The sequence below is a fragment of the Schistocerca piceifrons genome, chromosome 2, assembly GCF_021461385.2.
Source record: "Schistocerca piceifrons isolate TAMUIC-IGC-003096 chromosome 2, iqSchPice1.1, whole genome shotgun sequence".
Classification (NCBI taxonomy): domain Eukaryota; kingdom Metazoa; phylum Arthropoda; class Insecta; order Orthoptera; family Acrididae; genus Schistocerca; species Schistocerca piceifrons.
In genome coordinates, this window is record NC_060139.1 from 454,507,990 (window position 1) to 454,652,168 (window position 144,179).

Consider the following 144,179-nt stretch of genomic DNA (forward strand, 5'->3'; position numbering starts at 1 on the left):
CTGACCTTACGACTTATCTTAGAAGAAAGATTAAGGAAAGGCAAACCTACGTTTCTAGCATTTGTAGACTTAGAGAAAGCTTTTGACAATGTTGACTGGAATACTCTCTTTCAAATTCTAAAGGTGGCAGGGGTAAAATACAGGGAGCGAAAGGCTATTTACAATTTGTACAGAAACCAGATGGCAGTTATAAGAGTCGAGGGACATGAAAGGGAAGCAGTGGTTGGGAAAGGAGTGAGACAGGGCTGTAGCCTCTCCCCGATGTTCTTCAATCTGTATATTGAGCAAGCAGTAAAGGAAACAAAAGAAAAATTCGGAGTAGGTATTAAAATCCATGGAGAAGAAGTAAAAACTTTGAGGTTCGCCGATGACAGTGTAATTCTGTCAGAGACAGCAAAGGACTTGGAAGAGCAGTTGAACGGAATTGATGGTGTCTTGAAGGGAGGATATAAGATGAACATCAACAAAAGCAAAACGAGGATAATGGAATGTAGTCTAATTAAGTCGGGTGATGTTGAGGGTATTAGATTAGGAAATGAGACACTTAAAGTAGTAAAGGAGTTTTGCTATTTGGGGAGCAAAATAACTGATGATGGTCGAAGTAGAGAGGATATAAAATGTAGACTGGCAATGGCAAGGAAAGCGTTTCTGAAGAAGAGAAATTTGTTAACATCGAGTATAGATTTAAGTGCCAGGAAGTCATTTCTGAAAGTATTTGTATGGTGTGTAGCCATGTATGGAAGTGAAACATGGACGGTAAATAGTTTGGACAAGAAGAGAATAGAAGCTTTCGAAATGTGGTGCTACAGAAGAATGCTGAAGATTAGATGGGTAGATCACATAACTGATGAGGAGGTACTGAATAGGATTGGGAATAGGATTGGGGAGAAGAGGAGTTTGTGGCACAACTTGACCAGAAGAAGGGATCGGTTGGTAGGACATGTTCTGAGGCATCAAGGGATCACCAATTTAGTATTGGAGGGCAGCGTGGAGGGTAAAAATCGTAGGGGGAGACCAAGAGATGAATACACTAAGCAGATTCAGAAGGATGTAGGTTGCAGTAGGTACTGGGAGATGAAAAAGCTTGCACAGGGTAGAGTAGCATGGAGAGCTGCATCAAACCAGTCTCAGGACTGAAGACCACAACAACAACAACATCCAGAACTCAGTTGTGCGCCGATATTTTGCACGTCGGCATAACTTTTCAGTTCAAAAAGGTGTGATTCTAGTTCAAACTGACAGTGGACAAGGACGTGTGCTTATTCCCAAGGTATTGCAGAAGGATGTGTTGCGATTGCTCCACCAAGGACATTGGGTAACTGTTCGCACTAAACAGTTAAGTGCGATGGTAGTGTACTTGACAGAGCATGGACGCCCACATTCAACAGATGACGTCACAGTGTCGTGTATGCGCGGAGAATCAATCAGCTCGGCCAGAGACATTCTCAGCTTGGCCTAAGATTCAATCGCTATGGCAACGAGTGCACATAGACTTTGCAGGATCATTTTTGAACACCCGTTGGCTCATAGTGGTAGATTATTTTAGCAAATTTCCATTTGCGGTGCCTATGGTTTCTATCACATCACGTAGCATAATTCCTCCATATTTTGCATCGAAGGGTGCCAGAAATACTTGTGTCAGACAACGGACCACAGTTCACTTCACGAGAGTTTGAATAGTTTTGTGAACGCAATGGCGTTTGTCATCTAACAAGTGCTCCATCTCACCTGCAGTCCAATAGAGAAGCAGAACGCTTCATATGTACTTTCAGACAACTCTTTCTCGCCTCCTACCGCTCCCGCCCACGAGACGGACCATCACCGGCGGAAATTCTGCATGGCCACCGCCATCGGACGCTGCTGCACTTGCTACACCCACCGCAGCATCCGGCGCCGCCAATGATCCGCAAGTATCGCTTTGCGCCACGCAAGCTTGTTGTTTTCAGTGTTTATGGCAACCATGGGCGTTGGGAAAGAGGCGTGATCCAGGAACTCATTGTCTCTTCTAGGTATCTGATTGCAGGTCCCGATGGTTTGCAGCACCGCTACCAGAACCAAATTCGCCCCTGTCATTTGCTCCATGATTCTCCTGCCTTTATGCTCCCAGATTCACAGCTTCACGGGACCGCGCGGCCTTCATAGCCGCCTGCTGGTGCCACCAGGGCACCCCAGGAGAAATAGATGGACGATGCGCCCCCACCGTCCCCGCTCGCTGACTCAATGGACCTGGACCTGCCATCGACGTCGCTGTCACCGTCATCGCCCCACGGCGCGCCCTCAGGCCTGGACGTGTGCCCTCACAGCAGTTTTCTGGAAGATGTTCCTGTTCCCTCACGAATCAGATAGGGGTGTACGGTAGGGAGTATGCCGACCTCCACAGCCATGGCTCCCAGCTCATCTCTACGTCCAGCGTCCTGCCTCCCTCCCCGTTGTCGTTTGTGGCCTCACTGCACGACAACAGTGCGGCCTTTTGGGGCAGAGGAATGTCCAGGCGTAAGCCGGCGCCAGCACTCCGGGTGGCAAAGACATTGCGAGAAGATAGATAGAGGCCAAAGACAGACTCGCAAGAAATGCGCTGCCAATGCCCTCTCGGGTGCCAGTACTTAGATCGGCGCTGTGGACCAGGGGGCCCAGTCAGGCAGTCATCCAGTGAGTCATCAGTCGCAGCCCTGTGGGAGCCGCTGTCATGGTTAGCTCAGCCTCTACCTCAGAGTCAGGCAGCACATAGCGACCAGAGTAGTGTGCAACTTCTTCAGCAGTCAGGCTAATATGGACTATTACAGAAGAGCTTGTACCACAACGCCTGGACTATCTTAAGTAACTTCTTGTTCATTTTGAATAAAGAATCGTATTAATAAATGTGTGCAGTTGTTTTACAGGAGGAGGATCCCGGCCACCAAACAACATCCCCTCCTTGCTTCCCATGGTACAAGCCTACAGTGACAACAAGACGACACGAAACTTTTACCAGCTGTCATTTTGAGGCTGGGGAGCCAGGTTGACAACAGGGTGCACCTCTTCCCTCCACTCCCTTGCTCCAGTGGCAGGGGCCGTCCAAGGTCAGCCACTCAACAACAAGACACTGCACTGCCACCTTGCAGCTGCCAGTTCACACTACCAGCGCTGGAAACCCAACCGCCATTGGCCGCTAGGAAAGGCGAGGAGAACGACACTGTGGCCACACCATGTGCTCGCACCCATCATACCAGATATGTTTGTTTCACATGATGTTTGGAGACAAAACAATAAACTGTTGACTGACATGTGCAAGCCCAAATGCTGTGCTCAAGTCGACTTAGTCGACTTAGTTGCCATAGCTCACAGTGATTCCTCATGACGCTTTCATCATCAACAGTCAACTAATAAATCCAGCATACCCAGTGGTGGACTTTTATGTTCAGGACCTCGCATGGAGCAGGTACTTCTTCATCGATACTGGTGCAGATGCAAGTGTTGTTCCAGCTGATCTCACACCTTCAGAACCTCTACCTGCTAGACTGTCATTATACCCAATACAGCCCTCATCCACATGCACAGTGTTACTGACCTTTGCGTTCACTTTGCACCTGACAAAATGTTTCAGTGGATATTCCAAGTGGCCAATGTCGAAGAACCGGACATGGGTATCGACTTCCTTAAAAATTTTGGTCTATCTGTGGATCTACGAACTGTTACCCTACTACACCAACACACTGGTTCCTTTACATCTGGCCCCTTTGAATACTGTTCCTTCACATTATGACACATTCCTGTCAATGCTTTCTGAATGCTCCTCGTTGATCATCACTTGGCTTCCCTACTTGTGAAGCTACCCTGTGAGCTATCGGAGGTCGATGCCTTGTGATCTCACACAGATAATTCTATTTGTGTGAGGGCTATCACTGATTGAACGCCTGCACTATTATTGATATTTACCATATGCCCCATACTCAGGATTTTGCACAAATCCTTAACAGGCCACAAGTGTTCAGTGTACTCGACTGTCAGAAGGCATTCTTACAAATCCTTGTGTATAGCAATGAAATTCCCAAAACAACCCTCATTACTCCGTTTGCGATCTTCGTATTATGTTTTATGCCATATGGTCAGAAGAACATGGCCCAAACCTGGCGACACTTCATTGATTCCATCTTGTTGAAATTCTCGATGGCATCCTCAATTGAGAAGGTTAAACAACATGTCGATTAGGTGCAAGTTGTCCTATTTGCCAAAAGAGTCGTATAAACACTGTCAAGTCTCAGCCTGGTCGCACAAGAATTACTTTCCTTGGACACACAATAACGCCCGATGGGAGCAATTCAATCTCTGACCATGTTGATCTCATTAAGGATCTACCATTGCCCATTACATATTGCGAGTTGCGATCAGCAATTTTTACCATAAACAACTATTACAAGCCTCGTCCATTCAGATGTTCCTCACTGAGCAGGCAAGAACATTTCAGCGAAGCGCAAGCAACCATGGTTCAGGCGTTCGACACTCTCAGTGCAGCACTAGCAATTGCCATCACGCACGTGCACACGTTACTGGATACGTGCAGTTCCATCAGAGCGAATTCGAGCGACTCTTTGATGCATGCTGTGGTTCAACAACACGTGGTCGACTCTATTCAGTCCCTGAACTTCTTTTCAAAGAAACTTCCTTCTTCTCAGCATAATTGGTTAGCGTAAAGCATTATGAAAATGAATGCTCCAAACCAGCTGCAATAAGTTAATATGTTTTTTAGATTTTTTCACGACAGGCCTGTTTCGTGACGTCTAATTGGAAGTGACGTTTGTATTGCATCCACGGTAAAGTCGTTCTGTCATGTTTCGGTAGGTACAGCAGTTCTTCTAATTACGAAACGTAAAAATACGTTTCTGTCAGATATTTTTGACATTTTAGTTTGACAGTTCTTTGCTATGATGCTATATCATGATACAGAATCGACCTCCGTTAGCTCACGGGATAGCTTGGCAAGCAGAGAAGCCAAGTGATGGTTCAAAGAGGAGCACTCTGAAAGTATTGACAGAAATGTGTCACAATGTGAAGGAACAGTACTCAAAAGAGCTGGATGTACAGGAATCAGCGTCATGGTGTAGTAGGATAGCAGTTCACAGATCCATATCATGGTAAGAACTGTCAAAACTGAACTGTCAAAATATCTGACAAAAACGTGTTTTTACGTTTCGTAAATGCAAAAACTATTATACTTACCGATGCATGACAGAAACACGTAACTATCGGTGCAATATGGTCGTCACTTCCGACTAGACATCACATGATAATGACTATAAACCGAAACAGGTCTGTCGAACAAAATATTAAAAAAAATATATTACCTTATTGCAGCTGGTTTGGAGCATTCGTTTCCATAATGTCTTATACCGACGTGTTCTATGCTGCAGGCCCAGCATAACGCAAAACAAGTGGACAGCATTCGGCAGAGAGTTGCTTGCAGTACATAAGGCAGCGAGGTACTTCCGTGACGACATTGAGGAACGTACTGTCATAATTTATATGGATAATAAGCCACTCGCCGATACAATCCAAAACCCTCCACAGCGCCTTCTTCCCAATAGATTTTTCATCTGTCAATATTCTACAGACATTAGACATATACATGAGGCAGACAACGTGGTAATGACTTATCTCTCCAGCGTCAAGGCAATCAGAATGAGATTTTCACTCTGCAGCGGAGTGTGCGCTGATATCAAACTTCCTGGCAGATTAAAACTGTGTGCCGGACTTTCAGGAGTGCTAGTTCTGCAAGGTTCGCAGGAGAGCTTTTGTAATGTTTGGAAGGCAGGAGACGAGCTACTGGCAGAACTAAAGCTGTGAGGACAGAGCGTGAGGCGTGCTTGGGTAGCTCAGATGGTAGGCACTTGCCCGCGAAAGGCAAATGTCCCGAGCTCGAGTCTCGGTCCGACACACAATTTTAATCTCCGAGGAGGTTTCATTAGAACACTCGACCTGGACGGGTTGTGTAAATTACAAGCTAACGAAGCCGAACTTCAAACTTTACGCCAAGATGTTAATTTAGCATTACGCTTCATTTCTCGTCGGCTTCCTGGCTCTGTCTCCCTGTTTGGTGCCAGTAACCTCCTCCTTTTCCTCCCAGGACCCCTACATCAGACTGTTTCTACAGCTCTATGAGACCTTGAGCACACTGGTATCAAGGCCACTATATCGCCGAACGTTTCATTTGATTTGGGGATTTTTTGTCGTCTTTGGCTAGGGCTTGCATTCCGTGCCAATGTAGTAAAATCAGACGTCACACACAACCACCGTTGGGCACTTTTTGCATTCTGAAGGGCTGCCTACGACATGTACACTGAAATTTAATTGGGTCACTTCCTCTTTTAGATGGCTATAAGTACATTCTGTCAGCGATCAATCGTACTGTCAGGTGGATTGAAGCTGCTCCTCTGGCAGAAGTCACTGTGGACTCAATCGGCCAAACCTTCATTTCTAGGCGGATTGTGCACTTTGGCCGTCGCTATTCCCTTATGACGGTCCAAGGATATCAATTTGAACCTCTACTCTTCTCTAAGTTGTGCACTTTATACGGCATGGACAGATTCCATACCATGGCTTATCACCCACAAAGCAACGGGCTAGTCGAACAAGGGCATCATACACTTAAAGTAACCCTAATGTGCCATGAAGGGTCATGGCCACAGGCTTTGTCCTGCGCTTACCAGGAATTCGCTTAGTCCATGAAGAACATTTAAATTCTTCCCTCGCCGAAATACATTAGGCGAGCTGCTCGTTTTAAGCACCGAATTCGTTAAAGAAACCAGTAATTGAGAGGCGTGTCTGCTCTCACATTTCAAACATCTGCATGTTTGTCCTGTATGAACATAATATACTCCAATGACTGTTTCTTCATAGTGACTTAGTGCATTGCGAATATATCATGCTGTGTGGTGACACACAGCCATTCAACCTTCCTCTTCAGCTCCATACAAGGTTCTCAGCTGCTTGGGCAACACTTTGGCTTCAAATGTTGCATTTGTGAGGATCCACTTCCTCCAGATGCTTATTAAACGTAAACATGGTCCGTAGAAGGGTGTAATGCGATGTTTAACTAATCGTGTCATTAGCTACTTTCTACTAAATGTCATTGTCAAGCACATTCGTAAATGTGGTCGTAAAATGACGGACTATGGCTACTTTTTACTTGTAATTAAGAGTGATTTGGAGATGACATGAAATACAAATGTTACAATTGTGCTTGACATTGACACTTAGTCAAAATTAGCTAATTGCATGATTAAATAAACATCGCATTACAGCCTACTATGGACCATATTTACATTTATTAAACTTGAAACATTCTTCTAGAAGGAATGAGTAAAACTGTTTCACTCAGTAGAGCTAAACTTGTGTAGACATTGGGTGATGAATCACCTCTGCCCATAGACACTGCTCTGGAGGGGCTGGCCAAAGACTATGCGAACTCCTGTGCAGTCCCATACTCTCCCAGTGATACCCCATCCAGTGCATGAGTCGAGATCGCCCATGCATGTCGTACTGACCTCCCAAAGGAAGATGTACATCTGTGCGAGCGCCTGTCAACCACTTCCCCCTATAGTGCTACAACCTACATGGTTGACTTACCGGATTTCTGCCTCAAGGACATCTCGCTACGACTATGTCGTGGTATGCTACTGGTGTTTATCGATTCTCCTTCTGCACTGAGGGCTGTACCATCCCTCTGTGACCACCCACTGCACTCTCACCAGCTTCCTACCAACGCTGATGAAGGCAGTGTCGCAGTTCATATCACTAAGGATGGCCACCTTCACATCATCGTCTCATCACAGGCGACTGCACACACATGAGGTACCTCGATGGACTTCCCATGCTCTCACTTGGGCCGATGTTTACGTGTGCCTCTTTGGCTGCAGAATTTAGTTCTGATGGGTATACACACCCCAGGCAACCCCCAGTCTCTGAGAAATGGTACAGTTGTGTCTGCAAGTGTCAACCCCAGAACAACTGGCCATACATACCTGCGCACCGACTCATCAAGAAATGGTCGAGACGCGCATTCCTTCAGGACTTGCCATGGCATGGCTGGTCAGGCAAACTTGCCTCACCACCTAATCAATACCGTTCCACCACCAGTTCCTTCTACACGGCCTCACTCCAGTCCAGGTGGTACATCCTTTTGCACATTCTCTGCACTACTAGGAAATGGGGTAAGTGGGGGGGGGGGGAGGTAGGTGGTGAGGAGGGAGAGCTCTGTGACGACAATCAGCAGTGGACTGACTATCAGATCACCAGCTCTGGCCATCTTTCCAAGGCTGATGGTCTATGAACAGTGTTTCCTTGACTTTCTGTGTATGTACACACTGTTTATTCTGTTCTGTCATCTATTGTTAACAAAAATGTTTATGTGAAGTATGGTATTCTTGTTGTAGATCAGTCGCGTATAGTTCCAGAATACCCACATCAGTAACCACCTATAGGGTGGGCTATAGCCTCTCTTTACACAAACTATTAAAATCGTACCTATGTATGAAAATGACAAAAGACAGGTTGAATTGTTTTGCTACCATGTATATTCACCCATATATATCTGATAGCCTACAGCCTATCAAAGGCATCGAAGAATTGGGAAAAAATTATACAAGTAGACTAGTTATGCATTTAGTGAGCAAAATAAAATCTTGTGTATCAGTATTTACCTTGATAATGCCTACCTTCAGCTGAATCAAGCCCTTTCCAAACCAAAATCCTGGTTTCTCCACTGCTGAGCACGAAATTGACACTTCTTGGCATGTGAGTGCGTGGTCCCTCAGAAATCACAGAGACAAATTAAATATTTCACTCACAGCAATGTGATGTAAGAAAGAACGAATTTATTTCATTATATATGCTTGCACCAGGCAGAAATGGAATAAATAAGCACAAGATTTTATTAAAAAATAAATGTACAATAACTTTCATTGAAAGTTGAAAGTCATATATATATATATATATATATATATATATATATATATATATATATGTGTGTGTGTGTGTGTGTGTGTGTGTGTGTGTGCATATGTACATATAATACTGATTAAAATTAAAAATATACAAAAGACCTGATAATTAGAGTTACATATGTTCATGCTATTTGTAATTTTATGGCTTATGTATCACTGTTACAGTAGTGATTTTTGATGAGAAATAAAAATCGTTTACCCAGGATCATGCAATCTGTCCTCTGATAAACTATATAGCAGATTTTATCAAGTAACCCATGTGACAGGTCATATGAGTATTTCATATTTCATTAATTATATTTTATTGATGCAAGTCATGCAGACATGCACTCATACTATCTCATACATATAGCAGTTACTGAAATACAACACAGTCACTAATGTAATGTCTCCAGGTGCTAATAATAAGAGTCTTAATGCTAGTTTTGTTTGGGTTATATTGGTCGTCAGTAACTGATATTCTGCTTTTAAATTTCCTCCTCAGTTGTAATGAGAAGCTAGCAAAAACTGGCATCTCAAATACATTATGTTCATTGTTAAACTGGAACTGCAGTTTGGTGCTAAGTGCATTACCTCCACATATTTCACATTTATGTACATTTCTTGACACAGAACAAACCATGATAAAAAATGACAAGTTTTGGAGAGATCTGTAATGCAGTGTATCACTAAAACTGTGTATTTTCGTAATATGCACATGTCAATTCGGAGACCACCAAATATGGCATGTTAGCTTACCACAGGCACAAATACAAATGTGATTTTTGGTCCCAGAATCTGTCAAAAAGGCGAAGATAAATAAAAAAATAGCTTACAGTTAGATATGAATCTACTTCCTTCGAGGTTATAACTCAACATCTCTCATCACTCAGCCATGGTGAATATGTGTGATGATAAACATTACTAGAGATCTTATGGTCTCCTGAAGACATTTATTGCCGGTGTGTCATTAATTGACAATTATAAGAAATTGTGCCAGTGGTGATGTGTTTGTGATGCACCATTCACTCCAAATGGCATACTGCAAATTATAATATAAAAAAGCAAAACTGTAAAGAAATAAAGAATATAAAATGATATTGATCACAAATACATTATGAAGCTATTACCATACATGACATGTGGTCTATTCAATATTATGGTATTTGGGTCTGTATGTGATATTAGGAATAGATGTACTGCAACTCACGAATTATTATTATGGAATCGCTGAATGGAATGAATAATTCTCTTCAAAATTATATACTGATTGAACTATTTATTTACTTTTGTTTACCTATAGTAATTGAAGGTATTGTGGCCACAACTGTGTTATTATTTAGTAGGATCTATTGTTAGGTCACAGCAAATGTCTCAGTGAAATATGTTTTGTTATTGTTATAGAAGAGCTTCCATGTCTAAAATTAACAGAATTTCATGTTCTTTCGTCAGCACCATTCATACTAAATGGTTTTGTTACATGTGGAGACCTGAGTCATCTACCCAAGGAATATGAGCAGAGCAGGACTGCATTAAATAATTTCGGCCTAATACTTGTATGTCACAAATCTATGCTCTTCACACATTGTTAGTTCCTTTTACACATGTCAGTCATAAGGTACATGATGACATATGTAAGTAGCAACGAATATTGCCGAACATAATTGAATTGCATTCATAGGAAAGTCCCAGAATGTATTAAAAACATTAAGATTCAAATGAAAAGCCCACACATGGGAGGATATGAACTCACTTCCTTCCATTCAGTATTTCATGTCCTTACCCACAGTAGTGCACTGAAGTCATTATAGTTTCAACTTCAGTATTGCTGATGATAATATCTCTTGAAGACTTTTACTGCTTATGAGATTCATTTATAACAAATTTTACCAAACATGACATGTTTGTGATAAATCTTCATTGCACCATTGCCTTGAAACGAAATAGGCAAATAATCAAGCGTTTTGAGTGACCCGTGATTTCAACATTACTTCCGAGTAAGATGAGCACATTGCTAGCCTCTATCACTGGAGTGGGGAGGAGTGGGATTCGATGGGTGAGACGAGCTGCAGAGATGTTAGCAGGGTGAAGAGTGGGGGGGGGGGGGAGAGGGGGGAACTGGATAAGGTGGGCTGCAAAGGGTTTAACGTTTGCTCTAGCTGTATAGTATAAACGTGTACTCTATGGCTCTGGTGCATGGTAAGCCAAAGAGTACAAGTGTCAAAAAACTGCATCTACAGAAAACTTCTAGAACAATTAATTCATATAAAGCTAATGTAGGAGGAAGGCTGAAAAATTATTTGCTTTACCTCGTTCCATTTGGTACTGAAACATGGATTAAGTTCCTTATGAAAGCTTGGTATTTTTTATGTAACTGCACAAACATTTCGTTTTCTATTCTTGGAACTACCTTTAATTTTAGATAGAATGTGAGATGACTGAGTCACAAAAAAGTTTTGCATCTGTAGAGCTACAGGACATCATGAAATTTATGTTTCTCAAGGGGAAGTTTGCACAGGCAAGGACACTCAGAATCATAAACACTAGTGATGAAATTTCATTACTATAGCACTATCAAAACCTGATTGTCTCAATTCACATTTGAAAACGATCCTGCAGTGTGTGCGCCATGACAGAACAGCTCTGATAATAAGTGATGCTTCCCATAAACTCTTCTTGAGCGCTAGCGAATAGCTACAAAAAGACGATAGCTAAGGCTCTGCACTTCTCCTGGACATGTGTTGGTTTCATTGTTAACAATATACTATATGAGACAAATTCAGAGGAATACGTGCCGAAATGTTTGACCAGTGAGCAAAAGGATGTATGATCTTTGACACCCAAAGTTATTTGGTCCCAATTTAATGTTACAATGCACTTTTTGCCAACATTAGCGATTGAGGATGGAACCTGAAAACTACATTTACAATCCTGAAAACTTAAAACAGTAAGTAAGTAGTGTCACAGTGGGTCCTTCTGCCCAAAGAAGTTCAACATCCAGAAATCAGCCATGGCGTCCAGTCTTTTGGGAGAAAGATGGTATTGTGTTGGTTGAAGACCTATCTTAGGGCTGTAGTATAAATGGAAATCTGACCAAAGGGATCCTTTTTTCCAAAGACTATGTATCTTCATACACTTCCCAATTTGTTGCTGCCAAATTGAAGGCCTTGTGTTTCTAATTCATTGATTGATTGTCCCCTCCATTCATCTGATTTGCCACCTCAAACTTTCATCTGTTTCCTAACTCTCATAACACTTCAAGAGGCGCCATTTTGACGATATTGAAGATTCCAAACATGCTGTTTATCCCATGACTGCTTTTTCAATGGTCTAAAAGAGATGTTATAGCAATGTTGAAACTGCAATAGTCTGGTGAGGGATGGAGACTTTATTCAATAAACCTGAATTGTCAAAACCAAAGTCAGGAACTTCTCAGACACCCTCTCTCCCACCCTCCCGTTATCTCATACTTGGTTTTTTCAAAAAGAATAATTGTAATTATTTATTAGTGCCAAACACATGGCAAAATTATGAAATGAGTAATGAAAGATAATGGTAATGTAATTGCTGTTTTCAGGCAGGATGAGGGTAATTTAAAGCATATTGATACATTATATTAATCTTTACTTTACATTTAATGATTCTTCAAAGTGTGTAAACAAGTATGGTTTGTGACTGCATTCTTTTATTTTCGTTATAATTAAAGAGGATGAACCATGTAACATCATTATTAATTAATTTTGATAAGTAGATTTATATTCACTTCACCACATCATAGCTGAGAGAGGCACAGAAAATGGAAATGCAAATGACCAGAATAATCATAAGCCATCATGCATTTCATATGAGCCATTTAATTATCATGTGAAATAAATACAGCCATTATTTTTGTAATCATAATTGAAAAAGCAGCAGTCTACAAACGACATATAATAAAAATTAAAAAGCAGTTTTGAATACACAAATACTAAAAATTGTGACTAGTTTCCATCCGTTTTAGACCATCATCAGACAAAACTCTGCAATAAGAGGAAATTTAGGTTTTAACTACAAAATGTATAATTCTTAGTGTATTGACAATAGAATTTACTGATGTACCAACTAGTTCACCAAAAAAGTTGTTGTTAACAGAAGAAATTTCTTAAAGGTCTGAAAAAAAATTTTGTTTTTAGTTCAGCCTTTCCACAACAAGTTGCTTCTTGATATCGTCATCAGTAGCAGGTTTAAAACGAACTTCGAATGCTAGGAAGCCATTGCAGGTGCCCTGTTTTGTGGTGCCAAGCCTCTGATTGAATTTGGTGACGAAAAACTCAAGAAAATAAAAAAAGGTAATTAGAAACTGCCTTTTAGTATGCAGTGGTTTTAACATAAATTTTGCACATAATATGAATCTAATTTTATACTGGCAGTTCATCAAACCATATCTACTAGATAATTACACTATTGCTCACTGTATAATAAACTGCATAAGTAGCTTTGTTGAAGCTCTACTGTCAGCTGCACTCTCCTCATAAAATAAATTCCATGTGTTATGTATAATGTGCATTTAGCACTTATGATGCAAATTAAAGAGCTACTTGATTGAGAAGTAGAAGCTCTGGTCACGAAAACTGTCAACGGCTGGGAGAACGGTATGTTGAGCATATGTCCTTCCATATCTGCATCTAGTGACGCCTATATGCTGAGAATGACACAACAGTCAGTCAGTAACGTTGCGCCATCCAAGGCCTGTTCGGACAGAATTTACATATAGGTAATTCTGAGACAAGTATTTTCTTAATGGCATCTTTTTTCTCCCCCACTACTGTTCTCTGCTTTTAAACTTCCGTATGTGAGTGATAATTTCAGCCTGTAGTTTCTTCATATCATCACCAAGCCTTGCACCACCTCTTCTTTCAGAAATTGCTGCTCCACTATCCATTTTCTCATCAACTGCATGCCCAACCTTCCTTCTCTGAACATTAAAAATATTTAGGAACGTAGATCTACAAATGGGGACCTTCTTCTGAAGAGCAGTTTGTATGCTGTAACTTATAGTTTTCTTTTTGCTTAAACATTCTTTCTTACTTTGATGAAACTGTCTTCTTTCAGGATTGTTCACAGCAATATACCTCTTTAAAAATTTTCTTTCACTCACAGCATCTGTATTGTTCCAATATCTGTTACTTTCACTTATAATGTTGTCTCCTGATATGCTTAATGCTTTGCAAAAGCTTTCATTATGTTTGCACATGATTTGAAGTTTTGCACTTGCAGAGGCATTCGGTTTTTGTGTTCTAAACACTCCACTTCCATGTATTTACACATATTATACGTTTTCTTGGATTTTCATGTAAATTATGGCACATTAGCATATTAATTGGACATATCAGAAGTCAATTAAATTGCTTAACATAAACAACCACAACAGAAAACACAAGAATATTGCATTAAATAACACACTAACAAACTGAATGTAGCCCTTAATTAAACATAATCATGTGATCGCATAGGCACTCTATATTGCCTCACTACATTTGTGATGTCACAGCAGTCAACCTGATCAGTGCAAGAGGATTTGATAATTCTTGCTATGAAAGTTCAAAGGGATTTGGTACGTTTTGGTGTAAAATGCTGGATCTGACGACCTTTATGTAAGAGCTTTGGTAGTTTTTGTAAGAAAACATTTACTTTTTAGATCTAGAAAGCTACAAGGTAGGGACTGCCCTCTCTAACTCATTTTTTGAATATTTTGGGTTTGGTAGTTTTTTGAAATAAGCGCTACAAGTACTTTTGGGTTAATGAAATGAAACGTGGTCGGATAAACACCAAAGACAAAGCATACTCTGCCCATCCAGCTGATACCACCACAAAGGAAGCCATTGACAAAATCCATGATATGATAATGAAAGACCGCTGAATAAAAATTCATGGTATTTCTGAGACTGTACACATCTTAACAGAGAGAGTGAATAATACCCTGCACAGAGAATTGACTATAAAATGACTATTTGTGATTTGGGCACAACACTTACTCACAGCTGACCGCAAGTGCTTCTGGCACAACATTTCAGCACAATCTCTGGTCATGTTTAATCGCAGTCTGCACGACTTTTTGCACCGATTTGTGACTGTTGATGAAACCCAAATCCATCATTACACACCAAAGTCAAACGGAAGTCAAATCAAGGAATAAACGCTGGTGGAATTGCACCAGTAAAGGAAAAAAACATTTTATCAGATAGTAAGCTGGTAGTCACTGCTTTTAGGAATTCCCAAGAAATAATTCTCACAGATTACTTTAAAAAAGACAGGACCATAACTGGACCCTATTATACTTCGTTGTTGGATCGTTTGAAACTTGTGTTGGCTGAAAAAAAGCAAGATTGGCATGCAAAAAGTCCTCATCAGCGATAACAATGGCTAAAGTGCATGAACTGGCTTTGAATTGGTTCCTCAACCACCCTGTTCACCAGACTTACCCCAAATCACTTTTTCCTGTTCCCTAAATTCAAATTTTGGCTTGCTGGGAAGAAATTTTCACCAAACGAGGAAGTGATAGTTGAAGTCAATGACTGTTTTGTGGAGTTCGACAAAACCAAGTTTTTCGCTAGTGTGAAAATTCTGGAAGATCCCTGGAAAAAGTGTATATCTCGCAAAGGAGGTAATATTGAGAAATAAGGCACATTGTTTACGAAACATTTTTATTGCTTTTTCATCAGACTTATCAAACAACCCTCATGTCTGCTGTATTCTTAGACCTCACAAAAGCTTTTGGTGTTAGGAAACAAATAAATACAATCATACCCGGTAACAAAGCAACCCTACCGCAAATAAGTATAAAATTGGCAGATGGCACCAACATTCTGATGAGGATAGACTGTAAAAGGACTGGACAATTAAATCAAATTATTTGTGTCACATAGCACTGATTGGTTCTCCATACTGCTTTATCATGTATGCAAAAAAGACAGTTACCATACACTTGCATACTGCACAAAGTCCTGCTGTAATACTATCCTGTGAAGAATTAGGAGCTGTAAACAACACTAAATTTCTTGGACTGTATATCCAAGAAAATGTAAAGTAAGTTAAACATGAAAGTTTCATCAGTAAAGAAGTAAGGACTATCTGCTACTGTATGAAATTTTGTAGTGGATGCATGGCATAGTATATGATAAAAAAAGTATACTATGCACATGTGGAATCCCTATCAAGGTACAAATTCATTTTTGGAGCAACTCATCTGCCAGCAGAAACTTCTTTATTGTCCAAGAATGAATTATACAGCCTATAGGAAGTGTAACTTCTAGAAGCTCATGCAAGCCACTATTTAAGAACTTGCAGGTTCTACCATTATATTGTTTATATATTCTGCAAGTTACAAGATGCATTAAGAAAACAATGGACACTTATGACCATGTAGTGTATAAAAATGAAACACTTCATAAATATTACAAATGACAGAAAATGTTTCTTAAAACAGAACACATAAAAACAAAACTGAGACTAGATGGGCCACTGCTAGTAGGGAAAGGGTTTACAACAATTTAAAATATTACATTAAAATATAAAAAGTTTGAAGTTTTAAATTGTCTCTAAAATCGTATCTCTTAAATAACATGTACCACAGTGTCTATGAAAATATACTACCCTAAACTGTATGATGATGAAATAGATAAGCTTTTCATCTATAGATATTCCAATCTGCAAATTTTTTGTTGCATGCTGTAACAGCTTGAACCATCAAATACTAGACTATTGCAAAATATGTAGCTGTCACAGTACTGTCTTAATGACATATTGTCTTATTATTTCATCATCTTATTCCTCTGTTGTATGTACACTGTTCAATGCTGTAATTTTGTAATGTATTTAATAGTCATATTGTCTTATTATTTTATCATCTTATTCCTCTGTTGCTGTACACTGTTTAATGCTATAATTTTGTATAGTATTTAATGGTTTTATTATTATATTATCAGGCACTGACAATATCATCTAAAACATGTTCTTAGAGTGAAACGTCCCCTTAGCAAAATTAATGAATTACTGTGCTGATAAACCTCTTACATTATTTGATTTTCAAACAGCTGAACAGAACTGAACGTACTCAGACATTTCTCTCTTTACTTATTCTGATCATCATTAAACTGACACACAATATTTTTAGCGCAACGCAATCTGACTACAAAAAGAATGACCTTTACTAACAATAACCGATACCTTTCATGAATCACTTACCTCACAAAAATCTTCGTTACTCAAACTACAGCAATACAGCGAGCGCCAATACTGTCAGCTAAATAAAAGATTCTAACAACTGAAGGCACTAACTACTGATAGGCATAGTTCGCAAATGAAAGATTTTGATAGAGAACAAACAGAGTGTTACGTGGCGTTACCAACATAAGAACCTAAACAGCCTACTTCCAGTAGTATCATTCAAATTGCAAGTTAACTTCATGTATATCTAACATTACTCCTGTACAGAAAAGATGCTCTCCCATGAGGCACTGCCTTATCGTAGCACTGTCCGTGTGGGCGGGAGAGTTTGTGTGCTCCAAGGAAGCTGAGAGCTATATCGGTGGTAGCGTAGCTACTGGCAGGTTCAAGCTAGCCGGGCAGGTCTCAGCAGAGGAGCCAGACAAAGTGTGCCTCACAACGACCCGTCTTATATCCTATATCCTATATATCCTATTCCCTACCCTCTCCACAGTTACCATTCCTTTTCTTTCTCTAATTACCTTAACACACCACTGCCTTGTGGTTGGTCTCGGGAGGGATGAAGGCTAAGGGAGAAAACCCTGAAAGAAAATCTGGAGTGCAACCGAAGTGATTCCAGACGTATTGGCTTGCCTTTCCTCTGGATATTATCATTTGGGTCTAGAGGGAGACCATGATGATTGGGCAACTCACGTGTCTTCATATTTATCGCTCAGGCTTGTAGCATCCTGGAGAGGACACTTCAGCGACGTCCAAGGACTTCGGCACAACACGAGAAGAGGCAGTTACCGGTTGTAAGCTTGTCCGATTGGCGTAAGACTCGAGTGCCAGGGGCCACTTCCGACGGTGGGAGAGATCATTGCAGCTCATTGGACAGCTACCGCCCGCCTCAAGCTGGGCAGCCCCCAGCCAATAAGGTGCTGTCCCGCCACTATCCGCCTGCTTCATGGGGTGTGTGAAGCTTAGAAGTAATCTTCGACAAGTGGGTTGATATAGTACACCTACCAACAACAAAAATGAAATATTAAAGAAATCACCTGTAATGTTAGGACCATGTGTCCAAGGTACATTGACGATGCCCAAGAGGTTGATTTCATCTGTAAGACTGCCGTAATTGACAGAGAACTCCATCGTTTGAATGTAGACATCGCGGGACTGCAGGAGACGCGGCTTCCAGATGCAGGCTCTATCAGGGAGGATAATTACACATTCTTCTGGCAGGGGAAGTCTCAAGACGAGGCAAGACTTCATGGCGTAGGATTTTCTGTTAAAAACGTCCTCCTGGACTGTACTGTGTCACCATCCGGTGGAACAGAGCGAATTATTGATTTGAAAATATACTCCTCAAGTGGCACTGTCAACATCCTAAATGTGTATGCTCCTACCTTATCATCCAGCATGGAAGAGAAGGATCTGTTTTATGACTTACTCAGTGACAGAATAGCCAAGGTACCTAGCACCGAGACACTGTATATTCTAGGGGACTTTAATGCTAGAGTTGGATCAGATAACGACATATGGCCGAATTGCCTGGGACATTATGGGGTGGGAAAAATGAATGAAAATAGCCAGAGACTGCTTGAAGTTTGCTGCTTTTATGGACTCTGTATCACAAACACATATTTCCAGCTTAAGGATCAGCACAAGGTGTCTTGGAGACACCTGCGCTCTCATCACTGGCATCAACTTGACTTAGTCATAGCTAGGCGTACTGGTCTCAAAAATGTGCTACTGACACGAAGTTATCATAGTGCTGATTGCAACACAGACCACGCCCTAGTGGCGTGCACATTGAGGCTCACTCCTAAGAAATGTCACCACGCTAAACCGAGAGGTCATCCCCGTATTAACACAGATCATGTTCATGACACACAAAGAAAGCAGGATTTTGCCAGTAATTTTGAAAGTGCTTTCCCAGGAAACGTGCAAGCAGAAAGGAATGTTGATAAGAAATGGGCAAAACTCTCGGGTGCAATCTACAACTCAGCAGTATTGGCCTATGGAATAAAAGGAAAAATAAATAAGGACTGGTACGAGCAAAATTTGGAAGAAATGGAACCAGTCACTGAGGCTAAACGGAAAGCCCTGCTTGCTTACAAATGAAACCCAAATGAAAGAACTCGAGATGACCTACGAAAAGCAAAGAACAGGGCACAGCAAACATCCAGGAGATACGCAAATAACTACTGGCTGAATTTATGTGCAGGTATACAGAAAGCGGCCGACTCTGGGAATGCTAAGGCAATGTACGATGGTATTAAGAAAGCAATTGGACCAACTGTCAGAAAAACAGCTCCTCTGAAGTCCAAGACGGGTGAAGTCATTACTGATGAAGGCAAACAAATGGAACGCTGGGTTGAACACTACCTCGAGTTGTATGCAGCCGAGAATGAAGTTAGCAAGGATGCATGTGACGCCATCAAAGAAATGCATTATAGAAGAACTAGATGCAATGCCCACTATGGAAGAACTTAGCAGAGAAATAGATTCTCTTGCTAATGGAAGGGCCCCAGGTGGGGGTTATTAAGTATGACAAGTCTGTTCTTCTCAAACATTTATATTCACTTATCACAACCAGCTGGGAAGAAGGTTATGTCCCGATGAGTATGCGGAATTCGAAGATAGTTACTCTATATAAACAGAAAGGGAACAGAAGTGACTCTAACAATTACCAAGGCATTTCATTACTAAGTGTAGCCGGGAAAGCTTATGCAAGAGTCATCCTAATGCGATTACAGATCTTAGCTTCCAGAATCTACCCAGAATCTCAGTGTGGCTTCAGGCCCGGCCGATCAACCGTAGATATGATCTTCTCCTTAAGACAGCTACAAGAGAAATGTCGTGAGCAGCAGAGGCCACTTTATATTGCTTTCATTGACCTTGTTAAAGTGTTTGATTTAGTGAGCAGAAATGGGCTTTTCAAACTGTTGCAGAAGATTGGATGCCCATCTAAACTACTACAGGTAATTGTCTCTTTCCATGAGAAAACACAAGCAACAATTTGCTTCAGCGGCAAAACATCAGAAGCATTCCCTGTTAATAGCGGTGTGAAACAGGGGTGTATGTTAGCTCCTACATTATTTGGGATTTTCTTTTCCCTTCTGCTCAGATTTGCCTTTGAAGAGGGATTGTATCTACATACGAGGTCTGATGGAAATCTTTTCAACATTGCTCGCCTCAAGGCCAAGACCAAAGTAAATACAGTTGTTATCCATGAGTCGTTATATGCGGACGATGCAGCTCTAGTAGCGAACACAGAAGATGAGCTGTAGTATATAATCAACAAATTATCAAATGCCTGTGAAAAGTTTGGTCTATTCATCAGCCTTCAAAAGACTAAGATCATGGCGCAGAGCACTATCAACCTTCCATCCATTAGCATTGATGGCAATTCTCTCCAGATAGTTGATGACTTTACCTACTTGGGATCTACAATATGTAGCAACTTGTCCATGGACACTGAACTTACTAACAGAATCGCAAAGGCATTATCTGTCATGGCTAGATTGAAAAACAGAGTATGGAACAACGGACTGCTTACCACAAAAACTAAATTAAAAGTCTACAACGCTTGTGTTATAAGCACCCTTCTCTATAGCTGTGAGACATGGACAATTCTTTCTAGGCATGAATCTCGACCCAACAACTTCCATCTCCGCTGTCTCCGGAAGATCCTTCGGATCTCTTGGAGAGATAGAGTACCCAACACCGAAGTCTTTCGTTGTGCAAGCACAACCAGCATCTTTGCACTCCTGAGTCATCGACGTCTAAGATGGTTGGGACATGTCAGGCGCATGGATCCTGAACAGATACCGAAACAGCTGCTGTACAGCGAACTTCAGGAAGGTGTGAGGCCAGTGGGACGACCGCATCTTCGTTTCAAGGATGTCTGCAAGAGAGACCTGACCAAGACCAGAATCAATCCAAGTCGCTGGGAAAGCATTGCAGATGACCGTGTCAAGTGGCGAGTAACTGTGTGCAATGGCGTCAAGCTCTCAGAGGATGAATGCACACAGGAACAAATCAGGAAGAGGACAAAGTGAAGAGACAGAGCGGCTTCTGTTCGAAGTCCCTCCAATTTCACATGTCCAAACTGCAGTAGGGACTGCCACTCTCGAGTGGGACTTTTTAGCCACAGCAGACGCTGCAGACTCTAAACCAAGCATGCTACACCATCATCCCTCAAGGATGGACGGATGCCATTATACAGAAAAGATGACAAGGACCAATAAACAAAAAAAACCTTGGTATAGGTTAGATTTAAATTTACAGTTACAATACTAAAAATTGCTGTATGTAGACTACACAGAATTATAGAGATGAAAGCTATTATTTTACTTAATTTATGAGATCGTTTATGTTGATATTCAAAACGTCATCAACAGGATTTTTCTGTTAAGCCATTATTTTAACACCTTTTTTAATTTTATAATTTGCGACACCCTCATATTATACAATAGTTTTTAAGGAATATGCTTGCAAGAGGCAAAAGGTATTTTGTGTTAAATTTAATTTACTCCATGGATTATTTAACTGATTTTTTTCGTATTGATTCCATTTAATCTTAGCATGCTTAAAGGTCTGAAGATACAGAGTCTTCAGACAGTCTTATCACTAATGGTGATTTGTGACCTATAGACAATCTCATTTCTTGTTTGCATAAGTTGTGGCCATTTCTTTTCTGTTGGTTAAGTAAAGTATTAATAATACCAGCCTTATCTTCATTAGCAGGCTCAGTTTTGACTTTGTATAGAGAGCTGCATGACGGAAATACTACATTCTGTGTTACTAAATGACTAATCCAGCTCATGGCACCCCCTTGCAGTTGCAGTTTGCCTAGCTAATGGCTTTCAGGAGCAATAAAATTTTGATTTTTCATAATTTCATATAATTTTTGATGGAATTAGAAAAATTAAATGCTGTTATTATCTTCTCAGTAACCATAATTTAAAAGTTTAACACAGTAAGATGTAGATTTTAGTTAGACAGTGTATATATGTCTTGACGTGCAGAAGCACTCCAACTGTATTCACCGAGTATTTGAGAACGAGCGCAATTAGTGATCAGCAACAAATTTTACAAATAACTTCTACCTTTTATGAAACTTTTTCTTTCTGACACAGTCCCGAAAATGCTGAAAGAACAAGTTGATTGCTTGCTACATTTTCACTGTTAATGGAGTAAAACTGGCATATCTAGCACGACATTTTGATTTATTACTACTATATTCGCAAAACGTTTTGCAGACAGTGTCCACATACATCACTAAATGTACCTGCAAAACAATATCACTCTATCGTACAGCACATAGTTCAGGAGTTATGGCGTCATAAGCATTGAGATTTGTGAATAACTAGCTTTTGCTTAAAAAAAGGAGCATAAATTACACAGACTATACACATGTTTGATAATGAGAGCACTTGGTGACTTTCAACCAACTTTAAACATCAAATATTTTGTCAAACTTAACTATACTTGCCAAATATTATACCATGTACGGTGCAGTTTGACGTGTTTGTCAAGCATAGATCGTGTTTGACGTGTTTTAGAGACATTATTGACGGGAAGTTTGACAAGATAGCAGACTTTGTTTGTGTTGACCTTTCCCTGCACATTTGTAGTGGAAAGTCTGTGTTGAAGTTACCCTGCACATGTGTAGTGTAAAACTATTTTATTGCGGTTGATCTCATTGTATCATGAGTTTCCACTACCATGGAACTACTGTCACGTATAAAACAAAATTGCACTAACAGTTACCAAAAGGCATAGTTACCATATCTTTCGCAACCATATACTACGTATGACGAGATTATGAACAAAATCGATATTACACGCGTACAGTGACATACAAGCGGATTGGAATGAAGTAAAAGAAATCAAAGTTCTGCAGTTCTTCAACCGACGATGTGGGCTATATGTTGCGGTATTTAAATGACCTGTCATTAGACGAGTAGAAGAGAATAACTCTTCTCGTACTTGTGTCGTCTTTTTCAACGTGAGTTTGGAGTAACGCTAAACAAGTCGTTAAAATTTTCACTGTCCATCCGCAGAAAGTTGATACAATCATCAGCTTCTGAGTAAAACATTTCCTTTAACGGGTTTCCAGTTGCATATTTCTCATTTTAAACCATTCCTGTGGCCAGCGTCTTGTTATCTTCTTCTTTAAACACAGTTCCAGAGTCAATGTTAGAAATACTTTATCTGCGTTTGTAGCCATTCCGACTAGTGTCAAAACACAGTATACATGAAAAGTGTCTGCTTCAGGAAAGGTTAAATTGACAAGCTTTCTTAGTACGTGTACGGGCTTGTTTGACACATCAGTGGCTAGATAAGGGCGAATTTGATAGCCACGTTTGCTCTTTTAGGAGGGATTTAATAAGTTCTAAAAAGGGTCATTGTCCGTTCGGAGAAAGTTGAAGTAATCATCGGGTTGTTACAGTAATATTTCCTTTAGCATATTTTCATGGGTAAATCTCTCATTTTAAGCCATTTCCTATACCAGAGTATTGTTTTCTTCTTCTTCTTTAAACACAATGCCAAAGTCAGTGCCAGGACTGCTTTGTCTGCATTTGCGGCGGTACTCACTACGCCCAAAATACACACGAACACGAATAGCGCCTGCTTCATCGTGAGATTAAACTGACAAACATTGTTTGGACTTGTACGGCCTTGCGTGATAAATCCGTGGCTAGATAAGACGATTTTGTCAAATACGTTTGATCGTTTACGGCGGCGGGGGGGAGGGCTTAATTTCAAACCTTTCTAAAACTTCTCTCCCGTACATGCTTCACGACAGATATTAAGTCATTTGTAAAGAATCAGAAGTTTGAAGCTGTTTTATAGACGAGAGTGGGAATCTTTAAAGATTCTGGGATTTACTGGCAGAATAGAAAAGGTTAGTTGAGGTCGCCTTTGTATCGTTGTGTTAGACGATGGCGCCAACCATGGAGGTAAGAATTCTTACCTCCATGGCGCCAACTAATCTTTAAGCGGTTTGTATCTTTGCAATGTAATTTCAAACTTGAACGTCTTTGGGTCTGTACCTATCATATTTGAAAGTGTGAAGCGGGAATTTATGTAATCATAGGGAAATATGGAATTCAACGAAGATTTTGTCAATATCCAAAGAGCGCTTAATAGCGCTCAAAATAAATTTGGTTCTCTGTGCGATGCATCCATCACTGGTAATTATGTTTTGCTAAACGTTCGTGCTTGTCATAGACAGTATTTCATAACTTTGCCAGGCTGTAAACAATCACCTGTATGCACGTTGACACTTCTTAAACAATTTAAAACTTTAAGAAAAATTATTTACATTTTGATTTGACATGTGGAAATGTAATAAAAAGTATCGCAGGAATGTAGAGTGTATAAAATACTTTTTGACAACTGCCATTTCGGTTAATTTTTGAGACATGAAAGAGTAATATTTACAGAGACTCTGCCCATTGTACAAATCCGCGAGAAAGAGCCTTGCTGTGACATTGTTTTCTGACCGATTGTGGTTCCATACATACCTGCTTGTTTTTGTAAAGCATCAATTCGCCAACCCACTCTATATGCATTTGACTCACTCCTGTGCCTTGTACTGATAAATCACACTGTACGAAGGTAATTTAAGAAATATTTAGTGGCTACAGTTTTCTGAAAGCGTATATCTTAATCTTTACATTGTAACAGAGAGAGTCTAGAACGTTGTGTGTTATAGTCATGCCCTTGTACAAAAACTAGTATTTCGTATGCTGTCATGTGTTTGTCACAGCATACAATTTCGGAGTATGCAGCCATCATAATGGGCTTATTATTACTTCCCAACACTGTTTGAAGTAAAACATTAAATTTATTCCTCAACTTGTGTACTTTTTGCTCGCTTCTTGAACACATTTTGTCCAGCGTTTAAGAACCTGATGTATTATGTCTGTCTTCCAGTGTTTCCATTTTTTCCTTTCTTCTTGCATTAACATTCTGGAACATACGAATTTTTTCTGTTTTTCATACTTCATATATATGCCATCACTTGTCAATGATTTGGGCACTGTTAAAAGTGAGTTCACGCACTTATTTTGGAAATACTCTTGAAAGTGGCCCTTCTCCCTGAAACTAGCTGTTTTCTTGAGTGTTCTGAGTAGTTTTGTGCAATGTGCCTTTAGTTCCTCATTTATGTCAGCCTCTTCACCTCAGAGTAGCTTTAACATTCTACATCCTCATTTATTTGTTGCATGTATTCTAGTCTCTGTCTTCCCCTGCACTTTTTTACCCATTGCATCTACTTCCAGTACTTCCTGATGTCTTAACACATGTCCTATCTTTCTGTCAATGTTTTCCACATGTTCCTTTCTTCATTAATTCTGTCGACAACCTTATCAGACCTATCTGGTGTCCCACAGATCAGTGATTCAATACCGTACCACTCTTTGCTCCAAACGTACATTCTCAGTAACTTCTTTCTGAGAGTAAGGCCTGTGTGCTTTTAAATATTTTTTTTTAAATTTTATTTTACATGTCTAGTTCCATAGGACTGAATTGAGGAGCAAATCTCCAATGTCTTGGAACATACCAGTACATTAAATCACAACATAAAAGTAATTACAGATAAAATAAAATATTTATAAAAAAAAAGCCATAAGTTTATATAAACACAATCAACAGTATAACACTGGAATCAGTTTAATTTTTCAAAGAACTCCTCTACAAAATACTAGGAGGGACCCATGGGGAAACTCTTCAGTTTCGATTTGAAAATGTGTGGATTACTGCTAAGATCTTTGAATTCTTGTGGTATTCTATTGAAAATGGATGCAGCAGTATACTGCTCACCTTTCTGTACAAGAGTCAAGGAAGTGTGATCCAAATGCAGATTGGATTTCCTCCTAGCATTAACTGAGTGGAAGCTGCTAATTCTTGGGAATAAGCAATGTCAGAACACCCAGACTAATGAACAGGGATCGGCAAGAGGTTTTCAAATTTAAGCCTGGAACCACCTGTTTGTGAGCAAAAAATATCCTTTGAGAATGGGAAGAGTTATTCCAAAATATGATACCATATGTCATCAGCGAATGAAACTAAGCAAAGCAGACTGCTTTTCGTGTCAAACTATCACGTATCTCATAATTTGCAAACTGTGTGTGACACAATGGTCTACTCAATACAGCACTGAACGACAGCTAAAGGTATACAAGAATGAAACTTCCGGCAGTTAAAAGTTAAACACAGGAATTTGCAGGGATGCCAACCACATTTTGTTCCAATGCACCATTGGTGCAAAATTATGAATGGTGTGGAATTTTCTGAACAATCCTTGTGTGCTTTACATGCCTCACTGGTCAGGAACAACATTTGCTGCCGGGAATGTGTGTAGTTTTTATGGTGGAATTGATAGCCATTATCGGAGTCCTACATTTTATTAAACAGAGCTCCCTTGATCCCCTTTTAATTTGTAGTGACTCAATGAGTGTCTCCAGGCCATTGATTGGTATTACTGTTATCATTCTATAAAATATGCTATTGATGATCTGGGTCATTCCATGCTAACTCACGTTACAAAGTGATATTTATATTATAATTTTTGGACAATCAACAGAAGGAAATGTTTCTATTAAATATTTTTATGCCTCAAAACATAGTTTATACAGAATGCTCTGTAAACCTTTATCACAATAATTGTTACATTACTATATTCATAAAACCAAATCTTACAATTATTTTTGGTAACTCAAATTACATTTCCAAGAAATGCCTTTTGCATATGATAAAGAAAATACAAAAATCTGCTCTGTTTTATGTGAATGTTTCTTATAAGTTTTACATACAATACCAGAATATCTGATAAGTATTTTAACAAAGTTCCAAACATTTAATCTCCAATAAAATAAAGATTAAAACAATGAACAGGTAACTCGCGTTACAACATACAGTAACTCAAGTTACATTGTCACAGATCGCAGTCAAACTTGAAATAAGCACAGGAATTTACAACACTTGGAGGGTTCACTTTTCTGACAACCTTGTCTTTAGTGTAGTATATCTCATCTTTAATTTCAGGCCACTTCCAAAATTTCCCATCTTTCATCATAACATCAACTTTAAGCTCACCATTTTCAATTTTAGTAACATTACCAGAAAAATATGAGTTGTCATATTTTACCACCACCCAGTCATCTACTTGTATGTCTAGTGATTTTTCTGTTCTGTTAGTGTTTTCCTCTGCAACTGATGAAGTGGTGTGTCCCACAACTTCATTATTATAGAGTTCCAAGTGATGAATTTTAGAAATGTTCAAGAGAGTCTTGCAGTTCTTGATTAAGGCTGAGAGATGTAGTTTTTTGCTTCTTTGGCTAAAGTCTTCTTCACCCATAAGAACTGCTGTCACATTAGAAGAAGAATTTAACAATGCTTTTACCAAATCTGCTGCACTGTTTACAACAAATTTCCAGCTTTTCACAAGAGACCAAACTTGGCGTTTGACAGCCCCACCAATTCCATCCACTGGCCCCTTCCCATGAGAAGTTGCAAAGTACTTCCATGTAATTCTTTTGGCATGACTCTTACTTAGAACTTTTATAGTCTCTGCAATATACCTGTTTTTAAACTGGGAAGCAGGACCATCTGACCAGATTGTAACTTCTCTAATATTTTTTGGTAGTTCTTCAAGAAGCCTATCAACATAGGAAACGACAGTGTTTTTTGTGTGGTCCAGATTATCAGATACCAACACGTAGGGTTGAGAAGTACCTGACTGCCAAATCATGACAGTAAAAATACTAATTTGATTGTGCTGCCGATGTGCACTTTGAATTTCATCTTGATTTACACATGTAAAATTTTCAGAAAAATCGATTTGCATCATAGCAGTTAGCATCACAGAAGATAGTGGTGATTCCTTATCACTCTGTCAGTTCTTTGATTGTTCTCTCTTAAAGTAGCAGTGCTCCAAAAATTTAGGTCCTATGGTAAGAATATGATCAATAACATTCTGTAGTGTACCTTCTTCCTCTGCTTTCAAAATTCTGTCATCACTCTCTTGCCACACATACCATTTCACGCCGTACTCTTGTACACCAGTACATAAATCGAGAAGTTTAACTGCCCATAAATCTTTACATTTCATGCACTTTCCCAACCAACAATCGGCTGTAGGCACTGCACATAGAAAAAATTCTGGCCAGTTACTGGTGTACTTAGGTATTTGAGGTACTATGCTATGAAGAGAGTTAATAGCACAGATGAAATTCTCGTGATATCTGCAGAGACACACATTGTGTGGAAGTTTATTGGCAAGCATTACATGGTTGGGTCATAATTTTGCGAATTTACTTTTACCAATCACTTTGCCATTTTATTCACAAAACATTGCATGGGCTTCTTTCAAAGAAAACATAAAGTGTCGCATTTGCAACTCACTCTTAGCTTTCTCATCTTTTACAGTCACAATGTCTTTGCGTCCAGGGGCCTATCTGCTAATGTCATCCCTTTCATAGAATTTGCTCACTGCACTCATTATTTCATCACTTATTTTTTGTTTAGAGACTCTTTCTACTTCTAAAGGTCCAACGTATGTATGATACAATCTCCTAATAACACATTTTTGTTTTCTGGGTGATGCTGGAAGTACGCGTTTCACTTTTGATATGGCTTTTCCCAATGAAGACCTATTTTTATATGGTGGAGGGGCAGAACTACTTGGTGTAGCCGAGGATGCTTCCTTTAGCCGCTTCCTGTACTTGGCAACTCTTTCTCTAACATTCCGTTTCGTGTTTGCAGCAATCCTTTCTTGTTCTCTTTTACTCAAACATTTTTCCTGTTCCTGCTTCTTTTTCCTGAATTTTTTCATAGTTTCCTTGTGTTTGATTTTATACTCTTCATATCTGCCTTCATCTTTAATTTCTGCCTTCTTCGTCTCATCTTTTCAGCTGCACTTAAAGACGTTCTGCAAAAATTGCAAATTGTTATAAAATAGAAATAGATATTCCCTATGGGATTGTATGTGACATATGGAGATAAATATACATTAAACTTTTTGAAATATATTGTTAGTTGTGTTGTATGTAATTCAGAACCAATGTGACTGCTCAAAATTATAACTAATCCTACAAAAAATTATGGTATTTCACATTACATAAATAAAGGTAACTCACGTTACATGAATTAAATATCCTGTACCAGGAGAAGGCTTCCAGGAGGAAATTTATTTGAGACACCAAATTATCAAGTACACTTATGTGAAGGACAGCATGGAATATAAGTTTCTGTACTTTAATGTATTTTGTGAAAATCTTTAAAAATTGACATTTGGTAACTCATGTTAGACATTTTGGGTTAGCTTATATAAATGTTTTTGTATTTATCATGCTTAAATTGTTTGCTTCTATAAATATACCAAAAAGAAGAAGAAGTTATGCACTTTAAAGTGATTTATAAACCATAAAGAATTATTATAAATTTCATGATTTTTTTTTCTTACCTTGAAATTGATCAAATCTACCGCATGAACAAACTCAACAATATAATCTTCAAAACAATGGCTCTCACAAGTAAACAATAGGTTTTGGAGGGAAAAATCTATCTTGCCAACAAAATTCAATGCCCAACCTACATAAGTAACAGGGGAAAATATTCCCACAGAAAAAATTATTTTTTTATAATGATTCCTCATTTACATGGAATGACCCATCTCATTGACCTTAGTCATGCTTCCTGCTCGGTTGTCTTTCTCTGTGTCTCAAGTTGTGTAAGCATCCCAGGGAGTGAACTTACTAATCATTCAGCTAGAGGAGAGATTATTCATCCAACATTCACTTTATCAATCACAGGTGCTGATTTATGTTTGCAAATAACACCTCTTTTTACTCAGAGATGGAATGTCATCTCGTGGGTTAATGTAACCTCTAACAAATTTTGCACTTTCTAGAAGACCACTGCTCTATAGCGCTCCTCCATACGTCCCCCCCTCCCGCTCGCGTGGGTCCGGGGGTTAGAATGAGGTATTCCTGCCTGTTGTAAGAGGCGACTAAAAGGAATCTCACACGTTTTGGCCTTTATGTAATGGTCCCCTGTCGAGTTTGACCTCCATTCTTCTAAATTTTTGTGAAGAGCGAGCCAATTGGGGAAGGGTGCCTTACATGATGCATCATGTCCATCATGTGCTGAGACTTCTCACATCCTTCATCGACATGGATCTGCACTTCCGCTCATTCTCCAGCTGTTGGGCGAGGTCACCCTCCTGGATGCATTTCCCTCCATCCACTGTGCAGTATCGTTTTCTGTGCTGACGATAATGGACTTGTTTGCTTGTTTGCACCTGATATCCATCACAGTAGCCAGTCTGTTGTGGTGGGGCTGTCATGTACCCTGTTGGTTGTAGCCCCCTGTCTACACAGGGATCGCTCTGCTGATGCCTGTGCCATTAAGTCCCCATGTATGCCAAGGAGCAGATGCCCATCACCCTGGGGCATTGGGACGATGGCAATGGCCATCCTGCCAGGTGGCTTTGCTGCAGATGGGTGGCGCCCATGGGGAGGGCCCCTGGTCGGAGTGGGTGGCATCAGGGCGGATGACACACAGTGAAGCATAGTACGTCATCTCTTGCTGATGGTCCAATCCAGGAGTCTCTAAGTGGTTGACGTCTAACTACAATGTGAAGAAGTATGACCCCATATTGTTCCCTTCTCTGGCCACATCATGGGAGTAATGCCAGGCTGCAGGTGGTAGTGAAACTTACTCCCCCGTACCTCGTATGTACGAGATCTGATGTGACACACTTCATGTTGACGAAGTCTCAGTTTTTTGTGAAGCATTTAGAGGACAAGTTTGGGGAGGTGGAGGGATTGTCCAGAATGCGATCGGGGTCAGTCTTCATAAAAACAGCATCTGCTGCCCAATCATGGACAATACTCAACTGGGACAATCTGGGGGATGTTTGCGTTTCCATCACGTCCCATAAGAGCTTAAATATGGTCCAAGGTATTACATTTCACAGGGATCTTCTTTTGCAGCCTGATGCTGAGCTGTGCGCCAACTTAGAGCGACGAGGAGTTAATTTCATCCAGCGTGTCCATAGGAGTCCAGAGGATAATCGGGTAGCCACTGGTGCCTTCATCTTGGCCTTTGAGGGTGATACATTACCCAAGAAGGTCATTGTGATGGTATACCGGTGTAATGTCAAGCAATATATCCCTCTCCCGATGCGGTACTAAGTGCTGGAAGTTCAGGCGTGTCTTCCCACTGCACTTTCAGTGTCATATGTTGTGACAGTGGACGTCCATCACATCCCAATACTTCATGTGCCATGCCTCCCATGTGTGTCAGCTGCGGAGAGCACCATTCCCTTGCTTACCAGACTGCAGGATTCTCCAGAAGGAATGTAAAATCGCAGAATACAAGACCCTGGACTGACTGACCTACACTGAGGTTAAGAGGAAATTTGACCGCCTACATCCTGTATCTCTGACATCTTCTTATGCCGCCGCTACGAGAACAGTTCTAGCCCCATCCATTCAGTCAATTCCAGTTGGCTCTCAGAGCAGTAAGACTACACCTGCCCCCTTAATGGTGGGGGCCACTTCCCTCCCTGTTGTTCCTGCACTACCTACCTTGGGAGCACTGCCCCCCCCCCCCCCCCCCCCCCCCCGCCCCCAACCATCGGGGACATCAGTCCTCATCCAGAAGAAGTCTTCTTCGGATCCTCTCGTTGGGAAGAGGTCCCTTGGGTCCCTCCCTTCCCAGGTTTCTACTAGCGGGAAAGATGACACCTGCCAGTGGTTGAAGTGCCCAAAAGCAGCTGGTCTTAGGGCTTCATGATCCTCCTCAGTCCTGGAGACTGAGTCAAAGAAGCCCTCCCAGCCAGAGAAACCCAAGGAACAGTAAGAGAAATCCAAAAAGAAGCCCCTCAAAAACAAAGAAATTACGGTGGCACCCACACCACTGCTACCTACAAGCTCTGCATATGAGGGTGAGGTGGAGATTCTGGTGTCCGCCGAACCCTCAGACACAATCGATATAGACTGCTCAGGAACTAATTTGGTGGCAGCTGTGGCCCTGAGGCGTAAACTGCCTCATTGAGCGTTTCATGCCTTCCCTGCCTCACGGTAACGTCATCCTCCAGTGGAATTGCTGCAGTTTTTTTCCACCACCTGTCTGAACCACGGCAGCTGTTACGCTTTATACCTACTTTCTGCATTGCCCTCCAGGAAACCTGGTTCCCGGCAGTGCTGACCCCTGCCCTCCGCAGCTGTAGGGCATATTACAAGAACCATAGTGAATATAATAGAGCGTCAGGTGGAGTTTGCATCTATGTCCTGAACTCGGTGTGTAGTGAACCTGTGCACCTTCACATACCTCTTGAAACTGTGGCTGTCAGGATAAGGACGACACAAGAAATAAATGTCTGCAATGTATATCTCCGTCCAGATGGTGTGGTACCCCTGAACGTCTTGGCTACACTGATTCATCAACTCCCTAACTCTTTCCTACTTTTGGGAGATTTTAAAAGCCCATAACCCCTTGTGGGGTGGCATCATGCTTACTGGCCGAGGTAGAGGTTGAAAATTTACTGTCTCAGCTCAACCTCTGCCTCCTAAATACTGGGGCTCCCACACATTTCAGTGTGGTTTATGGCACCTATTTGGCCATTGATTTATCATTTTGCAGCCCAGGACTTTCCCCATCTGTCAACTGAAGAGTCCACGATGACTTGTGTAGTAGTGACCACTTCTCCATCACCCTCACTCCCCCGGTGTCATACCCATAGACGCCTACCCACATGGGCTCTAAACAAGGCAGACTGGGAAGCTTTCACCTGTGCTGTCACTGATGAATCTCCCCCACATGGTACCATCAATGTGGTGGTTGAGCGGGTCACTAGAATGATCGTTGCTGCAGCGGAAAACATGATCCCTGGTTCCTTAGTGTGCCCCCAGCGAAAGACAGTACCTTGGTGGTCACTGGAAATTGCTGAGGCCATTGAAGAGTGTAGGCGGTCTCTACAGCGGCATAAGCGGCACCCATCTCTGGAGCACCTAATAGCATTTAAACGGCTCCGTGCCTGCATTCACCACCTTATAAACAGACTGAAACAGGAGTGTTGGGAGAAGTACGTCTCGACCATTGGGTGCCATGTGTCACCTTCCCAAGTCTGGACGAAGGTCAGACGTATTTTTGGGTACCAGACCCCAACAGGTGTCCCTGGCATTACCATCAATGGCGTGTTCTCTACTGATGCAAATGTGATTGCCAAGCACTTTGTTGAGCACTATGCTCAAGCCTCTGCATCAGAGAATTATTTCCCAGCCTTTCACAGCGGATGGAAGGGTAAGTCCTCTCATTCACTACACGCCACAGTGAACCCTATAATGCCCCATTTACAGAGTGGGAGCTCCTCAGCGTCCTTGCACATTGCCCCGACAAAGCTCCTGGGCCAGATCGGATCCACAGTCAGATGATTAAACAGCTCTCGTCTACAAGCGACATCTCCTCATCATCTTCAATGGGATCTGGCATGATTATGCTTTTCCATCGCAATGGTGGGAGAGCACAATCATTCCAGTGCTCAAAACTGGTAAAAACCCGCTTGATGTGGATAGCTATCGGCCCATCAGCCTCACCAATGTTCTTTGTAAGCTGCTGGAATGTATGGTGTGTCAGCGGTTGGGTCGGGTCCTGGAGTCACATGGCCTACTGGCTCCATGTCAGGGCGGTTTCCGCCAGGGTTGCTCTACCACTGATAAACTTGTGTCCTTTGAGTCTGCCATTCAAACAGCCTTTTCCAGATGCCAACACCTTGTTGGTGTCTTTTTTTTATTTACGAAAAGCTTACGACACGACCTGGCGACATCATATTTTTGCCACATTTTATGAGTGGGGTCCAGGTTGGTGCCTCCCATAGTTCCTCCCATATCCAGGCGAATGGGGTCTCGCGGGGCTCTGTATTGAGTGTCTGTCTACAGGGTGATTCAAAAAGAATACCACAACTTTATGAATTTAAAACTCTGCAACGACAAAAGGCAGAGCTAAGCACTATCTGTCGGCTAATTAAGGGAGCTATAAAGTTTCATTTAGTTGTACATTTGTTCGCTTGAGGCGCTGTTGACTAGGCGTCTGCGTCAGTTGATGCTAAGATGGCGACCGCTCAACAGAAAGCTTTTTGTGTTATTGAGTACGGCAGAAGTGAATCGACGACAGTTGTTCAGCGTGCATTCGAACGAAGTATGGTGTTAAACCTCCTGATAGGTGGTGTATTAAACGTTGGTATAAACAGTTTACAGAGAATGGGTGTTTGTGCAAAGGGAAAAGTTCTGGACGGCCGAGAACGAGTGATGAAAATGTAGCACGCATCCCGCAAGCATTTGTTCGCAGCCCAGGAAAATCGACTCGCAGAGCTAGCAGAGAGCTGCAAATTCCCCAATCAACTGTATGGAGAGTCCTACGAAAAAGGTTAGTTATGAAACCTTATCGTCGGCCGCCAGGCAGCCCATGACAGAGCACTTCATCACTGGCCTCCAAGAAGCCCTGATCTAAGATTTTTTTCTTATGGGGGTATGTTAAGGATATGGTGTTTCGGCCATTGATGATTTGAAACGAGAAATAACAGCAGCTATCCAAACTGTTACGCCTGATATGCTACAGAGAGTGTGGAACGAGTTGGAGTATCGGGTTGAAATTGCTCGTGTGTCTGGAGGGGGCCATATTGAACATCTCTGAACTTGTTTTTGAGTGAAAAAAAAACCTTTTTAAATACTCTTTGTAATGATGTATAACAGAAGGTTATATTATGTTTCTTTCATTAAGTACACATTTTTAAAGTTGTGGTATTCTTTTTGAATCACCCTGTATTTTTAGTGGCCATTAATGGCCTAGCAGCAGCTGTAGGGCCGTTCGTCTCATCTTCTCTGTATGCAGACGATTTCTGCATTTCGTACTGCTGCTCCAGTACTGGTGTTGCTGAGAGGCGCCTATAGGGAGCCATTCACAAGGAGCAGTCATGAGCTCTAGACCACGGCTTCCAGTTTTCAGCCTCAGTGTTGTGTGTCATGCACTTCTGTCAGAGTCGTACTCTTCATCTGGAACCAGAACTGTACCTTAATGATGACCCACTCCCTGTAGTGGAGACATATTGATTCTTAGGACTAGTTTTTGATGCTCGATTGACATGGCTTCCTCATCTTCATCAGCTGAAATGGAAATGCTGGCAGCACCTCAATGCCCTCTGCTGCCTGAGCAACACCAACTGGGGTGCAGATCACACTACACTGCTGCAGCTGTATAGAGCCCGTGTTCAATCCTGCCTTGACTATGGGAGTCTGGTTTATGGCTTGGCGGTGCCCTCAGTGTTGTGTTTACTCGACCCAGTGCACCACTGTGGCGTTCGATTAGTGACGGGCGTTTAGGACGAGTCCGGTGACCAGCGTCGTGGTGGAGGCCGGAGTCCCTCCATTGGAGGTTAGGCATGCACAACTTCTCTCCATTTACGTTGCACACATTGATTGTTCTCCTGAGCATCCGAATTACTGTCTCATTTTCCCAACCTCAGGACTCACAATTGAGGTTTGCACCTGATCGCTTCTGTCTGAACTGGATTCCTTCCCTTTACCACCTCTACTCGAGGTCCATTCATGTACACCTCCATGGTGTAAACCTCAGCCGTAGCTTTGCCTGGACCTTTCACATGGCCCTAAGGACTCAGTTACTCCCACGGCTCTCTGCTGTCACTACCTCTCGTTCTTGACTTCTTCCAGGGCTCTGAAGTGGTTTACTCCGACAGCTCGATGGCTGATGGTCACGTTGGCTTAATCTACTTTCACAGAGGCCATACTGAACAGCATTCCTTGCCCGATAGCTGCAGTGTTTTCACTGCAGAGCTGGTGGCTATATCTTGTGTTCTTGAGCACATCCATTCATGCCCTGGGGAGTCATTTCTTATGTTTACTGACTCCTTGAACAGCCTACAAGCTATCGACCAGTGCTACCGTCATCATCCTTTGGTAGTGACCATCCAGGAGTCCTCCTTTGCCCTGGAACGGTCCAGTTGTTCAGTGGTGTGTGTCTGGACCCCAGGTCACATTGAAATCCCAATCAACGAACATGATGACAGGCTGGCGAAACAGGCTACACAGAAACTGCTTATGGAGATTGCCATTCCAATAGCTGACCTGCATTCATTATTATACTGCAAGGTTTTTTGGCTTTGGGAGACGGAATGGCATAGTCTCAGTACGCACAATGAACTGCATGCCATTAAGGAGACTACGAATGTGTGGAAGTCCTCCATGTGGGCTTCTCGAGGGACTCTGTGATTCTCAGCCGGTTCCGCATTGGTCGTGTTTGGGTGACCCAAGGCTACCTCCTGTGCCGTGAAGACCCACCCCAGTGTCGGTGTGGTGTCCAGTTGACAGTGGCCCATTTTCTTTTGCACTGTCCTAGTTTGGCTGCCCTGAGTCATCATCTTCAGTTACCGGACTCATTATCGTTAATTTTAGCAGACAACACCTCATCAGCTGATTTGGTTTTACGTTTGGTATGTGAGGGTGGGTTTTCTTATTTGATCTAAGTTTTAGCGCATGTCCTTTGTCCCTCAGTGTCCTCCACCCTAGTGCTTTTAAGGTGGAAGTTTTAATGTGTTGCATAGTGGCTGGCTTATCCTTTTATTTTCTTGTGTCTGTGTTTTTCTTGTCCTATTTTGTTCCTAGTAGTGTTCGTTGCTTTTCTGTCATTTTTGTGGTTTTTTCCTTCCTCTCAGTATTGTGCTGTATGTCTAGTTTGTTTTATTCTTTCCTTTGTGGAATTGTTACAGTAGGAACAAGGGAATGATGACCAAGCAGTTTGGTCCCTTTCCCCCTTGTAAACCAACCAACCAACCATACATTCCTCCTGGGAGAAATCCAGCATCCTGTCGCCTCCATATTCCACATACCAGATTAACACACAATTTTATTTTACATGAAACACAGTCCCCACATTGTGGTTGCTGAGCAATACAAACAGTAGCTCTCATCCTGGTCGAATGACGTCTCCTTCTGACTCTCTATGAACGTGGTATTCCCAGATTCCTTGTCTCTAGTATTGGTGGATGACTGACAGATAGTTGAACTGATTCTCCATTTTTTTGATGCTAGTGTTAAGTTTTTAACTAATTTCAAGGCAGAAGCAGGGACTTAGCACTAGGGCATCTCCACCATTTGCTGGGTTTGAGGGACCATTGACACTACCTCCTATGCCAGCTCCCTTTGTCATCTCTGTTTTAAATGCTACTAGATGTGATTGGCCCCATTTTTCTGCTGCTCCTTATTTTCCATTTTAGGGGTAGCACTCCGATATATAGTGTTTGCTGTTCTCTTATTTGACTGTATTTTTTTTACTTTAATGGATCAGGACAGAATGCAGAGCTCTACAGGATGCTTGCCTAGCACCACTTCCCTACTGATCCTTTTATTTCTCTCACTTCATTACTGCCAGTCCAACTGATGTCCATCACATTTTTAGCCTTGTGACATTTACTGTTACACACCTCCTAGCTAGAAGTCCTTATTTACTCTGTAACTGTCTTCGTCCTTAATTGAATTGGCAGGAGGTTTAGATGAGGTGAGGTTTCTTTCACCACAGATGACCACTAGGAGTCCCCTCATCTGCTCTCGCCTATGCACCAATCCGGCTTATATACTTTCATTTGTCTTTAAATTATTTCTCAGCTCTTGCATCAGTACTGTGTTCAGTGCTTCACTTTTACTACTTGTACATGGCTTCATAATAGGATCAAATTTCTGGCTGTCATCACCAACTCCAGATGAACACTCTCTTCACTGACAGACTGATTTCCTCATTGTTTAGTCCCTTAATTCCCAACTAATGAAACATTATCTCAGTGGGGTCTTCACAGACAGGCATGATCCCCGAAACATAGTCCACATACAGATTTCCCACATCACATCCTCACATGTTTCTAGACTCCCTATCACACCCAAGAACCAGCTGCCCAGGAGAACCCCTCTTCCTCAACCAGTATCATCTCAGGCTGGAACAACTAGGAAATGAGGAATGCCCTTACCTATAACTTTTACCACACATCCCAAAGTGGTATCTGCAATATCTTGGTCTATATTTATGCCACAATCAGTCTCAATCCAATATTGCATGGGTCACATCCCTGTGGAAGACCCAGGTGCAAGATTTGCCCAATACTCCCACTTGGCACATCCTACTCCAGCTCCATCATAGTCTTATTCTATCCCATCGGAGGCAGAGCCACCAGTAAAGCAGTCACTTTATGTATTAGCTCTGCTGCAATTTCTGCACAGCATTATATGTGGGCATGATGTCCAACCACCTGACCACCAAAGTGAATGATTACTGCTAAATTGTGACTGAAAGCAGAGTTGACTAACCATCAGTGGAACAGACTGCTGGGCATAACATGCTGGACTTCAATGGCTGCTTCACAATATTTGCCATATGGATCTTTCATTCCATTGCCAACTTCTGTGAACTATGTAGATGGGATATGTCCTTGCAACACATCCTCCAGTCCTGTAATCCTTTTGGCCCCATTCTCCATGTGCCTCCAGCCATGTGCTCACCTCCACCCTGAACACAACTCATCCATCGTCCACACTGTCTTCTGCACACTCTCTCCTCCCTCTGCTCTGTAACTTTTGTGGCGGTGTTCGTAGCGACAAGCAATTCACTGTAGAACGGCTTACGAAGTCACCGCCACACTTTTAATAGCGGGCCGACCGGTCCGCTGGAACAGTGAACAGAAAGATGAAAACCCAAACACTCTGATTAAATAAAAGTCGGTACTTATCTTTATTAACGAAGATACAGTAACACAGTAGTGAACTCCGTGTCTACAGAAATCTGTCTAGTTCGAGTCGGAGTGGCTAGGTCAGCGTCGGCTGACAACAAACAACTACTCTGCTGCGATGAACACACAACTGACTAGGAAGTACACAATTCGGTGGCGAGTATACAACTGAGCGGCGAATACAGAACTGTCCTAGCGCTCGCAACTCCAGCGCTTAAGAACCCAGAAGCCAGCGATGGCGCGCGCAGACTTGCGGCGATTTCCTGTCTCGCTGGCACTGCTTATGCGGACGGCGTCCGGACTTTGATGCTGCCAACCTTTTGGCAGCGGGCTCGGGTGGCATTACTGGCTAGGATATACCACTCCTCCCCCCCAAATCGCCGCACCATCGTTGAATAATGACGTGGCGAGCGTCGACGGCGGGGGAGGGGTCTGGCCGCAGGCGTAGCAGAAGAGACCGGGGCGGAGACTGTTGTCGGTGGCAGTCCCCGGTCCGCACCCCAGCATTGGCTGTGCGGGGCCTCGGGAAACACCGACTGAAAACCGAGGTCAGGGTGCACGCCTGTGACCACGGGCGCAGCTTCTGGTACTGGACGCGACGGGGCGTCGGGACCCACGAAGAGAGGCAGCGTCTCCTGACGCTGCGTCGACGGCTGCTGAGTGGGCGCCGGACAAGGCGCTGCGGTGTCAGACTCCTTGGGGGTGCCCAAGGAAAGCGGCTGCAGGACATGCTGCACAGCCACCGCTTGGGAAGGCGGCCCGGCTGAGGGGTCGACGTCCATCAGCTCCGAAGGCGGTGGCGACTGAAGAGAGACCGCAGGCGCCGGAGCGACCACCTAGGGCGCTCCCGGATGAAGCTGCGCGGGAGGCATCAACGGGACGGGCTGTTGGCGTGGTAGCGGCGACGGCTGCTGCTGCTGCCCTGGGGGCGGCAGCGAAGTCGGAAGGTGTGGCTGGAACCCGCCGCGGACCAAATCTGTGGACAAAGAACGAGCGGCAGAATCCGGGCGGCCAGCGCGGCGCAACTGGTTCTGATGCCTCCTGTGCACCCCAGTAGCACCTTGAACAGTATAAAAACCGCGACCCTGGACACTTATCACGGTACCACGTTCCCAACGACAACGACCGTGATAAACTCTGAAAAAAACGGCGTCGGTGCGCTGAAAACGCGTGCGATCCTCAGAAGCGGCGGGTCGATCCGGGGGGTGCAACAACCATAGTAGGGTGCGATGACGACGGCCGTGGAGAAGCTCCGCAGGCGAAGGGCCGTCGCGTGGCGTGGTCCGGTACGACGACAGGAACGTGATGAGGGCCTGCTGACGAGAGTGCGTAGCACGAAGGCGGTCCATATGATCCTTGAATGTGCGTACAAAACGTTCCGCTGCACCATTCGATTGAGGGTGGAACGGCGGAGTAAGAACATGGCGAATGCCATTGGCAGAACAAAAACTTTCAAATTCAGCAGAGGTAAATTGTGGACCATTGTCAGACACTAAAACTTCTGGAAGACCCTCAATACAAAAAATTGAAGTCAACGCCTGTATAGTTTGTGCAGATGTTGTAGACTGCATGGGCACAACAAACGGAAAATTACTAAATGCATCTATCACGATGAGCCAACGAGAATTCCAATATGGACCTGCGAAATCAATATGTACTCGCTGCCAGGGACCGGCAGGGCGCGCCCACTCAAAATAGCGTTGAGGCGGAGCAGCTTGGTGTTCGGCACACGTCGAACAATCTGTAGACATCTGCGTAATCTGCTTATCAATGCCGATCCATGTACAATGACGGCGGGCAAGCTGCTTGGTGCGGACCACTCCCCAATGACCTTGATGCAACAAGTCGAGGACCTTGGATTGGAGCACTTGGGGAACCACTACACGAAGCTGGTCATTCTCGGTGCGTAACAGCAAAACTCCGTGCGAAACAGACAACAGATGACGTTGCGGATAATAGCGACGAACCACAGGATCCGATATGTCCTTTGCCTTGGACGGCCAACCAGGTTGAACAAAACGTAATAGGAAACTCAGATGAGGATCCATAGCTGTCTCACGTGCCACCTGACGATAATCAATCGGAAAATCCCCGAGGGATTGATGCTCATCGGCGTCAATCTGATGGCAAGAGTCTTCAGAGGAATCGAAGACATCATCCGCAGCAATCGGCAATCTAGAAAGCGTGTCAGCGTTTGCATGCTGAGCTGTAGGCCGATACAGTATCTCATACTGGTATTGTGATAACAAAAGAGCTCAACGTTGTAGTCTCTGAGCTGTCCGCTGAGGAACTGGTTTAGACGGATGAAACAGTGACGTCAGGGGCTTGTGATCTGTTACTAAATAGAATGGTCTACCATAGAGGTAGTGATGGAATTTTGTGACACCGAACACAATAGCCAACGCTTCCTTGTCCAATTGGCTATAATTACACTGAGCTTTGTTTAGCAATTTAGATGCGAACGCAATAGGACGTTCGGTGTTACCGACTCGGTGAGACAACACAGCACCGAGGCCGAAAGAAGAGGCATCACAAGCTAACACCAGAGGCTTGTTAGGGTCGTAATGGACCAGACAACGATCATTCAATAAAGCCTCTTTAAGCTGCTGAAAGGCTGATTGGCAATCAGCTGACCACACAAACGGAACATTCTTACGGCGGAGACGATGCAACGGTGCAGCAATCTGTGATGCATTAGGTATAAACCTAATATAATACGTCAATTTGCCAAGTACTGCTTGCAATTCATGCAGATTGCGAGGGGCGGGCAAATCACGAATAGCTGCTAAATGTGACTGGGAGGGATGAATGCCTTGAGCATTAATAACATGTCCCAGATACTCCATCTCCGTAAGGAAAAATGAACATTTATCGATGTTGCAACGTAGGCCTGCCTGAGACAACACTTTAAACAAACACTCCAAATTACGGAAACGAGCTTCCCCTAACTTATCCATCAGCTCGTCCGGTCTAGGCAAAGGAAAAGAATCAATGACAGTCTGAGGATTAACTGTCGACGTAAAATCAGCACACAAACGTAACTTGCCAGACGGTTTCTTTATAATAACTAAGGGAGAAGCCCACTGGCTCGCTGAAACGGGTTGAATAACACCGTTGTTTTGCCAACGACGAAGTTCATCTTCTACAGGTGCACGGAGGGCGTGAGGCACTGGACGAGCACGACAAAATCGAGGCTGAGCATGATCTTTTAACGTAATATGAGCGGCAAAGTTCGCAGCACAACCTAGTTCGTCTTTAAATATGTCACTGTATCGTTTACACAAATCGGTTATGCTGTCTTGAGGAACAACAACAGAATTAATTTGCAACACATTGTCTTGGATAGACAGGCCAAACAAGTCAAAACAGTCTAATCCGAAAATGTTTACACTGTCTGTAGCGTGGAGCACTGTGAATGAAACTGTTTTTGTATTGCCACGGAATGTGGCTGGCACGCTACATACACCTAACACAGGAATTTGTTCTCCACTATAAGTAGCCAAAGAATGTTTTGCCACTGAAAGTTTAGGGCGGCCGATAGCTGCATACGTAGCATTATTTATGAGAGTCACAGACGCACCAGTGTCTAATTGAAAATTGAAGGTCTTATCCTGGATGCGTAGCTTCACAAATAGTTTATTACACTGTCTCTGGATCGGTGCAGTGGAGGCGGAAGACACAAAATCTGCGCGTTTAGCGCGTGTTCGCTGCTTACGACAACTCGTGGGTTGGGCGGGTGGAACAACAACTCCCGCTTCACTTGCAGTCTGTACATTACTTTTTACAGCGTTTGAATTACGCTTGGGTCGCATAGCAGAGGGCTGGGTGGGTGGCTTATTGCGAACAAGTTTATTACCCACACGAACCGTGGAAGAGTCTTTAAACGCGACCTTCTGGGCGGGCTGGCTTTGAAGAACATGAATATCCATGGGCTGGGCAGCACTAGAATTGTTCTTGTGTTTACGCAAACAAACAGTCTGGATGTGTCCTTTCCTTTGACAAAAGTGACAAACCGCGTTTCGTAACGGGCAACGTTCACGAGGATGAGCAAGAACACACTTAGGGCAAGACTTAACTCTATCATTTTGCACACGCGGCTGACGAATGTGTTTAACATGACGCGGCCGGCTAGTGTTTACAGTCTGACTCTGCCGGTGGGGCCGCGGGCGTGACATAACTTGCTTAGCACAGGCAATTTGAGAAATACATGGCTGATCTAACTCACACTCAGCATAGTCAAAAGTATCTTGGGCTTCAATGATGTTCATCACAGTCTCTAATGACGGGTCAGGCAACTTTAAGATAGCAGCACGAATACGAGAATCTGCAATGTTTTGAGTAATAGCGTCTCGTAACATGACATCACTGTAGGAAGCTCCACACACACAATTAAATCGGCACTGACGGGTGAGGCCCCGTAAATCTGTTAACCACTGTTTATTAGATTGATGTGGCAGTTTCTTCAATCTGAAGAACTTGAATCTGGCTGCTGCCACATGAACTCGCGACTCGAAATACTCAGCAAGCTTGTTAACAACAACGTCATAGTCTAAAGCTTCTGGCTGGGATTCCGGGAACAACTTACAAAGTAGTCGATAGACTTCCACGCCTGCAGTGGAAATTAAATAAAGCTGCCGCTCAGTACCTGTGATTTTGTAGACTGTCATGTGCGCCTGCAACTGCGCGAAATATTCTCGCCATTCTTCTCGTGATGCATCAAAAGCACGGAAAGGTGGTGCTGCCTGTGCTTGTTCCTTTTGTGTTGGAGGATTAGCCGCTTGGTTGGCGATTGCTTCCACCAGACTTTGTATTTGCTGAATCTGTAACAAGATCAACTGTTGTAATTCGGCAGACATAGTGAACACAAATTAAACCAGCCCCCAAAATTGTATCGCTATAACTAGTATAACCAGAAACAAGGTGAACCAGCCCTGCACACGAGTTCGGAAGTCCTCGTCGCCAGTTTTGTGGCGGTGTTTGTAGCGACAAGCAATTCGCTGTAGAACGGCTTACGAAGTCACCGCCACACTTTTAATAGCGGGCCGACCGGTCCGCTGGAACAGTGAACAGAAAGATGAAAACCCAAACACTCTGATTAAATAAAAGTCGGTGCTTATCTTTATTAACGAAGATACAGTAACACAGTAGTGAACTCCGTGTCTACAGAAATCTGTCTAGTTCGAGTCGGAGCGGCTAGGTCAGCGTCGGCTGACAACAAACAACAACTCTGCTGCGATGAACACACAACTGACTAGGAAGTACACAATTCGGTGGCGAGTATACAACTGAGCGGCGAATACAGAACTGTCCTAGCGCTCGCGACTCCAGCGCTTAAGAACCCAGAAGCCAGCGGTGGCGCGCGCGGACTTGCGGCGATTTCCTGTCTCGCTGGCGCTGCTTATGCGGACGGCGTCCGGACTTTGATGCTGCCAACCTTTTGGCAGCGGGCTCGGGTGGCATTACTGGCTTGGATATAACAGTAACCCCCCCCCGGTCCACTCCTACTCCACATCATCATCATCATCTACTTCTTCATGCACTGCACAAGCTTACCTGTGCCAATGCTCTTGTTGCATTCTTATCCTGTGTACCTGCTGCAACTCCCTCATGCTTTCCAATCTCATGTGAGTGCAGTTGCTATCTCCCTCTCAGTCATTAGCCACCTTTCCCCAACTACCTCTTCCCCTCCCCCTTCCCTCCCCCTCTCCCTCCCTCCCTCCCTCCCTCCCCCTCTCTCTTCACCCCCCCCCCCCCCCTCTCTCTCTCTCTCTCTCTCTCTCTCTCTCTCTCTCTCTCTCTCTCTCTCTCTCTGTGTGTGTGTGTGTGTGTGTGTGTGTGTGTGTGTGTGTGTGTGTGTGTGTGTGTGTGTGTGTGTGTGGGGGGGGGGGGGGGGGGGGGTTGTTCACCTTTCAACTGCTCTCAATGCTTCTACTATTCAGTGAGTTATTACCTTCATTCCATATCATATATATTTTTTTTATTTTCTTCTTCCATTCCTTTCTTTCTCATCTTTGCTGTTTGTCTGTAGCCCATGTAAAAGGAGCTATAGTTTTCATACATTGAAGGTTTGTTGCCATTTTGTCCACTTCGCTGCATCTTCAATTGTGGAGCTTATGTCTGAAAGGCATTACTTTCTAACATTGTTTGCAACAGTTTATAGTCTGTAGAACAAAGGAAGGAAAGTCAGGGTTTAATGTGTAATTGAAGACGAACTCATTACTAATGAATTTTTTTGTGTTTAAAGTGGAGCTTCATTTGGTGAGAGTATTTGGGTAAGCCAGTTAATCGGAGGTGGTCAAGTGCATTTGACTTTCTTTAAATTTATATTGAACAGATCATTGTAGTTTTTGGCTTTCAGTACCTCTTTCATTTTATTTCTCCACTAGTGACCAGCCATATTAATATATAGTGGTACACAGAAACTTCCCTCTTGGGTTGGTTTAGATATTAATGAAAACTGTATCAAAATCACTACAGTTGTGTGTGAGATTAGCCATATGAGGCAGACAGAAAAACTGTGCAAAGGACTTTAGTTTATAATATCAACTGATTACCGTGCTTCGCTGCACCCTAGAGTTGCGGTGGTTCTTTACTTCACTGTTTTTCCCAACAGATAAGGCCTCATCTCTGACAATGGATCAATCAGTATAATTATGCATACATCCGGGGGTAGCTGGGCATGGTGCACAAGGATACATCCAAAGGTGCCAAGTCACATGGCAAATGCACGCAGCTGATCTAAAGGCTGGCACAGAGGCCTTTATTGGCCAAGAGTATCCACCTCCAGAAGTTTCCTGTTTTGTGTATTTCCAGAAGAGTTAGCAACTTTTACTTTCTGTGATTTATTTGCACATAATTTGCGCTTAGTAAAATCTGTGTTGTTGAAGAAGCAGATTTACAAGAATGGTGATGATGATTTTTCTGAATTGCAACCTACCTCATGCCAGAATGGGACTGTTCAGACCATTTTACTTAGTTTTTCAACCATGATGAACAAACAAGTTTCTTGAGCTCTTGGAAACAACTCAACTGGCAGCATGAGCTTGTACAGAAGTTGACAGATCTGACATGTCTGCTTCTGACAGTCCCAACTTTCCAGCAAATTAGTGAACCTCAAGAGGGTTGAGAAGTGTATCAAAAGCATTTGCACTTCATTTCCTGCCAAGTGACTTTAAGTGCCCTGAGCAAAAATGGGTCTTTGTATTGTCTACGAAGCACAGCTCTAGTGTGCCAACATTAGCCCATTTATCTCACTCGTCACTGCTACCCCTCACCACCATTCACTCACTTTTAAGTGAACATTTTGCTACAAAAATGCATCGGTGACTGCTCATTTAGAGTTCCTTTCTAGGTAGCATCAGAAAATTATATTTCAGAGGGGGAACGCAAATCTACAAGGACCAAATAGAAAATGCAAATTTGCATGTCCTTGTCAATTTTATGTAGAATCGTTAACACAAGACATTGTGATTAGATTAGCACCAAGCAGTGAAATTTGTGCCAAGCACTACAGCAATCATGGTTTTGCAGGACTATGTTGGTGAGGGCTCCCATCCAGCCTCTTCTCTGCTCCCATTCCAGCACTACACAGCCCCCATTCCTCCATTGCATGCAGTCTTTTTACTTCTCTCCTTTTCAGCTAACGCTCCCTCCCCACCTCTCCGCTCCTTCCGTCTAACGTCCCGACTGCACATAGCTGCTCTACCCTCTTTCCACCTCGTCCCTCCGAGCTCCCCAACAGCACATCACTGGCCGCCACACCTATCCTACTATCCCCCCCCCCCCCCCTCCTCCTCATTTCCTCATTACCCCCATCCTGTCGCCACTCCCATCATGTGCCGGTGCCACTGCTCGCAGTATGGCCTCAGTTGCCTGAGACTGCAGGTGTGTGTGTGTGTGTGTGTGTGTGTGTGTGTGTGTGTGTGTGTGTGTGTGTGTGACAGTCTTTTTGTTGTGCCTATCTGACTCAGCATCTCCACTATATGGTGAGTGGCAACTTTCCTTTTCACAATACTGTTACTAGCCCAGTATCAGAATTTTAAGATGAGCAGATGTCCGCAGCTAAGCCACAACTACTTTTAAGGATGGAGAGCCCAGCCAGAGATACATATGTCGATTAATAATTGAGAAGGATGCCCCTATATCCAAAACAAATCTGTGGTACGGCTATGGACACCTGCATGACATCGTCCTACGCCAAACTATTCATGGGCCATCTAGAGGAATCCTTCCTAAACATCCAGAATCCTAAACCCCTCATGTGGTTCAGATTCATCCATGACATCTTTGCGACCTGGATCGAGGGTGAGGACACCGTATCCACATTCCTCCAGAACCTATCTACATTCCTCCAGAACCTCAACAACTTCTCCTCCATTGCTTCACCTGGTCCTACTCAACCCAACAGGCCACCACCAACAAACTGTGGCCAAGAAACAAGTGTACCACCCTGTTGCTGAGTACGCTGCCAAAAATGACTTCCTCCATTTCAATGATTGCTTCACAGTCTGTAACATATGGATCCTTCCCACTAACATCAGCTTTTTTGAATTGCGTAAGTGGGAACTCTCCCTGCAATATATCTTACATTCCCGTTACCCTCCTGTCCTCAATCTTCGTTAGTCATTGTCCTCTCCCATCTGACCCCTTCTCTGTTCCCATTCCAACACTACACAGCCCTCATTCCTCCATCGCATGCAGTCTTTTTACTTCTCTCCTTTTCTGCTACCCTCCCACTCCCTCCCCACCTCTCTGCTCCTTTCCTCTAACTTCCTGACTGCATATATCTACCCTACCCTCTTTCCACCTCCTCCCTCCGCACTCCCCAACAGCATGTCACTGTCCGCCATGCCTGCCCTACTATCCTCCTTACCCCCACCCAGTCGTCACTCCCATCAAGCTCTAGTGCTGCTGCTCGCAGTGTGGCCTCAGTTGCCTGAGACTGCAGTCGTGTGTGTGAGTTGCATTTGTTTATGTATGTATGTGTGTGTTTGACATCTAAATCTGGGGAAGACCTTACTGGCTGAAAGCTATTATTTGTGACAATCTTTTTGTTATGCCTATCTGCGACTCAGCATCTCCACTATATGGTGGGTGGTAACTTTCCTTTTCACTATATTGTTGCATTCCATCCTGGATTTTGCACGTTTGGTACTAGGTTAAGTAGTTCTGGAATTATTGTGTAAGCAAGTAACCAGAACTAACTCTCTCTCTCTCTCTCTCTCTCTCTCTCTCTCTCTCTCTGTTGTTGTGGAACCTACAGTGGATACAGTTTTTTGTCTAGATGTGTAGTGCAGCCTACGGTTTTTTTCTATCAAACTTTCTGTCCAAGGAGTTCAAAGTATACCATTCCATGTGCAGAAGTAGAGCTTCTGTGTCTCCAAAATGTTCCCTCGTTTTCTCCAGGTCTGGGAATGGCTTCTGGTTTCCTTTTCCATGTTACATTTTGCAAAACCCATCCAATACTGTGATTGTTTAGAGGAGTTAAAACTGCTGTCCCTAATTCCTTATATTAGGTGGGCATCACCTTTAATCAGTGTTCACAGATCAGGTGGATTGTTGTACCTTTATGGTTGTTTAAAAAATATGGTAAATGATTAGTCAGTTGTCATCTCGTGCCTATCCACTTGTGATGAATCATTTTTGAACTTGATTGGAGTTCAATATTTCTCTAAAATCAGTCTTTTGGAAGCTTATTTTCAGCTTATTTGAACAAAATTTCCAAACCCATGCTGGTATTAAATATTCCATACGACCTTTTTCAATATCAATTTTTAGAATGAACTATTGCCAATATTCCACAGTGCATCAATTATTTTGGTGATATAGCAGGCACAGGAAGCAGTCATGAGGAGCATGTTGTGAATATGTGGCAAGTACTTTTTGTCCTTTTGCATCACTACCAGAAGTGTTGCAGCAGCCACACATAAGGATCCACTCTTGAGACAGGTTTTTAGCTACCCACAGGCACTTCCTCCTGCAGTCTCTGCAGAACTTCATTGCTTCTTATCGACAAGGCCATACTCTTCATCTCTGCAAAGGTGACCTGTTATTGAGTCAAGATGATGGTCAGTATTGAGTGGTGATTCTGGAAGTTCTCCCATATATTGCAACTCCTACATCAGCACCACTGGAACATTTCTAGAATGAAGAATATGGCCTACTGACATTTATTGGCCACAGGTGAAAGAAGATATTGTGTGCATGACTCAACACTTTCCAGCTTGTCAGATGCAGCAACCAGCACAGCCCTAGCCTACCAACTGTAGCCTACACTCAGCCAGCTGTGGGACTGAGAGCATGTGGATTTTATGGGTTCTAGTCCATGGGACCATGTGACTGACTTAAATAGCTGCATATTCTCATTTTCCTTACATCATAATAATGCAATGGAACACAATGGAACATTTTGCTAAGGCCCTGGTCACTGTTTTTTGTACTGAGGAGCCAAACAAGTTCTTTTCACCAATAGTCAGTGGCAGTTTGCATCTGCTGGTTTCAAAAGTTTTGCACCCCAAATGCAATGTTACCACACCTCCATTTGACCTGCCTCTAATTCCATGGCTGAATGTTTTGTGCAAATGTTCAAAATGCAGATTGAAAAACCAATTCTGTGCTGCTTTCTATTTTGTCCTCTTACAGGCCAACACCAATGCACTATCAAAGCCCAATGAAGCTCTTGCATGGATACCCCATCGTTCATTGTTAGATATGTTGCAGACTCTCTTGGTACAAGAAGAAGAAGAAGAAATGGCCACTCCTTTTAAGGTGGGAGTCATGGCCTACATGTTTGGCCATATGCATGACTTTATACATGGCTCCATCACAGCCCAACAAGCCACCAACTGATCTTCGTGGCCACACCTTGAGGCATCCTTCGCTGGCACAGCAACCAGCTCCATTTGTGTGTGCCATCTGGGCACACTCCACCTGTGGATATTCTACACTCATGGCGCGCAGCCCTCCTTGCCCATCCCTAGGGCAAACAACAGCAGATGTGGGTTTTGATTCCAGGATGACATTCCAAGCGATGGGCACCTGGCATTCCCAGTCCTCCAGCCATCATCCATCATATATATGATTCGTACCTGAACAACAATATGCAGGAGATCGTCCCCATCCACCACAGTTTGCATTGGGTCTTACGTCAGACCCACAGCCTTCTCTGGAACCATCAGCAAGCCAGGAGTCCAAACTGTCATCTCCTCATGCCTTTCCAGTGGCAGACCTGGGAACAGCTCCTCTACCATGGGCAGCATCCGAAGCAGCACGCCAATCCCCCCCCCCCCCCCCTCCGCCCCCCAGCAAGATGAGTTCAGTCTTATAGGCTGATCCAAGGCAGAAGGGATCTTGTAATCCACCCGACATGCCAGTAGATCAGTGGCTATAATTATGCACATGTCTGGTAAGGTTGCTAGGGAGGATACATCCTCTGGTGCCAGGTCAAGGGCTTCCGCATACCATCACAACCACAGTTGTCAACCAGCTGACATTTATAACAAGCTTCATGGATACCTATTAATGACGACACTGTTCTACATGATTTTCTCGTGGACTGTGATTTGGACTTAGTTGTTACCTACCATTTGGCTAGCACATATATTTGCCTCTCTACCTAATGTGGTACTGTCTTCAGACAACTTTCTACCAATTTGCGATTTCAATAGTGAACAGAGTATCGGTGCCTCAAGAGCTTGGTTCATATTAGAATGCTTCCAGAATCTCTAAACAGTATTCTCCTGCACTAACATGTGAGATTTTCAACAAACTTCCAGATTACTGTGCTAGTCAAGAGCTGTCCACTTACAGAAGTTTTACATTTTGTGTATTTCCAGGGGAGTCGAGATCTGTTACCTCCTGTGATATATTTTTACATAATTCGAGCTTAATAAAATCTGTGTTGCTGAAGAAGCAGACTTGGGGAAGAAAAAAAAAAAAACACATTACAGTCCAGAGAAATAGAAGAGATTTTTTCCTTGACATGCTGTTTTGCTTTTTACGATTCCTAAACTATAAAATTAGATTTTATTTCTTTTGTGTCAACTGTATGTACTGTTTCTGTTGTTTCAGGAGATAGCCTGAAGACCAAAGAGATCACTGAAAAGTTAGCAGCAGTAATACATGAAAAGTACAAAGATTTCTTAAATGCTAAATCAGAAAATTTGCATGATGGTTTGAAAAAAATGGTAATATTTTTATTATTGAATTCTGACATGTTTGATGAGGACCCATTAATGGCAGATGAAAACTGCGGACATCTCATTGGAAGCATCCCAACTGTCAGTAAGGATTTACTAATTTCAATATTTTGGGATATAGGTTTGCAAGCTTATGTCTATGATTTCATTGCAAATGGACCACCATCACTTGTTATTCATGTAATAGATACACTGGCTCACAAAAAGACTTCGATGGAGCTATATGATGCCCTGGAATTGAGCTCCAAATCAATTGTAGGTATATACACACAACTTTTGAAGATTTCCTTAGGAAGAATTACTTCAGAAAACATGAATTATTGTTGGTGCAGATTCACAGAATACTTAAAAACTTTCTTGACAATATTTTTGGACCCAGGGAAGAAACGATTTGAAGGAAGAGGAATTAAAGACTTGCATTATTTTGCAGGTTGTGCAATGAAAAAGTTATTAATTGTTTGTGAACATTGTTTAAAATATTTTGTAAATTGTCCAGAACATAATGATAGTATACATACCATTTACAAGAGCATAGATTATCCCATTGAGGAATGTAAACATGAGGAACACTGTAGAACTGATTCTATTTCTGAAATTACCAATGACTTACTTACTGCTTGTTTGCATAATTTGTATGGAGTTACAGTAGATTTATGGTTGTTTTGGGTAGAATGTGATGAAAAAGATGAAAGGCATTTGCAACTGGATATTGCTGAGGCAAGCTTTCGTGTCTCTGAAGCTATAAATAGTGTTCAGGAGTTCAGTCAGAAATTTTCTTGTGTGGAAAAATTGTTGCCCTTGCTACAGCGCTTTGCTACCAAACCTATAAGTGAGGAAGACATAATAATGTCTGCAGATCTTGCAACAGTAATGAAAAATATACCAAATGAAGATAAAAGACTTAATAGATGGTGGAAGGCTTTTCTTAGTTTTGATTGTCTCTGTGAGACTGAAGAAACTTTGGTGTGCTTGGAAGGGAATTTATCAGTTGTGGATAAAGATGATGTTTGTAGGATACTAGACATTGCTGCTAATAAATTGTCCTCTACTGAAAATTTAAGTGATATCCCACGCGAGAGGTTGAAACACTTGTCACTTAAAGCAGTGAAAAGTCTGGAGCTACCGCTGCAGTTCGAAGTGTTGAATCATTTCTTTTCGAAGCAAGGTGTGTCATCTGTGCTGGAAACAAAAGAATTTAATAAAGATTGTACAGAGTGTTTCAACAAATCTACAGAATTTTCTGAAGAAGCAAAACAAGAGGAGGTAATTATGCTGTTGTTACTCCTTTTAAGGAAATAGTTTGTATACATTGTTGAATTGAATGTGCTTAATACTGCTGTATGATGGAGTGGTGATTATAATTTTGGGATTTGAGGGGGGGGGGGGGGGGGCAGCAAAGTGTTGCCAGTGTGCTGTCAGCCACACTTAATCTCTGCTTGTACCTACAAAATAGCCAATGCAGTTATCAGGTGGTACTTGAGAAAGAACTATGGGTGACTGGCACCTGGCCCTGCCACACATTATCAGTGTTTGCTGTTCGTAACTAATCTATAATATAATTTTTGTACACATATGTTTTAGCTGTTTTTCCACTACTTTTTACAAATTACCTTTTGGTCCATTATTAACTGAAATGTTCATGTTGTGTGATACTTTTTTACAGTTTGTTAAACAGTGTGTTGCAGTCTGTTTACAATCACCTCAGAATTTTGTAATGAAGGCATTGTCAGAAGTGCTTCATAACAAACAGCAGCTTGCTGTTGTAATTACTGCACTTAAAGAATTGAAAAGCCCATTGTCTGCATTAACAGTGAATGGAAATAACCTGCTATTGCATTCTATTGAAAAAATTATATTGAACAAGTTCTCTGAAGATACTGAGGCTGACAACTACATTTGTATGGTAAGTTATATTACCTGAGTACACTATTTCTTTTAATGGTTGCCATCTCTCTTGATCCGTGATATGAGCAAATTAATTTTACGTATCTGCCAGTATGTGAACCAACATACCTGCAAAATGAGAACTTGACTGGAGTTTACCTTTGTAGGTAATACAAAATTGACTATACTTCTTAGCTGAACAACAGAAAACATTTTATTTCCATCAAAAATTAAAAATTCCTATTTAGTTGAAATTAGCTCTAGTGTTTAGTAAAATTCTTTCCTTGCAACCTTATCTTTCATTGTAGCAGTTATTGATTTGGCCTGTTAGGAAGCAGGCACTGTAATATATTATGCTGATGTTGAAACGATACTTACAAAACATCTTAGAATGTTAGTCCTGAATCAGATAAAAAAGAAATACCTGAGAAGTGATAGGACTTAGTTTACTGCTAAGAAATTCATGTGTTATTCAGGCAAAATATAAAACCTCTATTGAAATTAATAGTCATTCATTGTGTGCTGTGTTTTCCATCATGAAGGAAAATTTTCGTGAATGTGGAATGAGTCAAGGCATACATTATGTGAAGCTCAGTTCAGAACCAAAATATATAGTTTTGAGTGTTTGTCTTTAAGTGACACGCACTTATAGCATTGAAAGTATCTAAACACCTATTTGTGGACATTAATATGAGGTATGCCCATTCTGTACCTTTATGATGGCGCTGAACTATGCTGGGACATTTTCAATGAGTTACGCGAACATCTGTGGCGGAATGACAGAAAATTTTGCCTCAAGAGTCGAAACTAGAGAAGGTAGCGATATTGGACACTGGTGTCTGGAGTGAAATTGACATTCTGACCCATCCAAAAAGTGTTCTAATGGACCCAGGTTGCGACTCTGGGCAGACCTGTCCATCTTCCATTTCAGGAAAGTTGTTGCCCACAAACCATTACCTCACAGAGGCTACTTTATGACAGGATTGCCATGTTGATACAATCAGTTATGATCTCCAAACTGTTCCTCTACTGTACGTAGACTCAATGCTGTCAAATGTCTTTCATATCCTTCTGCATTTAGTGTTTTATTAAACACAATAAGGGGACCATGCTGTAATCATGGGAGCTGAGCATGCTTGGTTTTGTTGGATTTGGATTCATGTGTTCTGTCTTTTGTATCTTTCTGTCTTTGGACCCTTCCTTTCTGGCAAAAGTAATATACTCAAAACCCAACATAGTTACCATACCATTTTGAAGGGTGGAGGGTTCATCAATAAGTACCTGCTCAGTGGTAGCCCCCTGATTACATAGGGCCCGCACTATTGATGCCTGAAGTAGAAGCTCCCTGTGTGTGTCGAGGAGCATATGTCCATCGTGGTTGGGGCACTGGTGTCTGTGGGGAGAGCACCAGTTCAGAGTGGGTGGCACGAAGATGGACGACTTGTGGGTGAAGCAGCTCAAACTTTCTTCTAGTGATGGCCGTACACTTCTAGCGATCTCTTCTGAAGGAAATGATTGCTACAGTATGGTGAGAGATGACCCTGTAATGTTTCCTTTCCTGGCTATGAATTAGGAGGAATGTAGGACTAAGATAAGGGAAGAAATACTCCCCACAGTACTTAGTTTGCTCGAGGACCAGTGGGGATTCCTTTTTCATCATAATGCTGTTATTCTTTGTTGAACCCCTATAAGACACGTTTGGAGTAGTAGTAGTGATTTTGGAAATGAAAAGTAGTTCAGTTCTGATTAAAATGACATCCTCCACTCAGCCATGGATGGTGTTGCCTGTGACAAGCTTAGTGATACTCCTGTAACCACCACCTCCCATAAGTCTCAGTTTGGTGTAAGGTACCATCTTCCACCACAACTTACTTTTACGGATCAATGCCGATATATGTGCCAGTCTGGAGTGACATGGTGTGCATTTTTTTCCATTGTGTACAGTGGGAAGCAAAGGACAGTAGGATTAATATTGGGGCTTTCATCTTTGCATTTGAAGGTGAGTCATTGCATGAAAAGGTCAAGGTCATAGTGTATCGACACAATGTGAAACCATTTGTTCTCCCTCCCATATGATGATTCAAATGCCTGAGATATGAGCACGTGTCTTCGCTTTGTAATGTCAGCCCCATCTGTAGGGATTGTGGATATCTGTTGCACACAGTCGCTCCTTGTGCCCGTTCCCCCATCTGTGTCTGCTGTGGAGAGCACTGATTCCCTGTTCAGGGGGTTGCACCATCTTCCAAAGAGAAAAGAAAATCCAAGAGGACAAGGCTCTTGACTGAATCATGTATCAGGAGACCAAGAAGAACTACGATCCTATGCATCCTGTACATATGATGATGATGATTCCTACAGCTAAAACAAGGTCACATCTGATGACATTACCCTCACCTTTCATGCCCTCCACAATGGGCCTTTGGGGCTGCTTGACTACATCTTTGGCATCTCTCACCATGAAGAGGTACCTCAACTGCTCCCCTCACAGGACTCTGCTGATCTGCAACGGGATAATACTCAGTGGCAGAAGAAACCACAGGTTGCCAGTCATAGAGCTTTGCATTCCTCCTCTGTCCCTGAAGCTAGGGCATGGAAATATTCCAAAGGGAAGAGGGGCAAAAAGATCTCCAAGGCAAAGGTGGTTCCGATGGTCCCTTTGCCACCAAATCCTGTTTGTTCAGACTCTGTACCCAAGGCAGAGTTTGTGGTGGCCCCTGTGGCACCATATCCCCCCCCCCCCCCCCCCCCAAATGCAACCTACTTCAGAACCGAAGTGTGATGATACAGTACCCTCACAATCGGTGATAGCAGATGACCTTGGCACATGGTCCCTTCATGTCCCTAGGGCATACCGATAGCGTGATCCACCACTGGAACTGTAGCATTTTTTGCCACCACCTGGCTGAACTATAGTGTCTCTTATGTGTTTCCCCTGTTTCTGCATTGCCCTGCATTGCGGTACAACTTTGGAGACTGTGGCTGATCGTGTCAGGATGTCTCTGGATTACGCCATATGCGATATGTATCTCCCTCCCTATAGTGAAGTGTCTCAGACTGTGTCATCTGCACTGATTTCTCAACTCCTCCGTTCCTTCCTCATTTTGAGTAACTTCAATGCCCATAATCCATTGTGGGGTGGAATTATGACGATGGTCCACAGTAAAGCTTTCAAAATTTTGCTCACAAAGCTCAGTTTTTGTCTCTTGAATTGCAGTGCCCCCGCATACTTCAGTATGACTTATTGATCTTATGCTGACAGTGATCTTTCCATTTGCAGCGCTCGTCTTCTCTCCTCCACCCATTGCAGAGTCCGTGATAACCTGTGTGAACAGTGATCATTTTCCAATTGTCGTGTTCCCCCATCAACATCACACTGGACGTCCACCCAGATGGGCTCCCAGCAGTGCTGACTGGGATGCCTTTTTCTCCGCCATTGCCCTTGGCACCCTGCCACATGGAGGTATCGATGCAGCTGTCAAGAGTGCAACTGCAGCTATCTATTGGCAGCAGACTTGGCAATCCCCTATTCCTCCAGATCTCCCCATAGGAAGGCAGTACCTTGGTGGACTTCAGAAATTGACGTAATCATTAGGGATTACAGGCAGGCTCTCCAACACCATAAGTGACATCCATTGACGCAGCACCTCATTGCCTTGAAACGGCTCCACGCCTTAGTCTCCGACTAATAAAGCAATAGAAACAAGAATGCTGGAAATGGTATGTTACTATCTCTGGACTGCATACTAAAGTGCGCGTCATTTATGTTGGCGGCCGAGTTTAGGTTCGTTCTGTGCATCTGACGTCACAAAACACAGTCAGCCAATGAACAGAGAACGACGTTGCCAGATCTCGACTGCAGTGCAGAGCATGGACGAGTGTCTTCAGTTTTAGAAACGTTCAGTCATAAATAAAGTAATAGAACAAAAGCAATGTCTTGATAGCAGACTTTCTTTTATAGAAAGTTTGGGAAAAGCATTCTTTATACCAATTGCTTCATATTCTATTAATTAATTAAACCAAACAAGCAATAAGACTCCTAATTCAGGCGATAGCTAGGAAAGGTGTTTGTATCAATCTCACGAACCACTTTTTCGCAATAAAGAACAGCGGTAATTGTTTATTTGCTATTGTACTTCGACGAAGCGTGAATATTCATAGTCATACCAACAGTGTTTGTGAGTATTTTGCGTGACGTGTTATACTTCTCAAGGAGTAACGAACACAGATGAGCTGCGTTAGCGTAATGGTGAAGGTGTTGGGCTTCTACGCGAAAGGTTACGAGTTCTATACTTGCGCGGTGCGTAATATTTTCTTTATTTAAAAACAGTGTTGAAGTGCCATACTTAACGAATTTTATTCGTTTGAATGCAATTTTTTGAAATTTCTAGTGCTTTATCTCTTCATTAACCCTTTCGCTGCTGCAGACACGTGCTCCCCGCATTCCGCGCTGTGCGCAATTTTGTCATCACTGCACTGCTCGCCTGTGCAAACACATGGTGTTCCCACTGTTTTGACACACTTATCATCGATTTCACAAAAACTATTTGGCCCAAAAATTTGATTTTTACACGTCTTCTTGACTGATACCTTCTCCCCATAAATGACTTAATTCTATTTCGATGTTCAACGCAGTTATTATGCAGCATTAAATATAGTAAATCATTGCACGAAATTTTGAAGAGTTTGCAGAGGTAAAAGTCCATAGAGTGTACTTTTCGTATGGTCGATTTTAGTTGCCACAATGTTGAGAATGAAATGTGGACAAAATATCCAGATTTCATATAAAATTTACTGTATAACAATATCTCATTTAATTTAAGTACCACATAGGTGTCGTATGTAATATTGAGAAATATTCCATCTTTCGCGACTGTAACAAAAGTTTTATTTACACTGGGCATGTGTAAAAATCTAATTTGTGGGCCAAATAATTTTTGTGGAATCGAATGATAAGAGTGTCAAAGCAGTCGGAACACCATGTGTCTGCACAGGCGAGCAGTGCAGTGACAAAATCGCGCACAGCGCGGAATGCAGGGAGCACGTCTTTGTAGCAGCGAAAGGGTTAATGCGGCCATGGTGGCTTTACTTCATGTACTGCGCGCTCCCCACTAAATGTAAGCTTGCGAACTATGCTATACTATGGTGCTGCTTCTCTTGGCGCGTGCGTCGTGTGCAACTGGCAACGCAGCAATCTCCCGCGTCTGGGCGGGCATGCGCGAGCTGCCAAGATAAAAGAATTGAACTATAGGGATGGGCGATCCGCTCCTGAGCTGATTCAGATATGCAGATCCTTCTAAGGAGTGAGCAATCAGTGACTTGGAAAAAAGGAATGTTAGCTCCTCTGATCCGAAATGTCTGTATGATGATATTAGTGACGAGAACGAAGATTCTGTGGCTGGCTGGAACCTTTTGTAGAAAATTTAATGTCACTTGTACATTTCTCTTGAAAAACACATGCAGAAGGAAACATCTCCCAAGCAGCAAAACAATACAGTATAGACAAAGTGCATGGATGCATTTGCGAATCTTACTGATGTGTGCCTCTATTCTCAGCAATCAAAAGTGTGGAAAATGAAGAAAGATAAGTTGTGCAGAACACTGCATTAACACTTTGTGCCATATACTGGGTATAAGCGATAATTGTTTACAAAGTATCACAGCGGTGTAGAGGAAGTCAGGAAAAAACAATTTGATATAGGACATTTGTTGTCTATAAAATTGTGAAACTACTTCACATTGGCCTTCAAAAATTACCTAACCTGCAGCATATGCATGTCACATGGGATTTTATATATTCTCTCACACACTATCAGGCCTGGAGAGAAAAAAATTAATAGGAACCTTTTGTGGAAAATTTAATGTCACTTATACATTTTCCTTGAAAAACTCAAAATTGCAGCATCTAGTGAAAACATATTGTAGTACAAAATCAAGCTACATTAAAAAAAAGGTCTATTCGGTTTTTCTATAGAACAAATAGTTTGAATGAAGAGAGTGAGAGAATACTGAAAATCTCATGTGACGTGCATGTGCCTTACTTTATCTGGTTTTTAGCTTATTTGAGGTAGTTTTCCGACTTGATAGACCACAAGTGTTCTATATCAGATTGTTCATTTCTACTTCATCTACACTACTGTGGTACACTGAAGACAGTTGTAATTTACACTCTGTATCTACACTCTTGATCTGAAAAGAAAATTTCAAATTTTAGAAGCCCAATAAACATTTACATACTGTTTGGAGAGGTGTTACTTCTAATCCTTTGACATAAGATCATACATGGAATATGTTGTTGGTGATCATGTGAGTCACATGAACTGCGGTTTTCTGCCACCACTTGCACAAAGCAGATCCCAAAACGACCCTTCCCTATGGCTTGCCAGCCGGCCCTGTTCGTCGGCCAGCCCAATCGCCAGTCAACTGTGGAATCACTCTGCTCTGATTTAGCTTGCAGTTCACTTCCTTGACTCAGTGCTTCTCCATCCAAGATCAGCTTTACTGGATATTGTTCTTTATCATAACACTATGTATTTACATTATTATTTATATATTTTTAGTAGTGTATGTGTATATTGTTTTTATTTTCATTTATTTTTTATTTTTTTGATAACCTGACCAGATTGATGCTTTCAGGACACCTCTTATACTGGACGAGGGTTTTATATGTAACTTTAGAACCTATTACATCACACTTACTTAAAAAATCATAATTTCTTTTGATAGTGTAGGAAAAGACAGATTGCTACCTACTGTAAAGAAGACATCAATCTGTCTTTTCCTACACTGTTGATATTTCAACCTGGAGTTTCCATTGTTTGATACTTTCTTTTGTCTGGATGTATCTGGCATTTGCCTGTTACATCTTCTGGATTGAAATAACTGATCTTTCCACCTTTTCCTCGGTCTTCCTAAAGACATAATGCCCACTGGGTAATAATTCATTATTATTAACTGTATTCTTCACCTTCCATTCTTGTGACATACAGTTGTTCCTACATTCCTTAATCTGCTCATTTAAGCTTTGACTCTGTGTCTTCTTTGATGTCAGTTGACATCCTCCTGTCAGACAGTGTGCATCAAGCTACACTACTTAGGAATCTTATCCAGTGCACACATTTTTTATTCATTTTGTTTTGTTACAGGTAACAATACACTTCCAAATGTCATAGTTGGCTCTGACATCATTTTGTAGAACTTAGGTTAGGTTTCCCTTCTTACTTTAGTTCCGAAGGGTCAATAAATTGTTCTGTTAACATAATTAAATCTTTCTGCTTTCTTTTGTATGTCTATTTCTGTCATGAATGAGATACTTTGTTATTATTTTGATGGGAATTGGCTCAAGGTCCTGGAAACTATAACTTCTTTTTTCTTTGAAGATGGAAACAGATATCCCTTAGCAGTTGTGGGTAAAATATTAACAGCAGTCTGGAGTGTGTTTGTAGACCCAAGGAAGTCATGACTTGGGGTGAGTGGTGATTGTCAAATTTCTACCAGATTTTTTATTATGGAGACTTGAGTTTATCGCAGAATTAGTTGGACCACTATTTTTCTTGGTTCATTCTGCATTAGGCTGTATGAAGAAATTTGGTCTTGAAGTTCAATATATCTTTTAAAATTTTAGATTGTAATAAGGATTGTGTGGTTTTCAGCATCTTGGCTACAACTGCTCACTTCAGAAGTATGTAGCTTGAAATATACTTTCCCGACGTTAATGAAATTTTATTCATTATAGGCACATACACTGGCAGTGGAAATCTCAAGTTACAGAATTTTTCAATCACCCAAAAAGAAGTTTTGATGTTTCTAAAATAACTCTTTCTCATCGCAGGATAAACAAGACAGAAAGCATTGGTTGGTTTTGGAGGTCTCTTTTGTCGTCATGAGAAGCTACAACCACTCTATGATAGGCCTATTGATTTGCTTGTAATTAAAACTTGAATTTGAGTGTCAATAATAAATATCCCCTAGTAGACAAATATTTATTTGAGGCATATTTGCCTTGAAACAGGGAAATCAGAATATTTCTGTATGCAAAACTACAACAGTTGGTTTTAAAAATATCCGAGCTACACTATGTGATCAAAAGTGTCCGGACAACTGGCTGAAAATGACTTTAAAGTTCGTAGTGGCCTCTATTGGTAATGCTGGAATTCAATATGGTGTTGTCCCACTCTTAGCCTTGATGACAGCTGCCCCTCTCGCAGGCATACATTCAATTAGGTGGATTCCAAAACATCCCAAAGGTGTTCAGTGGGATTCAGGTCAGGACTCTGTGCTGCCACAGGCCATGCATTATGAACAGGTGCTCGATCATGTTGAAAGATGCAGTCGCCATCCCCAAATTGCTCTTCAATAGTGGGAAGCAAGAAGGTGCTTAAAACATCAATGTAGGCCTGTGCTGTGGTAGTGCCATGCAAAACAACAAGGGGTGCAACCCCCCTCCATGAAAAACATGACCACACCATAACACCACCTCCGAATTTTACTGTTGGCACTACACATGCTGGCAGATGACATTCGCCAATCATTCGCCATACGCATTCCCTGCCATTGGCTTGCCACATCGGGCACTGTGATTCGTCACTTCATACAACGTTTTTCAACTGTTCAATCGTCCAATGTTTACGCTCCTTACACCAAGTGAGGTGTTGTTTGGCATGTACCAGCATGATGTGTGGCTTATGAGCAGCCGCTTGACCATGAAATCCAAGTTTTCTCACCTCCTGCATGACTGCCATAGTACTTGCAGTGGATCCTGACGCAATTTGGAGTTCCTGTGTGATGGCGTGGATAGATGTCTGTCTATTACACATTATGACCCTCTCCAACTGTCAGCGATCTCTGTGAGTCAACAGGAGAGGTCGGCCTGTATGCTTTTGTGCTGTGTGTGTCCCTTCACGTTTCCACTTCACTATCACATCGGAAACAGTGGACCTAGGGATGTTCAGGAGTGTGGAAATCTCGTGTACAGATGTATGACACAAGTGACATCCAATCACCTGACCACGTTCGAAGTCCGTGAGTTCCATGGAGTGCCCCATTCTGCTCTCTCATGATGTCTAATGACTACTGAGGTCGCTGATATGGTGTACCTGGAAGTAGGTGGCAGCACAATTCACCTAATATGAAAAAGTATGTTTTGGGGGTGTCAGGATACTTTAGATCACACAGTGTTTACCAGTGCCCAGTGAGCGTATTTTTTCAAAAGCAGGGCAATAATGCTCCTAGAAAAGAAAGTGACTCACTTTGAATAAAATAGATCAAAGTTTATTTATGGGTCACACTACTGATTAATACAGTTTTTCCTTCTTGAGTGCATATATTATCACAATGATTATAAATGATGATTGTAGGCACTTAAAAACAGTTTGACTATATTTCTTATATTTTGTCTCCGATAAAATTATTAAAATGTAACAAGAATCAATCTTACTATTAAAATTTTTGCACTTCATAAAAAATGTTTAGGATTTTGTGGTAATATTTTTAATTTTTACAGCAGATGAAATGCAAAACATTTAAATCTCAAAATTTCTAGGAACATACTACAAACCTATTACTTATCTTCCTATGATCTTTCAAAATAGGACTAAACCAGATAAAATTACAGGCATAATGACCCGAATTAAAAAGGCAAATTTTTGTGAGTGAATGGTGAGTGATGAGTCATGAAAAAGAGCTAGCTCATTCCAGTGAATGCCAGTTCTGCTCCAATCTCTGAAAAGAGTGCTTTTGCCCATCTCTACTAAATACTCATCCTTTGCAGGTTTAGTCAATGGTTCAATGCGTCTATGGGCATTGTTTCCCCACAGGTGCAACTGGAATTTCACTGAATAGCGTTGTCTACACTGACCCATATGCTGTAGCCAAACATTTGCTCTGCATTATGCTTGAGCAATTGTGTTGGAGAGTTATCAACCTGCATTTTGTGTCATCAAGCAGCGTCTGGAGTGAATTCACTAACCTTTCACTACAGATCACCTGGAGCTATATAATACTCTGTTTAGGGAGAGGGAATCCCTCAGTGCCCCAGTACTTTGCCCTGACACGGCAGCAGGGGCAGATTGCATCCACAGCCAAATGCTCAGACAACTATTGGTGGGTTACCAACATCATGTCCAGGCCAATTTCAATTGTATCTGGACTGTGGGTGAGTTCCTATCTCAGTGGCGAGGAATCGTGATCGTTCTAGTACTTAAAAAACTGCTTAAACACCCCCTTGAGATGGACAGCTATCGCCCAATTAGTCTCACTAATGTTCTCTGCAAGTTGAACATGTGGTGAGCCTGGTGACCATGTTGGTACATTGAGTCTTGGTGCCTTTTGGCTACGACCCAGGGTGATTTTCGCCAAGGCTGTTCTGCAACCTGTAGTCTGCTATCCAACCAGTTTTTGCCCAGTGTCAACACCTTATTGCTGTCTTCTTCAACTTGCAAAAGGTTTATGACACCACATGGCATCATCACTTCCTCGTTACTCTAAATGAGTGGGGTCACCAGGGCCCGCACCAGTTTTGTTCAGAACTTTTTGTCACACCATTCTTTTTGGGTTCAAATTGGTGCCTCCTGCTTTATCCCCTGCCAGAGTACTATATGAGGTCAGTTCAAAAAACTCTGAAACTTTCATAATTTCATGCCGATGGCGTGTTGGAGCAAATGCCTGCACTAGTCTGTGCCTAAAGTTTAACTGTCAGAAGTTTCATTTTAGTATGTCTGTTAATTATTGTTCAGTGCTGCATTGAGTAGAATGTTGTTGCACAGTTTACAAATTTCTAGATGGCAGAGTTAAAGCAGCTATATGTTTGCATTAAATTTTGCATGACATGTAAGAAAACCTTTACCACACACACACACACACACACACACACACACACACACACACAAAATGATGCAGAAAGTCTATAGGGATGGGTACTTAAGTCATACTTGGTGTTACAAATGGTTCACACAGTTTAAAAATTGCTGGATGGAAGTTAAAGATGACCCTTGTTCAGGATGCCCTTTGACGTCTACTGACGATGCTCATGTCAGGAACGCCAACAAAATTGTGGATGCTAATCAAAGACTGACTCTCATAGTGATAGCAGAAGGCTGTAACATTTCAGTTGGATCACATCATGAAATCCTGACACAGCATCTTGGAATGTATTGTGTTGCCTCCAAGTTTGACCCACGGCTCATGAGTCAAGACCAGAAAGACCTTCACCTTGAGTCTGTGAAGAGCTTTTGGATCGTGCAAATGAGAACTAGATGTTCCTTAAGAGACTCATAATTGTTGATGAAACATGGGTCTACAGTTATGATGGTGAGACCAGGATTCAATCTTCACAGTGGGTTGGGAAAGTTTCTCCGTGACCAAAAAAAGCTCTTTGGATCAGGTCAAATATCAAAGCCATGCTTCGAAGGATTAGTTCATCATGAATTTGTGCCACAGTGACAAACTGTTATTGATGGTACTATCAGGACATGTTGCGGCGCCTGTGAGAAAATATGAGAAGGAAATGGCCTGAAACGTGGTGAGACAATTCAAGGCTCTTGCATCACCATAACGTACCCACACATTCATCCTTGTTGGTGTGTGACTATTGCACAAAAAACAAAATCACTGTGCTGCCTCATCCTCCGTAGTCTCCAGACCTGGTCCCTGCGGACTTGTTTTTATATCCAAAGTTGTTAATCCCATTGAATGGATGAAGATTATTTGCAACGATAGATGAGATAAAAGAAAATTCGCAGGCAGAACTTCACGCAATCCAGCAAGAGGCGTACCAAGATTGCTTATGGTAGTGGAAATGGTGTTGGGAGTGGTGTATCAGTTGTGGAGGAGAGTATTTTGAAGGAGACCAGGTAAGTGTAGAAAAAATCTGTGAAAAAAGTTCTGGAATTTTTGGAACGGACTTTGCGTAAGAGGCACAGTCATGAGTTCTCATTCATTGCCTCCAGTTTTCAGCCACCAAGATATGTCATGCACTTCTGTTGCCATTGTACTGCCCATCCACAACCAGAACTCTATCTCAACAACGAACTGGTCAAAGATGTCGAGTCTTATCACTTTTTGGGTCTGGTCTTTGATGCTCATTTGGTTTAGCTTCCCCATCTTTGACAACTTACGCGAACATGGTGGTCACATGTTAATACTCTACACAGCCTCTGTAACACTAGCTGGGGCATAGGCTTCTCTACACGTTTGCAGCTTTATAAAACTACCATATTCATTATGGGAGTCTGGAGTATGGTTCGAAACTTCCTTCAGCATTGTGGATACTGGATCCGCTACCACACTGTAGGGTCAAACTGGTGACAAGTGCTTTTCAGACCTGCCCTGTGAACAGCTTACTCGCAGAGGTGGGAGATCCTCCACTGCAGATCAGACACCAACGGCTGCTGCTCAACTGTGCGAGACAGATTTGCTGCTTGCCAGATCATCCAAACTACCATGTTCTTTTTCCTGGTAGGAGATCTACCTTCCACATCAGAGACCCAGGACTGGAGTAACAATCACGGTTTGCATATAGTGTCTCTGCTCTGAAATCCAACTTCCCCCACTGTCACCGCACTGTCTGTCTCAAAATCTGGCAAAAAACCCAAAGAGATTAACGGTTGTATGTGAAGTATACCGGCAGCGAGGCGCAGTCGATACCTTCACTGCATGATAACAGTGGCGATGTCACTGATGACAGTGCCACTAAAGGCTAATTACTAAGCATGGTTTTCTGAAATTCCTTCACCAATGATGATGAAGTAAATATTCCATAATTTGAATCTAGAACAATTGCTAATATAAGTAACTTAGAAGTAGAAAACCTTGGTGTAGCAAAACAGCTTAAATGATTTAGTAAAGGCAAGGCCTCCAGTCTGTATTGTGTACGAGTCAGGTTCCTTTCAGAGTATGCTGATACAGCAGCTCCGTACTTAGCAATCATATACAGCCTCTCGCCTGTTGAAAGATCTGTACCTAAAAACTGGAAAGTTGCACAAGTCATGCCAATACACAAGAAAGTAAATAGTAGTAATCCTCTGAATTACAGCCCCTTATCACTGATGTAGATTTGCTGAAGGATTTTCATAACATATGATGTGTTAGAACATAATGAAGTACCTGGAAGAAAATGATTTATTGACAAATTGCCACCACAGATTCAGAAAATATTTTTCTTGTGAAACACAACTAGCTCTTTAATGTCACAAAATAATGAGTGCTACCTACAAGGGATGTCAAATTGAGCCAATATTTTTAGACTTGCAGAAGTCTTTGCATGTTGTTCCTCTCTAACAACTTCTAATCAAATTGCGTGCCTATGGAGCATTGTCTCAGTTGGGTAACTGGACTCATAATTTCCTCTCAGAACGGTCACAGTTTGTAGTAATTGTTGGGAAGTCATAGTGTAAAACATGAAGTTTTATAGGCCCTCTGCTGTTCCTGACCTACACAAATAATTTAAGAGGCATCTGAGCAGCTCTCTTAAATTGTTTAAAGATGATGCTGTCATTCACCATCTTTAAAGTCATCAAATGATCAAAACCAATTGCAAAATAATTTAGGCAAGATATCTGTACGGTGCGAAATGTGGCAGTTGACTCTAATAATGAAAAGTGTCAAGGTGTCCACATGAGTACTAAAAGAAATCCGCTAAATTTTAGTTATGTGATAAATCACACTAATCTAAAGTCTGTAAACTCAACTAAATACTTAGGAAATACAATTATGAATACTATCACATATATATTATTGTGGGGGAAAGCAAACCAATGAATGCAATTTATTGGCAGACTATTTAGAAAATGCAACAGATCTACTAAAAACACTGTTTACATTATACTTGTCTGCCCTCTTCTGAAGTGTTGCTGTGCAGTGTTCAATTTGCATCAGATAGGATTGACGGAGGATGTTAAGAAAATTCAAAGAAGGGCAGCTCGTTTTGTCTTATCCTGAAATAGGGGAGAGAGTGCCACAGATATGATATGTGGATTGGGGTAGCAATCATTAAAACAAAGGCTTTTTCGTTGTGACAGGGTGTTCTTGTGAAATTTAAATCACAACTTTCAGCTCAGACTACGAAAATACTTTGGCAGTGTCCACCTAAATAGGGAGAAATGACCATCATAATAAACTAAAAGAAATCAGAGACCATAGGGAAAGATTTAAGTGTTGATTTTTCTTACACACTGTTCAAGAGTGGAACGGTAGAGAAACATCTTGAAAGAGGTTCAATGAAACCTCTGCGAGGCACTTAATTGTGAATTGCAGAGTAATCATGTAGGTGTGGATGTAAATGTAAGTGTGGTCAGGGAGTAGTTGCATGTACCTTATCCTCGGATCTGACTCAACCTTTCCTTTGGAGCAAAAGACTCTGTTTATCCCATGATTTTTTGCCACCCTTTCCTGTCCATCCCTGATGCATTTCCAGGTTCAGAAGTGATATGCACTGACGGCTCTATTATCAATGGACGAATCAGTTGTGCTTGCACCCATGGAAGGTGCAGTGAACTTCGCTTCCTGTTGAACAGATATAGTGTATTCACTGCAGAATTGGCTACTGCTCAAGCCCTCAATCATGGTTGTTCATGCACTGGTGACAAGTTCTTAATAGGCAGTGACTCCCTGAGTAGTCCCAGTGCTACCATCGACAATCATTGGTTGTGACTATCCAGGATCTCCTTTCTGATCTCAATGAAGCTGGATGGTCAGTCGTCTTTTTCTGGACCCCAGCTCACATTGGGATTCTGGAGTATGAACATGCCGACTGGTTGACAAAGTTGGCTAGCAGGATGCCGACTTTGGGGACATGGATACCAAAACCAGATCTTCGGCCAACTCTGTACCATCAGTTGTTGAAAACTTCAAACGCAGATTGGTGTGCTCTGGTTTCCTCAAACAAAATACGACCAATAAAGTGGACCACGACGATGTTACAGTCTTCTCTTGATGTATATGGACACCCCTATGTAATGTGAAAACTGACCACTAGATGTCACCTGAGTAACAAAATCCATTGGGGATATATCAATCCTTCTAAAGCAGCCAAAGTAGATGGTGATGTGACTGTGAAGTGGAAATGCGAAGGAACTACCACAGCTAAATGAAGACAACACAGACATCATGTACTGACAAGCAGGCACTGTTGAGCACTGTGAAGGATGGTTGTAAAACATTGTATGAGATAGCAGAAGGTATCATTCATGGCTTCCAAAGTGCTACCTGCAGTCCAGCTAGCAGAATGACAATGGGGTACAATGGTCGGACAGCTCCTTATAATCCACACATTTCTGTATTCATTGCTAAGAAACATTTGAAGTGATGTAAAGAACAATGTCACTGGATAGTTGATGACCGGAAACAAATGATGAATCATGTTACACCCCGTGTTAATCTGATGGAAGGGTTTGGGTTTCGTAAATGTCTGGAAAATGCTTCCTGTCACTTATAGTACCGATGGTGAAGTACTGGCAAGGTAGTGATACTGATCATATTATACTGATGAGGGTAAAGGTACAAACCTATGAGGTAATCAGGCCCTTCATCCTATATGTGTCAAGCTGGGAAGAGTCCTCAGAGAGGAAGGACACAGAAGACAAATCCTTATGAATCCAACTGTAACTGAGGATCAGTAAAAACCGGACCAAAGAGAATTGAGAGAGGGATAAGAAGGTGAAGGTAGGCAAGTCAGTCTGCCCCAAAAACAGCTTGAGGCCCCCACGACATGTTACGTGACGGGAGGTGCACCTTCTACATCTGAACGATGTTTCCTCACCCTCTATTACCACAAGAAAACTAGCAAAGGAGACAAGTCGATAAAATTTCGAAAAAGAGAACAGTGATTATGAAACAGTAAACCAACAACATATGTAGAAGTATAAGAAGAATTAAAAGAGATGGGAAGAGCTGGAGCCAGGCCACACCACTGAGCAAGGGTAGCCATGAGCTCTCTGGGTTGGAGCAGGTGATGGGACACCCTTTCAGTCTCTCAAGCAGCTGATGAGGTTATTGTTCCCTACTTCACTGAGAGGGGTAGAAACCATCTTCACAGGTAAAACATAAAAGCAAATCAGCCAATTTACTGTCATCTGCTAGCATCAGAGGCAGTGTGTTAGCAAGAGCAGTCTACTAGGCTGGTGAGTCACCGTCAGACGGGCACCACACCGACAGTGGGCTGGATTCTTGTGTTGTAGAATGTGGCCACAAGTCAGCCTAGTGTAGCCAATATAAAGTCAACTCATTGTTAGATTCCTTGCACCATGAACCATGGACCTTGCCGTTGGTGGGGAGGCTTGCGTGCCTCAGCGATACAGATGGCCGTACCGTAGGTGCAACCACAACGGAGGGGTATCTGTTGAGAGGCCAGACAAACATGTGGTTCCTGAAGAGGGGCAGCAGCCTTTTCACTAGTTGCAGGGGCAACAGTCTGGATGATTGACTGATCTGGCCTTGTAACAATAACCAAAACGGCCTTGCTGTTCTGGTACTGCGAACGGCTGAAAGCAAGGGGAAACTACAGCCGTAATTTTTCCCGAGGGCATGCAGCTTTACTGTATGGTTACATGATGATGGCATCCTCTTGGGTAAAATATTCCGGAGGTAAAATAGTCCCCCATTCGGATCTCCGGGCGGGGACTATTCAAGAGGACGTCGTTATCAGGAGAAAGAAAACTGGCGTTCTACGGATCGGAGCGTGGAATGTCAGATCCCTTAATCGGGCAGATAGGTTAGAAAATTTAAAAAGGGAAATGGATAGGTTAAAGTTAGATATAGTGGGAATTAGTGAAGTTCGGTGGCAGGAGGAACGAGACTTTTGGTCAGGTGATTACAGGATTATAAATACAAAATCAAATAGGGGTAATGCAGGAGTAGGTTTAATAATGAATAAAAAAATAGGAGTGCGGGTTAGCTACTACAAACAGCACAGTGAACGCATTATTGTGGCCAAGATAGACACAAAGCCCATGCCTACTACAGTAGTACAAGTTTATATGCCAACTAGCTCTGCAGATGAAGAAGAAATAGATGAAATGTATGATGAGATAAAAGAAATTATTCAGGTAGTGAAGGGAGACGAAAATTTAATAGTCATGGGTGACTGGAATTCGTCAGTAGGAAAAGGGAGAGAAGGAAACATAGTAGGTGAATATGGATTGGGGGGAAGAAATGAAAGAGGAATCCGCCTTGTAGAATTTTGCACAGAGCGCAACTTAATCATAGCTAACACTTGGTTCAAGAATCATAAAAGAAGGTTGTATACTTGGAAGAATCCTGGAGATACTAAAAGGTATCAGATAGATTATATAATGGTAAGACAGAGATTTAGGAACCAGGTTTTAAATTGTAAAACATTTCCAGTGGTAGATGTGGATTCTGACCACAATCTATTGGTTATGAACTGCAGATTGAAACTGAAGAAACTGCAAAAAGGTGGGAATTTAAGGAGATGGGACCCGGATAAACTGAAAGAACCAGAGGTTGTAGAGAGTTTCAGGGAGAGCATAAGGGAACAATTGACAGGAATGGGGGAAAGAAATACAGTAGAAGAAGAATGGGCAGCTCTGAGGGATGAAGTAGTTAAGGCAGCAGACGATCAAGTAGGTAAAAAGACGAGGGCTAATAGAAATCTTTGGGTAACAGAAGAAATATTGAATTTAATTGATGAAAGGAGAAAACATAAAAATGCAGTAAATGAAGCAGGCAAAAAGGAATACAAACGTCTCAAAAATGAGACCGACAGGAAGTGCAAAGTGGCTAAGCAGGGATGGCTAGAGGACAAATGTAAGGATGTGGAGCCATATATCACTACGGGTAAGATAGATACTGCCTACAGGAAAATTAAAGAGACCTCTGGAGAAAAGAGAGCCACTTGTATGAATATCAAGAGCTCAGATGGAAACCCAGTTCTAAGCAAAGAAGGGAAGGCAGAAAGGTGGAAGGAGTATATAGAGGGTTTATACAAGGGCGATGTACTTGAGGACAATATTATGGAAATGGAAGAGGATGTAGATGAAGATGAAATGGGAGATAAGATACTGCGTGAAGAGTTTGACAGAACACTGAAAGACCTGAGTTGAAACAAGGCCCTGGGAGTAGACAACATTCCATTAGAACTACTGATGGCCTTGGGAGAGCCATTCATGACAAAACTCTACCATCTGGTGAGCAAGATGTATGAGACAGGCGAAATACCCTCAGACTTCAAGAAGAATATAATAATTCCAATCCCAAAGAAAGCAGGTGTTGACAGATTTGAAAATTACCGAACTATCAGTTTAATAAGTCACAGCTACAAAATACTAACGCGAATTCTTTACAGACGAATGGAAAAACTGGTAGAAGCGGACCTCGGGGAAGATCAGTTTGGATTCCGTAGAAATGTTGGAACACGTGAGGCAATACTAACCTTACGACTTATCTTAGAAGAAAGATTAAGGAAAGGCAAACCTACGTTTCTAGCATTTGTAGACTTAGAGAAAGCTTTTGACAATGTTAACTGGAATACTCTCTTTCAAATTCTGAAGGTGGCAGGGGTAAAATACAGGGAGCGAAAGGCTGTTTACAATTTGTACAGAAACCAGATGGCAGTTATAAGAGTCGAGGGGCATGAAAGGGAAGCAGTGGTTGGGAAAGGAGTGAGACAGGGTTGTAGCCTCTCCCCGATGTTCTTCAATCTGTATATTGAGCAAGCAGTAAAGGAAACAAAAGAAAAATTCGGAGTAGGTATTAAAATTCATGGAGAAGAAGTAAAAACTTTGAGGTTCGCCGATGACATTGTAATTCTGTCAGAGACAGCAAAGGACTTGGAAGAGCAGTTGAACGGAATGGGCAGTGTCTTGAAAGGAGGATATAAGATGAACATCAACAAAAGCAAAACAAGGATAATGGAATGTAGTCAAATTAAATCAGGTGATGCTGAGGGAATTAGATTAGGAAATGAGACACTTAAAGTAGTAAAGGAGTTTTGCTATTTGTGGAGCAAAATAACTGATGATGGTCGAAGTAGAGAGGATATAAAATGTAGAGTGGCAATGGCAAGGAAAGCGTTTCTGGAGAAGAGAAATTTATTAACGTCGAGTATAGATTTAAGTGCCAGGAAGTAGTTTCTGAAAGTATTTGTATGGAGTGTAGCCATGTATGGAAGTGAAACATGGACAATAAATAGTTTGGACAAGAAGAGAATAGAAGCTTTCGAAATGTGGTGCTACAGAAGAATGTTGAAGATTAGGTGGATAGATCACGTAACTAATGAGAAGGTATTGAATAGAATTGGGGAGAAGAGAAGTTTGTGGCACAACTTGACTAGAAGAAGGGATCGGTTGGTAGGACATGTCCTGAGGCATCAAGGGATCACAAATTTAGCATTGGAGGGCAGTGTGGAGGGTAAAAATCGTAGAGGGAGACCAAGAGATGAATACACTAAGCAGATTCAGAAGGATGTAGGTTGCAGTAGGTACTGGGAGATGAAGAAGCTTGCACAGGATAGAGTAGCATGGAGAGCTGCATCAAACCAGTCTCAGGACTGAAGACCACAACAACAACAACATGCCTTTATGATGACTGATATCTTTATCATGTTAAAAGTAAAATCAGACAGTTGTACTTATGATTTCTAACACTGGTTAGATGGAGCTCTGACATGCCTTTCATTCCAGGTTGAAAGTATTTCAGGTTGTGAATTTATGAAACATATTTCAGTACTCCATGTTAAAAACAGCATTCCAGAACTTGTGAATGAGCAAGTTCATTAACATAATACCAGAACTAAGGCCTATTTTGATATAGTTAGGTGTGATATAGCTAGGAATGAATGTAAATTCTCACATAGTTGAGCCACTCAGAGTAAAGAACACATTACTTATATGTGCCCCGTCTATTCCATGAAAAACTTTATTTTGAAAGTTATACAGATGCTAGAAGACTACCTATTTTGCAACATTTTTAAATTAACATGATGATATTAGCCATTAACACTTCCATAGTGTGGTCTACTAAATTATTGTGCAATATATTTGTTATGCACTGTTGGGTCACTACAAATCAGTGACATATTTCAATGAAAGAGACTAAATGGCTAATAAAAGGTCTTGACTGGTGGATGATAACCTATAAAATCAAAGATTTGGTGTTCAATCCCTTGTGGGTCCCTGGATTTTTAATGCATTTGACTTCAATTCTGGCAGTACTGTGCATATGAAAAAAATGAAAATGGAGAAAAGTTAAATTGCACAACAGTCCAGGTTCCACATTAAACTGGTGCTCACCTCCTTCACTAGCTGGATGAGATTTTTCATTGGCGTTTCTTCATGTCACTGACCTTACTTGGGTATTTTTGCTGCACTGCTCTTTTTGCTGTTTTTTCTTCAATGCCAATTTCTTCAATGTATCAGTGGTTGAACAGTCATGACTGGTAAAATCAGTGGAACACTCATTTGTATTAAAACCTTCACTTCTACTCACCAGAATCTAGAAAAGATAGATGTTAGTAAGACAGTTCGTGCAGTTATGAGTACATGGCATAACATGGCTTTCCTAAGGCCCATGCCATGGTTGTTTGTAAGTGAGAATGAAAATGGAATAACCACGGACAGTGTGTACGTGTGAACTATGCACTATTATCTTCTTTGGAGGTGGGATGTGGGGAGGGGGGGGGGGGGGGGGAGGCTTAAGGACAACCCACCAAACAACAAATTACTGATCCTGTGAAGCAGCTCACTTGTTTTCAGAGGTGAAAATAAGTGAGCTGCTTCACAAGACCAGTAATTTGTTTAGCTGTTTGGTGAGTAGTTTGCATACCCTGTATCTTTCCTTAACTATCTTTCTTGTGTGGCTAATATACAGTTCTCTAGCTTTAGCCTATTTTAAATCTACACAGATTCAGAAGAGTCCCACAAACACTGTCATCCACCTGTTACAACTGTCCCTGATCTTTTTGTTTAATATCAAACTATGTCGTACAGATATTCACCACCATGCACTTTCTGTCACTGTGACAGTACTTTATTTTTAATAGTTTCTGTATGGTGTGTTCTTCTTTCTTCCAAATATGGGCACAATTTTTGTATACTTGCTTGACATCCTACTGTCCAGACAGATCCAATGTCTTAAAATGTTTTTAGCTCTCGCTTGCTATCTTTGTTCATAAATTATGTTTAACAATTTATACCTGTAATATTCTTTATTGTTTGGTGGTTGTAATTGTTGTTACTTTAGATGACTATTTTTGTGTCTTTTACCCTTTAACAAAACTGTAATAACAATAAATAAAAGATGAAAACATATACTTTAAGTATATATGCTAAAGTGGTCTGAGGACTTGCTTGCAACTGCTCCACTTTTTATGTTATATCTCTTGGGAAATTTAATTGAGTTATTCAGTGTCAGTTTATTCTTTTATCTTGTCTTTTCAAGTTAAGATATTGATACATTCGAAACTCATCAATTATTGCCAGCCTATACTTCACTGTCCCTTTGTACATAATTAAAACTAAATAGCATTAAAAAATGTAACTCATAATATTCAGTTTCAAAAGAAATAATAAAGTATTTGAGAGCCATAAAACAGATGGAAGCAAATAATTATCACGTTGTTCACAGTTTAATATTACAAGCCAATCATACCCATTTCATAGGGCAGATGGTTGAAAGGGAGGAGGGTGCTGCTAAATTACATTTTGTCATGGCATGCTTAATAATTGTTATTTTTTCAGGGTCATTGTCAAGGACAAGACATGACGATAAGTCAATTATTATATGCAAAGTAGTTATAAAATTTTATTGTAATCAAATAGGAAACTTACAAGGATGTCATTTTTCGACATGGTCTCCTTGTGTTTCAATGCACTTGGTCCATTGTTGTACAAGCTTCCTCATGCCCTCATAAAAGAAGGTTCTCAGTTGAGATGTGAGCCAGGAATGGCTGGCTTCTTTCACTGCTTCATCTGAGGCAAATCGACAGCCCCTTAATGCCTAATTTGGAGATTATATGCCACTTCGTCAGCAGCTAATTGTCTGTCTAAGAGAATCATTTCACGTGAACGCACAATGGTTTCTTCATTTGTGGCGGTAAATGGTTCATCGTGTGTGACGCTTGTATGTTCATTTCGGAATTTTCTCAATCCATTCATGGACACTATGTTGTGGCAAAACATTGTTCTCGTACTGTACCGAAAGTCTTCGAAGAATTTCGGCCCTAGATACGCCTTCTGACTACAAAAAATGGATCACTGACCGTTGCTGTTCTTTGGTGCAAATAGACAGTGGAGCAGCCATGATTAACAGCACGACAGTGATAACGAAACTAACATAGCAGTTTGATAATTGCAAAGATATAACAACAAATAAACAAATCATGCGTCATCAACGTAAAATAACATTACTACCAAAATTAACAAAAATATAACTAAATTGTGAATAATAAGTGACTCACCATGTAGAATTCATAAATACACACATCACAAAAAGTTCAGTGTCACCTCGGTTCCAAGAGTTCCAGAACCTGTACAGAAAACTGGAATAGAGATCAACATAAACATCATTTCTGCCCTTTTTATTGCTCATGAAAACCATGCATTGCATGTTGTATCACCATACAACGAGACCTTCAGAGGTGGTGGACCAGATTGCTGTATACACCAGTACCTCTAATACCCAGTAGCATGTCCTCTTGCATTTATGCATGCCTGTATTCGTCGTGGCATATTATCTACAAGTTCATCAAGGCACTGTTGGTCCAGATTGTCCCACTCCTCAACGGCGACTCGGCGTAGATCCCTCAGAGTGGTTAGCAGGTCATCTCATCCATAAACAGCCCTTTTCACTCTATCCCAGGCATGTTCAATAGGGTTCATGTCTGCAGAACATGCTGGCCACTCTAGTCGAGTGATGTCATTATCCTGAAGGAAGTCATTCACAAGACGTGCACGATGTGGGCGCGAAGTGTTGTCCAAGAAGACGAATGCCTCGTCAATATGCTGCCGATGTGGTTGCACTGTTGGTTGGAGGATGGCATGCACGGATTGTATACAGGCATTATGGCGCCTTCCATGACCACGTGCAGCATATGTCGGCCCCACATAATGACACCCCAAAATATCAGGGAACCTCCACCTTGCTGCATTCGCTGGGCAGTGTGTCTAAGGCTTTCAGCCTGACCGGGTTGCCTCAAAACATGTCTCTGACGATTGTCTGGTTGAAGGCATATGAGACACTCATTGGTGAAGAGAACGTGATGCCAATCCTGAGCGGTCCATTCGGCATGTTGTTGGACCCATCTGTACCACGCTGCATGGTGTCATGGTTGCAAAGATGGACCTTGCCACGGACATTGGGAGTGACGTTGTGCATCATGCAGCCTATTGCGTACAGTTTGAATCATAACACAACGTTGTGTGGCTGCACGAAAAGCATTATTCAACATGGTGGCGTTGCTGTCAGGGTTCTTCTGAGTCATAATCCGTAGGTAGCGGTCATCCACTGCAGTAGTAGTCCTTGGGTGGCGTGAGCGAGGCATGTCATCGACAGTTCCTGTCTCTTTGTATCTCTTCCGTGTCCAAACAACATCGCTTTGGTTCACTCTGAGATGCCTGGACACTTCCCTTGTTGAGAGCCTTTCCTGGCACAGAGTAGCAATGCAGACACGATCGGACTGCGGTATTGGCCGTTTAGGCATGGTTGAACAACATGGGCCATGTATCTCCTTCCTATGGAATGACTGGAACTGATCGGCTGTCGGACCCCTTCCGTCTAATAGGCGCTGCTCATGCATGGTTGTGTACATCCTTGGGCAGGTTTTGTGACATCTCTGAACAGTCAAAGTGTCTGTGTCTGTGATACAATTTCCACAGTCAACACCTGTCTTCAGGAGTTCTGGGAACCGGGGCGATGCAACTATGTTTTTGATGTGTGTATAATGGATGGTTCCATCTCAAATTGTTTCATTTCAGTACAGTTTCCTGCTCGAACCTCACTGATATTGATAATATTATTTGATCACTCCCACATGTCTATGATGAACATCAGTAAAATGTAACATTCGTCGAAGCAATACCAGCCAAGACATAGTCACTCATTTGACTGTATGCGTGACTTTGCGCAGATCGAGTATGAATTTCTGGGGACTTTGAGCTGTTATGTTTCAGGCAATATTTTGTTGAAAGAAATGAAATTTGGCTGTCTTGTCTAACTTTATATGTTCTATCCCTTAGGGATTAAAGATATGTCCATAACGAAGGTGAAACTTGCCGCGTAGTAACCTGACAACACAAGGTTATCAGATGTAAAGTTTCATTTATTTACCACTTTCCAGTACTGAACAAATTATGTGCAAAGTTGACGATTGTGTGAAAAGGTCAAAACTGCGGTATTTTTAACCTGATTTTGCTAAAATCGACACACTATAAAACCTCTGAAACTGGTCTCATTAGGAAATTCATGGTTTTAAGTACAAAAGATGGATTTGATTATCCAGTGCATGCTAAAGTGCTACATAATTTGAATCAAAGTTGGGTGTGAATATCGCAGCACGAAAAAAATTTAAATGTTGGTTTCTTATGTCTTGTAGAGTAAATGCATGCTGAACATGAAACTTCATAAGCAATAGGGTGGCAGCATATGGAGGTGGAATACAAAATTTCATTCACCAACTATTTTCCAATATCTACAACTTTGTCAAAAATATGACTGTTTTAATGAAAAGGTGAAAATAGGGTATATTTGACACTTCTTTTACCAATACTGTTTTCTATTGAAGTCTTAATACCTGTCTCATTCAAAACCATGTGCTTTAGCCCCCCCCTCCCCCCCCCACCACCCCACCCCCTCCCTGACCCCACCCCACCCCCCCAAAAAGTGGATTTGACGTCCAGCATGAGTCGCAAAAGCGGAATAAATCTTTTTGTATCAATATACACGTATATGGCAAAAGGAGAAATCAAAGAAAGGAAAAACTTTCAAGAAGAAAGATGACAGAAAAACAGTATGGTTGCCTGTACAAGGAAACATAATCAATGTGTACTGCTTGACCCAAGCTCAGTTTGTATCAGCAAAGTTTCTAATGACGCAATACATTTTGTTTCCAGAGTATTTAGTGCGGCCATGCTAAGACTGGAATTAGTGGAATTGTTACTAGACCATTACATCGCCTTTATGTATGATAATGAATGCTGCATTGGCAACATTGCCGGTATTGACATATCAAGGGAACAAAATGATACACTGGTATTATTTATGCATCTCCAAGGCCTGGCTCGTTCATTTATTGGCCCAAAAGACAGGATGCTTGTTGGGTATCAGAACACTACCTCATTTCCACACTCTCTGTTTCTTCAGCATTATCACTGGCTAACAGTATCAATTTCTAGAAAATGAACTACAGAAAGTAGCACAATCATTTCAAAAAATGTGAAGTTCTAAGCTAAGAAGTTTAAAATCAAAACTGATATTACATTTGGCTTGCTGCCTATGTGAGATACTCCACAGATTTGCAAATCAGAGATAAAGTTCTTAGCAAATAGCTTTGTAAGCAGAGAGGTACCAGCACAAGGCTTTGGCATCTAACTTAAGAAACCAAATTACAGGCTTGGGAACCTAGATGATGATACCCATCTGTGGCTGTTATTGCACAGCTATTGGGCATACCCCCAGGGCAGTGAGGTTGGCAGTTCATGTTCTTGAACTGGTAGTGACAGTGCCACCATGGACCAATGCAGTATGTTACATGTCAGTTTAAAAATTTAAAAATACAGGCTACAAGCAACAAAACACGAACAAAAGGTTGGTGCAGTGTAGCTTGTTGCCGCAGTACATTCCCTCAAATTTGTCCATCATTTTCAGGTATTGTTAGTGCACATTGGAAAATCAAATGTGATTTTCTGAATGCTTGAAAACATTCTTATTCCAACTGTGATTAGTTTGAAATCTGTTGTAGTAAACAGATTTTCTAAAAGTGAATTGAATGTGTCTATTTTTGTAATTTTTACAAAAATTAAGTTTGAAGTGATGTTGTAGACATATGGAATATGAATATGTTATATTGGAAAACCTTGCACTGCTTAGTTGTTGTATGCAGAGTTTCACGTTTATCATGCCTTTAATTAACAAAATATACCTAAGAAGCCAACGTTAAAACATTATTCACAGTGTGATTTTTCCGACTATTTTGCTTCAGTTCATGTAACATTGCTAGCTCATGTTGAAAATAAAATCCCCTATTCTAGCATGGTTTACATCTACATCTACAAGGATACTCTGCAAATCACATTTAAGTACCTGGCAGAGGGTTCATCGAACCACCGTCACAAATCTCTATTATTCCAATCTCGTATAGCACGTGGGAAGAATGAACACCTGTATCTTTCCGTACGAGCTCTGATTTCCCTTATTTTATCTTGGTGATTGTTCCTCCGTATGTAAGTCGGTGTCAACAAAATATTTTCGCATTCGGAGGAGAAAGTTGGTGATTGGAATTTCGTGAGAAGATTCCGTCATAACGAAAAACGCCTTTCTTTTAACGATGTCCATCCCAAATCCTGTATCACTTCTGTGACACTCTCTCCCATATTTCGAGATAATACAAAACCTTCTGCCTTTCTTTGAACTTTTTCAGTGTACTCAGTCAGTCCTATCTGGTAAGGATCTGCACAACAGTATTCTAAAAATAGGACGGACAAGCGTAGTGTAGGCAGTCTCCTTAGTAGGTCTGTTACATTTTCTAAGTGTCCTGCCAATAAAACGCAATCTTTGTTTAGCCTTCCCCACAACATTTTCTGTGTGTTCCTTCCAATTTAAATTGTTCGTAATTGTAATACCTAGGTATTTAGTTGAATTTACCACTTTTACATTAGACTGATTCATCGTGTAACCAAAGTTTAACGCGTTCCTTTTAGCACTCATGTGGATGACCTCACACTTTTCCTTATTTAAGGTCAACTGCCACTTTTCGCACCATTCCAGTATTTCTTCTAAATCATTTTGCAGTTTGTTTTGATCTGATAACTTTATTAGTCGATAAACGACAGTGTCATCTGCAAACAACTGAAGACAGCTGCTCAGATTGTCTCCCAAATTGTTTATATAGACAAGGAACAGCAAAGGGCCTATAACACTTCCTTGGGGAACACCAGAAATCACTTATATTTTACTCGATGACTTTCCATCAATTACAACGAACTGTGACCTCTCTGACAGGAAATCACAAATCCAGTCACATAACTGAGACGATATTTCATAAGCACGCAATTTCACCATGAGCCGCTTGTGTGGTACACTGTCAAAAGCCTTCCTGAAATCCAGAAATACGGAAATGATCTGAAATCCCTTATCAATAGCACTCAGCACTTCATGTGAATGAAGAGCTAGTTGTGTTTCACAAGATCGATGTTTTCTAAACCCATGTTGACTGTGTGTCAATAGACTGTTTTCTTCGAGGTAATTCATTATGTTCGAACACAATATATGTACTTAAAACATGTACTTTCAAATGAGACTGGTTTTGAAGCTCTAGTAGAAAACAGTATTTGTGAAAGAAGTGTCGAATGTGCCCTATTTTCACCTCTTTGTAAAAACTGTCATCTTTTCAATGAATCTGTACATTATTAGAAAATAGTTGGTGAATGAAATTTTGTATTCAACATCCATGTGTTAACAACTTACTGCGTATTAAGTTTCATGTTCAGCATGTGTTTATGGCATGAGATATAAGAATCCGAAGTTTACATTTTTTCATGATGAGCCCAGTTTGGAAAGTTTTATAGCAGAAGTTTGGCAAAATGAGGTCAAAAATTACTGCTTGTTTGTCCTATTTACAAAATCGTCAACCTTGTACTTAATTTATTCAGTATTGGAAAGTAGTACATAAATGAAACTTCATATTGAGCAACCTTGTGTTGTCAGGTTGCTAAATGCTAAATTTCACATTCATCATAGTCATACCTTTAGACCCTGAGAGATTAAAAAGCCAAACTTTGAAATTTTTTCAGACAATGTTGACTAAAATTTTGTGGCTAAACATGGTTTGTAAAATTATTTTGTTATTGTTCGTAACAGAGTGCATAACATTGTATAAGATGGCCAAATTTCATTTCTTTCAACAAAATATTACCTGAGACATTACAGCTTAAAGTTCCAGGAAATTCATGCCCAGTCTGCGCAAAGTCACACGTGGAGAGCAAGTGACTATACCTTGTCTAGTATTCCTTTCACAAATGTTAAACTTTGCTGTTATTCATTGGGGATATGCAATTTCCATTTGGGAGGACGATGGTTCAATCCCGCGTCCGGCCATCCTGATTTAGGTTTTCCGTGATTTCCCTAAATCGCTCCAGGCAAATGCCGGGATGGTTCCTTTCAAAGGGCACGGCCGACTTCCTTCCCCGTCCTTCCCTAATCCGATGAGACCGATGACCTCGCTGTCTGGTCTCCTTCCCCAAACCAACCAACCAACCTATGCAATTTCAATTAAATCCATGATGGTCAAACAGAGACACCTAGGTGAGTTGTGTTCTTTGGTTATTGCAGCTTTTTCTGTCTCCTGAGGTAATATGACTGTTACACAGTGCAGTGTGCCGTTTTAAGACCTTGATGATATTGAGTGGGCAAGTTTTTGTTTGAAGGTTTTGCCCTCATCATAAAATTATTAAAACAGTGTGAGAAGTAAAGTAGAAACAGATTGGAACGTAAACTAACAGGAAGAAATAAAGCAAAGTAGATTTCATTTCGTGACACCATATGTTATCTTGGTGGAACTATATGTAACTCACTGGTCACAAACTTCAGTGAATGTTTTCTAACAGTGATAGAAAGGGTAGGAACTAAAAATGGGCCAGCTGTTGAATATGTATTAGATTAACTTAGGAACTTATTAGAAGATTATAACCACTCAACAAAGCACAAAATCGCTGGAAACCAAGTTTTTTTTTATACAAATCCATATGTGTCAAAGCTCTGCTAGGCAAACCAGACTGAATGCCACATATAAATATTACCAATTTGAGATGAAAGGTGAGTGTGCACCTGTCAGCTGGAGCAGAAAAAAATAGAGTAAGACTAATGTTCGCAGAAAAAAAAGATTTGACACTAGCTTCCAGAACTTTTAAAAAATCGTATGTTCACTGCATGCCAACTTTATTATAACCATATATTCACAGTCAGCATCCTCTTTGCTCTCAAAATGTCTGTTTTGTGCACACAAAAGTTTTTATTTATTTATGTATTTTTGGGTTCTGAACTGTATAAACTAACAGTTATTTATAGCTGAAGAAGCTAAGTCTGTACAAAACAATGAGCTGCCTTAATCAGTTCTTTCATTGCACTGCATATACAGTATTATCGAAGAAAGAAATAACAAGTGATACCTAGATAGTGTCTGTAGCTGTAGCCATGGTTATCAAGAGTGTGCACAGTAGAAATCCAAATAAGATTTATAAGTGTAATCCAGAAAAAGCCAACACTGTTGTAACCGATGCCAGCCATAAATTTGGTGAGAACTGCGTGAAATGCTCATAAGTGAAGAATGACTGATGGTATGCTGCCTTTCCAAACAAGTTGCCATGATACTTACATGTTATCTAGATGGTAAGCAGTTGCATATCTTGCTCTATGCCATCCTACTTGAAAGACTGTGTTTCCATTATTTTATCTGTGTCTACATGTACATCCACATCTGCAAACCACTGGGAACTCCATGGCTCTGGGTCCTACTCCTGGCACCACATATTTGGTTTTGTCCTATTTTATATGGATACCACATAGTTCTGGGATGGATGACATAAGTGTTTGTTGGGAACTTCCTTTGTTCCTCTTTGGCTCAGCTGTTGATAGTTGTATAAATAGCGAGCTTTGGTCCAGTTGTCATATTTTTGGCATTTGGTAAGCTTGTCTTTTTGTTTGAGAACCATTGTTAAACTTTCTGAGCCATCAAATTTCCTCAGTGTTGCCATAAGTTTCAATGTGAATTTAATGTACAAGTATGAGGAGTAGTTTTTAAAAAAATTCTTTATCCTACACCATGAACATTTCACTTTACTGTATTAATTCTAAACACTATCTTGTGGGCAACATTGGAAATGGTAAGCATTGTGAAAAATATATAATTCTTTGAACTATTCTTTCACTTTTATTATACTTTTATCTTTACTTCCCAGAAAACCATACTGTAAACCAACAATTAGTACATTACACGGAAGCATGCTTACAACCCATTTATAATTGTGGGTTAAAAGTATCCTTTTGTTTGTGCCTAAATGTGATAAAAATCAAGTGCAATTATATGTAGATTTAGTGAATAAAGTTTAGATTTTGGTAAACTAAAAGTTGGGTAAAATCTTCTATTGACAAAAGATAGGTAAATGTACACTACTATAAGTGTTAATATCTTTAATCATTTTCATTACTTTTCAGGTTGTTGCTCTAGTTAATGAACATCTCATAAGTGGGAAACTTTACATTGAGATGTTTCTACTCCCAAGCATACATGAAACAGCAACAAGAAGAGAGTGGTCTAGCCTTTTAATTTGGCTTCAGACTTTACATGTAAGTTTTATATTAGACACTCCATCTTTAAGGTATTTGATTATATTTAGGCATTTTGTGAAATTTTATTATTATTATTGTTGTTGTTGTTGTTGTTGTGGTCTTCAGTCCTGAGACTGGTTTGATGCAGCTCTCCATGCTACTCTATCCTGTGCAAGCTTTTTCATCTCCCAGTACCTACTGCAACCTACATCCTTCTGAATCTGCTTAGTGTATTCATCTCTTGGTCTCCCTCTACGATTTTTACCCTCCACGCTGCCCTCCAATACTAAATTGGTGATCCCTTCATGCCTCAGAACATGTCCTACCAACCGATCCCTTCTTCTGGTCAAGTTGTGCCACGAACTTCTCTTCTCCCCAATCCTATTCAATACTTCCTCATTAGTTATGTGATCTACCCATCTAATCTTCAGCATTCTTCTGTAGCACCACATTTCGAAAGCTTCTATTCTCTTCTTGTCCAAACTATTTATCGTCCATGTTTCACTTCCATACATGGCTACACTCCATACGAATACTTTCAGAAATGACTTCCTGACACTTAAATCTATACTCGATGTTAACAAATTTCTCTTCTTCAGAAACGCTTTCCTTGCCATTGCCAGCCTTCATTTTATATCCTCTCTACTTCGACCATCATCAGTTATTTTGCTCCCCAAATAGCAAAACTCCTTTACTACTTTAAGTGCCTCATTATTATTATTATTATTATTATTATTATTTGTGTGAAACCAATAACTCCCACACCAATTCTTTACATAATCGAACTCCCATGTATAAAACAGCTTCAGACATCAGATTACTGTAGAAATGAATTAACATGTTAAACATTTGATGTTAAGCTTGTGAAAGCTTTCACACATCTCAAACACTGGAAAATCCAGGATGGAATGTAACAACATTAGAGAAGGAAAGTTACTACTCACCATATAGCGGAGATGCTGAGTCGTGATAGGCACAACAAAAAGATTTGCAAAAGAGCGACACACACACACACACACACACACACACACAAGGCACACACAGAATCGAGCAAATGCAACTTGCACACACGTCTGCTGTCTGACTGGTCTGAGACACGTGTGTGTGGTGAGTAGCAACTTTCCTTCTCTAATACTTTCACACATCTCGATGTTTATGATTTACTATGAGCCGTACACTGATATAATTTTGCAGGTACATTCAGTGGTATATGTGGATACTAGAGGCAAAATGCATTGCAAAAGTAATAAAGTAAAACATCATGCCTGATGCTGAAGTTTTATTGGATGAACAGCAAAATGTAGTAAACAAGAAACTCTTTTCATTTCATTGTTTTGTGGGTATGTCAAAAAAGGAAAAATTTTGAAAATGTTTGCAATTATGCATAAAGTTTACCAGAACTTGCTAAGTACTCTCTTCCTCAAATACTTGACGAACATTGTGTGAGTAATTCACGTGCTGTGAATTACAGTGCCTCAAGACACATACACAATTTCTAACTTTTGTTGCCTCTAGAAGACATTAGACAGACAATGTTCAACTGGTGCCAGGTGACCATTTTAGCTATTTAGCGATTAGGATAAAAGTGATTTGCAGAAAGCAATAGATACAAGTAAACTTCTGCTGCATATCTTTAACTCAAGATACTTAGGGATCATGTTTGATAGTTTTTCATATATTTGTTATTTTGTGTGAGTCTGAATGTAGCTGTTCAGTGGACAAATTTATTAGTCATCTGTTTGTTGAATATAATGTTGTGTATAAGTAATATAGAACAGAATAAAGGTTTAAAGTTTTGTTATGTGCCTACTGCACTGATTGCCTCCCCAGTTTGAGAATATTGAGAAAATGAAATTTGAAAAATGGAAACGAAAATTTTGGAAACAAAATGTATTCCTTAGAATATATGATGTTAAACAGTACCTCAGCTGTTGGCAATCAATATGTTGCCGCCACGGATGCCCAGGAAACTGTTGGTGGGATTAGGTATAATATAAAGCAATTAGACACATACGAGGTATATTCAAAAACTTCTGGAACATTCATAATTTCGTGCCAATGCTGTTTTGGAGCGAAATGCAGTTGTTGTCTATAGCTATAATGCAGGGATTCTCAAACGAGAACGTGGAGAAATTTTTTTCGATTCTTAAACCGCAAATGTAGAAAGCAAAACACAATCCTATGAAAATCTTTAGTGTTGATGAAACAGGCTTGACAACTGTTCAGCATAAATGTAGAAAATGTGACGCTGTAAAAGGCAGACGCCAGGGTCACCGATTGTCATGTGGTTGCACGTGGTTCACTTGTAACTTTTTTAACATGAATGTCAGCACATGCCTGTGTTTAATGTGTAACTTCCATAGTTGTATGTCCAGTAGTTATTATTCAGTGCTGTGTTGACATTGTGTCACACAGTTTGTGAATTTAGAGATGGGAGAGTTAGAGGAACAATGCGTCTGCATTAAGTTTTCCATGAAACTCAAGGAAAACTTTACAGAGACACACAAAGTGATTCACAAAGCCTACGGTACCGAGTGCTTGAACCACACTCAGTGTTACAAATGGTTTAAACGGTTTAAAAATGGCTGGGTGAAAGTTAAAGATGACCCCCATTCAGGATGCCCTTTGACATCTACTGCCGAAGCTCGTGTTGGGAACATCAATGAAATTGTGCATGCCAATCAGAGACTGACTATCCATGAGATTGCGGAAGACTGTAACATTGCAGTTGGATTGTGTCTTGAAATTCTGACATAGCATCTTAGAATCCATTGTGTTGCTGCCGAGTTCCTGCTACGGTTCATGAGTCAAGACCAGAAAGACCTTCACCTCGCATTCTGTGAAGAGCTTTTGGGTCACGCAACTGAGAGACCTGGGCCCTGTGGACTCTTTTTCATTTCCAAAGTTGAAAATTGCATTAAAAGGACAAGTATTTGCAACGGCAGACAGGATAGAAGAAAATTCGCAGATGGCACTTTGCCTGATCCAGCAAGAGGCATACCAAGACTGCTTCCAGAAGTGAAAATGGGATTGGAACAGTGTGTCAATTGTGGAGGTGAGTATTTTGAAGGAGACTATGCACAATGTGCAAAAGGTAAGCATAGAAAAGTTTTGTGGGCAACGTTCCAGAATGTTTTGAATAGATATCGTATTTCTACATATTGAATCATAAGAGGCTTCGCAGACACCTATGGGGGAAATAGAAATGACAAAGTCATGTGGGAAGGAGACAGACATTACAGAATCAAAGTGAAGTCCTTGAAGGAGTTCTATACATTTTGGAAAAAGATAAGAATTGCATGGGGCCAAGTTGGAACTGCAAAGAAGGCAATCAGTGGCAGTGAATCCAAGGCATCGAATTGTTGCACATATCACAGCGCTCATGTGTCGTCTGACATTTCATGCTGAAGTAGAGGGTGGTCCTTATGGATTTTAATGGGAGCCAAGTTGTATGCAGTTAGAAACTAGACTGCATCATGCTGTTTCTTGTGCACCAATGTAGTTACACTACGCACCCCCAAGTGACACACTACAATTTGGAGCCCTCTAGTGGCAGAAGGTTGCAACTTCTGTCAGTGAAGTGGGAAAATCAACTGAGAAATAAGCATGACAAGTAATACCTCAACTGAAATTGAGAACAGAATGTAAAAATTCGGAGGCATTAATTTTCGGCATACCCTTGTATGTAATGTCACTGACAGTATAGTTTTGACTTCATGTGCCAAGAGTGCTGCTGTCATCTTGTAACGAGGTGGCACGTGAGCTTAAGTAAGTATGTGAATCAGTCCTGCAGGTCACCAGAGGCTGCCCACATCGTAGCTAGTGTGGGTCATTGAACAAAAGCATCCCTTTGAACACCTTTTAGCAACCCTTTGTCTTGACATTATCCTGTGACTTCCTCTGGTGATTTCAGTAGCATACTATTTTCCCCTTTACAAACATAACTCATTAACACTACACATCTAATTCTACATCTATACTTTGCAAACCACTGTGAAGCGCGTGGCAAAGGATACAGCCTATTGTACCAGTTATTTGGGTTTTTTCCCGTTCCATTCATGCATGGAAGGTGGGAAGAATGATTGATTGAATCTCTCCGTGTGTGCTGTAATTATTCTAATCATATCCTCACCATACCTATGCAGGAGATAATACGTAGGGGATATTAGTAAATTCCTGGACCCATCAGTTAAATCTAGTTCTTGAAACTATGTTAATTGGCTTTCTATGGGTACTTTACATGTATCTTCAAGAGTCAGCCAGTTCAATTCCTTCAGTATGGATCAAACAAACTTGTGAACATTTGTGCTACCCTTTTCTGTATATCTTCAGTATCCCCTGTTAGTCCTGTTTGGTACAGGTCTCACACATTTGAGCAATCTTCTTTATAGAGTGATTGCGCTTGTCCAGTATTTTATCAAGAAACTGAAGTCTTACCACCTGCTTTACCCATGAGTAAGCCTGTGTGATCATTCCTTTCCATATACCCACAAAGTCTTACGCCCAGGTATTTGAACGAGTTGGCCGATTCCAAACAGTGGCTCATTGATATTATAGTCATAAGATATGTTTTTTTTTGTTTTTTGAAGTGCACAATGTTACATTTTTGAACATTTAAAGCAAGTTGCCAATCTCTGCACCACATGGAAATCTTATCAAGATCTGACTTAATATTTACGCAGCTTCTTTCAGACAGTGCTTGGTTACAAATAACTGCATCATCTGCAGAAAGTCTGTGATTACTGTTAAGGTCATTAATGTACAACATGAACAGCACACTGGAAGTTACTTCTACATCTGATGCTGACTCTCCATCCAAGATAACATGCTGTATCCTCCATACCAAAAAGCCCTCAATCCGGTCACAAATTTCACTTGATACCTCATATAATCAAACTTTTGACAATAAGTGTAGGTGTGGCACTGAGTCAAATGCTTTTTGGAAATCAATAAATACTGCATCTACCTGACTGCCTTGATCAAAGCTTTCAGTATGTCATGTGAGAAAATTGTAAATTGATTTTCTCATCATCGATGTTTTCGGAATCCATGCGGGTTGGCATTGAGGAGGTCATTCCGTTCAAGATACTTCATTATGTTTGAACTCAGAATATGTTCTAAAATTCTGCAACAAATCGATGTCAAGGATATTGGACGGTAGTTTTGTGGATTGCCCGTACTATCCTTCTTGTAGAGAGGTGTGACCTGCATGTCTTTCTAAGAACTGGACATAGTTTTCGGTCATGGGATATACAGTAGATTACAGTTACCAGAGAGGCCACTCAGCCGCAAATTCAGCATAGAGTCTGATATGGATTCCATCTGGCTCTGAAGCTTTGTTGTTTTAACGATTGCAGCTGTTTCTCAGCACTGCAGACACTAATACTTATTTCATTCAACTTTTCAGTGGTATGAGAATGAAATTGGGACGATTCTCCTGGGTTTTCCTTTGTAAAGGTACATTTGAAATGGAGTTAAGAATGTCAACTTTTTCTTTGCTGTCCTCTATTTCAGTTTCTGTCTTGCTCATTAGAAACTGGACACTAACTTTGGTGCCACTAGCAGCCTTTACATACGACCAGAATTTCTTTGGGTTTTGTGAAGTATCATTTGACAGTATTCTGCTATGTTGGTCATTGAAGGCAATATATCATGTGAGAAAGGTGCAAGTTGCCTTCGACTGATGGTTTCGGAATCCATGCTGACTGTCCAAAAACACTCAGCTTTACCTTGCCAGATGATAGCCAGATCTTCACCTTTTTTGCGGCAGTGGTGAATCCATGTTTTGACACTCCTTGCTTGCTCCTTTGCCTCGGCATAACAGTGATACACTCAGCACTCATCCATGATTATTAGGTGACTAAAAAAGTTGCCTCAATTAGCTTGACACAGCTGCAACATTTCCACTGTTGTCATGGTTCAGCTGAATTTTTGAGCAGGTATATAGAGTCACAGAACATATTGTGCTGCGACATTTGTCATGTTCAGGATGTAGAAAACTGATCTAAAATTGACTTTCATTTTTTCCCTCTACCACTATAATTGTGATATGCTAATCTTCAAGCACCACCATTTTCACTTCTTTAGTGGTTACCGGTTCTTCACGGGTCTGCCACTTGCTTGTTTGCCATTCAGATTTGTTTGACCTTACTGGAAGTATCTTCACCACCAATTCAACGCATTATATGAAGGTATATTGTGGCTATATGCTTCCTCCAACTCAGCTATTTCCGTTGCACCATTATTCCACTTCAAATACAGAAAACAAATTAGTGCATGGTTCTACAATGGGTTGGGTATTTTGTTGTGACTCGTACAGCAGCATGCTGCTGTACTGAGGTCAGGAATTTCTGTGTGTCCAGGACTGTAGGTATGTATGTGCAAACTAACTAAGATTAATAATGTAACTTTTTCTTTTTGAACCAATAATTAAAACTCTGAGTTCCTCTCATACTAATATGTTATGCAAGTTGCTGCTGGCAGAGAATAAATCATAAACTGATCTACATGAAGAGAAATAATCTCGGAAAAGGGGAACATGAAACATGGAGTACCATATATTTCAGTACTGAGTTTGCTTTTATTCTTAATTTAATACTATTATGTTTGTTGATGATACAACCGTATTAATTAAGGGCCCAAACACAGCCACACCAGATGTGGCCCAGTGGTTGTTAAATATTCATTCAAATGGATCATGGTGAGCATCTATAGTCTTAATCTCGGAAAGATGCACATAATCCTGTTCAAACAGGTAAGAGCAAATTGTTGGTATCAGAAACAGACATTAAGAGTTGTCAAGTAAATGAAACACTGCAAAAACCCTTGGCATTCAAGTTGATGATAAGCTAAAATTGAGTCATCACTCAGATAAACAAATAAAACACTTCAGTTTGGTATATTTGCATACAGAAGTATCTCACATTCATAACCAGAAGACCAGGTCTTGCCTTCTTCCACTCCCTATTATCTTTTTGGATGTGCAGCTAAAGCAGGTAATATGAAAATTGTGTAATGTATATACCGTATTTACTCGAATCTAAGCCGCACTTTTTTCCGGTTTTTGTAATCCAAAAAACCGCCTGCGGCTTAGAATCGAGTGCAAAGCAAGCGGAAGTTCTGAAAAATGTTGGTAGGTGCCGCCACAACTAACTTCTGCCGTCGAATATATGTAGCGCTACACAGGTATGCTTTGTAGGCACAGAGATAAATACTGGCGCCAAAACCTCTGCGTCAGTAAACAAAATTAAAAAAAAAAAGGTGGAAGACGAGCTTTTTTTTCCGCCCCCAGTTTCGACCACTGCATTTTCATACATTATCCAATGAAGTAAATACAAATTCCGTATTGTTCATCTTCGAAAGTAGCAGAATTTCGATGTACTACGAAAATCCGACTGGCAAGACTGTTTCTAATAGGAACCTGATGAAATGTGAATCACATGCAGTATTCTCTTCACCATAAGAATAATACGAATATAAACATTTTGCCATGTATTCTTTCGTGTTTGCTGCTATCTCATTTAAATCCTGTCTGCCTAATAAACTACGAAACTAGAGTGAGACAACAGCAAATGCGGAAGAATATACGTATCGTGTCATGTTTATATTCATATTATTCTTATGCCTATTAGTGATACAGTCAGAAATGAAGCACGGTAACTGATTAGATTTTTAAATCTAAAATGACTTATTTATGTGCAGAATTTGATGTACTAAAGAAGCGGCCGCAAAGATTTTCAAATGGAGAAAAATTTTCGCCTAACTCTCGTTCAGAACATGTTCTATCATACGCAGTCTATTATTTGGTTCTTGTTGATCATTATCAAAGAAAGCAGCAGTGTAAGTAACAACAAGTAGCAGTCACTTGCCAGTGTTTCGCTAATGAGACAATTCCTCTCTTTTTTTTTTTAATTGTAAGCGGCGGTAGCGTGCACAAAAGCAAGCCATGCCGCGGGCGGCGACAGGCCGTAAACATGCACTATCAGAATGCGACAAACAATGCATGACGCAGTACAGTAATGCATTTTCAGCTTAGAGTGACGTAAACACCTATAACAAAGAAAACGGCACTTATCAGATGAAAGCAAAATAAGCAATCGATTCAAACCAGACGAAGCACGTGAAAAAGGAAGGGTACCCGTATAAATACGGACGGAGCATCTGACGCATAGCAATGGCTACCTGGTAAAGCTTAACTGCTAAGCTTACGACTCGAACCAAACTATTGTAGCTGTATCATCTTTCATTCGACCTAAATTGTGTCTCATATTACAATGGACCAACTTTGTTTCGATTTGAAGGTGCGGCCTAAAACTTTTCTCTCCCCTTGAATTTCGAGTCTCAAATTTCAGGTGCGGCTTAGATTCAGGAATTTTTTTTCCTTGATTTCGAGTCTCATTTTTCAGGTGCGGCTTAGATTCCAGTGCGGCTTAGATTCGAGTAAATACGGTAATAACTGTACATCTTGAAGTCCGTTCAGGGACATGGAATGCTTCTATTCATTTCCCAAGTATCTTTACTCCTTAATGCTATTAGTTTTCTCATAAGACAAGTTACTTTTAGACAAACTGTGATTGACACAACTACAGTGTATAACACAAATATAATGTTCATATATCCTTTGTTGTCTTGTCAAGGGCTCTGAGAGGAGCTCCCTATTATAACACGTTGCTTTTTCTGTGGATCATTTGCAGGTTTTGTTAAAATGATATGGAACAAATCACTTTAAGGACTACATCTAAGTGATTTGTTTGTGAATATGGCTACATGCTGGCTATTTTTAGGTTGCTAAATACAACGCGGGCTTCAATTTAATAAAAATGAACATATTAGTGTTTAATGCTACTCATGTAAATAGTAGTAAATTTGTTTAAGCTACATGTGCTAACAATTTTGGGAAAATTTAAAAAAAATGTGGCTAATACTACTTATGTAAATAATAGTACACTTTATTTTAGGTACGTGTGCTACAAGTTTTGAGAAAATTTTTGAGAAGTTTGTGGCTTTGAACTCTTCTTCTTTTTGACAGCTTTAGTAATGATTAAAACAAATCATTTTTTCTTCTAGTATTATACCTGTTGGCATCACTGTTTTTCTCAAATTGTGTTGAATTATTTATGATGAAGTTTATTAGTGAATAAACATATTGTGAAGGAGTGGTAAAAAGATGATAGTTGGTGAATGTGACATTCTGTTCTTACTGCTTCTTTTTAAGGAGTCAGTATTTTTTTTCTTTTTTTTCTTTTTTTTTTAAAGTTGTATGTGAGTGTGTAAATCTATACCATAAGACACTAATAAACAGAACTAAGCAAAATATGTTAAAGATTGTAATGCTTCCAGCTTATCTAAAGGGAATAATATTGATATGGAGATTGCTCTGTGTTTGCCATAATGTCTCCATTGTCAGGTATCACCTCTTGCCATGGGCACTAGGCCTGCATTTAAAATTAAATTGACATTTATATTGGGGGTGTGCTGGAATTATGCAAAATATTTCAACTTTATAACTCCATAAACAGTTAATTACACAAATTAATAAGAATGCCCAGTTCTCGAAGATTCCCTGAACTAGGTCGGAAGTAGAGTACTGCATTACATTGCTTAGCTGTGGCAGCTACTGACTGGGTCCTTTGTCCAGCTCTAATGTTGACTTATTGAAGAATGTCCTAAAATTTATTTCTCATTTGTATAAAAACTTTGTTTCCCCTTCCATTCTTCATGTAGAACCACACAATCACCACTGTAGTTGATTGAGTGCATGAATTCTGCTCATCATTCCCCCTATTTTACCATGAGTTTCTTTCCTCTCCTTTCTCCTCTTTTTAACAGTTTTTCACTCAGCTTCCATCACCAATGTCCCTTGCGAGAGTCTCACATTCCATGTGCTTCAAAACTAACATTCCTTCCCAATGTCTCCGGTCAGCAGCATAACAAATTCTATAAGTGTCACTTTGTTGCTCTCTGCATGTTGCACAATGCCATTTACTCATTACTGCATAAGAATACATTGAAGTGCGGTCGAGAGGAACGCAGCAGTGATTTTTTTAAAAAAAAAAAAAAAAAAAAAAGGTCACTCTGTCCGTGTGTGTTGCTGGCAGCGTAACGAAATGAGTCTGGTGGCCTGGAATTTCAGCCTGTCAGCAGGGACTAGCGACCCTTGCAAACGCTAGTGCTAGACATCCATGGAAGGTCGATTTCTTGTCTGTACATTAAAAGATGTTGATTTGTTTTCGCATAATTAGCAATAGTTGTTTGAGTGGCTCAGTAATATATTTCTCTTGGTTCAAGTTTTTATCTGTATCACGTACAAAGAATTGCATCTTTCCACTTCATTCTTTGTCTCCTGTTCTTGTGCTGCATTATGAGGCATGTCCAGAAAGTAAGTAAGTACTGTTTCGTAATATCAGCACTGTGGCACTAATGTTGCAGTTCTGCACATTCACACTTGTTTCTCAGGTTCATTTGTGTTTCCAGTGTCGCCTTTACCGCTGGACTGTGTTGAGTTTACATTTGTTAGTGATCATTCAGAATGTTAAAGACAATCCCTGAGCCCGCTGTCTATGAAGTGCGTTCAGTAATACAGTTTTTGAACTGCCAGCTGAAATTCATCATCAGCTTGTGGAGACGTATGACGAAAATGTAGAAACTGATGGAATTGTGAGAAAGTGGGTGAGACAGTTCAATGATGGATGAACCAGTGCTAATGACAAAACACGGAGTGGATGGCCTTCTGTTGTAAAAGATGGTTTGGCTGAGCAAGCGAATGAAAATTCGGGAAAACGGATGGTTCACAATAAGAATGCTTTGTGAGGAGTTCCCTGAAATTCTAAAACTGTTTTGTATGAGACTGTCACAAATCGCTTAAATTTTCACAAATTGTGTTCCCATTGGGTTCCAAAAATGCTTATGGGTGCCCCCAAACAAAGTGACTTGGCAGCGCTTTGACATTTCTTACTCGATTCAGTGATTTAGGAAACAAATTCATAAAAAGAATTATGAAGCCCAGCATATGAAGAGAGATAGCCAGCTTACCTATGGACATGCTTCATTATGCTGTGCAGAATGCAGTCCTGTACTTTCAGACTCTTCTGGACACTGATGGGCGCCATATTGAGCTCCTTTTGTAGCAGTAATGGTACCGGTATGTAATGGTATGATATACTGTAGCAGCACATGAAAAGTGTTTCAATTGAACTAATTCTGCATTATTTCTCTTCCCCCATGCCCTTGACATTAATGCTACTGAGTTTGGTCCTCATATGGTAATTAGTTTCTGTATTATAATGTGTTAAATAGGGAAAGTTTAATTATAACCACCCAGTAGTTGGAACAATACATAAAAGGTAGTATGCACATCGGCTATCAACACGGCAGTGAGATGACGTGGACACTTGGCCATATGAACCAACAGAAATTGTAGAGTGGAGTCCATAACCACTCCATCTAATCTTGAAACAAGAATTTGCAAGCAATTCAGTATATTGGTATGATGAGCTTTTCGTGATGCATGCCAGCAGTGACAGCAGGGAATGAAGAGGTAACCACTATTGCCACCACTTGGTGATGAATGCTAAGGGGGGAAAATATACCACAGCGCAGATACCGTACACAGACCACACTACAATCTGACTAATTGTTGGGGTGCTTGCATTAATAACATACAGAAGTAACAGTGTGTAATGAAAGAGTGTTACAGTGGCCTTCAAGAGTGGTATTTATTTGTAACGCTGTATATTACATTAAATTAAGACCACAGCTCAAGGTCAAACAATCAACGGTTCGCTTTATAATGACTACTGCAGCGCCACTCAGTGTCAGCTCGTGAAGACTGTCATCAGTGGTAAGTGCCTTGAAAATTTCTGAATTGTACCAGGGAGTTGAAAGCAGAACTATGGTATCAGGCCTCAAGAACACTTAGACTATAGCTAGGTATTGGCCCTTGAGACTTAGTGGAAACATCAGTGTGGCCCTTAGGCTAAAATGTTTGGAGGCCCCTGATTTAGATTCAAGTACTGAAGATTCCCATTTGCACCTGCAGCAGGTAGCAATGTTCATTGCCTAGGGTGCAGTCATGTAGCCTAAATGTTAGCTAACAGCATTACATATTTATTTATTTATTTATTTTTTACCATGAACTTTATTTGTTTGAAAGCATAATTATGGCTGTTGTGTGTTATAGGTGTTTGTAGATGGTACAGTGAATGAAGGAAAGTCATTTAGTATTCCTGCTGTGCTTATTATGTTAGCACAGTTACTTGAAGCTGCCAGGTGGAATATTTCAACTTACACACCGCAGTTGGCAGCTGTTCGACAAGAAACTATTGCCATCATTAATGTACTTTTGAATGAAAATTCCACTGACATTGAAGAGGGTAAGGTCCTTTCTGTATTCTGGTTTTAATAGGTATATTTTATTTAATCTTGCATAAAAGGGACATAAAATTGAAATTATTGATTTAAGTATTATGAAAAGACTAGATTGCTGCTCACCATATAGTGGAGATGTTGAATAACATACAGGCAGAACAAAAAGACTGCTAAACTAGTATGCTTTTGGCCAAAAGGCCTTCTTCTGAATTAGGCAACATACACACAAGCATTCACACGTAAACAACTTACACACACATGACCACTGTCCCTGGCCAGATTGTGAGCAACAGTGCGTGATGGGAGAAGCAATCTGGGGTGGACGTAAGGAGGGTTCTGGGGTGGAAAAGGAGGACAGATGGCAGGGTAGGGGTGGGAAAGTGCTGCTTGTGGGAGCATGCAGGGATCTGGTGGTGACAGGACTGAGCAGCTAAGTGCAGTCAGGAGGGTAGAGAAGTAGAGGAGGAGAAAAAAAGCTAGTCTGTGGCTGTGTTTGTGGAATAGAAGTTTGTGTAGTGCTGGAGTGGGAGCTGGGAAGGGAATATGTGGGTAAAGGAAAGGGAATAAGGAAGGTTTGTAGCCAGGGGGGTTACGGGAATGTAGGATACATTGCATAATGGATCTATGCCCTATCCATCTGCACCAGTACAGAAAAGTTTCCTTATCTCTAGCCAGAACTCAGCCTCACATACTTTTCCAGCATTGTTGCCTGGCTCATGGGATACCCCCAAATAGCTTTACCATCAAACTACCTATCTCCGGCTGCAACCTCTCCTTCCACAGTGACCTCCATCTGGACAGATTCTGCCAGATCTGGGCTGACCAATTTAGTACTGCAAGACCATGTAAAGCAGGTCTGAACCTCCTTGAAATACCTCCTCTCCATGCATCAAATTCTGCATTGCAATCCCAATTCCTGTATTCCATCTCTCACACTGAAACTCTTGCCCTCAGGGAACTAGAGCTGCATGCAAACTGCCACCTCAAAAAACCTCTCCAACCTCTTCAATTCGTACCCCCATCTTGGACTACAACTATTCACCACCTCTACAACAGCCTCCAAATCTCCCCACATCCCCTCATATCAGACAAATGCTGCCTTGCAGGCCTGCTACATTTATCACACCCTCAGAAACTCTGGCCCACACCCACACAAAATACAGAACCTAAACAGACCCGAAACACAGTCCTGAACCTTGCCTCCAATAGCCTTAGTGTCACGAAGTATCAGTCATTTCAAAAGGCCTTACATTTTCCCCATTTCAATAATGCTGGATGTGTTAAAGATCTTAATTCCTTCTCCCTGTTCCTACAGCAGAAACACATTTTTGTCATCATCCCTATCAATCAAACTCAACCCAAAACCAATGCTGAAGCCTGCCTGACTCATTTCACACCTCCACCCCAGTGTGATCCACCACCACTGCCTCTAAACCATCCCCTGTTAACATTACAGAATTCATTAACCTCAAACCTAGCTCCCGTCGTTCCCAAAATTCCTCAACATGCAAGCTAACCTTAATCCGCAGAAAGAACCACAATTCACCACCTAAAAACTGATCCTGACCTTATAATCCTACCTGCCGACAAAGGCTCTACCATTGTGCTTTTGAACCACAGGGATTCCCTGGAGGAAGGGCACTGCCAGCATCCACATACAAACTCTGCCAAGTGATGTCTTTCCAGAAACCCAGCAGGATCTCCAGTCTCTCCTCAAATCCTTAGTCCCATCCCAGAATCTCTCCCCTAAGCTTATCTCTCTCCCTCTCTCTCTCTCTCTAACTCTTAACTCCATTCATCCCTCCATAACCCCCTTTCCCCCCACCACTCCCTGCACCCCTACCTTCTACATGCTTCCTGAAGACCATCAACCCAGACAACCAAGATACCCCATTGTGGCCAGTTACTGTGCCCCCCACTGAGAGATTTCTGCTCTCGTAAACCAACACCTTCATCGTATTACCCATATCCTATCCTCCTATAAAAAAGGCACCAACCATTTCCTCCACAGTTCCTGTTCCTTCGCCACACAGCGCGATGTTTGTCACCATTGATGCCATCTCCCTTTACATAACATACATGATGCCCAGGTCCTTGCCAGTATTGAATACAGCCTTTCCCAATGCACAATGGATTCCAAATCTGCAAACTCCTTCCTGGTCATTGTGACCAACTATACTCTCACTCACTTCACTTTGAAGGCATCGCCTACAAACAAACCCACAGTACAGCAATAGGCACTTGCATGGCACCATCCTATGCCAATCTGTTCATGGACCATGTAAAGGAATCCTTCCTAACCTCCCAGAATCCCAAATGCCTCCCCTGCTTCAAATTCACTGATGACATCTTCGTGGTCTGGATCAAGAGTGAGGACACCCTATCCACATTTTTCCAGAATTTCAACACTTCCGACTTTCGCTTCACCTGGTCCTCCTCAAACCAACAACCACCTTCCTCAATGTTGACCTCCACCTCAAAGATGGCTACAGGAGTACTTCCATCCATATTAAGCCTGCCAACTGCCTGAGATATCTCCACTTTGACAGCTACCACTCATTCAATATCAAGAAGTCCCTTCCATAAAGCTTAGCTACCCATGGCCATCACATCTGTAGAGATGAGCAGTCCATCTCCAAATATACCAAACATCTCACGAAGGCTTTCACAGACTGAAATTAACCCCCTAACCTTCCAGAAACAGATTTCCAATGCCTTCTCTCTCCAGCCACTCACGACCCAACAGAGTCCCATCATACGGGTACAAAGGAGCAGTCCACTTATGACTTTACACCACCCAGGACTGCGGCAACTGGATCACATTCTGTACCAGGGCTTAGACTACCTCTCACTGTGCCCTGGAATGAGGAATTTCTGTGCTGCATTGTGTGTGGGTATGATAACCAATAAGTTGTCTGCTACATGAATGGCTACCGAGAAATTGTGGCCAGGAGACAGCTGGACCACCCACTTGCTAATCATGCTGCCCAATGAAATGTTCTTCACTTCAGTGACTGCTTCACGCTTCTGTCATCTGGATTCTTCCTACCAGCACTGGCTTTTCTGAATTGTTCAGGTGAGAAGTTGTGACCGCTCAATGTCATTCAATACGATCACGACGACACCCCTCGATTGACGTTAGCACTCGTGGTGTCACTCGCCTTCATACATGGCAGTGGATGTTTGAAAATACGTGACGCTAGCTCAATGGTCGTCAATTAATTTAAATGTTGTTCGTGGCTGACTCTTAATTCAATTACTGCCATGGGAGTGAGGAGAAAGAACACATCCTGGCGATACCAGCATTATGTGTATTTAGATGTTCGCTTACTCTGAATGGTTTGCAATGTTCCAGCGATTCTATTCGAACTCTAGGCTGATGTACCGCCAAGGACCATTTTCGCAGATAAACGTGTAAGTACGTAATGGATGTTCAGCTTCTCAATATAGTTCGTCGCACTCACACATTATACATCCGCTGTAAGAACAATTTCATGCATTTACATTTTTGGTGTCCCACAATATTGGTTGGCTAAATATTGTGACAATACGTTGTATACAACTTCCACAGATATTGTTTATCATGTAGTCAAGACTACGTAATGAAGCCGAAATCGTGGATAAAATTGAAATGTAATTTGTTTATTAACACTTTTCTTTTCACTAACTAAATATGAAATATGAATCGGGATTGGAGGTGATGATCCTATCCTTCTTTTCAGTATTAGAACAATCGATATCATGTTCTGAATAATGCGTGTCGTATAATGTCCAAATATCGACACAACCCAGGCTCTCAGTTCGGCACTTAAATGTCTATTCTTCCCTCTCGAAATGTTCGATGTGATTGTCTTTCACACGCAGGGTTCAATTTAACGGTGTATGCACTGTTTTTAGTATTTTAGGTCCCTGTTAATTAATATCTGGTAGTTAATAAGCGAACTATTTTTATGCTGGCATGTTGTTTGTATCAGTTACCCCCGCAACCATCCAAGGATAAGATTCTCTTAATGTTCCGTGCACATGCGTTTCACAATTTTATAAAATGCAGAATTACGTAAACTATAGCTTTCCGTTGCTTACAACTTTCGTGGATTCCACAACCATAATAGTTTCCCAAGAGTATTTTTCCCAGCTAACACAAAGTTTGAATTATGTTGTCGGAATCATTTTCACTTCACCTGACAATAAATGTCTCTGATCACTTTGTCACACGTAATGTATTTTAAACGTGCTTGAAGAGTCTTTAAATAATCTCCTTAACAAATTTCTCAGTCGCGTACCACTTTTTCATCGACTAGCCCGATCGCGATAACTGAAGGTAGAGAGCTCAATAATGTGTTACATGTTCTTTTATATGTATTAAACGCGCCCCTATATCTTTCTGTCCTGCTTGGTCTGTGCTAATTTGCTTTTTATTACTTTTCATTATATTGCGTCTTAGTAATACTGTGCAGTTATTAAAGTTTCGTATTACTTTCCCCTATTTAATTCTTCCAAAATGAAGTCTATTTATCCCCGATTTTAATTAATATGATGTTAATTGACACACCTGCCCGCAAAGTACCATTATAAAGTCTCATTGCAATACAGTCTAATGCCACCGGCCACCGATGCCCCCGCAGTCTCTTTCCCCTCCTCTATTTCTCTCCTTTCTCACTCCACTCCTGCCCCCCCCCCCCCCCCCCCCTCCGGTCTAGCTCCCAACATGTTTTCACAAGCAACACTTTACCATCCCCACCAACCCCCAACCCTGGTATCCCTCCCCCACCCCACCTCAGGCTCCTCCTTACCTCCACCATGCAGATTGCTTCTCCCAACATGTACAGTTGCTTGCAGTCTTTCCTCAGTGACCAGAAACAATATTCATGTGTGTGTGAGTTGTGCTTATGTGAATGTGTGTGTGTTGTGTAATTTAGAAGGAGGTCTTATGGCCAACAGCTCACATGTTTAGCAGTCTGTATGTTGTGCCTGTCTGCAACTCAGAATCTTCTCTACAGTAGCAATCTATCCTTTTCATAGTACTGTTGTTATTCTGTCCTGGATTTTCCATTGTTTAAATTATTGATTCCAGTAGGCCAAATTGAAAATGTCAGTATTGAATTTAGACTACTGTGTAAGCTGGCTTTTATAATTCCTGCCATTATTAAAATTTTGAATAGAAATAAAATTTTGAGTTGACTGATTGATGATTATCCTGATACGATATTTGATAGACAATTGACGATTTAAGGGGGGTAGAACATCAAACGGGCTGGCTTGCAGCAGGAGAGGCCCCACAGAACATTTTAATTTCCACTGTCAACACTTTTACAAAGAAATTCATAAAACTTTGTCAGCATGACCAGGATTCACATTCATAGCAGTGGAAGGTCAAAAACATAACAATTTTTTATTTTTATTTTTTTTTTAAACTTGTGAAATTTCATAATTTTTTCTCTTACTGTTGGTTGCATTTGTTGCTATAGCTCCATTTTTCTTCATAAGTAAGAGAGATTCTTCGATGAATTTTGCATACCATACAAACCATACTTACAGGTGTATGAAACTCTAGAATTTTATTTAATTTTTGAAATAATGACTGAGCTGTTACATTTTAAACTTCATGTTTAGAAAAACCTCAAATTTTATAGTTAATTATCCCAATTTTTACCACAGTTTTTAATAGATTTGGAAAATTCTTGAGTTTTGTACACTTGTATGTATGGTTTGTATGCTGTGCAAAATTCATCGAAGAATCTCTCTTACTTATGATGAAAAGTGTACCTATAGCAACAAATCCAGCCAAACAGTAAGTGAAAAAATGATGATACTTCACATGTAGGAGTGTGAATCCCTGAATCTTTCGTGGTCACGCTGACAAAGTTTTATTAATTTATTTGTAAAAGTATAGACAGTGGAAATTAAAATGTCCTGTGGCGCCTCCCTTTCTCCAAATCGGCCCGTTTGACATCCTACCCCCCTTAAAGGAGAGCTCTTTCCTTGATGCCTGTCTTATTATTCAACAGTGGAGAAGTAGTTATAGGAGGATTGTTCAGTTTTGAGTAATGGAATGGTTAGCTTTAATGATGTGTTAACTATTTGAATCTCATTGTACTTCAGTTATGTTCTGGCAAAAAACTGTAGTGTGAATGACAGGTTAGTATCTTATTATATCATTTATAATGTTCAGTATGTCGTCACAGTAATAATTCACTTGCAGTATGTAAGAGGAGTGTATGTTGCAATCACTAGTAGATCAGATATTTGTATGACTGCAAACCAGCTGTCCACCAGGGTTAATGGTCACCGTCAAACTATGGCCAAGAGCGAAGGAGACCACCTTATGGCACAATATGCAGCTGAACATAACATGATTGATTTCAATGGCTGCTTCACTACCAGAGCCATCTGGATCCTCCCCTGCACCATCAGCTCTTCCGAACTGCGCAGATGGGAGTTATCCTTACAACACATTCTCCACTCCTGAAATTATTCCGGTCTCAACCTTCAGTAACATACTGTCCCCACACCCTTCACCCAACAGTTTCCACCCTTCTTTCATGTCACCTCCTCCCTATTGTCAACTCCCACCCTCTTTGTGTGCCACTTTCTGCCAGTGCACCCACTCATCTTTCCTTGCTCCATTTCTTTTCTGCTACCTGCTTCCCTCTCCCTCTCCCGCTCACTGTCCCACAATCTCCCAACACTGCACCTGTTGGCAGCCTAGTCTCTACACACGCTGTCAGCCATGCTCTTCTCTCCCCCCATTGGTACACTACTCTCCCCATTCCCCACCCCCTCCAAGTTGCTGCCTCCATTCCATGTGACAGTTGCATTCTGGCCCAAGCTGCTGGAAATGGTGGTCATGTGTGTGTGAGAGGTGTGCTTGGTTGTATAAATGAATGTGTGTATGTTTCACTTTCTTTTTCTGATGCAGCTGTGGCCAAAAGCTAACATTTACGTGTCTGTCTACAACTTAATGTGTCATCTTTATGGTAAGTACAATCTACCCTTTACTTTCATGGTTGATATTCCAGACTGGAATTTCCATTGTTTGATTTTGACTGAAAGGTTACTTTTTTATTGACAAGTTGGATGAGATATTTTCACCATTGCATAAATGCCAGGTGAATATTTTCATTGATTGTAACATATATTGCACTGATGTTCCAGAAATTTTAAAAAGCTGGCTTTCTCCAAAGCTTAAATCAATATTAAGACCAATAAATATCCCATATTTTAAGAAGTTGTTGGTGGAAGATGAATTTGTGGCTTGTGATAGAGACCTGAGTTCAGCTGTTGTGGCAGCAATGCATGGAAATATGGAACATAGTTCATTAGCGGACATAATCAAAAAAAGCCCACAAAAAGATATGTTACTCAAGGCGGCAGTGCTACAGGTAATGAATAAATCAATATACATATTCCAGTTACTCTTTACCTGTAATTTTAGAACTTTTGCTTTTCTCAAAAATATTTTGGAGAAAAGGGGAAAGGTTTGCTGTAAAATTTGTCAGAATGTATGTTTTCTGTACACAAACAAATATATGTTATAAATTCACTACTTTTCATTGATTCATTCGTTATTTGAACCCCACTGTCAAGGAGTACCTTCCGGAATATGTAAAAAGTTGAGGAATACGTCTACAAACCGAAACATCTATTAGCACCTATGTTAATTATTAGACTGTCATTAAATTGTTGTAAGGTATTTGTGCATAGTCAGGCTACATTTAACAAACCAAAATTAAACAGTGTGCCCCCACTTTGAATAAAATTACTGCTTCCTCACTTACATAGAATAGCTGCTGTTTGTCTGCTCTTGCTAGCTCAGTTTATTATTGATCACTTCAGTGTCTATCATAGAAAATCAGTTATGTATGTACCATAAGGCTATAGATCAGTTTGCAATGAACTTTGCTAAATGTTAGGCAGCTAACAGGAATCTGCAAACCTTGAATCTATATAATGTGATCATTTGTAAAATGAGTAGCTAATAATATAATTTTTTACTCTTATTCAAAATTTATAGAGTTTCTCAATTTGTTGCTCTGTGTCAATGGAAACTTGCTGAAGACATTTGCACCAGAATACATCCTGCTCTGAATTGTAGGTAAGGAGGCTAAGTCTATATGAATATTATTTTTCTGTCCTGTATTGTGGTTGTGTAAATCTCAGTTCAGCTGTAATTCATTTTTACACTGAGGTGGCAAAAGTCATGGAATAGCGGTATGCACATATACAGATGATGGTAGGATTATGTATATAAGGTATAAGAGGGGCAGTGCATTGGTGTAGCTGTAATTTGTACTCAAATGATTCATGTGAAAGGTTTCGGATGTGATTATCACCACATGATGAGAATTAACAGGCTTTGAATGCGGAATGGTGGTAGGAGCTAGACGTATGGGACATTCCATTTTGGAAATCATTAGAGAATTCAGTATTCAGATTCACAGTGTCAAGAGTGTGCTGAGAATACCCAATTTCAGGCATTACTTCTCGCCACGGACAACACAGTTGCCGATAGCCTTCATTTAATGATGGAGAGCAGCAGCGTTTGCCTCAAGCTGTCGCTAACAGACTAGCAACACTGTGTAAAATAACCACAGAAATCAATGTGGGATGTACAATGAACATATCCATTAGGACATCATGGCGAAATTTGGCTTTAATGGGCAATGGCAGCAGATGATTGATGTGAGAACCTTTGCTAACTGCACAACATCGCCTGCAGTGCCTCTTCTGGGATCGTGACCTTATCAATTGGACCCTAGATGACTGTAAAACTGTGGCCTTGTCAGACTAGTCCCAATTTCAGTTGGTAAGAGCTGATGGTAGGGTTAGTGTGAGGTGCAGACCCCAGGAAGCCATGGATCCAACTTGTGAATGAGGCACTGCACAAGCTGGTGATGGCTCCATAATGGTGTGGGCAGTGTTCACATGGAATGGACAGAGCCCTCTGGTCCAACTGAACTGATTATTTACTGAAAACGGTTATGTTTGGCTGCTTGGAGAATATTTGCAGCCTTTCATTACATCACCTGCATGTGTGTGGATATGTGTGGGCTTAGATTCAAGGGGAGAAAGGAGTGAAATCATAAGCCTTATGGAACTAAAAAAATAAAATAAAAAATGAAAAAAATATAGCTTTACCATGAAATAAAAACAAAACAATAGTCAGTCTGTTCGAAAGTGCACATCTGTGAACTCAACATCTGCTGCTGGGTAACACTGAGTAATGTATTCCTTTAGTTTCTTTACTGCAAAAATTGTAACATGTTTGGATCCTACTTGACATGCTGTCTAGTTGGTGGTCAATACATGTTCAATGTGTTTCACTCCTCAACAATGGCCCTCTTGAACTCTGCTACTGTTTGAGGAGGTTCCCTGCAAGTTTGAACTAGTGTAGAGCATAGTGAATTGGGCTTACATCAGCATATGCCACAGGCCACTTCATTCCGTCAATTCCAGCATGTGGAGGAAAGCGTTCACGAAGTAAGTGCAGGGTGTTTGTGTATAGTCATCTTGAAAGATGGACAAATCACCAAAATATTGACTGTAGAACTGGAAAATAGGCTGGAGATTTCTGTCTTGACACTTCACAGCCTCGAAATTACCCTCAGCAGTGTTGAGAAGTGTCTGATATGTGTAAGTATGGTAAAAAAAAGAAGAAAAAATGTTTTGACGTAGTCTCTTTTGGTGGGCGCAACTATCACTTCCTCACTTGATGCAAATTTCTTCCCAGCAAGCCAAAGTTTCAAGTTAGGAACAGAAGAAAATCATTTGAGGATAAGTCTGGTGAACAGGATGGGTGGGGACACGTTCGCCATTGCTCTCACTGATGTGTGGCATGATGCATTATTTTGGTGAAAGAGCACTTTTTTGTATGCCAACCTTGGTCTTTTGTCAGTCAGTGCAAGTTTCACATGATCCAACATTGAAGCCAAATAGAATCCAGTTATGTTCCTGCCTTTCTCCACATGAGGATTATTCCTTTGGAGTCCCAAAAAACAGTGGCCATCAGCTTACCAACTGACAAAATGGTCTTTGCCTTCTTTGGTGGCATTTCACCAGCCTTTGTTCATTATTTTGACACTTGTGTGAAATAATGGTTCCAGGTTTCATTAATAGTCACAAACAGGCGCAACAAGTCTTGCGGATTGCGATTAAATATTGCCAGACATTGTGCTGAAATGTTGTGCCAGGTATGCTTTCGGTCAGCTATGAGCAATCATGGCACCCACCTTGCACACAGATTCTTCATAGCCAATTCTTTGTGCAGGATATTATGCACTTGCATAGCTGAGATGCCTAGCGTTCTAGCAATTTCACAAATTTTTATTCAGCAATCTTGCATTACCATAGCATGGATTTTATCAGTGCTGCCCTTTGTGGTGACCTCAAGCTGGACAGTCAGACTCTGCTTTGTCTTCGGTGTTTCAAAGTCAATCTTTAATCCAAAAGAAAAAGGTTTCAGTGAAGGAGCAGAGTCCACATGAACTTAATCCAGTTCTGTTTTGATTTGTGTGGCATTCCAACCCTTCAAATGAAAATGTTTAATAATGGCATGAAACTTGTTTTTTTTCTTCATTTTCAGTTGCAGTCAACACACTGACAGTCAGATGGCTGTCGACAATGAACTGTATGGTACATAATGTTGAAATTTTATACAATCTTTGGAATAATCAAGCTTCCCAATTATGATGGTGCAACAAAAATGTTCATTCTTTCATGGAAATTTACCAGACTTATCAAACTACCCTGATATTGTACTGATCCAAACATGATTGATACACCTGCCTGCTGAACCTGTGGGGCTGTACACCTGAGATCGGCATTGGAACCTGGTCATATGAGTGCTCTTCTAAAAGGCAGATTGTGAATGCTTTATCTCTCCTGACAGGAGCTGTTTAATGTTCAAATGACATTGCTATGCTGTACGCCATTTCCTCAAGAAATTAGTTTGGCTTGGCGACCCTTCTTTCCATGCAAAGACTCTTTGAGGCATGCTCATGGGCTGAACAGTGTACACAATGCACATTGTCCCACTCACTATGGGGGGCACAGTATGATCTACTACACTGCACTGAGAATGTAGGTTTACTTTTACTTCCTTTACACAATTGGTTATGCACAGCAGTTTTCTGCCAACAAAAAAGTACTACCTTAAAGCTTGCAGTTATTTTTTACAAAGAAAAACTACCAGCTCTACTATTCTCTGTAATGGTGCAAAGTTGATTAAACTCTCAAACTGCCTGTTCTTTAATTGATTGATGCAATGTACACGCAGTGAGTGAACAGCGTGGGGTAATACTATATATCCTGTAACTTCCATACCATCTAGATCAAAGATGATTATTACAGTTAAATCTGACCTTTTATAAAATGGCTATTAGCAATATTGATTGTAATTTAAGATTAGTGAGTGTAATAATAAAACTGAGAAAACAAGTTGCCATGTAAATTTATTAAAAGTAGAACATTGTATATGATGCCAAAATAATCAGTGTGGTAATACACATCTGTAAATGTATGTATGTACTTATTATTGTAATATTTGAATGATTTACCATATTGCACTTCAAAGAAAACACAACTGTTGGACTATAGAGGAGTTGCCATTAGCAGATAAATATTAGCAGACAGCTCATGTTGGCCCCTCTGTTTTACACGTCTTTGGTCAAAGAATTTGAGGCAACAGAAAAAAAATTTGTCTGCCAGGATGTGATGAGATTCATAGAAAGTGCTCACAATACTCAGAACTTTTCTGAAATTCCACTGTGCTGAACACTACTGTTTTCAGCGAATTATGAAGTAGAATATGTGTTAGTGAATTGCAGGTTTCGAATTTGCTTTCTGTGCAGCATAAGGGCCCTACTTTCTAGGGGCATACCAAAATTTTTGAGGAGAGCTTTTGACACCCATAATTTTGTGGAAATCTACTGTGTGGGCATGTGGGCCTGACTCAGTTGGAATACAAGTAAAGTACTGACATTTCGACATTGTATGAAACTTGAATTTCAGGTAGTTATGTACTGGTGTTTGTTACTCTGTGATGTAGCCAGATGGAACTTCGAATTTTAGTTACACAATGCAATTGTAGCATTAAATGAACTTCGTTCGTCCAATATTTGGTTTATTCATAAGGATCTTATTTAACGGATAAATCATAATTTATTACAAGATGTTAACTTCATGGAGTTGGCAATCATTAAATAAGTCACATCCCAAACATTTATTTATTTATTTATTTCACTATAACTGAGCTTTGTTTATTTTATAGTGTCATGTGCTGCTTAGTCATGACAGTTCAGTTTGCTAGTTGAACTGATGAGAAGGGTATGACAAGTGAAAATAGCCACAATTACTTACATAGTGCTGCCAGACACTGCGGTAGACATTGATTTTTCCATAGGTAGTAGGTAAACTTAACATCCCTCTGCTTCCTGTTATAAATACACAACTGTATGAATGCTAGAGAGTTATCATTTATTCTGTAACATTCTAAACTGTGCAGTGACAATATGTGACCACCTGTCAAAAGACGGAATAACCACCCTTTCACAGTGCGGACCACAGCAAGACATGCAGAAAAAGAGCCAGTGCAGTTCTGGAAGGTACCAACAGAGATGTGGAGCACGATGACTCTAGTGCCATGGCCAGCTATGCTAGGTTTTTCGGTTGAGGAACTGTGGTGCAAATAGCCCAATCGAGATGGTCCCATTGATTCTTGATTGGGTTTAAATCCAGGGAGTTTGGTGGCCAAGGGAGTATAGTAAACTCATCTTGCTGCTCCTCGGCACACACACATTGTATTGTCCTGCTGATAGATGCCACCATGCAGAGGGAAAACAAACTACATGTAGGGGTGGATGTGGTCCCTAAGGATAAATGCATACATGTATTGATCCATTGTGTCATCTAGAATTCCAAGATCACCCTGGGAATGCTATGGAAACATTCTCCAGACCATAATGTCCTCTTCTCCTGCCAGAACCCTTCTGACGATTGTAGCAGGATGTTTGCTTTCAGTCTGATGGAGCATAAAAGGTGACTCCTCTGAAAAGGCCACCTGTCACCACTCAGTGGACATTCAGTTGCAGTACTATTGTGGAAATTCCAGACTTTGTTGCTGATGAACAGTGCTCAGCATTGGTTAATGAACCAGGTGCCTGCTGCAGAGGTCCATACACAGTGACGTTCTCTGAACTGTCATTGAGGAGACACAGGTGATAGCTCCTTGGTTCATCTGGGCAGTCAGTTACTCAACAGTTGCACATCTATTTGCCCACACACATCTCCGCTGCTTGATACTCACCCCTGTGATCTATGGTCCAAGGTCCACCACAATTGCCTCGGCACTGGGGTTTGGATAGAGTCATTTTGCATACATTATATACTTTAACCAGTGTAGCACATAAACAGTTTATGAACTTAGCTGTTTTGGTAATGTTTCTAGCCTTGGCCCAACATTTTTTTTCTCTCTTAGATTGTTTACAGTCAGGGTTGGTTCAATACATGATACATGCAAGAAAATGGAGTCCTACAAGGATCAGTTTTAAGTATAATAAATGGCGTAATAGACTCAGTGGGGCACAAGTGCACCAACAGAATATTGTAGCTCCATATCATTGTGTACAGCAGAACGCAAACTACAGACAGCTATACAGCAGGCATTAAAAAGGGCACAAAACCATGGATACTGTTTCTCTCCTACCAATCTGCATCTTCAGCTATACCCTGCAAACCGATGTGAAGTGCATCATGTGCTTTTGTAGAATATAGTCTGCCCATCCTTATCCAGAACTATACCTCAAAACCCAACAACTGGAAGTAGTAGACCAGTACCATGTTTTAAGACTTTTTGATAATAAATGTACATGATTACCACCTATATGCCAACTCAGGACCTCCTTCAGAAAGATACTCAGTACTTTCCATTTCCGATGGCTGTTCAAACCCGTATCCAGCCAACCTGATTTACGTTTTCCTTGATTTCCCTAAATTGCTTCAGATAAATGCCAGGATGGTTCCTTTGAAAGGGCACAGCCAACTTCCTTCCCTAATCCGATGGGACTGAAGATCTCGCTGTGTGGTCCTCTGTACCAACCAGTCTCCATTTCCACACTAACAGTTCTTAGGGTGTGGATTGAAAAGTTTCATTAACATTTTATAAAGCACTTATTTTATCCCATTTGTGGAAGCATTTTTTGTGAATCAGAAGCACTGTCCATCCTAGAAATGTTAGACCCTATCCACCACAATGGGTCCATTTGACAACTGGAGCTTTTTGAATGAGCCCACTTGATAGCATTCTTGCAGACGCAGGAGTACAACCACTGAAAATACAGTGCCAACAAAATTTATTTAACTATACAATCGCAATTAATCAAATGCCAAACAACCCCCCAGGATCCTTTTTTTCTTACAACCCAACAATCCAGTTACTCATGAAGTGCCTTAGAGCAGGACAACCAATTCCAAAGTGAACTTCAGCTGCCTCAGATTACCCATATGCAACATTCTCAATCGCAAACACCTCCAAAGTATGTTCCCTAACCAGTAGTAAGGATGCACATAAGGTGTGACACAAAAGAGGATACAACTCCCAATTTTTATAACTGTGCACTTCATTCAGTCATCCATCAGTATCCACATTTTAATCTCCTTTACACATATGGCTCCAAAGATAACAGAAAAGTCTGCTATGCATATGTACATAACCTGAATCAGGAACAACATTCTTTACCAAAAAATCCAATATTTATACTGCAGAGTTAATAGCCATACATCAAGCACTACAAAACATAATGTTTTTCCCATGACAGAATTTCATTTTAGTGACTCCTTGAGTGTGTTGCAAACAGTAGACAATTGCTGTATGCGAATTTAGACTTTCTCTGCAAATCTCAATGAAATCGTCTCTTGGTTATCAGTTGAGTCAAGGCATCATTCTGCGGCAATGTTTCAACACATTTCCTACTTGTCATCTGCATGTGAAGTATCGGGTTCGTGTCCTGTCCGGTTCTTTATAGCCTCTGGACCTCATGCTCCTCTGCCTCATCTGCATCGGCAGCACCAATCATGTGCCTCCAGAAGGGGTGTTGTGGCACGTGGTGGTGGGGGAGTCATGGCCAGTGGCGGTGGGGCCTCCCTGCACTGGCAGTTGCTGGTGTCGCATACCCATTCTGTCTGCTTTCTTTGCAGGTTTTGCATTGGAGTGTTCTTGTCATATTTTTATTATCACTGCATCCCATGCTGTGCTGAGTTGGTTACCGCTCTCTCAGTTGACAAGGTTATCATGGAGATATGAGTTCATGATAACCTTGTCAACCGGTCAACCAAGATAGTTGTATCTGACTTAGCACCACATGGGATGCAGCGATAACAAAAACACCACAAGAACACTCCAATGCCAATCTGGCCTGGACAGAATGGACAGGCCTCAATAGGATGCGATACTTGCACACATCAGCACAGAGTGAGTAACCACCACCACCACCACCACCACCACCAGTCATGACTTCTCCCCCACCACACATGATGACACCCCTTCCGGAGGCAGGCAGTTGGCACTGCCAACACAGACGAGGCACAAGAGCCTGCAGTCCAGTGGCTATAACGAACTGGACAGGGCACAAACCCTACATTTTGCCTGAAGATGACAAGTATGAAACTTGTTGAAATGTTGTCACAGAACGATGCCTTGAGTCAGCTGATAATGTGAGAAGACTTCATCAGTAGTCAAGTGCTATCCAAAACATCCATTGGTCCCTGTTATCCATGACAAACTATATGCTTTCAACAGTAAATTAATATCCATTGGGTGTATGCGAATATTGAGTTACATTGGGATTGCAGGTAATGATCTGGCGGACAAATTAGCCAGAGAAGAAGTGAGGATGGAAATACTCAAACTAGACTTAAGGGCACACATTAGACACTGCAACCTGGTGAAACAGGAAGACAAATGGCAAGATAGTACACAATCCAATAAACTGCGGTCCATCAGACACATGATTAAGGTCTGGCAGATTTCACTACAGAGTTCAAGGAGACCATTGAAAAATGTGCATATACCCAAGCTCAGCGATGTCAAACTCTGATTTTACAAGAAGATTTAAAGACAGCACTGTCGTAAGTAGGGAGCAGAGCTTGGAGGATGGGCATCTCGCTGAATATTGAGCCCCGCAGTACTACCCATCCGCATATTTACACCTCAACAGCCACTCTAGTGAAAAATGCATTTCTCCCAAGGTGCGACCAGTTTGTTGATACTGTCACTGTAGGAAGTTTGACTTTCTCGGCTGAACCATAACCTCACCCCTGCTTGCACCGCTTCACCATTTTCAAAGTGAAATCCTCAAAAGTGTTCATTAAGTGTTTGAAACACATGAAAATCTGATGAGGCCAAGTCAGGACTCTGTCAAGGATGATTCATGACAATGAAGCCAAGGTGACAGATTGTTGCAGATTTTGCAGTGCTCATGTGTGGTCTGGCACTGTCATACCGAAGGAGAGCATGCTCCTTGTGAGGACAGAAACTTTGAATTCAAAACTGGATTACAGCATGCTGTTTCTCACACACCAACATAGTTACATTACACATCGCCATGTTATACACTAAAACTTGGAGCCCTCTAGTGATAGAGAGCTGCAAATATGTAGACATGAAGAATGAAGATTTAGGATGTTAATAACATTTGTTCTATTTATAAAACTTTAAAAATTCAGAGCATTACTTTTAAACACATTCTAGTACATTCATCCACTGTTTCATAATGAGAACACTTAGTGACTTCCTAAAAACTTCAAGCATAATGGTACACGTTTACCGAACTTTTTCTTGCCTGCATACTTACAGTCAAATATTTAAAAAATTAACTCATTTGTAAAGTAATGAGGTGTTTGGAGCTGTTTTATACATGGGAGTTAAGTTCTTTAAACAAACAGAGGTTTACTGGTTTTTCTTGAAAAAGATCATTTGGTTTTGTGGAGTCAAAGATTGAGTCTGTTATGACTGCTTTGCATTGTTAGAAAGTGCGTTGAAGTCCCACTCTTTCTTCCGTTTCATTTTACTACTGTCCTAATCATCTTTCCTTTTTATTATAGCAATAAAAATAATCAATTTTATACAATATAATGTAGTTGGATAGGTACAAAATCTACTTACCAAGCAGCAGCAGAAGACACACATGTAGAAAAGGTTTTACTTATGCAAGCTTTCAGAGCCAGTGGCTCCTTCCGTCAGAAGAGTTGAGGGGGAAAGAAAAGGGGTGAAGGGAAAGGAACTCCTGTCCAGTAAGTCTTCCCTGACCTGGAGTTCTGGGTGTCTTTTTCTGAATGCTAACTCTTTTCTTAACACTCTCCAGTTCCTTTCCTATCACTCCTCTTCTTTTCCCTTCAACCCAAATACTGCTCTGAGATTTTACCTCCTTGTAATTGCGTAGTTAATGAGTCAAATAAGTAAAGGGGAAAAAGTTAGAATCCCTTTCAGAATATTTCTTCTGTCTGCTTACTGTTTTGTGCAGTTATGCAAGGGCAGTATAACATATTTATCAAAAGGTACAGATTTTTTGTCAGATAATCAGTGTCTGCTGTATTTCAGGTGTTGCCAGAACTCACATCTACGGAATGGAAATTATTATCAGCCTGTGTTGAGAAGCTGTTCCAGATCTTAAAACCAGAATCAAATGCTGCCATCGAATCATTTCACATTTTTATAGATGTAATTGTTGTTATAACAGCTGTTATCAACAGGAAAAATGCAACAGAAAATTTTGCAACTTACTTAGATTTCTCCCTGCAAAATCTTGGACTACTTATAATGGTTTGTATGACATCTACTGGTATATCTAAATCTATACTCTGCAAACCACTATGAAGTGCATGGCAGAGGGTAGTCACACTGTACTGGTCATTAGCATTTTTTTATTTCACTCAGGTATAGAGTGTGGGAAAAAAGCTTGTTTAAATGCCTCAGTTTGTATTGTAATTGATGTAATGTTATCCTCACGATCCCTGTGGGAGCAATCTGTTGGAGGTTCTAATATATTCCTAGAGACATTATTTAAAACTGGTCCTTGTAACTTTTTTAAAGACTTTCACTGGGTAGTTTCCATCTATCTTCAAGAGTATGACAATTCAGTTCTTTCAACATCTCAGTGACACTCTCCCATGGGTCAAATAAACTGTTACCATTCATGCTACTCTTCTCTATATACTTTCAATATCCCCTACCCATCACCGAGCGAGGTGGCGCAGTGGTTAGACACTGAACTCGCATTCGGGAGGACGACGGTTCAATCCCGCGTCCGGCCATCCTGATTTAGGTTTTCCGTGATTTCCCTAAATCGCTCCAGGCAAATGCCGGGATGGTTCCTTTCAAAGGGCACGGCCGACTTCCTTCCCCGTCCTTCCCTAATCCGATGAGACCGATGACTTCGCCATCTGGTCTCCTTCCCCGAAACAACCAACCAACCAACCCTACCCATCCTATTTGGTACAGGTCCCACACACCTGAGCAATATTGTAGGATGGGTTGGACAAGTGATTTTTAAGCAATCTCCTTCATAGAATGAATGCATTTCCCTAGTATTTTACCAGTAACCTGAAGTGTGCTACCTGCTTTACTCACGACTGAGCCTGGGTGATCTTTCCACTTCATGTATCTATTAAGTGTTTCATCCAAGTATTTGTATGAGTTTGTAGATTACAGCTGTGACTGATTAATGCTATTCATAGGATACTATGTTTCCCTATTTTGCGAAGTGCACAATTTTAGATTTTTGAACATTTAAAGCAAACTGGCAATCATTGCACCACTTTGAAGTCTTATCAAAGACTGACTGAATATTTGTACAGCTTCATTCAGACTGAAGTTCATTCTAGATAACTGCATCACCTGCAAAAGTCTGAGATTACTATTAACATTGTCCACAAGATCAATAATATACAACATGAACAGCAAGGGACTCGACATACTTCTATGGGCTACATCTGAAGTTACTTCTACACCTGACGATGACTCTCCATCAATGCTACATCCTCCCTACAAAGAAATCCTCAGTCTGGTCACTCACTTCATCCAATACCCCATATGATCGTGCTTTTGATAATAAGAGTATGAGTGGCACAGAGTGAAATGCTTTTTGGAAATCAAGAAATACTGTGTCTGCCTGACTGCCTTGATCCCTGGCTTTCAGGATGTCATTTGAGAAAAGGGCAACTTGGGTTTCACATGATCTATGTTTTCGAAATTCATGCTACATGGCATGGAAGAGAGCATTCTATATGAGATACATCATTATGTTTGAGCTCAGAATATGTTCTAAGATTCTACAAGAAATGAGTGGTAAGGATATTGGACAGTAGTTTTTTGGATCTCTTCTGCTACCCTTCTTGTAGATAGGAGTGACTTGTGCTTTCTTCCAACCTTTTCCCTTAATTAGAGGTGATTTCCTTTCATAATTTTTAAATGTGGGTGGTTCTGCTACTTTTTAAAGTCAATCAGGTAATATTCCTATAAGTCCTTATTCGGTACTTGGTTACAAATGTATCTGAAGGATGGGCTCTTCAAGTCAGCAAACAATTTTAGTATAGTGCTAGAAATGCTATTATAATGAGAATCATTGTTGGGACCTCATATTTATAGAATGAGAGGACAGAGATATTTTGATATAAGTGATGACTTACCAGAAAAAAATTTCATTTTTACTTGCATTTGATCTATAGTAATATTTGAAAGCACTGATTGTCTGTTTGATTACATCTGGGCAACATCAACAATCTCTGCAGCAGCAGCAAATTGTTGGCATCCAGAACTAAGTTAGGTAGGCTTGTAATCTTACCCTCCCACATATCACCATTAAAATTCTGTTAGCGTCTTCATTAGTTTCAAAAAACTTCGAGAGATGTAAGATATACAAAAGAAACACTTTTTACTTATCTTCATTTTCTCCTCTTGTTGTTGTTGGCTCCACTTATTGTGTCTAGGGGTACATTCTTGCAGCTGAAATTTTGATTTAACATTGCGGGTTTCTGATGACTAAATAACTGATGAAGATTTGCCTGTATATTTCTTGAATTTTATTCTTTGTCATCATATTACATTCTGCAGTACTCACAATAGTCCAAAGAGTTTACAAAGCAAAAAAGTGTACAAACTTTCCTGTAAAAAAAAGAATCATCACCAAGATATAACATTATTTTATAAATGAATTCAGAAATAAATTTAATAATTAGTGTCACATTGTGGAATTAATAATATGAATTTTAAGTATGCCAGAAATTTTACAGTTTCAAATATTTTTAAAACAAGAATAATTTTAACCATTGGTAAATATCGATTGTAACAAATTAATTTCTTTTTATACATTTTAGCCTGAAATATGATACTTCGTATTCAAAATCATATGAAATTCATTCAGTTAAACAGCTGATATAATGTTCACCTATACATGAATTGATAGTATACATAGTATTGGTTATTTCTGTAAAAGAGGTACTGTTAGAGGAGGGTGTCCCATTACGGGCTTTTAACTTTATATTTTTGTATATCTTTATACTTTATACGAGAAAAATAACATAATTTCTTAGTGCCCAAAATACTCAACTCGTCATGGAAAAATGGGATATATTGCAAATTGAACACACATTGTGCAAGGAAACTTGGTAAAAATCCCTATACTTCTACTTGGTAGTCATTCTCAGTCAAAATTTTAGAAATACATCCATTATGTCTCTGTTTTATGCTGTGATGTTGAAGCCTTTTACTGCCAGAGCACCTGATTTTAGATCAGAAACATTACTTTATCATCCCAAAATTGTAACTATTTATTTCTGTCACTCTCAAGCAAAACTTTATGAATTACATCTATTGTAAACGATACCTCCTCATTTATTTTCTTAGCTAATTGTATGACCATAAAGTTCTGAGGTTTTCATTTAAGTAATTTCATCATAAATATGTGACTTTTTCATAAGACTCTTTCTTCATTTTGCAAAGAAAATGGTGAGAGTAAATTTTGTTCAAGTGCTATTTATTTAGGCTTAAAACTGAAGAGCTGTAAATTATAAAGGAAAAGCATGTGTCATCAGTCACTGTCATGATTTTTAGTAAACAGCATGATACATTTTGAACTCTGAAAGGCCACTGTCAAGTGCTTAACATAGTCCCTCATCATTACTTTTATCTGTTAGTTCACTCTGGCCATATTGCAAAAATGAAGTTGAGTTTTATTATGAAACAATCATGACTAAAATAAACATTTGTGAAAACAATACTTAACTGCTTTTGTTATCAGTTGCACAGACTTGCAGTAAATTTCACTTATACTGTAAAAGCATAAATTTTGCATCTGACACTTTTTTTTGTATGTTAACATTCTGAATATCTACATGTGCTACAAAAATATAAACATACGAAAAACTACGTACAAAGATCCGATCCCTCAGGTTTTCTCACCACGATTATTAATGGTGTGCTTCAGAGTGTTCAGCAGAGTTGTTGTTTCCGTTTCATGCACAATATTTCAACAATTGACCCAGACCCCTTTTTTCTTTTTTCATATTATCAGAGGGAGGATGATGATGACAGTATATCTGTAAGTGTATCTTTAGCTATGTATACATATAACTTTATCTCAATTAATCTATTATCTGTGTTAATAAGAAAAAACACTAATTACACATTCTCTTTCACAGGAAAACACTTGTCAAGCCCTAGTATCAGAAAATGTACAGTCATCCCTGTCAATCTTCCAGAAAGTGCTTTATCTCTTTAATTGCCTTCCACAATCTGTGAAGCATACATCATGCTCAATATGGGTCAACGTTTGTGCATCTCTAATGGGAAACATTGTGGATGGCAGAGAGACTGCAGAAAAATTACTTACGGAAAAAAATATAGCAGTCAGTCTATCTGTTGTTCCAACTGAGGACCTCAGACAACCTCTTGCAAAAAAGTTACTGAACATTATGCTCTCTGACGTCAACTAATATTATAACTGCTGTTTGTGTTTGTGTAACGGTTGCCTACACCGTTATTTTAAAAAGGCTGTGAAATATATATGCATAATAACCTTTATGCATTATTGATATTTATATTGAAACTATTTATTATTGTAGTTTAGAGTAGTAATTCAGTAGAAAATGTAAAGCCAAAAAATACATAATGACTTTAATAATGTAGTGAAATCAAATGGACATACATTGTTTTATTAGTTCTTGTTACATTTTACATTTTGCAATGAGGAAATAAACACTTCTCTCTCTCTCTCTCTCTCTCTCAGAAATATGTCACATCTACTGTCTAATCTTATTTTTTTATGAGAACTCAAATTCTCAAATTCCCATTGCAACTAAAACATATTACTAATTATTCTATTGCATATGATGTACCTAGTGAAATTAATGCACAGTATATTTTTGTCATAATTTTTGGATTTCTATTCAGAAGTTGTAAAAGGTGTTCACAATCTTGCACACTTAGATTTGGGGGGGAGGGGGGGAGGTTCAAAACAGGATATAAACATTGACTTCAATAAATATCTTTATGCTTGTCACTTTTTACGCCAACTCCATGTATTCCAGCATCCCCCATGCCCAAGGTCTTCCTACCATTCAGTTCTACTTCTCCCAAAATTCAGCTGACTCCAAACCCACTGTATCATTCTGTACACACATGACCAACTATATCCCTGCTCACAGCCCACATCTCCTTGGAGATAACATGAGCAAATTCATGGTGCGGGGATGGGCACCCACACATGCCCTCATAGGCAAAGGTGTTTATGGGTCATTCATTTGCCTACTCAGGTTAATTGATGATATCTTCATGGTCTAGAGCCAGGGCAGACCATTATTATCACTCCTCCAAAATTTTGAAACCAGCTCTTTTGTCAATTTCATATGGGTGTCTTCAGCTCTGCATACCACCTTCCTACTCTCCAATGGCTCCGTATAAACCATCACTGGTATAAAGACCACCAACCATCAAGAATGCTTCCAGTTTGATAGCTCACATCCTTTCCACTCTTAATGTGTGGTGCTTCAGCAATACCAACAATCCCTTGCCCATTATGTCAAAAGTCTAAGCCTTTCACACACAGGTGCTCCCCTCCAAACCTATTGCACTAACAGATCTCCTGCACCATATCCACAAGTTTGTTTGTTATAGCTACTTAAAGGGCATTTATGAAAACTGTTATATATTTCACTCTCCTTAATAATCTATATAAATTTCCCTTTATTCAGTTTAAGAAGCATACGTATTTCATTATCTGTTTGATGTTTCGTGCCTGTGTAGTGTAATGTACGTGCTAAAAAAATGAGTTTTTACTGTTGCTTGCAGCTGTGCATTCCCTAAGACTGTTGCTAAGCATTCTGCCCATCCAACATACGGAAAACTTGCTGCACATTCCACAGACAATTTTATAGGTTTTCAAACAAGAAAATTTATTTTTATTTATTTATTTATTTAAGTGTCATGCTGCAATCTCTTTCTCCAAGGGTTCTCTGTGCAGAAACGTACTTTCACCTTCATGCTATGGAATACTCTAATGACTGTACATGAGATGTCACCAAGATAAAGTAAAACACTGTTCTTAGGCTTTCCCGTCTTTGATTTCTTTAATAATGTTAACCTATCATCTGTTTTCTGTTTCTTTCCTTGACATTTATTATTATTCAATGTTTGTATCATGTTGTTATTGTGGTCTTCAGTCCTGAGACTGATGCGATGCAGCTCTCCATTGTACTCTATCCTGTGCAAGCTTCTTCATCTCCCAGTACCTACTGCAACCTACATCCTTCTGAATGTGCTTAGTGTATTCATCTCTTGGTCTTCCTCTACAATAGTTACACTCCACGCTGCCCTCCAATGCTAAGTTTGTGATCCCTTGATGCCTCAGGACATGACCTACTAACCGGTCCCTTCTTCTTGGTCAAGTTGTGCCACAAACTCCTCCCCAATTCTATTCAATACCTCCTCGTTAGTTATGTGATCTACCCATCTAATCTTCAGAATTCTTCTGTAGCACCACATTTCGAAAGCTTCTATTCTCTTCTTGTCCAAACTATTTATTGTCCATGTTTCACTTCCATACATGGCTACACTCCATACAAATAAATACTTTCAGAAAAGACTTCCTGACACTTACATCTATACTCGATGTTAACAAATTTCTCTTCTTCAGAAACGCTTTCCTTGCCACTGCCAGTCTACATTTTATATCCTCTCTACTTCGACCATCATCAGTTATTTTGGTCCCCAAATAGCAAAACTCCTTTACTACTTTGTGTCTCATTTCCTAATATAATTCCATCAGCATCACCCGACTTAATTCGACTACATTCCATTATCCTCTTTTTGCTTTTGTTGATGTTCATCTTATATACTCCTTTAAAGACACTGTCCATTCCGTTCAACTGCTCGTCCAAGTCCTTTACTATCTCTGACAGAATTACAATGTCTTCGGCAAACCTCAAAGTTTTTACTTCTTCTCCATGGATTTTAATACCTACTCCGAATTTTTCTTTTGTTTCGTTTACTGCTTGCTCAATATACAGATTGAATAACATCCAGGAGAGGCTACAACCCTGTCTCACTCCCTTCCCAACCACTGCTTCCCTTTCATGCCCATAACAGCCATCTGGTTTCTGTACAAATTGTAAATAGCCTTTCGCTCCCTGTATTTTACCCCTGCCACCTTTAGAACTTGAAAGAGAGTATTCCAGTCAACATTGTCAAAAATTTTCTCTAAGTCTACAAATGCTAGAAACGTAGGTTTGCCTTTCCTTAATCTTTCTTCTAAGATAAGTCGTAGGGTCAGTATTGCCTCACATGATCCACTATCCAAACTGATCTTTCCCGAGATCGGCTTCTACCAGTTTTTCCATTTGTCTGTAAAGAATTCACGTTAGTATTTTGCAGCTGTGACTTATTAAACTGATAGTTCTGTAATTTTCACATCTGTCAAACCTTGCTTTCTTTGGGATTGGAATGATTATATTCTTCTTGAAGTCTGAGGGTATTTCACCTGTCTCATACATCTTGCTCACCAGATGGTAGAGTTTTGTCAGGACTGGCTCTCCCAAGGCCGTCAGTAGTTCCAATGGAATGTTGTCTACTCCCAGGGCCTTGTTTCGACTCAGGTCTTTCAGTGCTCTGTCAGACTTCATGCAGTATCGTATCTCCATTTTCATCTTTATCTACATCCTCTTCCATTTCCATAATATTGTCCTCAAGTACATCGCCCTGGGTTTCCATCTGAGCTCTTCATATTCATACAAGTGGCTCTCTTTTCTCCAAAAGTCTCTTTAATTTTCCTGTAGGCAGTATCTATCTTACCCCTAGTGAGATAAACCTCTACATCCTTAAATTTGTCCTCTAGCCATCCCTGCTGAGCCATTTTGCACTTCCTGTCAATCTCATTTTTGAGACGTTTGTATTCCTTTTTGCCTGGTTTATTTACTGCTTTTTATATTTTCTCCTTTCATCAATTAAATTCAATATTACTTCTGTTACCCAATGATTTCTACTAGCCCTCATCTTTTTACCTACTTGATCCTCTGCTGCCTTCACTACTTCATCCCTCAGAGCTACCGAGTCTTCTTCTACTGTGTTTCTATCCCCCATTCCTGTCAATTGTTCTCTTATGCTCTCCTTGAAACTCTGTACAACCTCTGGTTTAGTCAGTTTATCCAGGTCCCATCTCCTTAAATTCCCACCTTTTTGCAGTTTCTTCAGTTTTAATCTACAGTTGATAACCAATAGATTGTGGTCAGAGTCAACATCTGCCCCTGGAAGTGTCTTACAATTTAAAACCTGGTTCCTAAATCTCTGTCTTACCATTATATAATCTATCAGATACCTTCTAGTATCTCCAGGATTCTTCCATGTATACAAGCTTCTTTTATGATTTTTGAACCAAGTGTTAGCTATGATTAAGCTATGCTCTGTGCAAAATTCTACCAGATGGCTTCCTCTTTCATCTCTCACCCCCAATCCATATTCAACCACTATGTTTCCTTCTCTCCCTTTTCCTACTCTCAAATTCCAGTCACCCGTGACTATTAAATTTTCATCTCCCTTCACTACCTGAATAATTTCTTTTATCTCATCATACATTTCATCAATTTCTTATCATCTGCAGAGCTAGTTGGCATATAAACTTGTACTACTGTAGTAGGCATGGGCTTTGTGTCTATCTTGGCCGCAATAATGCATTCACTATGCTGTTTGTAGTAACTTACCTTTATCCCTTTTTGCCTATTCGTTATTAAACCTACTCCTGCATTACCCCTATTTCATTTTGTATTTATCACCCTGTATTCACCTGACCAAAAGTCTTGTTCCTCCTGCCACCGAACTTCACTAATTCCCACTATATCTAACTTTAACCTATCCATTTCCCTTTTTAAATTTTCTAACCTACCTGCTCGATTAAGGGATCTGACATTCCAGCTCCGATCCGTAGAACGCCAGTTTTCTTTCTCCTGATAATGATGTTCTCTTGAGTAGTCCCCGCCCAGAGATCTGAATGGGGGACTATTTTACCTCCGGAATATTTTACCCAAGAGGACGCCCATCATCACTTAACCATACAGTAAAGCTGCATGCCCTCGGGAAAAATTACGGCTGTAGTTTCCCCATGATTTCAGCCATTCGCAGTAACAGCACAGCAAGGCTGTTTTGGTTAGTGTTACAAGGCCAGATCAGTCAATCATCCAGACTGTTGCCCCTGCAACTACTGAAAATGCTGCTGGCCCTCTTCAGGAACCACACGTTTGTCTGGCCTCTCAACACCCTCCATTGTGGTTGCACCTACGGTACGGCCATCTGTATTACTGATGCACGCAAGCCTCCCCACCAACGGCAAGGTCCATGGTTCATGGGTGGGGTGGGGGTTGTATCATATCAGGCTCTTATCCATTAGTCTTCATGATGTATTTAAGTATCTAAAGTTCATCAAATTCCTTTTGTTCTGGAGGAACATATATTACTATGCTTACCATGGAATAAAAAATTGACTTTTATATGCATCAGACCATGGCTAGGTGAATTGTGAACAATAACGTCTACTGTAGATTTTCAAAAAATTTCCAATTAATGCCTGTGCTCATGCTCATTATTTATTATCTTGATGTAAAGAAAGCTTATACTTTGTTCCTTCTCTAGATCCACCATGAATTTTATATTATAGTGCATGCTGTTCAGTTGGAGCAACAATGTGTTCTCGTTGTCTGTAGAACCACCACCAAAATCAGTTAGTTGTCTATGTAACATTTTTAGTACATCACTTGTCAGCTGTTTGTTTAAACTTCTGGATAATTTTCGTTCAATATGATCAATAAAAATACCCGTGAGGTTACCTGCCATGCAACTACCCATCAACAAACCATGTGACTGTGTGTATTTGTTATCCTAAAATCCAAAATAATTATAAGAGGATCAGCCATAGTATTTCTTCATAATTTTAAGCACGTCAGCTTGTATAATATTGATAGTTTGTACAACCCAAATGTGGAAAGGATAGATTTACTCGCCACACATTGGAGGTGTTGAGCTGTAGAAATGCACAATGAGCAAGAATTCTAAAAATATTTCAGTCAGGCCTTAGCATCTGGAGACAGCAGGCATGTTATGTGAGTTGTGTGAGAGTTTCCTACTTCTGAAGGACTTTGTCTGAAAGCTGAAATATTTCCTTTGATTGTGTCTGTCTGTGAAAACACTTCCTCTATGAGGTGAGTAGCAATCTGTCCACCCCACATTGCCATATTGTTGTTATACCTCATGTTTAGTTTCAACTACAGGTATATTTGTGTATAGCTTGGTGATGTCAAAGAAGACTAGTTTACCATTAGCTGGAATTTGAACTTAAAGAATTTGATTTACCGCTTCTGTTCTCTTCCTTTCTTTTTCTTCTCTGTACGTGGATTTGTATGTGTACAGTCTACAGCTTAATTAATTTTCAGAATGATAATTACAGTGGAAATTTTCTGGTGCTGCAGAAGAGGTGCAACAATAGTAAGTTTGCTCGGAAGCATATGCACAGCGATGCATACTCCAGATAGTCAGGCTTATGAATGTTCATATGCACAAAAAATCTGTAACATAAGATTTTATTATTTATAGTTGTTGGACCTTGAAGTTATTTACCACCTCTTCTTCTTCTTTAAAGACATGTTACGGCATCCAGCTTATTCTGCTTAAAATTCTTGCTCCTCTAAAGTATTACAGGTACCAGTGATACAGATAGATCAGGTGAAATAAGGAACTAATAAGCAAAATTGACTTCACAAGAATTAATACAATTCACACTATCAGTGAACTAAACAGGAAATCACATCCTCTCTCTATTGTGGACAGGAAAATACAGACAGTACAAGATCGATGAAACATCCATTAGGAATTTTTACAAACATAAGAAAATTGATGTTCTTAATTTTTTTCTCGCTGTCTCAACAGGCGTGATTGCTGTGGACATATCACATTTTAATCTTTGTCATAAACTACTTAGGCAAATTAATTCGTAAAAATAAACAGAGAAAAATAAAACGTACACCAACATAGGTAAACCAGCAATAGTCCCAATGCAACTGGCCCCCTACTGTGTATTGGCATGGTCCACGATTACTGGACAACAGTATACAGCAGTGGTGCCCTTTCTACATTCAGTCATAACATATTAAAATTTGTTTTCAGTTATAACTTATATTGTATTTTGGTCTTGGCAGGGTTTAAAATACCGTTATTGATGACCAAATTTATTTTAATGTGAGCCCTATATGTGCCAGCCCCCTCTTATTTTACAGTTTCATTTACATATTCTGAAAGTCTAATTTTCGAAGTCCATGCCGCAACAAATGGCATGTTCAAAGTTAGAGTTCGCGGCTCCATTACAGTGGAGTAATTGCTACACGCCTCTTGCAAGCTATGTTCACACACATTAAGCAATGTATGTTGTGCACATACCTTATAAATTGGGTAGGCAGTACAGTTTCTTTTCACAGTTTTTAGATAACAACGAATTTCGTGTCATCAAAATGTCTGTAGAGTTGCTCCGTCAGATAGTACCGGTATGTATAGGCAAGTGCGTGACAGAGTTCCCGATGCTGCAACAGAAAGACCCATCATATCTGACCTGTAGTACTGGAATCACATTGTGCATCATATATTTCAGTGTCCAAGGTCAGCCCGTACATTCAGCAGCATGTTGAGATCCCGTAAATTTCAGTTAAGTCCATAAACATTTTCACCTTGTATGGCCCCCTCACCACTACGAATGAACCAAAAATGTTTGGCTCACTGTAAGCACCTGCATCACAATAACGCACACAAGTGTAACCTTTTTAAAGCGCATGTCAAGCATTTGATAATTGAATAGTTCCTCTTGGTGTCTCTTCTGTCAATAAGTGTATGGTTTCACATAATATATACAAAATAGACTTTACAGTTCAACAACAGATGATTTAACTGAAGCGCACACAAGCCTATATCTACGTGTTGCTGTCACATCAGGTACGTATGTGGTACAATTTATACATAGTCACATCTAGATCATTATAACATTTATTTCACAATATTTGATATTTTCTTTGACCATTCAAAGGCTGTTTGTCTCTTACAGATTTGTTATGAGCAGGTAACTCTTTTAATCTTTGAGTTCATGGAATAGTATTATCTTACATATAATATTGATTAAAATTGTTTATTTAGTTTCAAGTTTGAAAGGACAATATACATACAGTTTGATGATATGCGTAAACCACTGTCCTCACATTTCATCTGATGCACTTGCCTGTAAATCTGGATTGCAAATGAAAGAGAAGAAATCCTCATTATGTGTTAACCAACACAAGCAGATCCAGCTATGCTTAGCCCCACCTCTCTCAAATCTATTAGGAAAGCACCTCCTTATTTTAAAGCCTGTGAAATTCATCATCTAGTCACCTTGGAATAATTGAGTAAACTCTTTGTGCACACTTCTTCCTATCTTTGTGAAACTACTTAGTGTTTGATGAATTAATTGCAGAATTCTAACAGTGCAGTGTCATGTAAGTTATCAATATTACTTGTTTGAAACTACGAGGGTAATCCCAAAAGTAAGGTCTCCTATTTTCTTATAAATACATAGACCTGTTTATTTCTACAATCAGTTTACAGCTTGAACATTTAGCTATTTTTCAACATAATCATCAATTCTGTTGATGCATTTTTGTAGACACTGTGGCAGTTTTTGTGTGCCCATGTCATACCAGCTCGCCGCCATGCGGTTCAGAAACTTATGAACCTTTTCTTTCGTCTCGTCCTTGGAGCTGAATCGCTTTCCAGCCAAATGTTCTTTTAACCTAGGGAACAGGTGATAGTCACTTGGCGCCAAGTCAGGACTGTAGGGTGGGTGGGTGATTATGTTCCACTGAAACTGTTGCAGGAGAGCAACGGGTCGCCAAGCGATGTGTGGGCGAGCGTTGTCATGGAGAATGTGAACGCCCTTGCTCAACATTCCTCTTCTCCTGTTCTGAATTGCCCGTTTGAGTTTTTTTAGTCTCTCACAGTACTTGTCAGCGTTAATTTTACACATTCTCCATGACAACGCTCGCCCACACATCACTCGGCGAACCATTGCCCTCATGCAACAGTGTCAGTGGATACTACCCTTGTGTATATAATATACTTAAATATGTCACTATGAAGGTTATGCTCAGAAAATATTGCAGAAGAGTGTTCAAATAAGTCATGATCCTGTGTAAATGCATCATGAATAGGCATTCATAGCAGCAGCTTGTGCTTTTTAATAAGCAGTCTGACTCTTTTCTGTCTTGGTAGTCATCTCATTCAACAACATTCTATGTTGTGTAATTTCTACACACACACACACACACACACACACACACACACACACACACACACACAGATATATATACATGCATCTGGATGGTGCGTGTATATTAACCTACCCTTATAGTAGAAAGGACACAAGGATCTAAGAGAATTTGTACGCTAAAAGGATTGGACAAAGTTTAAACCTCACTTTAACTACCGTACACGAACAAATGAAATGTTTCAATATAATAGGTATATATGAGTTGTTCGCGTGGTTTTAAAGAAAAATTTTCGTAATACCTCTTGTCCTAGAAATTGTGCAGTGCATCCTAACCTTTTGTCGTACGGCTTTTTCCTTTGTTCAGCCTTTTCCTCCAGGTTAATCAAAGCCTGGCATACCTTTACTTCAAGTGACATATCTCCCATTGGTATCTTCGGCCATTGTTTTTCCTACTCGTCAACTTCTCCCCTTTTAAACATCAGTTAATTAGGTGTGAAACTGGTTGAAGTGTGTGGTAAGTTAATGATTTCTTGAAATGGGGAGACAAACTCAACCCATTTCATGTTCTGGGGTGTATATATGCATATAAACCTGTTGGATTATTTGAATATCCTTTTTATTGGACTTGCATTGAGGTAAAATCTGGATACTAACACATAGTTTATCTTGTTTGTGTTAATAAATTTCATCCCTCTATTGCCTATGAAGTACAATGCATTGTCCTTTAACAGAATCTGTGGCTTTCCCACTCTCGAGAAACAATCTTCTATAATCATCCTAATAACAGAGCCTGCGGTCACAGACCACATTGCATACAGTCTTTTGGCATGTTGGGACAATAGCAGTACGTATTTATCTCGATGGTGCATTTGGAAACTCTTTAGTGACCCCATACATTGAGAATGTACAAAATGAAATCACCTACACATCCTTCCCAGCAAACACACACATACACACACACCTACGCGTGCGTGCACACCACTGTTCTTGATTCGGTGTATGCTGATGGAACATGGCTCCCTTGTATATACGAGGGCAGTTCAATAAGTAATGCAACACATTTTTTTTCTGAAACAGGGGTTGTTTTATTCAGCATTGAAATACGCCAGGTTATTCCCCAATCTTTTAGCTACACAACACTATTTTTCAACGTAATCTCCATTCAATGCTACGGCCTTACGCCACCTTGAAATGAGGGCCTGTATGCCTGCACGGTACCATTCCACTGGTCGATGTCGGAGCCAACGTCGTACTGCATCAATAACTTCTTCATCATCCGCGTAGTGCCTCCCACGGATTGCGTCCTTCATTGGGCCAAACATATGGAAATCCGACGGTGCGAGATCGGGGCTGTAGGGTGCATGAGGAAGAACAGTCCACTGAAGTTTTGTGAGCTCCTCTCGGGTGCGAAGACTTGTGTGAGGTCTTGCGTTGTCATGAAGAAGGAGAAGTTCGTTCAGATTTTTGTGCCTACGAACACGCTGAAGTCGTTTCTTCAATTTCTGAAGAGTAGCACAATACACTTCAGAGTTGATCGTTTGACCATGGGGAAGGACATCGAACAGAATAACCCCTTCAGCATCCCAGAAGACTGTAACCGTGACTTTACCGGCTGAGGGTACAGCTTTAAACTTTTTCACGGTAGGGGAGTGGGTGTGGCGCCACTCCATTGATTGCCGTTTTGTTTCAGGTTCGAAGTAATGAACCCATGTTTCATCGCCTGTAACAATCTTTGACAAGAAATTGTCATCCTCAGCCACATGACGAGCAAGCAATTCCGCACAGATGGTTCTCCTTTCCTCTTTATGGTGTTCGGTTAGACAACGAGGGACCCAGCAGGAACAAACCTTTGAATGTCCCAACTGGTGAACAATTGTGACAGCACTACCAACAGAGATGTCAAGTTGAGCACTGAGTTGTTTGATGGTGATCCGTTGATCATCTCGAACGAGTGGGTTCGCACGCTCCGTCATTGCAGGAGTCACAGCTGTGCACGGCCGGCTCGCACGCGAGAGATCAGACAGTCTTGCTTGACCTTGCGGCGATGATGACACACGCTTTGCCCAACGACTCACCGTGCTTTTGTCCATTGCCAGATCACCGTAGACATTCTGCAAGCGCCTATGAATATCTGAGATGCCCTGGTTTTCCGCCAAAAGAAACTCGATCACTGCCCGTTGTTTGCAACGCACATTCGTTACAGACGCCATTTTAACAACTCCGTACAGCGCTGCCACCTGTCGGAAGTCAATGAAACTATACGAGACAAAGTGGGAATGTTTGAAAATATTCCACAAGAAATTTCCGGTTTTTTCAACCAAAATTGGCCGAGAAAAAACTGTGTTGCATTACTTATTGAACTGCCCTCGTAGCATATAATTTCTTCAAATTCTCATTGTTATTTTCAGACAGTTTCAACCATACTTTTCTCTAGTGCATGTCTCCCTCTTGCAATTGTTCCAAACTCTTTATATAATATGGTTGTTGCGACTTGTACTGCATTAGCAGAACCCTAATTTCGGACTTCTGTTTCTGTGAATTCTAAGAATTCATCAAGCCCTTGAGGTAACTGACAAGGCGCCTGCAATTACGTTTTATTTATCCTTGATCTATATGATTTCAAAACTGAACTCTTCCAAGTACATGCACCACCCGGCCAACCTTCGATGTAATAATTTCCATGTCAACAGAAAAGAAAGTGCTTGATGGTCACAGTAGACTTTGGTGTGCTTGCCTCATAAGTAGTACTCAGATTTCTTAAATGCCCATATAACCCCGAGAGCCTTGAGCTTAGCCATGGAATATGATGGTTGGGATTCAGAAAGTGTTCTACTAGCAGAACAAATTACCTTAGACATTGGTTCCCCATCATCTTCAGTGATCTGAAATAAGCATGCTCCTAATCCCTGTGAAGAAGTATCTGTACACAAGCAAAAATCCTGTGACATGTCAGAATGGTGTAGTATGTTTGCACATAGTAAGGCTTCCTTTATTTTGTCTAAGTTGCCTGACATTGATTGGTTCATATCTATGTATTGTTTTTCCTCAAAAGATTCAGCATTGTCACTACTAAATAACTGATTTGGAATGAATTTCCTAACTAATGAAAAAAAACCAAATATGCCTTGAGTTGTTTTTTATTCTGTAGCGGTGGGAAATGTTTGATTGCATCAAGTTTTCCTGGATCAGGTAGTATACCCTGTAGTGAGATAATATGACCCAGGAATCTGACCTTTTCTTTTGCAAACTCCAACTCTGTTATATTAACTGTGACCCCATATTCTGCAAATTGGTAAAATACCTGTTCCAAAAGCCTCACATGTTCTTTCCATGTGGAACCAGCTATTAACAGGTTCCAGAATGAGATTTTCACTCTGCAGCGGAGTGTGCGCTGATATGAAACTTGCTGGCAGATTAAAACTGTGTGCTCGACCGAGACTGGAACTCGGGACCTTTGCCTTTTGCGGGCAAGTGCTCTACCAACAGAGCTACCGAAGCACGACTCACGCCCGGTACTCACAGCTTTACTTCTGCCAGTACCTCGTCTCCTACCTTCCAAACTTTACAGAAGCTCTCCTGCAAACCATGCAGAACTAGCACTCCTGAAATGGTTCGCGGGAGAGCTTCTGTAAAGTTTGGAAGGTAGGAGACGAGGTACTGGCAGAAGTAAAGCTGTGAGTACCGGGCGTGAGTCGTGCTTCGGTAGCTCAGTTGGTAGAGCACTTGCCCGCGAAAGGCAAAGGTCCCGAGTTCGAGTCTCGGTCGGGCACACAGTTTTAATCTGCCAGTAAGTTTCATATTAACAGGTTGTTAACATGGAAAATGACTGTTGAGGAGTTCTGGTCCCAAAACTTTTTCCACTGCGGAAATGAAAACACCTGTGGTCACGTTCAAGCCAAACAGCAAACCAAAAGTTCATAGCTCCTGCCCCCAAGCACGAATGCTGTCCATTTCCTACTATCTTCATGTAATGCTATTTGCCAATATGACACTCTTAGAGCAATTGTAGTGAGCTATTTAACATCATGAAATTTCAGTAACTGTTCTTCAAGGTTGTCAGGTTGTGCCCTGACAGGAACAATGATTTTGTTTATGCTTCGGGCATTAAGCACAAGCCTGACACTATTGTTGGGCTTGCTGATAGCAAAAATAGGGTTATAATATGGGGAATGTGAGGGTTGTATGATCTTCCAAACTATCATTCTTTCAATTTCTTTCCTCATAGCTTCTCTTTTTGCCCAAGGAATTGGACATGAAGGAAAGCAGACTGTCTCATCTGGGTAAATATTGATTCTATACTCGTAACCCTGTATTATCCTGGGGTGCCTTCTAAATACTTGCGCACACTGAAGCATTACTTCTTGTAACTCCTCCTCCTTGTCCTCTGACAAAGAAGCAGATTCACTGACCTTGGTTCAGACATTCACAGAGTTCACGTCATCTTCAGATAGCTGCTCGCCCTTGTGTGTATCAAGAAGCAGTACATTTAGATATTACAATTGTACTCTGATATCAGTATTTGGTTTGAATCTCGTTTTAGTTGTGCTGGTTTTAATTAAATTTACTGATAACTTCTGTTTGTTGATTGTAAAGAAACATTTTCCTTTCCCTATATAAGTTTGTACTTTGTTTTGTCTAAAGGTATCCGTTCCAGTAAGACAGTTTACTACAAGTATTTCCACTACCAGAAAAATACATTTTAGAGAAAAATTGTTTATGGTAATGGGTATTAATGCCTGAAGTTTAACTCCTTTTGACTTGCTCCCAACTGCAGTCAAAAAATGACAATTCTGCACTGGAAAGGCTGGTATATAGCATCGTCTTTGCAGCTCGTTAAACAGGCCTTGTGATATGACATTTGTCGATTCACCCGTGTCAAGTACTGCAGGTACATCTAGATCACATATCTGGGCATTAATTACAGCTTGCACTGACTCCTCATTATCTTTGTCTAAGTTGTTTACATCTTCCCAACATAGATCTTTCATATCTACCCATTCATAATACCTGAGAAAGTAATTTGGAATAAATTGCACCCCCTTACCCTTTTTATTGGTCTGCAAATGGGGCTTATTATGACCTGTTCATGTTTTCCTGATTTATTGGGTTGTTAGCCTCTTCACTGTGAGTAATTTCAACTAGCAGCACATTGTGGGTTTGGCCTCACCAGTTCATGTCCTGGAATTAAATTCTCCTTGACCTTGACCCCCACTGGTTATATGATTGTTACTCCATTGACTGTAACTGCGGGATGGTCTGTTTGCAGATGGTTCCTGCCATTTATTGTATTGGTTATTGCCACATGCGGGAGGTGCATTGCAATTCTGTTTGTGATTTCCTCTGAAAGCTTGTTTGTACTTGTTTCCCCCTTTACTACAATTATTTCTTGGATTACTGGTGTTGCAAGGGGCACATGGGTGCTAGCCGTGTTGGTTATTGCCACTGTTGCCATTCTGCTATTGACTATTTTACAGATGCACACACACTGCGTGCTAATGTTTTGTGGTTGCGATGGCCCCTCTTCATATATGAGGTCAATCGAGTCGAGTACAGATGAGAAACACTCCGTATCATTTTCAGATGTAGTGATCAGCATTTCCCTGATACGGATGGGCAGGCGACTTTTCAGTACATCCCCGTGGGGAACTGGGTTTGTCCAATACCTGGTTTTGTTGAAGTGCTTTTCACAATACATTCTCAGTCCCCCATGTTTACTACTGAATGGTGACCAGTTAGGAACCTCTCTGTGTAGAGTCTCTTGGATGACTGGACCTATATTTGTTCAAGGAAACCCGTTCCAAATGCTCATAGGTACAGCATCTCTCAGCTGTGTGTTACCTGTAATAAAACATCACCTTGTGTGTATCCCACTACGAACTGGATCTTCTCTGCTTCTATCCAGTTGCGAGATAACACTTGCAAAAAGCTCTGATAAACACTACAGGGTTCGTTCTCCTATCCTCAGTTGAAGAAATTGGAAACTGCCTATGACGGAACAGACCATCGTCCACTAATAATGTAGAGAAATACACAGTATTGTTTGCTGCCATCGTGATGTTGTCCGTATGCACTTGATTGTTTTCTAGATATCCAGAATGAGATTTTCACTCTGCAGCGGAGTGTGCGCTGATATGAAACTCCCTGGCAGATTAAAACTATGTGCCGGACCGAGACTCGAACTCGGGACCTTTGCCTTTCGCGGGGAAGTGCTCTACCAACTGAGCTACCCAAGCACAACTCATGCCCCGTCCTCACAGCTTTACTTCTGCCAGTACCTCGTCTCCTACCTTCCAAACTTAACAGAAGCTTTCCTGTGAAGCTCTCCTCTGTTGGTAGAGCACTTGCCCGCGAAAGGCAAAGGTCCCGAGTTCGAGTCTCGGTCCGGCACACAGTTTTAATCTGCCAGGAAGTTTCATATTAGCGCACACTCCGCTGCAGAGTGAAAATCTCATTGTGGAAACATCCCCCAGGCTGTGGCTAAGCCATGTCTCCGCAATATCCTTTCTTTCAGGAGTGCTAGTTCTGCTAGGTTCGCAGGAGAGCTTCTGTTAAGTTTGGAAGGTAGGAGACGAGGTACTGCCAGAAGTAAAGCTGTGAGGATGGGGCGTGAGTCGTGCCTGGGTAGCTCAGTTGGTAGAGCACTTGCCCGCGAAAGGCGAAGGCCCCGAGTTTGAGTCTCGGTCCGGCACACTGTTTTAATCTGCCAGGAAGTTTCATATTCTAGATATGTTTGCACAACTGTTACTGACATTGGCAGTGCCTGTTGCATTTTCTAATTCCTTTCATCTCCAACCGAAGGGCTGGCAGCAAATGGTTGATAAGTAATGGTTGGTTATAATTAAACTTTCTCTGTTTAACAGTTTAGAACACACAAACTAATTACCGTACAAGTACCAAACTTGGTAGCATTAATGTCCAGAGTACGGGGTGCATGATTTCCATGTGTCACAGTGCCACCATCCAGTTCCAACATCTTGATTCATAGATTTACACAGCTTACCAGTCGACGTGCACTTGTTGACATGGTAACATGAGCTTGGACAAAAACAGCAGGGCATTATTCATGAAGCTTTATTATCAAAACAACAGTAATGCTGCAGCTGATCTTCAAGAATATTGCCAGCTGAAAAGATTATGGAAGAGTCCACTGAGAAAGAGGACCCTTTCAGAATCCTTTCAGCCTGAAAGTACTGGTGGAGAACACCTGCTGTGCCTGATGAAGAAGTTCGAATCAATATAACTGGGCATCGCTCTGGGAAGAGGCCGACGACCGGTTGCACCACTGGTGGTTAATTAAATCACTGTTGCTTCAGCAGACAATGCTGCGTGCAGTTACCAATCGTCAGGCAGTGCGCATGCTGTGTCATAACAGTTGAACCTTCCATGGCCCACTGTATAGATGGTACTTCAAACCATTCTCAAATAGTATCTGTACAACATCCATCTCTTACAGCAGCTTGCACCACAAGATGCACAGTGGCATGTTGACTTTGCTCACCACTTTCTCGCAAGGACTGATGTTGATGAGGGCTGGTCCTGGACCATCCTATGGACGGATGATGCTCATTTTTCTGTGGCGGGTGAGGTGAACACACAGAATTGCCAAGTGTGGGGATCTTCATCTCCAGTCACTGTGCATGAAGTTCCTCTGTATGGTGAACGTGTCACTGTAATGGGTGGCTTCAAGGCTACATTCATCATTGGCCTATTCTTTTTCCGACAGGTTGGCGCTCAAGAACCAAAGACATGCAGTGTGATTGGCCAGTGTTACTGTGATATGCGTCACCAGCGTGTCATACCTGCTCAACAAGAGAGAGATGCATTGAATTTTCAACAGTTTTCATGCAAGATGGGGGCCCCACCGCACATCGCCCGTGATGTTCACCTGCTTCTCCAAAACCCATTTGGAAGTGATCGAATTATCAACCGATCGTTTCCAAATGTTTGGCGGCACGATCACCATATCTCGCTCCCTGGTTGTGGGGCTAGCTGAAGGACAGGATTTACCATGGGAACATTCACACAGCTGATTTGAAGCCCAGAATATCAAAAGAGGTAGCCAACTTACGTACGGAAATGCTTCGTACTGCTATGCAGAATGCAGTCCTGCGCTTTCAGACTCTTCTGGACACTGATGGGCGCCATATTGAGCTCCTATTTTAGCATTAATGATACCGGTATGCAATGGTATGATGTAACGTAGCAGCACATTAAAAGTGTTTCAATTGAACTGATTCTGCATTGTTTCTCTTCCCCATGTCGTTGACATTAATGCTACCAAATTTGGTCATCGTACAGTAGTTAGTTTCCGTGTTATAATGTGTTAAATAGGGAAAGTTTAATTATAACCACCCGGTATTACCATTATCTGTCCTGCCCGACTGCACCTCACCTGATTGTTCGCTATTGGTGTCTCCACAGTCTAATATAATAGACTGTGGTGTCTCTGTTGTGACATTGAACCTCTGTGATAAGTTATTCTTAAAACCATCAAATATTTGCCTTTCTTAAGTTTTAAAATCACGAAATTCTTCGTTGTGTTTCTCGGTTTGTTGTGTAGAAAAATTATTTAATAAATTCTTCATTAGGTCAGTGGGGCCATTATGCATGCCCTGCATTGAATAGACTGGTGACGTATTAGCGTCTTGTGTACTAACCTCGTCTTGTTTCCTCACATGTGAAACAAATTCTCGTGACATGGAGAAACTGAAATTTACTGATTCCGCACTGGCGCGTCTTTCATTGCCTTCAAGCGAGAAAATGCTTCTCGGTGAGTGTTGGGAACTGGTCTTGTCTACCGTGAGCATGGTAGTTTCATGAAGAAGGACTTTATTTTCATCAGTATAAACTGACTGTGTGAAAACTATTTCCGTTAGTCGACAACCTTTTTAACTGGTTCCATTTTGTAAATCTTTTTAAAATTATAAATATGAATTAAAATTGAATTTTAATCTTAAAATTGATTGCGAGAATTTTCCCGATCAGTGCATGATTTATTCTAAGCCAGTGTTGCAGCTTATTGTTGCTGTCTACTGTACAATGTTTGTATCCACATCCTAAAAATCAAAGTTATGTTAACCCAAATCTAAATTACTTTAAAAATGCTTCAGATTTATGGCTAGATAGGGTAAGAAACTGACACTACTTTTGATCGAGGTGTTTCGTTTTTACAAACATGTGAAAATTAATGTTCATTTTTTCTTGCTATCTCCATATGCTTGATTTATGTGGGCATATCGCATTTTAATATTTGCTGTAAACTACTTTGGCGAATTAATGGATAATAATAAACAGGAAAAAAACACATACCCATATAGGTAAAACAGCATAGTCCAGATACAGTGGTCCTTTGAGCATACTTTTTTTTAACTTAATAAGTGGGACATCCGTGTTTCTCGTGATAGTGCGTGGGGTTGTCTTGTTTATGTGGTTTTGCTTGTAATCTCAACATTGGTGTCCTGGGATTCACTGCAAGAAGGAATCCAATTTGCATTTTTTAAAAGTTTTCCTGATCAACTCGTTAAGTTTTATGGTAGGATATGTATCAAGTCTATTTTTACTGATAGTGAAGAATTCATATTGTTTATCTATGTATTCGTCAAGCTATGTGATAACGAGTGTGTTGGCCTTGTTTGTGGTAACCGATAGGGTGTTCTGCACTTACAGTTTCATACAATAACTCATTTCATCACAAGAATAAAACTGATGTAAAATGAAAAGAAATGATTGGATGGCATTGTTGGCCGGGAGGCCGCCGTATTGCAAGTTCTGCTTAGTTGACGCCATTTCGGCGACTTGCGAAGGACACACAACACCCAGTCCGGGAATCGAACCCGGGCCCCCATGCGTGGTTGGCGGTAACGCTACCGCTACGCTAAACACCAACGAGATGACTGGTCAGCAGCCGTAGCTGTCTTAGACTGGTGTTGTTCGCTCTTGGAAGTAGGTCCAACTTTCATATTAGAAATCTTATTACTATGGCACTGTGTGTGAAACTTTAATACATTCCGATGTATTAACAGCCATCAACGTTTTTCTTAATCATACTTTAGCTACGTGATTTTTAATTCAATAATCGTGTACAGTCACAGTCTCTGTAAATGCTACGTGTGCTCTGATTGTCTCATTGTTGATATGTACCACGAAAATGGATGACACCACTTACTGCTTTGTAGTGAAATACCGATAATGACTACAAACAAGTTGTTTTTAATGTTTTCACAAGATTACATAGAAAAATGAGCCTTGACGTTTTTTGAGAAACATTATGAAGGTGGTTCTACAGGGCTGCAACAAAGGATCTCCTAATCTAGTGGATTCTGAATGGGGCAAAATTCAGCATGGAGTTCCCCAGGGATCTGTCCTTGGACCCTTGCTGTTTTTAATATATGTTAATGATTTACCCCTGTCCATTAGTAAAAATTGTGAATTCACAATGTTTGCTGATGATACAAGCATTGTCGTTGATGGTCAGTCTACTGCTGATCTGGAGACTGATGTTAATGATATACTCAGAGAAGTTACAGCTTGGTTTTCAATTAATTCTCTTTCAGTTAATATTAAAAAAACTAATTTTATACAGTTCCACACAAAAAATAAAACTCTAGAAAGTATAGTAATTGCTCATGACAACCAGGAACTAGAACAGATGCAATCCACTAAATTCCTGGGGGTTCACATTGACAGTAGGCTCAACTGGGAACAGCATGTGTCCCTTACTCTAAAAAGGCTTTCATCAGCAACTTTTGCTCTAAGAATAATTACTCATTTTGGGGACATCAACATTTTAAAATCGTCTTACTTTGGGTATTTTCACTCATTAATGAGTTACGGAATAATATTCTGGGGTAATTCACCAGCCTCAAAAAAAATCTTAACTGCTCAGAAGAGAGCAGTCAGAATCATGTGTGGGGTTCCTCCACGAACCTCATGTAGAAAACTTTTTATACAGTTAGGTATTCTGACCGCAACATGTCAGTACATATACTCTCTGATGAATGTAGTTAATAAAGACTATGCTCAGTATGAAACAAATTGTTCATAACATAACTACAATACTAGAGGTAAAGATGATCTACATGTTGAACTAAAAAATTTAACACTTGTATGCTGCTATAAAGACTTTTAATGCATTGCCTAATTATATTAAATGTACAATAGAAAATGAAACGCTGTTCAAAGGTATGTTAAAAAAATACCTGCTCGACCATCCACTGTACTCGTTAGATGAATTCTTTTCCAGAAGTAATGCCCTCCCTTAATAATAGATGTATTTAGTCTCTTAGTTATTAGATGGATGATACAATATTATGTTCATGTTATAGTGTTAATGTTATAGTTATAATGTTATATTGAGAATTGCTATACTAGTTTAATGACAGCTTGTAATATCCATATCATTGAATTATATTACTATTCTGTAGCATTAATTGTATTTGTACAATTGTATTGACACGTTCCACATCCAGGCGAATCACTCGCATGTACGGATCTATGGAATACGCATACCAAACAAACAAACAAAAAACAAATATAAGGCACAAGAAATTTAATTTTATGCATCTTCTAATAAGCAGCATCGTAGATTAACAAATGTGGCGTGGTAACGGACGGCGCTTCAAACACCGTTGGAGATTTTTTGTGTTCTGTTTGAATATCTAACTCATTTAAATATGAAATTGATTAAATATATGGTAATTAACAAATACTTAACCATCGTTTTTCAAGAAAAATGTAGGTCTTGTAGTAACAAGTCGCACGCAAAATTCTTATTTTCATTGAAAATACACGTTCTTAATTATCGATCTTTTATAGAAGATTGTTCAAGCTAAGAAATCATTACACAATTAAAGTGTCTGGAGAAAAATGAAAAATCAAATACTCTGAATATGCCCATTGTTTTGTAGGGCAGATGTGGTCTTACACGAGCCAGAGTGAAAAGATTCGTAGAAACATAGAAAACAATCATTTTCACGGCGTCGAGCACACTACACACGCTGCATGTTGATTGTTGTCACCTTAACACAGCAATATGAGCCCAATAGAATGAATCTAGAGCCAAGTTTAAGGAATTTGTCGCGAGAAATAACAAGACCTCTAAGTTTGTCAAACGTACTAGAACCAATTCACGAAGCGGCGTGGCACGTCACTGCCGAACAATGGCGAAATACAGAACAGCCCGTCATAAAAGAGGAGGAAAACATGTGGACTTTTTGGTGACTTGGGATTCTGTTGCTGATCGCCTCGTTATCAACGTATTTGTACTGAAATGTATTCCCTGCAGTCTGATATGGAAGGAGTTCAGAGATTACCAGACGACCTGCAGTGGCTTCAATATTTAACAAGTGGTAAAATCCCATCAGTGCGCTTTTGCGCCGCACATAGCTCATGCAGAAAATTAATACTGTTAAAGTCGGGAATTCTCACCATTCTTGTTTTTAATTACAATACTGTGTTCGCAAAGATCGAGAGAGAGTTGTTTTCCGTCCGATCACCTAAGAAGCGTATCGCCTGAGTTTTACCATATATTATTTCCTTCTGTTTCAAAATTAAATGGCAGTCAAAGCTATATCGTTCTCCGCTCGTCCCTTTTTACGTCTTTACTGCAACTGTTCACATCACTGCAAGTAGTTGGATCACTTGCCTGGCCAGTGCTGTCCAAGTTAAACGCGCCGGTAAAGCTGATGCGTCGTATTATCGATGAGTCGATGTGCGCGTAACGCACAGCATAAAACGTATCCTCATTGTCGTACTTGACTGTACTCGAGACAGCTTAGCTTCCGCTCCACGTGAAACGAAATCCAACGAGGTTCCAGCAAACGCGGAAGAACACACAGTATAATGTTTACATCAGGTTTATTCTTATGATGAACGGAGTATAATTTCTCATTGTGTGATTATCTTTAGAACTGACATTCTTGACGTGCTATTCAAAATTGATTTGCTTTTATGTTAGCTACTTTACTTGTGATTTCATTTTGTGTACTGTTGAATCTGTGTGGAATTTCAAACCTTTACTGAGAACTTTCATTTCGGATGTTGTAAATTTTATATCTGTTAGCTTGGCTATACATTTATAAGATAAAAATCACGTCTGATATCATCTACACTTACATACGTTCTCCGCAATCCACCGTATGGCCCATTGTTAAGCGTACCTGGTACCACTACAGGTGATTTTTCTTTCCTGTTCCACTCGCAAATAAAGCTAGGATAGAACAGCTGTCTTTCTGGCACTGTACGAGCCCTAATTTTTCTTATTTTCGTGGTTGTATGCGAAATGTACATTAGTGGCAGTAGAATCTTTCTGCATTCAGCTTCAAATGCCAGTTCTCTAAATTTTTTTAATGTTCTGTGAAAAGAATGTTGTCTTTCCTGCAAGAATTCCCACTTGAGTTCATGGAGCATTTCCATAATACTCTCTTGTGGATCAAACCAACTCGTAGCAAATCTGACAAGCTAACCTCTCAATTGCTTTAATGCCTTCCTTTTATTAAATGTATTGCGGATCCCAACTACTTGACTCAATAATGGGTCACACTAGTGTTCTACTTGTAGGCTCCTACACAAATGAATTACATTTTTCTCAAATTCTCCCAATAACCGGAAGCTGCCCATTCAGCTTCCCCACTACAATTCTTACACACACGCTCCATTTGATTTCGTTTTGTGTTATGCCTGTACATTTAATCCACGCCACAGTGTCAAGCAGTACACTACTAATGCTGTACTCTAACATTATGGGATTGTTTTTTCTCCTCATCTGCATTAACTTACATATTTGAACAATGCAAAATCCAGGAGAGAATAATGACTACATTATGAAAAGGTCTCTGGCTGATGAAAACAAAGAGGAGGTTGGGGTAAGAAGGGGGAGGGATAGCTTGGTTGGAGTGGGAGACATTAAAGAGCTGCCTCTGGGAACATATAGTGACAAGGTGGAGAGAGGGTAGGGCAGCTAAGTACAGTTTGGGAGATTAAAGGTAGGGGGTGGGGGACAGAAAAGGAGAGAAGTAGAAAGATTGTGGGTGTGTTGGTGAAATAGAGGGCTGTGTAGTACTGGAGTGGAAGCAAGGAAGGGGATAGGTGGGTGAAGAACAATCATTAACAAAGGCTTAGACCAGGAAGGTTACAGGAATATAGAATATATTGCAGGGAGATTCCCATCTGTGCAATTCAGAAAAGATGGCGTTGGTAGGAAGGGTGCAGGTGGCAGAGGCTGTGAGGAAGCCATACAAATGAAGAAAGTTGTGTTCGGCAGCATGTATAGCAACTGCGTAGTCCGGCTGTTTCTTGGCCACGGTTTCAATGGCCATTCATGTGGACAGCTTGTTGGTCATCATGCCCCTTTGGAACACAGCTTAGCTTGTAGATCACATGACTGGATTCACAGGTAGACCTATCTTTGGTCAGGTAAGTGATGCTTGTGACCGGTCTGGAGTAGGTGATAGTGGGAGGATGCATGGGGCAGACCTTGCATCTAGGTCTGTTACAGGGTTAAGAGCCATGATGCAAAGGGTTAGGAGCAGGGTTTGTGTAGGGATGGATGAGGATTTTGTATAGGTTTTGGTGGGCAGCAGAATACCACTGTGGGAGGGGTGGACAAATAGTGGGTAGAACATTCCTCATTTCAAGGCTGGACAGTGGGATTTTGGGAGGTGAGGCATGACTGAGGAGATAAGGCTTGGGAGATCTTTTTTGGTACAAGGTTAGGAGAGTAATTACAGCCTGTGAAGGTGTCAGTGAGACCCCTGGTATATTTCGAGAGGGACTGCTAGTCACTACGGATGCAATAGCCATGGGTGGCTAGGCTTTATGGAAGGGACTTCTTGTTATGGTATGGTTTGGGTGGCAGTTGGCACAACAGAGGTACTGTTGTGGTCATCTTTGAGGTGGAAGTCAGCATCAAGGAAGGTGGCTTTTTGGATAGAGGAGGACCATGTGATGTGAATGGGGAAAGATTTTGAGGTTCTGGAGGAATGAGAATAGGGTGTCCTCACTCTTGATGCAGAGCACGAAGATGTCGTCAGTGAATCTAAACAACGTGAGGCGTCCTCTAGATGGCTCTTGAATAGGTTGGCATAGCATGTCCATTGCCATATCCCAGATTTGTTTGTAGGTGATACCCTCAAAGAAGAAGTAATTGTGGGTGAGGATATAGTAGGTCATGGTGAACAGGAAGGAGGTTGTAGGTTTAGAGTCCATTGGGCATTGGGGATGTTAGTGTAAATGGAGGTAGCATCAATAGTGATCAGCAGGGCTCCATGTGGTAAAGGAACATGAACTGTGGAGAGTCAGTATAGGAAATTGTTAGTATCTTTTATAAGGAAGGATAGGTTGCGGGTAATAGGCTGAAGGTGCTTGTCTCTCAGTTTGGGGCACAGTAACCATAATGGGGTGTCCTGGGTGGTTGGGTTTATGGACTTCAGGGAAGAGTGAGGGAAGTGGTAGGGGTGAGGAGAGAGAGACTCCAGGGAGTGGTTCTGGGATGGGCCTATGGATTTGAGGAGAGACTGGAGAACCCACTGAATTTCTGGAATGGGGTCACTGTGGCAGTGTTTGCAGGTGAATGAATCTGACACTTGGTGGAGTCCTTTTGCAAGGTAATCCCTGCAGTTCTGCTAATGTAAGGTTGGTTTGCATGTTGAGAGATTTAGGGAATGATGGTGAGGCAATGTTGAAGGTTAAGAAAGGTGATTTACACTCCTGGAAATTGAAATAAGAACACCGTGAATTCATTGTCCCAGGAAGGGGAAACTTTATTGACACATTCCTGGGGTCAGATACATCACATGATCACACTGACAGAACCACAGGCACATAGACACAGGCAACAGTGCATGCACAATGTCGGCACTAGTACAGTGCATATCCACTTTTCGCAGCAATGCAGGCTGCTATTCTCCCATGGAGATGATCGTAGAGATGCTGGATGTAGTCCTGTGGAATGGCTTGCCATGCCATTTCCACCTGGCGCCTCAGTTGGACCAGCGTTCGTGCTGGACGTGCAGACCGCGTCAGACGACGCTTCATCCAGTACCAAACATGCTCAATGGGGGACAGATCCGGAGTTCTTGCTGGCCAGGGTAGTTGACTTACACCTTCTACAGCACGTTGGGTGGCACGGGATACATGCGGACGGGCATTGTCCTGTTGGAACAGCAAGTTCCCTTGCCGGTCTAGGAATGGTAGAACAATGGGTTCGATGACGGTTTGGATGTACCGTGCACTATTCAGTGTCCCCTCGACGATCACCAGTGGTGTACGGCCAGTGTAGGAGATCGCTCCCCACACCATGATGCCGGGTGTTGGCCCTGTGTGTCTCGGTTGTATGCAGTCCTGATTGTGGCGCTCACCTGCACGGCGCCAAACACGCATACGACCATCATTGGCACCAAGGCAGAAGCGACTCTCATCGCTGAAGACGACACGTCTCCATTCGTCCCTCCATTCACGCCTGTCGCGACACCACTGGAGGCGGGCTGCACGATGTTGGGGTGTGAGCGGAAGACGGCCTAACGGTGTGCGGGACCGTAGCCCAGCTTCATGGAGACGGTTGTGAATGGTCCTCGCCGATACCCCAGGAGCAACAGTGTCCCTAATTTGCTGGGAAGTGGCGGTGCGGTCCCCTACGGCACTGCGTAGGATCCTACGGTCTTGGCGTGCATCCGTGCGTCGCTGCGATCCGGTCCCAGGTCGACGGGCACGTGCACCTTCTGCCGACCACTGGCAACAACATCGATGTACTGTGGAGACCTCACGCCCCACGTGTTGAGCAATTCGGCGGTACGTCCACCCAGCCTCCCGCATGCCCACTATACGCCCTCGCTCAAAGTCCGTCAACTGCACATACGGTTCACGTCCACGCTGTCGCGGCATGCTACCAGTGTTAAAGACTGCGATGGAGCTCCGTATGCCACGGCAAACTGACTGACACTGACGGCGGCGGTGCACAAATGCTGCACAGCTAGCGCCATTCGACGGCCAACACTGCGGTTCCTGGTGTGTCCGCTGTGCCGTGCGTGTGATCATTGCTTGTACAGTCCTCTTGCAGTGTCCGGAGCAAGTATGGTGGGTCTGACACACCGGTGTCAATGTGTTCTTTTTTCCATTTCCAGGAGTGTATATGCAGTGGGGGTGGATCATGGTCGGATGGAGGAGGGTTTAACATTGGTCTTTGGTTGAGTCTGGCTGGTACTGTAGATTGCAAAAAAATATTTCCACTTTAGGGACCAGGAGAAGGAGAGAGGGCCTTTAACAAGTACTGCATGATTGAATTTGGGATTGCAACAAAAGGTGAGGTCTTTGGAAAGGACTGATACTTCTTTGTGGCTAACGCTTTTGGAGGAATGGCTCATGACCTCTCTTTCTCTTAGCCACTGTCCATTTGCAGAGGAACATACCCCTCGTGACTCAGTATCACCCAGGACTTCAGAAACTTAATCACATTCTCCTCCAGGGAACTGACTGCCTCTCATCT

General features: G+C 41.0%; 1 protein-coding gene across 1 annotated transcript; it reads left to right on the top strand.

The window, feature by feature from the left end:
• Positions 1–24,194: 24,194 nt before the first annotated feature.
• On the top strand, positions 24,195–117,955 carry LOC124776461. Its single transcript, XM_047251470.1, has 8 exons — positions 24,195–24,346; positions 51,022–52,412; positions 52,813–53,052; positions 83,406–83,537; positions 95,698–95,890; positions 103,041–103,267; positions 113,479–113,700; positions 117,576–117,955. The coding sequence occupies exons 1-8, from the start codon at positions 24,256–24,258 to the stop codon at positions 117,867–117,869; spliced, it is 2,790 nt and encodes a 929-aa protein (XP_047107426.1). The 5' UTR covers positions 24,195–24,255; the 3' UTR covers positions 117,870–117,955.
• Positions 117,956–144,179: the final 26,224 nt, after the last annotated feature.

Coding starts and splice junctions, on each gene's coding strand:
- LOC124776461 (XM_047251470.1), top strand. CDS start 24,256: ATGGAATTCAACGAAGATTTTGTCAATATCCAAAGAGCGCTTAATAGC. Junction 24,347..51,021: donor GTGCGATGCATCCATCACTG/GTAATTATGTTT, acceptor CTGTTGTTTCAG/GAGATAGCCTGAAGACCAAA. Junction 83,538..95,697: donor TTTGGCTTCAGACTTTACAT/GTAAGTTTTATA, acceptor TGTGTGTTATAG/GTGTTTGTAGATGGTACAGT.